General features: G+C 41.6%; 6 protein-coding genes across 6 annotated transcripts; 2 read left to right on the top strand and 4 right to left on the bottom strand.

The window, feature by feature from the left end:
• The first annotated feature begins 7,290 nt into the window (after positions 1-7,290).
• sfr1 (SWI5-dependent homologous recombination repair protein 1) lies at positions 7,291-12,892 on the top strand. Its single transcript, XM_084077275.1, has 3 exons — positions 7,291-7,545; positions 10,400-10,792; positions 11,515-12,892. Exons 1-3 carry the CDS (start codon positions 7,459-7,461, stop codon positions 11,701-11,703), a joined length of 669 nt encoding a protein of 222 aa, XP_083933401.1. The 5' UTR covers positions 7,291-7,458; the 3' UTR covers positions 11,704-12,892.
• A 114-nt stretch (positions 12,893-13,006) lies between these two features.
• Positions 13,007-55,385, bottom strand: cfap43 (cilia and flagella associated protein 43). Its single transcript, XM_084076037.1, has 37 exons — positions 55,248-55,385; positions 54,441-54,694; positions 53,922-54,018; positions 53,668-53,832; positions 51,807-51,957; positions 51,175-51,319; positions 50,291-50,373; positions 49,591-49,722; positions 49,067-49,186; positions 48,893-48,970; positions 48,103-48,251; positions 47,194-47,297; positions 46,284-46,456; positions 45,108-45,272; positions 44,162-44,292; positions 43,098-43,263; positions 42,049-42,129; positions 39,688-39,765; positions 38,845-38,970; positions 37,916-38,020; positions 36,566-36,682; positions 33,619-33,828; positions 32,489-32,695; positions 29,868-29,954; positions 29,227-29,307; positions 27,293-27,421; positions 27,076-27,195; positions 25,484-25,591; positions 23,916-24,002; positions 23,726-23,814; positions 23,029-23,245; positions 20,890-21,002; positions 19,208-19,370; positions 16,564-16,728; positions 15,450-15,530; positions 14,440-14,593; positions 13,007-13,656 (listed from the first exon to the last, which is right to left on the bottom strand). Exons 1-37 carry the CDS (start codon positions 55,274-55,276, stop codon positions 13,481-13,483), a joined length of 4,836 nt encoding a protein of 1,611 aa, XP_083932163.1. The 5' UTR covers positions 55,277-55,385; the 3' UTR covers positions 13,007-13,480.
• A 952-nt stretch (positions 55,386-56,337) lies between these two features.
• LOC311059389 (glutathione S-transferase omega-1-like) lies at positions 56,338-62,730 on the top strand. Its single transcript, XM_084077273.1, has 6 exons — positions 56,338-56,481; positions 57,668-57,776; positions 58,306-58,528; positions 58,877-58,978; positions 59,353-59,459; positions 60,040-62,730. Exons 1-6 carry the CDS (start codon positions 56,454-56,456, stop codon positions 60,188-60,190), a joined length of 720 nt encoding a protein of 239 aa, XP_083933399.1. The 5' UTR covers positions 56,338-56,453; the 3' UTR covers positions 60,191-62,730.
• Positions 62,731-67,379: 4,649 nt separating this feature from the next.
• LOC311058840 (equilibrative nucleoside transporter 1-like) lies at positions 67,380-68,660 on the bottom strand (the record flags this gene model as incomplete). Its single annotated transcript, XM_084076358.1, has 1 exon — positions 67,380-68,660. The coding sequence occupies one exon, from the start codon at positions 68,658-68,660 to the stop codon at positions 67,380-67,382; it is 1,281 nt and encodes a 426-aa protein (XP_083932484.1).
• Positions 68,661-76,401: 7,741 nt separating this feature from the next.
• On the bottom strand, positions 76,402-84,221 carry LOC311058079 (solute carrier family 52, riboflavin transporter, member 3-A-like; the record flags this gene model as incomplete). Its single annotated transcript, XM_084075386.1, has 6 exons — positions 76,402-76,614; positions 77,121-77,244; positions 77,346-77,613; positions 81,714-81,924; positions 82,911-83,226; positions 83,992-84,221. 6 exons carry the CDS (start codon positions 84,219-84,221, stop codon positions 76,402-76,404), a joined length of 1,362 nt encoding a protein of 453 aa, XP_083931512.1.
• Positions 84,222-88,646: 4,425 nt separating this feature from the next.
• LOC311058078 (solute carrier family 52, riboflavin transporter, member 3-like) lies at positions 88,647-101,934 on the bottom strand (the record flags this gene model as incomplete). Its single annotated transcript, XM_084075385.1, is given in 7 exon segments — positions 88,647-88,789; positions 88,792-88,840; positions 96,822-96,945; positions 97,038-97,311; positions 98,827-98,960; positions 100,803-101,028; positions 101,898-101,934. Coding segments are annotated over 7 exon segments (987 nt in total).
• Positions 101,935-118,657: the final 16,723 nt, after the last annotated feature.

Below are 118,657 nucleotides of genomic sequence, written 5' to 3'. Positions count from 1 at the left end.
GATAGGGTTGAAATGAGTGATGTGCTCCTTTAAGCAGTGAGCTTGCATATCTGCTATTTTTGACAAATGTTGAACGGTTTTTAAGTGGCTACTTTGCAAGACTTGTATACAGTACATACATAGGACCAAATTGAATATCAGACAGATTGTTCACTTATATGCAGTATGCTTATATAGCCCTCAGGCCTGCACGTGAAAGGCATTTAAACATAATAAGCACTTGGCACCCATTAATTTGCATCTATGCAATTTGAGCGAAATTAGCCTTTTTTCCTGCGCTGGTAGCCACATGCATCACTGTCAGAACCCTCACCCACCCCGACCACACCCTGAGCAGCCATCGCCCATCATCCTCCCCTCCCACCCTGGCCTAGCATGACTCACATAGAGCATGACTCCAATCTGTTCAAACCATGGAAAACAAATGGTGCCTGAGGAACTATTGTATGGAGGTTGGCGCCTCTGAAATCACATCAGTATGCAGACTGGAATAATGCCAATGTCATATTATTTCGGGCATGTCATAAATTTTCAAAAGATTTTAATTTATTTTTATATAGGCAGGAAATATCAGATCTACAACAAGCTCACAACACATCACATTAAGACGAGATCCGCCTGTAGATCGTCTGTTTTCGCACGACACCGTCATACGACAAGGCATACAAGCTTTACTAGAACAGAAACATTTTAATGATTTATGTTTTAAAAATGTTATTCCAGACTAGTGTTCCTCTTTAATTTGTAAGAAACATCATGATTCATACTGTTATGCGATGGTGGTTTCGAATAAATTTGAAACTTGAAGCATAAAATAGGGTTTAAACTTTAAGTGGTTAAAGTAATTTTAGGTTGTTCAGTAAAGTTGATTGTGGAAGCTTAAAAAAAACTGGGGTTGACTCACTGCTCAGTAGCCATGTGTGAGAAATAGTCTGTTAGTGTTAAAGTAACGGTTTCCCACATAAGGGCTTATTCCTGAACCGACAGTACAATAAATCACCAAATAATGCTGCCGTGTTTGACAGCAGTTTAAACACTCACACTCACAGTCTACGCTTTTTACCTTATTTCGCTCCCTCCTGTGTGGTGCAGAGCGAAAGACTTCTGCTTTGTTCAAATATATTATACCCCGGGGGCAAGAAAATGCCCTGCCAAATTCAGAGAGGGTGTATCAAGGTTCTGACTCATCACAAGTTAAGAAGGACATGTGGAGATTAAAATCTTAAATGATAGGTTCAGGCTTGACTCTGACAGTGTGGGTGCCGGACACTGCAGATGAACCCGAGGACATAATTCCTGGTACGTCGGTTTTGCGGATGGAATAGTTGTGGAAATCTGTTTCCTACAAAACAATCACAACAACAAAGCCACAGGTACACAGACAGGCACTATGTAAGGATTTCTAGGCCTATTATGGGATTATTGGGATTATGTGGTGTGTCTTTCGGTTCTCTTGTAAATCTAAACATTTAAAAACATATTTTAATGAGGATTTCATGATATAAGTCAGACATTTTTTGTTTGTTTTTTACTTAATTTTTATCCCACGATTTTGTAACCCTATTTTTTACACCCAGTGCCAATTGTCTATGTGATCCTGGGCACTACCTTCCCTCTGCCAACCTAGGGAGGCCAGGGCCGAGCTCATACCTCCTTCAATGCATGAGAGCCAACTGACCTTCTTGTCACCTGACAGGGGAGAGTTTCCCTGGTTGGACGTAGCGCGTGGAAGGAACACGTTATTCCAACCAGTTCCCTTCCCCTCCGATATAGGTCAGACATTAAGTAACATACTTAAATCACTAATACAATTACAATATTATTTGGGTGTACTCTATTTAATGCACTTTTGTGTCACCTAAGTAAGAGAGGCTACTCATATACCAATTTTTCAAGATAACATATTATTACAGATACAGAATAGGTTTCAGATGGATATCAGGCTGACATTGTGAGTACATTGCATGTTTCAGAACAAACCCATATGAACAGTTATAAGCAATGAAGCAACTTCTATTTCATAACAAGTTCTTGCTGTACTGTCTTCACCTCATTTGAATTTTCATTGCATAATTCAGACACAGACACAATCATCTGGGTCCAACTTTACGAATCTGTATTCAGATTAGGTAAACAGAAAATGAAAGACACACACTCGCTCGCTCGCCCGCCCGCTCGCCCGCCCGCCCGCCCGCACGCACGCACACAATGATAATGAAATAGTTTACAGCATTTTTTGGTACTGTATGTGCTAGCAGAAAGGTGACAAATGAAAGGAAAACCCAACATGAAATGTCTCAGTAAGGTGTTGGGCCACCACAAGCCACCTGAATAGCTTCAATGTGCTTTGGCATAGATTGTACAAGTCTCTGGAACTCTGGTGGAAAGATGGTACACCTTTCTAACAAAATATATTTCTATATTTTCATGATGGTTGAGGGGAGTGGTCTAACACATCCATCCAAAATTTCCCATGGTGCTCGATTGGGTTGAGATCTGGTCTGGTGGCTGATCTGGTGAAGGCCATTGCATGCAATTCACATCAAACCATTTAGTGACCCCTCTGTGGATGGGAGCATTGCCATGGTGATAACTCAGAATACGTTAATTTGCAGTAAGTGACCCTGCCCTCTAAAGCGGATAAGTGGACCCAAACCATGCCAGGAAAATGCCCCCCACAGTACAACAAAGCCACACTCATTGAAGTGGTCAAGCATTCAGGCCTGTACTGTTCTCTTGTGTACACCACACATGTACTCGCCCACTTGTGGAGAATATGGTGAAGGATGACTCATCTCTTTTTTCCACATCTCTGTAGAGCATTGCCTATAGGGTTTCTATCCCCACTGAACTCGCAAATGTGCATTTGTCATTGTAGTGAGGACTTTAAGCACTGCAACCCCACTATAACATCCATCTCTATGTAATGTAGTTGTCGAAGGACTGTTCTCGCTGACAGTCTGATCACATCGAGAATTGACATTCTCAGTTCACCTGAGGAAGAGTTGCTCTTCTGTTTTTTCCCTTACTATCACACTAATGCATGAGCATCACAGTCATTAAATGTCCAATGTTGTTGTTGGGGTACACTGCTTTACAGTTAAATTTGTCCTCTCCATTTATCCATCCTATAACTATTAAGAACCGTGGACACTATTAATAGTTAATACAAGAGCAGTTAGGGGGTTAAGTGTCTTGCTCGGGGACTCCGGGACACTTTGACGCATAGACTGGGCTGCCCGTGGGGCAAAACGTCAACCGTCTGACTCCCAAATGGCCTCTCCCACTCAGCTACAGCCGCCCACATGTCACTGTTCCTATTGAAACACTAGCCAGCTGAGTAGTCTTTGTAACTGAAGCTCCTCCCATCCTTGCCTCAATAACGAACCCTCTTTCACTTCTCTCACTTAGATCATTTTCTCTTGATCCAAAAATCGAGGTCAGCTGGGCCAGCGCAGCATTTTATACATGCCACAAAGCATGATGGGATGTTTATTGTTTAATTGTAAAATGCAGTGCCCCTGTAAGGAAGCATCTGAATTTTATGTTTCTCCAATTTACTCAGCTTTGGTTTCTCTTAAAGAATACATTATGTCAAGTTAGTTTGACTGTGGCTTACAAGTGCCTGTCTTGTGGCTACATGTGTAAAGGTCTGTGGGAGACATTATGGCTCTTTCTTCCCACAGTAAAATCTGGCAGTGACTTGATATATGCGTTTTTGTACGCATTCACATGTGCCCACCAGGCATGGTACATCCATACGTTCTGGAACAAATCTTTTGATCCCCTATACGTGCATGTGTCCGGTTCGCTGGTTTGGAATGATGGAATTTGATACAAGCAGATACAGAGAAACTTACGAGTGCGAGATGAGAATAATCAGAGTAAGCATGAACTCTAACAAACAAGGTTAATAGTCACACAAGTAGAGTGCAGAGAGAACAGAGTCATGCCTCAAAGAAATTAGGATGCCAAGTAAACAATGAACCTAGCACCTGTCTAAACAACATGCTATCTAAATAGTATTGTGGTAAAAAAAAAAACTAATCTAAGTAACAAAATTATGAAACCAATTGACCAAAAACAAATCTGCATAGTAAACAAAAAGGTGACAGGAGTAATAAATATTACAAAAGTCACAGATGTTAAGTGAAATTCTAAGAGAGGTTATCGATCTACTGTATCACGTTTACATGCCGTATGAAGGTGAACAGGTGTCTCGTCAGTGTGCGCTGTGCTCAGTGCATGTGTGTGTGCATGTGCGGTTTTCTGTAAGTGAGTGATGGGGCGAGGAGGGGGGAGGTAGTCCAGGGGCCAACACTGATATTTTCACAAATTGGTACCACCTAAGGTGACCGTAAAGTTTTTGTATTTTTGTCTTCCTACATGTCTCTAGTTTATATTTTGGTATGATAACCCTTCCAATCTTGTAGCTTAATGGCAGTTATCACTACCTACCGGCTAATGTATCCGGTAGGAGACACAAAGTAGAATCTTTGTGTCTCCTACCGGAAATACACCCGGGCATCAAATTATTGCGACAAAAAACAAAATATATCCATGTATTCAAGGCTTCATGGGGTGTGCAATTGATAACTTCTCAGATTTTTGGTGTTTGCAAAAAGACTGCTTTCCATAAGCTTGTAAAAGTTGACCCTCCTTCGGTCTAGGGTGGTCATAGCTGAATGGGTAGAGAGTCCCCCTGGGAAACTTAAAGGAGGAGTTCACCCAAAAAAGTATTTATTTTCTATCAATTGCACACCCCATAAAGCCTTGAATACATGGATATATTTTGTTTTTTGTCGCAATATTTTGATGCCCGGGTGTATTTCCGGTAGGAGACACAAAGATTCTACTTTGTGTCTCCTACCGGATACATTAGCCGGTAGGTAGTGATAACTGCCATTAAGCTACAAGATTGGAAGGGTTATCATACCAAAATATAAACTAGAGACATGTAGGAAGACAAAAATACAAAAACTTTACGGTCACTTAGGTGGTACCAAAATATGGCCTGGCCCCTGGACTAAGGGTGTTGATGAGACATGCAGGGTGAACAATTTGGAATCCCTGTGTGAGCCCCTTGAGGGCTTTTTGGGGATTTCCCCTTCATCTTCCAAGGCCCTTTTTAACCTGTATACATATCAAAATAAATTCAAATATATGCAATCCGTTGCCCAAAGGACAAAGTATTTCTGTGATAATATAAATGGTCTCAAAGCAAATCCTAAAGTAACAAAAAATACATAGAAAACGGCCTTAAATGCCAAGATCCCTCTGCTGTTGTCTCCATTTACAACATACGTGCAACTTTACATAAAAATCAATGTGCATAAAGATATTTGAAGCACATACACGCACAAGTGCTAGTTTGTGTCGCACATGTACACACGGACATGAATTCCAATGAGATCTACTTGCTCACTTGAACCACTTAAACCCCAGCATCCGTATTGTGGGGAAAGCTTTAGCAGAAAATAGCAGATTGACAAGCTCACACAATCGATCAGCTATTTTCTGCGAAAGCTTTCCCCACACTAACAGAAAACAGAGAATACACTAGCATAGAGCCCTGAGGGACTCCGCTTAACCACATGGGGTTTTAGTGGTTAAAATAACTTCAAAATAACAATAACCACGTTTAATTACTGAAAGCAGTAGAATGAGCGAAAACAAACAAACAAACAACAACAATGGAATAAAGCTACAAAATATAAATGGAATAAAAGCATAACTTATTCTTGAGTAGGCATATACAAAAATAGTAACAGCAGAGAAAGTAAGTGTGACACATCTAATGCTCACTGTTCTTAAATTCTTAAGAGGAAAAACGAAAGAGAGAAAAAAACCTGTCTGACTCACTCAGATGAGAGTAGTAATTATCTTCAACCATAAGCCTTGTGGGACTCCTTTCTATCGTCTCTGTCGGGTGGAAACCTCATATGTCCAAAACTGTTACTTTCCAGGATTCAAATTCAAAAGCATCAAAAGTAGTAGATCTACAAGCTCAAAACGTGTGGCTTCGCGCCGCGATTAGAGCTGGTATATCTGCTACTTTTGATACTTTTGTGTGACACTGTAGTGTGAAGTAGGGCGTTAATTTACAAAAAAAACAAAAACACAACAAGTTTGAATATGGAGATAAGAGGTTTCTGAGCGACAAGCAACGATATAAAATGCTAAAATCCCCATGCATGCCCTCGGGTTAGTAATGTCAGACAACCAACTTCTGATGTTCAAGTCTCTGCAGGATAACATTTCAACTCACACCTTTCTCCCTGAGGCTACAGAAAAAAAAGAATACACACAAATAAATCCATATAGACATCATGTGAAGTGACACGTCTCTACGATTAACCATAAATCCCTTTGATGGGGTGAATCAGCTTTTTTGAGAAGAGAGCCTGAACTAACCCGACCATAGCAACAGTAACCATGGCGTTTAGACCAAACATGACCATATGAACAGTAGTGGAAGAAGAAGCCTACTGAGATTTTTGACTGAAGTGTAAAAGTAGAAAAACCACAATGTAGAAATGCTCGGTTGGCAAAAGTCCTGTATTCAACATATTACTTTAGTAAAGTACAAAAGTATTAAGTATTGGCATCAAAATAACACTTAAAGTACCAAAAGTAAGTAGGCCTACTCATTATACAGAAATTCCCAATTCACAAGTCTTTTCAAAGGTTTTCCAAATTTGTGAAACTCTTTCAAAAATAGCATCTCTACAAGCTCACAACGCGTTGTGAGCTTGTAGATCTGCTATTTTGACTATTATGTGTAGGCTATACACCGTATATAGGCTATATATATATATATATACATATATATATACACACACCTGAATATTTGTTTTATGTCTAAATCTTTATACAGCAATGCAATAACAACTATAGAAAAAGTTATTATTTTTAAATGTGCTATACTGAATCAGTTCTTTGTGCACACTAATATCTTATGGCAAACTCTATACCCAAAAGTTTTTAAGAGCCTGCCTTATTTCAGGCATGTTGTTATAGATGAAAATATATGATTTTTTATTTGAAGGGTTTTTGCACACATTTTGAAAAATAGCTAAAATACCCGATCTACAGTACTTGAGTAATGTGCTTGGTTAATTTCCACCACTGGTGCAACCATAAAAGAGTAAATGGCAACAGGACTTTGAAGTACCATTTAGGGGCAACATGAACTACACCTCCCACACTGCACCACTGGAGGCGTTCTGTTTTGAGCCAATCATTGCGCTTGGAGGTTGAAAACACGGAAGAGAGTTGTTCTCCGCGGGAGCAGCTGTCAAACTGCGAGTTACAGAAGAGTTTTAAGAGTCATTTATAACCACTAGAAAACTCTTAGTAACCTAAACTTTCATTAATTTGTCGAGGCTGTTTTGTACTTTGTCAGTAGTCACAAACACTACAGTCTAGTTATCAAAGCAGTGCTGTAAATGTTGGTAAATGGAGACTCCTACATCCACATTAAGAGCAGGGTGTTGCTCACCTCCAGGGGAGACTCAGTCTAGTCCTACTGAATTCAAAGACAAGGTCAGTGGTGGAAAAAAGTACTTACATTTGTTTTACTGAAGTAAAAGTATCAATACTGCAATGTAGAAAATACTCTGCTGGCACGGTCACACAGCACTTTTATTTTACCCATGGGGCGGAATCTGCTAATGCTTTCTCAATGCAAGTGCGTGGATTCATGGTCTTGCGCACACCTTGCGTTTATTTGAACTGAAGCTGATCAATGCTCGAGACAGATGCTGATTTCAACTCTGTCCAATCGTGTGAGTCGAAGGTAGGGTCAGGGAGGGTCCTGAAAGTGAGTGACAGGTGAGTCACTGGTTATCGGGACAGAATGCGCTGCAAGCTACTCTGCCCTAACGAGTAAAAAGTAGTTTTAAAAAATAAATAAATAAATAAAGTAAAAGTACAAAAGTATTGGCATCAAAATGTACTTAATGTACCAAAAGTAAAAGTACTCATTATGCAGAATGTCCCCATTTCACAACTTTTCAAATGTATAAAAATCTTTTGAAATTAGCAGATCTACAAGCTTAGTTTGGCTATTTTAAAAAGGCCAAAATGTATGTAGGCCTGAAGTGGTTATGTGTCTTTTGTGATAATAATCAAAATCTACAAAGTAACTAGTAACTAAAGTTTTCATATCATTGTAGTGGAGTAAAAGTATATTATTTGCCTCAGAGATGTAGTGGAGTAGAAGTACTGAAAACTTGAAATACTCCAGTAAAATAAAAAATACCTCAAAATTGTACTTAAGTAAATGTACTTAGTTACTTACTTTACACCAGCGGTGTCAAACTCGCGGCCCGCGGGCGTTTTGCGGCCCACGGAAAGGTCCGTGGCGGCCCAGGAAATACTTTTAAAAATAGTAAATTGATACTACATCTAACAGACAGAGTCGCAGTTTGCATTGACTTGCTGTGCGGTCAAACAGCTCTCCCCCACTCGCTGCTACTTGGCTGAGTACCTCTGATGGCCGGCATTGTCTCCCCAGCTGTGGAATGTTGTGGCTGATTGGCTCGTTAAGAGTCTATTCAACTACTAGTCGAGTAGTAATGGCTGTACTCTTTGATCCTCACACAGCAGTCAGCCCAGCACGGACATGTATTCTCTCTCTCTCTCTCTCTCTCTCTCTCTGATATTTTTGAAAATATAATAATGATAATAGGTAGTTTAAATGTATCAAAGCTGCTTCTTTTATTTCTCAGGAGCTTTCCCAGTGAAATCCTCAGTATTAATTGAACTCAGAGCGTATTTAACATTCAATCTGGGAAAGCATCTGTGTCATTTTAAGATTTATTTGGCTATTCAAAAATAGCAGATCTACAAGCTCATAGTGCGGCACTGAGTGCCGCACTATGAGCTTGTAGATATGCTATTTTTGTAAATGTAAATAATTAAAGTAGCTAATCTTCATAAAACATTTTTTAAAGTGATATACTGTAGATAGCAGTGACTGAGATGTAGTGGAGTAGAAAGTTCTGGAAATTGGAAATTCTCTAGTAAAGTAAAACTACATCAAATCTTTACTTAGGTACAGTACTTGAGTAAATGTAATTAGTTACTTTACACCACTGTTCTATAAATGTAATTATTTAACCACCCACACACATTACCAGGTATTGTTTAACTTCAAATTGAATTATTCTACTTAAAATGGTTTATAATAATTATAATAATAATAATAATAATATATTATTATTATTATTATTACATATATTATTATTATTATTATTGTTACAAATTGCATTGTTTGTTTTCTGAGACAAGACAACAGATTGAAAAACAATGCTGTATAACTGAATGCGTGTGAGCACGCATGTGCGTCCGCAACTGGTTCCTGCCCACCTCAAGTCACCATTTGACCAATCTTGCCCGGACACCAAAATGAGTTTGACACCCCTGCTTTACACCACTGGGTAGGGTTTTTTTTCAGCTTGCATCTTCAATCACTTTCACTTTCCCCTCAGTTATTTTTACTGCATGCCTCTGAAGTAGTAAAACCCTCAGTGATAAGGTTAGTTAATTCAAAGTCGAAAACAAAGTTGTTTTCAAACTTTTTCATGTCAAGGACCCCTAGATTAATGTATTTGGCTGCGGACCCTCATGTGAAAATATTTTGTACCAGCTGGGCCTGGGGACCACCCATACAAGATTTGTGTTGTTACAATGTTTCAAAACATATTCCAAAATGTTCACATCTTTTTCGAGATTTTTGGAAAATAGCAAGATCTAGAAGTTCATGGAGCTTGTAGATATTTTCAAAAAGCTGATGTACATAGTTAAAGTGGTTAAGCTGGGGGTCCCCGGACCCCACCTGCAGAAGCACTGTGTTGTAGACATAGAAATGGATCATTTAACAGTACTACTTAGAAGACCATTAGTTCTCAAAGTGGGTACGGGGCCCTTGGGGGGGGTTCCAGGGGGTCCCCGGCAAAATTTGTTAACATGGCATCACAATCATCTTAACCACTTTATCCATTTATATGTTGGCTATTCAAAAATAGCAGACCTACAAGCTCACAGCTGACCTGCTATTTTTGAAAATATTTGAAGAGATATCGAAGATTTTTGAAAAAATAAATAAATATATATATATATATATATATATATATATATATATATATATATATATATATATATATATATATATATATATATATATATATATATATATATATATATATTTTTTTTTTTTTTTACATACATCTTCTCTTCTGGATGGCCATTGGCACAAAACATTTTCAGATAGGGGTCCGTGACCAAATACATCAACTTGGGGGTCCTTAGTTGACTTGAAAAAGTTTGAGAAACACTGATTTAACAGTATACACTGAGGCCCCAGACACTTATTACAGTTTGTCTTTCCTCACAGCCTAAACAACAGATGAGTGCTTCGCTGAGGCAGAGACTGAAGAGATCAAGGCGATCCTTCACCTCTCCCATCATGGCCTCTGTGGCCAAACGCCTTTGTGTCGACGAGGAGGAGGAGGATAGACAGCATGTTCCAACACAAACCAAAGAGATGGGCTGTAACTCTTCCAGAAGAGACAGGCAGGATGTTGACTTGAACAGAAACGACGTGATGAGGTCAACGACTGTGAGAGTTCCTGCTGCTGCTCTTATCATCCCTGAAACAGTACAGCCTTGTCCTCCTCTTCCTTCATCAGCAGATGTGCTACAGCTACGAGACAAACTCAAACTGGACATCAAAGACAAGACAGAGACTCTGCGCAGGCTGAAGATGGTACAGATGTACAGAGGCAAGGTATGAACAAACACGGAATGTGCCAAAAGACTATGTGTTTTCTTTGTTTGTTGTGTATACCAGTGGTGTCCCCAACCTGGGGTTCGGGCCCCCTTGGCGGGATGCCAGAGATCACGGGGGAGGGGGCGGGGGGCTCGTCTGTTTGGAGGTAATCTCTCAAGACAGATTCAGTAGCTAACAGCAGAATCAGTCAGCACCGCTGCCCTAAACATGTAGTGTTGTTGTTAGTAGGAATAAACACAGAAGCACCCGGGAGGTTGCTGTTTCAACAGAGTTCCTGTTTCAACACAAAAAAGGAGGTGGTGCCCCCAGAGGCAAAATCAAAGGGGAAAAAGCCTTTTTTTTACGGAATGGGTTCCCAGATTGGTTTGGAGGTAGTCCAAACCATTTTAAACATGTTGCACAAAATCATGATTTGCATTTTCTGGTCATTACTCATTATGTTGTCAAATAGTTAAAAATAGTTTTAAAAAAAGTATTTTTTTTGTTTAAAAAGTAGCAGATCTACAAGCGGTGTGAGCTTTTAGATCTGCTATTTTCGCTATTCGTCGTACGAGAAGTACATAAAGCTTATGTACTGCTTATGTAAGTTTATGTACTTCTATGTAGATATAAGAAGGGGGAGTCCAAAGAAAAAAAGGTTGGGAACCACTAACTACTTGTATGCTATGAATATTTTGCATCCCTTTCTAATTCCTTAATTTCTCACTCGCTCTTTCTAGAACGACCTGACACAGCTCCAAATCCTGATCGACAAGTGGCGGGCGTGTGCTCAGGCCGCGCTGTACGAGCTGCAGGCTGGCCTCCCTGTGGACGGGCGAAAGGCCAGCCTCTCTCAGCTCATCGATATGTTTGGCTTAGAGGACGCCATGCTGCACTTTGACCGCGCAGAAGAGGACTTCACTACCTGAGATATAGACCACTGGTTCTCTCAACGTTTTGGTCCGGGGGACCACCAGCCGGTCCAAATGGACCCTTGGCGGGTCTGTAAGGGGAGTGTAAGAATGGAACCAATCGGACCCGTCAAAGTTAAATGAGCACTGAGGATTTTATACGTTCCGGTATAGAGCATAGCAGTGGTGGCCATTTTGTTTACCGGCTCTGGTTCCACCGATAGAAAGCCCATTCATTCAGCCCATAGAGATATCCGAAAATATTAATGTTAATGATTTTAAGCAAGTTAAAGTTGTAACTTTGCTCTTTTTTTTGTTGCAGTTTTCAAATATTGATTGACACGGAATCAAATGTTTTATGGTCATGATTCACCAGGAGCCTGGATGGCTTAAAAAATAATTTATATAAATATTTCTGGCAATCTCTACGGTCTGAATGAATGGGCTTTCTATATGTGGAACCAGAGCCGGTGAACAAAATGGCCATCACTGTGCTCTATATAGAGTTTTAGTCCAGTGATTCTCAACCTTAAGAATTTCAAGGTTCCCCCAGTTCTCCTGGACCCTTACTTGCTCAAGTACTTCAAACAAGAGGAACGACTTAAACTTTGCTCACAGTGTTTGCAGCAGTGCACGGTGGGAGATGATGTTCTTCTCAAGGCCTGAGCCCAGGTCGAAACATCTACATGTGAAGCACGAACTGATCTGAGATATAGTTTACAAAGTAGGAAGGGTGGTTGGTTGACCCACTGACAGGAAAGAAAAGTAATAGGGACTGAATTTCTGGAGCCATGCATTGACTGATCTCACTCACTCACTCACGGTCTGGAAGAGGAGACGTCATTAACAGAAAAAAATAGGAGCTGAACGTCTCTGCCATCTCTTTTACGGGTTACAGACCCGTAACGGTCCATTTGGACCCCTGGTGGTCCCCGGACCCAATGCTGAGAACCAGTGGATCAGATTATACCGTCTCAAGGACCATCTTCATTGTCTTACACAGATAGTGGCTCAAATCTTCCACGCAAAGGGAGATGATCACATATTTGTTATGTAAACATGTTTGGTTCCAGTTGTATACAACAATTGTTTAATTTTGTTTTGCTGCTATCTTTATTTATTCTCAGTTCAAACAGTACATTTCATGTTGACGTTTGTTATTTTTGCTGTACGGAGAAGAGTTGATAAACATTTATTGTTTTCCTGAGAGATTGATTGAAATGTTTATTGATGAAATTGCATGTACAAATGAAGACAGTTGCACACAACGTTCAAAAGGATAGACACAAGAAATCTTGATAGCTCACTTGTGGTTCTTTGGTTATGATAAAAAGGGTTGGGTGGGTTGGAGGGGGGGGGGGGGTAGCAGGGGTAAACTACTATAAGAGGGAAACAATGTACAGTTACATCAGATACAAGAAATGTATCAGACACAATGTTACATGATTTCAATTACAGTTTGTTTAACACATTAAGACCTGTGGCCGATTCTACAAATGCCTTCTAAATCAGTGGTTCTCAAACTTTTTTGTGCCGCGGACCCACCCCCCATCTGAAAAAGTTTTGTGCCAGGGACCCCCAAGAGAAGATTTGTGTCGAAAAATATTCAAACACAGATTTTAAAAAAATGTTTCAAAGCTTTTTCAAAAATAGCAGATATACGCTCGCAGCACGGCACGAGAACTGCTGTTCTAAATCCTAAGAGTTTTCTGAAAAACATATGTTGCTATATATATAGCTAAAATCTAAAATGACAGATGCTCTCCCGGTTTTAATGGGTTAAATAGATTGATTATTAGTTATGCTTGAGATTATCTAGGGCGGGGAAGGACCTCATCCTCAGGCGCTCTACCTCTGCCCTGAGCAGAGCCAGCTCCTCTGCCTGGGCCGTGGTGATCTCCACCAGCCTCTTCCTCTGGACGATGTCCTGGTAGCGAGCCTCTGTGTTCACTGACTGCTTGTCCTCCATAGCTACAACACCAATGGAAGAAGTCCTCACATGTTTAGTATCAATACTGCATGTAGATATACACTGTTATAAGTAGAAGTCCCGTATTCAAAATGTACTTGAGTAAAAGTACAAAAGGATCGGCATGAAAATATTCTTAAAAAGTACCAAAAGTAAAAGTACCCATAGTGCAGAATGTCCCCATTTCAAAATGTATTCAAAATATTTTTAAAATAGCCGATCTACAAGCTCACAATGCAACGCCTTGTGAGCTTGTAGATCGGCTATTTCCAAATGGCTGAAATGTACAGTATAGGGCTGAAGTGGTTAATGTATATTTTTGAAATAATAATCAAAATCGACAAAACCAGTAGCTAAAGTTTCATATAATCGTAGTGGAGTAAAAGTACAATATTAGCCTCTGAGATGTAGTGGAATAGAAGTAGAAGTATTGAAAATTGTAAATACTGAAGAAAGTAAGAATTTATTTTACTTAAGTACACTTGAGTACATGTACTTAATTACTTTCCACCACTGCTAAACACCAATGACAAACAAAACCACAGTCATTCATGATGAGTCATGAGATGATCAAGGGGGAGGATTTCTACAATTAATTAATTTAGCTTTTGATTGTTTAATTGCAATGGTTACTTATTCTTTTCCTACCATACATTACTAAAATTAAATGTGGTTAGAGATACTTGTAAAGTAATTAATGTAAAGTTGCCAAGACCTTTTAGAACAAAACAAATACAGTTTGTGATGCATGTTTTAATATTAGAGCAATGCTACTGTGAGATTACCGATTGCTTCATAGATGTGTCGCCTCTCGGCCACAGTCACTTGCACGTCAGATAATTGCTGGTCTAAAATGTCATTCTTCTCGGCTTTCAACGCAGCCTGGCGGTTGAGCTGCTTGATGGTTTTCTTGTGATGTTCCACGTTCTTTAGGTGTGTCTGTAAAACAGGGGTCATCACCATTTTTTCTTCATTTTGGTCAAGATTCGGTTTTTGCCACGGACATACAAAATGAGTGGACTGGACAACAATATTACCAGAAACACATAAGGAGCTAGCCCTGAATGACCATATAACAGGTCTGTAACTCTGAGAGTGTACTAATGGAACTGTACACTCTCAGAGTTATGGTGGTCCTTGCTCATTTCCAGGAGTCCTACTAGAGAACCACTAGTAGGACTCCTGATGTGTCATATATAGTGTCATAGTAATCAAAGTCATGTACATGTTCTGAAGAAAACCTGGAGACTTGACATTCAGTAATTGGGTCTTATGATCAAAATAAGAACATTATAATGTAATAATAATAATGTAAATCAAAAATTTGCCACGGACAAGACCAAGTCTTTGCCACGGACACATATGTCAGTGTACGGACATATTGATGACCCCTGCTGTAAAAGCATAAGAACATTATACACACTGACCAACCTATCTAGCTTTATTAATACAAAATAAAATATATTAACATTAACATTCATTTAGAAAATATGGACATACATGTATTACTAGAAATAGTTATGTTACAATAACGTCTCAGTATTATCATGGGCCTGTGACGGCATCTACTATAGCTATTCAGGTCGAACATTGTAATGTTTAATTGGAACAGCGGAGTAATGAGAGTAGAACAGCTTGCCCCCACTTTGTAGTAGACAACGTCTGCTAACAAGACCCAACTGAGTGATTACAGTAATTATTACCGTGTTTTGGTATAAATCTCACATGGAGAACAAGTTATTAAAGACAATGATGCATTTCATTGAGGAGCGATTACATTTTGATGTGCTGTTACCTGTTCCTGTAAGGCTATCCTTTTCTCCAATGTGGAAACTTGCTTGGACATGCGATTATGATGATCTGTCTCAGTCAGATACTGGAAGAAAATGAAGAGGAATCTTTGTTCGTTTGTGAGCAACTGCACAGATTTCCTCCTGAGTTGATTTACTGTCGGTCATTAAAAACCAACTGACAATTTAGGTCCTAGGACATTTTCAGTATAGTATAGAAGGCACCAGGAAAGCAGGGCCTTTATGTAAAGTTATTATATGATTTCAGGTTACCTGAGCTAGGTCTTTCAGAGTGCATGAATCCCAGCCTGGGACAACATTTACAACAGGCTTTGTAATTCAGGCCTGGTTGTGTTTATGTGCTATGAACATATCATCTTACATTCTTCCGCATAAAGACAGATTGTTTTTTGAGAGAGAGCGAGAGAGAGCGAGAGAGAGAGAGAGAGAGAGAGACTGGTGATTATAGCGGTCGTATTTTATCTCAGTTATTGGTAGAATCCCACAGCTGGTCAGTACTTTTTGGACCGCCCAAAACCGCATTTCACTTCTTGTTCCTCAGCTAACTATAAAATGTGACCCCTTGAAACACTAAGTTAACCATGAAATCACAACAGATACGTTTTTCTCATTGTTCGGGACCTCGATACTCAGATCTGTGCAAATGTTGCACGTCTTAGTGCTGCTCTTATCTTTTCAGTTTAAAACAACTTGTGCACAGCTCAGGTCTTCAGTTTACTAGTATTTCTAGGCTCCAGCACCTCAGCCAGGCTTCAAACCGGGGGTGAGAAGTCGTTTCTTTCATGATTTGATGGGAAACGATATACCAGTGGTTCTCAAAGTGGGGTACGGGGACGCCCAGGAGTCCTTGAGGGGGTACCCAGCTAAATGATTGATAGTTAGGAACCAAAATGGACCCTTATGGGTCTTTACCTCCAACAGTGGAGTGTACAAATGGAACAAAATGGACCCTTATAATTACCACTGAGGATTTTACAGTGTAGATTGGGGTCCCAGAGAAAAAAAAACAACATACATTATCAACTGGGGGTCCGTGTTCTAATCTAATGCATATCAAACTGGGGGGCCTTGAAATGAAAAAGTTAGAGAAACTGTTACCTCCTGCAGCTCTTCGTCGAGCCGCAGCATCTGAATGTCCTTGGCCTTGGTGTTGAGGTCCTCAATGTGCATCCTCATCCTCTGATGATCCCACTCCTGTTGGATGATGCCCTTACGGAAGTCCTTGCACCGCACCATGCTGGCTATCTTCTGCTCGCCCAGCGTCTGCAGGCAGAGACATGACATGATCATATTTCACTGAAAGAGCTACGGGTGGGCCCTATTAACCCATTCAATCCGGGAACGCATCTACAAATGTCTGAAAAACTTGTGTTTCTATAATGTTCTCAAATGTTTTCATGCCAAGGACCCCCAAAATTATATGTATTTGGCCACGACCCCCATATCAAAATATTTTGTTCCAGCCAGGGACCCCCAGAAGCAAAGTTTTGAGTTACAAATGTTCGCTTTAAAATATATATATTCAAAGATTTGCAAAAATGTTCAAGATTTTAAAACAAATTGCAGATCTACAAGCTCATAGTAAGTCAAGTAAATATTATATTATCAATAAAATTAATAAAATCTTAGTGTGTAGCCAATTATTTGAGGGCCCACATGCAATATCTTCACGGCCCACAGGTTGGGAATCACTGGTCTATTCCTAGTATAGCAGGATGGCCATCGTCTACCTCTTTTTTTTATGCCACCTCTGCCCCTCCACCCACTCCTATTATTAGTACCAGTGTTAGGGGACCCAGCCCGGTGGTGGTGGCTCTCCTCGCCGAGGACCATGTTAACCTCCCTCTCATTTAGTGTGCGTGCGTGTGTGTGTGTGTGTGTGTGTGTGTGTGTGTGCGCGCACGCGTGTGTTTGTGCGTGCGTTCGTGCGTACGTTCGTACGTTCGTTCATGCGTGTGTGTGTGTGCCACGGTTCGCGGGGATTCCCTCTAGGCTCCCCACGATGGTGAGTCTCCACCCTGGTCTGGTTTGTTATTTTCCATTCTACTCATGGGGACTATGTTTTGTTCAGTACGGTTTATGTTTGGTTAGGATTATGTATTGTTAAGCACCATAGTGACTGCTGACTCATAATTATGGAGCTCATATACAAACATGTATTCTAATGGTGATTGAAAATAAAGCCTACATATTTGTACTTGATGCCACGCCTCTGGCTTATCATTAAACGTACAACAAACCTTACGGCGAGTTACATTGTTTAAACATGTGCCCTTTGTGGTTTAACTGATCTTAGAACTATTTCCTAGGTGACACAGTTGGCTTTTTACTCATACCTCCGTGTTACACTTGCATTGTACTGTATACATTTGCAGTTAATGGTGTGACTTGACACCAGATTCTTTGTGTATAGAACTATCATCAGGCTATTGTGCGTCCTTGACTTCCCAAAGCCTTGCCCATATACGCTCACGTCATGTGTTAACCCCTTGAACCCTAATACACTTTACCTTAGTATATAATACACATCAGATAGCAAAAATAGTAGATCTACAAGCTCACAATGCGTCGCAATGTTGTGACGTGTTGTGAGTAGGAATTCAACTCCTAATTTCCGATACCGATATCAACCGATACCGATGTATGCGGGCTTTTTCACCCAAAGTCAACTAATTGTCAGGTAACAACATCACATATCTAATGAAATACAATTGCTATAATATCAATATAATATCTAATAAATCTAACATAATACAGTGATGATGTTAGGTTTTCAATAAAGTGAGTCCTGGGACTCACTGGCGGTCATTTGAATGAGTCCCACTAATCTTAGATTAGATGTTGACCTATTTGACAGTGCAGAAGCATAATTGCTTTGATGCCTATAACATTAGCGAGTATAAACGAGTGTCAGCTGTTCACAGACACACCTGCCCTCTGCAGTGCTGTAATTTGAACGTGACTGGAGTCTGTCTCATTTCTCTGCAAAAGCCCTTGAATATGATGGAATATGATTATGGTATTATGGTAAACTCACATTTCATATCACACACACCATACAGTAAGAACTCCTGTAGCTTGTGAAAAAAAAAATGTTTTTTTCCTTTTCAAAAACTGTTACCGATATTTTCCGATATTACATTTTTATGCTAATATCGGACATCCCAAGTTGTGAGATTGTAAATCGTCTGTTTTCGCCAAATGTTCGCCTTTTATGACACTTCTATACTTGGTATACTAATACTTAGTTGACCGGGATCGGCTCTGTACTTGATCCGCTCTTTTTTCCTCTCCACATCAAATCTCTCCGCTGAATATAGCAGATCTAGCTCAAAATAGGTTGCGAATGTTGCGGCGCGTTGTGAGCTTGTTGATTTGCTATTTTCAGCAATTGTTCCCCCCGGAATAGGGATTCTAGGGTTCAAGTGGTTAAGAGCGCTGGTTCTCAAAGTGGGGTCAGAGGACCCTCAGGGGTCCTTTGAAGGGGTTCCAGGGGGTCCCCAGCTAAATGATTGATTGATTAGGAACCAAATGGGTCTGTAACTCTGAGAGTGTACAGATCAGAGTTACAGACCCAGATCTGTAACTCAGAGTGTACAAATGTGCACAAACATTTGTACACTCTCGTAGTTAAATGAGGTAAATTATTCAAGGTTTTTACAGTGTACATCGGGGTCCTTAAAATGAAAAAGTTTGAGAACCACTGGTTAAGAGTACCATGTAGAAAGTGCTTGATGCTGACCCTGACTTTTCCGTTGAGGTCTTCCACTACGCTCCTGTGTTGGAGCACTGTGTCAGAGTATTCTGTAATGATGTCTCCAGTGGCTGGGACCTCCACCTGGCCCTGCTTCATCAGCAGATGAACCATGATGTCCAGCAGGAAGCGGATCTTCTCCTCACGAAGCCTGAAGAGGCGAAGGAGGGGAAAACACTGCAGTGTTAGGCTTATTTTAATGCAGGGTGAGCCCTGGGTTCTCTCAGCCCAGTGGTGGAAGAATTTTCTTTTTACTTAAGTAAAAGTAACTATAACAATACCACAATATAATTATACTCTGTTGCTTGATTGATTGATTGAATAATACTTCATTAACAGTTTGCAAAAGGTGCAGAAGTACAGTTATCCAATAATGCTAAAAGGATTACAAAACACAAAAAGCCCTGAGGTCTTGTTTCCATTGTGGTCCTATGTATTCAATTCATATAAAGACATACAATACAAGGGATAATCAATACTAGGAGCAATAAAAGTATATTTACAGAAATGGGGGTAATTTATTTTGGCAAGCTAGAAGACTTGTCTAGGTCCAGTTGCAAATTGCAGACGGTTGCTCTTTAATGGTGTTTTTTAAGGAGAGTAGGGACACTTTTCGATGGCTTTTGGTACTGTAGGTATGGCCCCATTCATGCTCTGTCGAATGTCGCACACCAAAAATAGCTGATCTACAGGTGTAAGCTCCTTGCCGGTCAACTCGCCGCGGAGCTTATGCGATTGACTGTTTTTGTACAACCAAGTATAAACAGTCTATCTTACTATCTTGAATGACATTATGTTAGAGGAATTGGCTTGGTCATGATGTCTGTCACCTAGCAGTAATGCCCTGTCCTGAATCAGATACGTGCTGAACATAGCTAGGCTGCCCGACACACTGCATAGTCAGTCTGGTGTGAGTCAGAGCCAGTGGCAATTCGCTCCATATAACGTATTGTGATCCATGTTTTGATAAACACGCATCACCATGTAAGGAGGCGTCATATACTCTACTGTATAAACGTATCCTGGTGCCCAGAAATGCTGCTTAGTCTTAAAGAGGTGTTTATGTTAAGGATGCGGTCTGTTCCTTTAATGAGCTACTGTAGGATGAGTCGGTGCACTAAAGGTCGTTCACTCAAGGATTTTTTTTTTCGAGCATGTGAATATCGTTGCTGTCGGGTGGAAACCTTGTATGTCCCAATGGTTACTTTTCAGGAAATGGAAAAAAATAGCCTGTGTTCCAATGGATCCATTGTAGTTATTATTTAGTCACAAGCTCTTGTTTTTCATTGGATCAATATTCATAAAACCCACAGACAGTCAGACACACTTAATCACTTTTACTTTCATTTTCAAAATCTTTCAAAAAATAGCGAAAAGCTTTTGCTACTTTTGTTCAACAGTATAAGTTAGGCATTAATTTACAAAAAAACATAAAAAGTTGAAATATGGAGATATGAGGTTTCTGCCTGACAGCAATTAAATCCTGTATCTAATGACGTGTAGTCCAAAGGATTTTATATCAAAATATCAAATACTTAAGATGTAATTTAAATCAAGAACTTCTACAGTATGTAAATCTGTGTTTTTCCCCCAGCTGGTAAATAATTAATATAGTTAAAACCCCTTGTTATGGTTGACTTACAGTAGCATTTAACTGAACACATTCATACCCATTAAGCTCGTCAGTTAGCATCTTAATGTGCTGTTTGGCGCCATCATCGTCATCAATCCTCTTTTGTAGGAAAGCCTGCATCTCAACAAGGGTCAAAGCCTTCATTTTGACCTATTAAGGAAACACACACACACATAGAAACATGTACTTCTATCAGGGTTTGTAAAATTGAGGCATTTAAGTTGACCACTTTGAACCCAACGTCCCTGAATTAAAAATAGCTAAAATAGATGTACAGCAGGCTACACGGTGAGCTTGTAGATAGGCTATTTTCGCTATTTGTCATACGACAAACAATTTAGGTCATAAGTGGTTCAAGGAGCACTTCAGCTATTTTCAACCTTATATCTTATCTTATCTTATAACTATAATGCCGTTTATGGGGCCCAGACATCAACGCTCACAGCACAGCGTGAAAAGGCTCTGGATGGCGTCTAGCCGTCTATACAAGAATGCTACGAATGGCACTTGGTGTCACATGGGTGGACCACATCAGAAACATGGACCTCGAAGGATAAGCAGGGCGCTGCGTCAGGCACCCGAACTGGCGCCTAGCAAACTGGCACTGTGGGAGTCAACCCAGGGCACAGCCAGGAAAGGGGTATGTGTGGTGTACGTATGGCGGTATAGGGGGCTCCGATTGTTGTGGCATGTGGGGTGTGGGTATGGGGTTAAGCGTTGTTGTGGTATGGGGGTGGCGGGGGGTGGCGGGGGCGATTGTTGTGGTATGCGGGGTGTGGGTATGGGCAGCGTGATAGAATATGAGAGTGACGACACTAGCGTTGACTCCCATTGTAAGAAAGGAATGCGGAAATGCTTGTTCTGTCTCAATGAGGAAGTTCCAATGTTTGGAACTATAGCCCATAGCGGCCCGCTTTGCGGCGAGATCAAAGCGTGTCATAACTCTCTCTCTCTATGGGTCTGGGTATGGGTGTTGTTGTGGTATGGGGGTGGCCAATTATTTTGGTATGGGGGTGTGGGGTGGGGGTTTGAAGGTACTTTCAGGTCGGATGGGGCCAAACGCCCGAAGTTCATATGTTTGGTCCTCGACTCCTCACTAATACTCATTATAAGATGGGTGGGCCATGAGCGTTCAGAAACCTGCCTACCAATGATGTCACTGGTAGGCAGGTGAACTGTCCACAGCCCTCCTCTGAGACACATAGCGAGTAGACAGAAATGGTGCAGTCTTCCAATGAGCATTAGTGCGGACTAATTAATATTATGAATTTGAGGTTGAAAATGGGTGAAGTGCTCCTTTAAGGAACTTGAATCGCACTTTGGCAAGTTAGCTCTGTACACTGAACTACGTAACACGTCTTTAAGCACTTGAACCCGAACTTTTCTGGGGGAACATTAGCCAGAAATAGACGATCTACAAGCTCACCATGCGTCGCATAGTGAGCTTGTGGATTGTCTATTTCTGGCAAAAGGGATGCAGAAGGGATGTAGAAGGAAACAGCAGTAGACCAAGTACAGTTCTAAGTCAGGTCTGTTCCACTAAGACCAGAGGGTTTACGTGGTTAACAAGCACTTCGCTCATACTGTACCAGGTGGATATGCACCTGATTTGTTTTTATGGTGGCAAAGTGACAGAATCCATCTGAACCGTAAAATGAAACACATGTTCTCTGTCTTCATAATGTCAAGTCAAGGATACAGGATCCCCAACCACTGTTAATTATCATGCCTCATTATTTCCAGACCTCAGACATTCAAAACATCCGAAAACAAGCATTTACAAAATATGCAGCCATGCAGAAGCCTGTTGTATTTGTGCGGTGTTTATGGGAATGTCCTGGCTAATATACTGTACGCTGCAAAACAGCCTAGGGCAGTGTTTCCCAAATTGTTTAAATCGAGACCCAAAAGAAAAATGTGGTGTCTCCCTGGGACCCAAACATACCTAAATACATTATGAATGAAGAACCTATGCTCTATTTAATAGTAAAAATGTAGTGATACATTTTAATAGGCATATACAGAATGTTTGAATTTAGTTTGAAGATTTCTGGGAACTTCAGATTGTTTTGTTCTTGGAATTTCTTTTGAAATAAACAAGAAATAAAGGGATATTTACTCACATCGTTTGGAAAATGGGCTAGGGCATAATGGAAAGTATTTACTATGTTCTTACCTGGTGCTCACACTGTACTTTGGCTGTGCGGAGCAGACAGAACTTCTCCCAGATGGACGGGTCCAGGCCTTCAGGCATGTTCTCTGCCGCGTCCAAGTCCCTCATGCCCTTCAGCGTTTGGCTCAGTTCCTCAGCTGCAGACCAGCCCAACACAGGCCCGTCTTTATACGGGTTGTTGCTGTTGTTGTTGTCAGTCTGAGGGCTTCTCTTCTGCAATCTGAGAGAAGCACAAGACAGTGTCAAATAAAAGCTGCATATTTTTCATTTTCTGTTTGCAATTCAGATAGGCTAAACACATTTTATTTGCGGCTGTGGCTGTTCTCAGTTAAGCCATTCAATCCGGGAACGCATCTGTGTCATTTTAAGATTTCTTTGGCTATTCAAAAATAACTGATATACAAGCTTGTACGAGCCAACTCAAATCTTTGCTTCTGGGGTTCCCTGGAACGAAACATTTTGAGATGGGGGTCCGTGGCCAAATATGTCCTATTGACATGAAAAAGTTTGAGAACCACTGATATCGCAACATACGTTTTTTTCAAAAACTGTTAGTATTTAGACGACATTTGTAGAATCGTCAAAATTGCAAAAAAAAGATCTACAAGCTCATAGCGCGGCTTGTATATCTGCTGTTTTTGAATAGCCAAAGAAATCTTAAAATGACACAGATGCGTTCCCGCCCCGGAATATTACCAACCTGGGTCTGCGCTTGTATAGCTTATACAGGTGATCAACAACGTGTCCAGGTAAATCAAAGAACTCCTTTCTGAATCCTTTATCCAGAAGCTTGTGAGACATTGAGAAAAGTATTTATTGCACATTGGATTCAACCTTTTACTGTCCAATCTATGTGGTACATATGACCCACTGCACACCACCATTCTTACTTTGTCCTCGGCCACGACATTATCGTACGACTCGCGAAACATTTCCACATCGTGTTTGTGTTTCTCAAGCTCTTCGCCAGTTTCACTCTGTCAAGAAAAAAATGAGAGTTAAAAGGATCTGAGCACAGCAAGTACTGGAAAAAGTGACGGGTCGTCTTGAAGCCAAGGGTATTAAGATGCCACACAAGTTAGTTCTTGCAACGCATGTCAGTCTATTTAGCGATGGGCAATTGATTTGGAATTTTTAGAGGATGCCATTGCCCAGATAGCACTTGCATGATAACATCTGCATCCAGGAGCTGTAAATACCTCGAGCATGACTGTAGAGCTGGGTGTATACCACTGGTTCTCAACGTATGGGTCCGGGGACCATCAGGGGCCCAAATGGACCGTTACAGGTCTGTAACTCTTGAGATTGTAATGGTCCATTTGGTTCCATGTGTATGCTCTCAGAGTTACATTAACACTGAGGATTTTGGGTCAGAGAGATTAATCCATTGAGACCGGGAACTCATCGGTGTCATTTTAATATTTCTTAATTTGGCTATTAAAAAAATAGCAGATATACAAGCATGGCGCAGGCTATGAGCTTGTAGATCTGCTACTTTAAAAAAACAATTGTGAAAATGTGTGCAAATCTTTGAATATACCTTTTTTACTCAAAATCTTTGCTTCTGGGGGTCCCTGGAACAAAATATTTTGAGATGGGGGTTCCGCGGACAAATACATATCATTTTGGGTGGTCCTTGACATGAAAAAAGTTAGAGAACCACTGATATTATAGCAACATAAGTTTTTTTTTTTTAACTGTTAGGATTTAGAGGACATTTGTAGAATCCCCAGAAGCAAAGATTTGAGTTAAATATATATATATTCAAAGATTTGCACACAATTTCACGATTTTTCAAAAAAAGATCTACAAGCTCGTAGCGTGGCACAGATGAGCTTGTATATCTGCTATTTTTGAATAGCCTAAAGTATAAAATAATGGTTATAGCTAAAATAATAAAAAAATGACACAGTATGCGTTCCCAGATTGAATGGGTTAAAAACATCAAATGGGCGTCTGTGGCCTAGTGCATTGGTTCTCAAAGTGGGGTCCGGGGACCCCCAGGGGTCCTTGAGGGAGTTCCAGGGGGTCCCCAGCTAAATGATGGATAGATAACCAAATGGACCCTTATGGGACTGTAACTCTAAGAGTGTACAAATGGAACCAAATGAACCCTAACGGGTCCATTTGGTTCCATTTGTACACTCTCAGAGTTAAACTAACATTGATTTTACAATATGAATTGGGGTCCCAGAGATAGAAATGCCTTTAAATGGGGGTCTGTAGCCTAATGCATGTCAAACTGGGGGTCCTTCAAATTAAAATGGTTGAGAATCACTGCTAGAGCTGTAAAACTCTTCTCTTATGGGGGGGCATATCTTTTCAAATGGAGGTCCGCGGGCTAATAAGTGTCAATTTGGGGGTCCTTGACATGAAACATTTTGAGAACCACTGGCCTAGTGCATATCAAACTGGGGGTCCTTGAAATGAAAAAGGTTGAGAATCACTGGGTTTGTACCTTGCAGGCTGTCTTCTTCTCAAGCTTGAGGGCGAGCTCTGCCTCTCGGTTGTTGATCTCTTCCTCTGTGAGGATGGAATAAACCAGGTTGGCAATCTTCAGCTCTTCCTGTATGATATAACATCACAGATATTGATAACAGAAGCTATTATTTGCTGTCACACTGGGCCCTGTTCAGGAGATAGAACACTTAAAAAAAAAATCTAAAACAGTGAAAATAGCAGATCTACAAGCTCGCAACTCATCATGTTGCAACACGCTGAAAGCTTGTAGATTGGCTATTTTCGCATTTTATCATGAATTCGTTTTTTGGTACCTCCTCCTTCAGGAATGTTTCTGGTTATAATGGAAACAAAACAAAATACCATCACAGCACTTCTCGGGCTCTGGAAGGTTTCAGGTAATCTAAGGTTCTGGGTTAAGTGAAAAAGATCCAATTAATTAGCTTGGTTATAATATTCATGGTTAATGAACCCAATGAGGAAAGAAGAGGGATGAGAAGGCTGCTTGTCAGATGAAAATATAAAACAATAAACAAAGTACAGTAGGAACAAAAGTCTTTAAAGTACAATCACATTATTCTAAAAAAATATATCTAAAAAAATGACCAAAGCCAAATGAGTAAGGCGTCTGATTTAAAGGGGCATGACACTATTTTGTAGTTTGTTTTCCAGTTCAGGTTTAAAAAAATACAGCAGATTAAAAGCATGGCAGACCAGTAAGCAACACAGCTGCACCAAGTAGTAATGAGTGTGTTAGATTTTCATAGGTGTGTCCAGAGCCTTAGGGCATGCCCATGTGCATGATAGACAGTATTGACGCTCCTACAATCTAACACACCCGTTATTAATTTGATTAGCTGGCAGCTGTGTTGCTTACATCCACGGTTCTCAAAGTGGGTTGGTCAGCGACGAATAGCCAGGGGGTCCGCAAAATAATTCACAGATTATCATTTTTTTTAATTATTTTTTTTACATGATTTTTGTATTGGGGGGTGGGCTAGTGAAAGTTACAGGAGTTCTTCATGTATGGTGTGTGTGATTTGAAATGTGAGCCTACCATAATCACAGTAATCCTTAATCATATTCCATCATATTCAAGGTCTTTTGCAGGGAAATGAGACAGACTCAAATTAGAGCACTGCAGAAGGCAGGTGTGTTTGTCTGTGTCCAGCTGACGCTCGTTAATGTTATAGGCATCAAAGCAATTATGCTTCTGCACTGTCAATAGGCCAATATCTAATCTAAGATTAGTGGGACTTGTTCAAAAGACCACCAGTGTTGTAAGTATATGCTTATATTATCGGTGTTGCGAGGATGAGGGGGTAAATGTCTCCCCTCCAAGGGGTACCTGGGCCAAAAAAGTTTGAGAACCCCTGGCTTACATCACTGTGTACTATCAGTATGATGCAGCTTGTCATGTTTTTGCAAAATCAGCTAAGGGTGTCGTGCCCCTTTAAGCTTCGTCAACAACATGTCATGTGATGTGACTCATCATGAATACAACTTGAGTGTTGATGAATAGATTGATAGCATTGATACATGTGACAGATAAAACTTTTGGACATTTTATGTGTGAGTGTGTTGGCTCACCTGGCATATAACCATCTCAGATTTCACTTTCCTCTCAAAGAGCTTTCTTAAGGTTTCGTCGAAGCCCTGTGTAACATCTTTGATGGATCCCTGTAGCTTCTTCATTTCACTTTCAAGGATCTACAGGAGAAGGACATTCAGTCATCATGTTCAGTCATAATAAACAAAGTCACATTTGTCCTCAAGGTGAAGTAGAAATGCAGCCAAGTCATTGTACCTTCCTGTATTTCTCCTTTTCTTCGCTCAGTTCTTTGGTTTTCTTTTCATATTCTTTGGAGATCTTTTTTTCCTCTTCGCTCCACTGGATGTCTGGCTTGTCCAAAATAAACTCTGGCTCAGGTATATCCTAGGGGATAATACAATACACCTATTGTATAATTCAAAAAAACATTGCCAAGAGGTTCCTGTTGCATTATCTCACATTCATATTACATCAACTATACAGGATGTAAAATGCACGCGCACACACATACACATATTTTGTATGTTATCATTGCCACATTTATAACAGTTCTGTGCAATAGATACTGTAAATGACTTGTCATTTAGCGGGGGTCCCTAGACCCCACTTTGAGAATCACTATCTCTAGACTACTCTCTTACGCACCTGTCACCAAGACACCTAAGGTGTCCATCATCAGCCTTCAGTCAATTATTGAATTCAACAGTTAAAATGAATGTTGAGGTTTATATTTAAGAAAATCTTAAGAAATAAAAAACAATTCAGCATCTGGGTGTGGCTCACCCGTTATAAAACGGAGGCTCCAGGTGAGCAGTCTCAGGTTGACTTCGGCGAAGCTAGTAACAACACCAAGGGAGAGCTGGCAGGGCCTTCATCTAAGGTTTAGCCTGTTTAAACAAGTGTCTCAAGTTGTTGGTTTGGTGTGTTTCTTTAGTTTAGCTTTTCAAGTGTTCTTTTCTGATTTCGAACTTATTTTTGGCCAGCCTTATTGGTGTTAAATTGTCAAGTTCGCCTAGGGCCACTGTGAATAATGCTGCAATGATTCTTATTGGTGTTTGTGGAGGGAAATAGATATAACCCTGCATTCCTGGACTTTGACTGTTCTTTGGAGCCTAAACCGTCGGTCGACTGTTACAGATACTATAAAAAAAAATGTTATTTCTTCATTTATTGAACTGTAGTCAATAAGAAAGGTAAATATAATCACATAAATAGAGTGCAGAGATAACCATGTAGGGCATCAAAGAGACTAGGATACCAGGTAAAAACAATGAACCTAGCTTTTGTCTAAGTAACATGCTATCGGGAGCGCCGATGCCCTAGTGGTTAAGGTGCATACCACAAACAGTATAGGCTCTAATGTAGCCTGGTAGCGAGTCCCAGACTCGATTCCCGAGCCCGACGGCCTTTGCTGTCACTCCCTGTCACTCTTCACTACTACTATCCAATAAAGGCAGAAAAGCCCCGCAAAAAATAAAAAACAAATAACATGCTATCTAAATCACATTCTGTACATTTGTGGTCGACAGAATAATTAATAAATAAACATGAGAGCAGGTGACCAAGATATGTCTGGATAGTAGCCATATCTTGGTCAGTCACTAGACTCCCTTCGAAAGAGGAGGTGGTGGCAAGAAGGGGTACAGGGAGGGTTAGGGGGTGAGGTGGAGTCTGATGAGGTGAGTCCTCAGGTTACGGTGGAAAAGTGAGTCTGCAGTTCTGACGGCGAAAGAGGAGTTTATTTATAGGCAGATTATCTCAGTCATCTCCTCAACTCTGTAATTGAGAGTGGCGTCACTCCATAAACAACTGCCTAAACCCCTGAGGTCAGCCAGGATTTCAGCATGAAGTTCACACTCCCCCATCTGGAAAGTATCTCCACGATCCAACAGCTTTGCATCATTTGAACTGGGGGAGTTCTGTTGCTTTTAGTCTACAAAATCTGGTGCTGTAAATGTCACGCAATATTTTATTGCTAATTTATATATTAAAAATACGTTATATGTAAAATGCAAGACATCTGAAATATCAAAGTGTACGGGTAAAGTTGGTATTATCTGCCTTATGCAAGAAGTTGTTTTTCAAATACCCTATTCCTAAATTACGTTTTATTGCAAAATAATCTTCTGCACATCGGCCTTATCCCAAGAAACATTTGGATGATTTGTGTGATTTCAACTTTGCCAAACCATTTTCAAGACGTCCTCTTTTTTCATTTCAAGCACCCCACCCATCATGCCACCCAGAGCCGTCTCTCTGATGTTGTCAGCCTGGAATTAAAACAAAAACCAGATTAAAAACAGTCATTATCGAGACCACTGAAACCCCAGCTTCCATATTTGTAGAACACATTCGCAGATCATTAGTGAAACATTCGCAAATAGCAGATTTACAAGCTCGCAACGTGTCGTGTTGCGATGTGTTGTGAGCTTGTATTGTCTGCGAAGATATTTAGTGCAGTGGTTCTCAAAGTGGGGTCCCCCCCCCCCCCCCCCCCTCATCCTCGCAAAACCGATAATATAAGCATATACTTACAATGGCTATTCAAAAATAGCAGATCTACAAGCTCACAGCGAGTTGCTTCTCTGCGAGCTTGTACATCTTCTATTTTTGAAAGAAATAGCAGAAATGTTTGGAAAATGTTGAATAATATTGATAATTTATTAACATAAATCTTCTCTTCTGGGGGTCCCTTCCTGGCACAGCGGCCAAAAACACATCAATTTGGGGGTCCTTGACTTGAAAAGGTTTGAGAACCACTGATTTAGTGTAGAGCTAAATCAGATAAATCAAACCACATGTACAGTGCGATGTGCTGTAGATATCATACCATGTCAGCCAGACGTTTATGCTCTTCGGCTTTACGTAGATCTTCTTTCTCTCGCTGCTCTGGAGTCAGGTACCTTTCTACTGTGATCTGTGTTGGGTCAAATATATGCAGTGGTGGGAAAAGTACTCACATTTTCTACTTAAGTGAAAGTATCAATACTGCAATGTAGAAATACTCTGTTACAAGTAAACGGCCCGTGTTCAAAATGTTACTTAAGTAAAAGTACAAAAGTATTGGCATCAAAATATACTTAAAGAACTAACATGTTTGAAAATAGCAGATCTACAAGGTCACAATGTGACGCGTTGAGAGCTTGTAGATTGGCTATTTTTAAATAACCCATATATAAAATAGGGCTAAAGTGGTTAATGTATGTTTCATAATATAATAATTATATCTGCAAAGTAACTAGTAACTAAAGTTTTCAAATAATTGTAGGGAAGTAAAAGTAGAATATTTGCTTCTGGAGTAGAAGTACAAGTATTGAACATTGGAAATACTCCAGTAAAAGTACCTCAAAATTGTACTTACGCACAGTACTTGAGTAAACGTACTTAGTTACTTTACACCACTGAAGATATGTACATATTTGTTAGTTAGACCAACAGCCATACATCATCTCATATCACCATTGGTAGCTGCATGGTGTGTTTCACATTTTTAATGATGTAGTTCAGTATGTTTTGTTTCTTAACTTGATGGTAACATTGCCAAGAGCTTCCAGTTGCATTATCTCACATATTGCATAAACTACACAGTGATGTAATACGCACCCATTCACCCACCCCCACCCACACCTACCCACCCCCCCCCCCCCCCCCCCCCACACACACACACACACACACACACACACACACACACACACACACACACACACACACACACACACACACACACACACACACACACACACACACACACACAGTGCATGTTATTATTGCTATATTTATAACAGGGCAGCGCAATACATGATAAATGACTTGACTCATTACAAATACCGTTCACATTGTTCATACTGCTCTCACCAATACTCAATATACACACATTATCATTCATATTTTTTACTTTTACATGTATATATTTACTTTTTTACTATTCTGTTATACTTTTTTCTTTCATCTGCTCTAAATACATGTATTGTTTTTTTCTTCGATGTGGGAGCAATGCACCAAATCCTATTCCTCTTATGGGAAGTTACGTGGCCAGTAAACAGATTCTGACGATTACTTTATTACTTATTATTTAACACAGACCACCAACTTGGTTCAGAGGAGAATCAGTGTTTCTAAGCAGAAAATAAAGAGTAGAAGCGGCAACAGCTCCAAATCTTTTAAGCCACTGGTTCTTAACGTCGTCTCAATATCTTAACGTCTCAACAGGTAACACAAAGGATTTTACAGGGTTCCCAGAGATTTAAAAATGGTATAAAACGGGGGTCCGTGGCCCAATGCATATCAAACTGGGGGTCCTTGAGATGAAAAGTGTTGCGGACCCGGCCTCTCCATGGAGCACGACTGTGGACGCAGATGGCCTCCCACCCAAGAGTCTGGGTCTGCCTGACATTTATTCTAGTTAAGGGGGAGTTTTTCGTTGCCACTATCTCAAATAATTGCTTGCTCGGGGTGGGACAATGTCAGGTCTCTGCTCTACATGTAAAGCGTCATAAGACAACTTGTGATTTGACACTTTAATAAAATTGAATTGAAATTGAGAATGACTGCTTTAAAGTACGTCAGGTGTGCTGTTGTGACAAGTAACAAAACAAACAGAATACCAGCGCTGACAGGTCATCATCATCCATGTATTAAGGGCAAAATAAACCTAACATATTTCAGCTATAAGCAATCGTCAGCCCTGAGGATGTTCATGGATGGACATGTTCATTTTCTGCCCTTAATAAATAGAACATGATGATCCTGTGAGTGTTGGCGTTCTCCAACCACTTAAACCCTATAGGCTATATACTTCATTATAAAGCAAATAAATATATATATAAATATATATATATATATATATATATATATATATATATATATATATATATATATATATATATATATATATATATATACACACACACACACACACACACACACACACACACACACACACACACACACACACACACACACACACACACACACACGATGAGTGTTTAGAACCATGACCAGAATCAAGGTTTTATTTGTCACTGACTCATAGGTTAGTGAAATGTTCTTGTGCTTGAAATATCAGCTATTTTCACTATTTTTGTAAAGTAAAGTAAAAAAAAAAAGTGGTTAATCACAACAATTGATGTCTTGATTATTTAAAAAAAAATCTTTTAAATCTTTTGGTGTTGATTCGTTGGTAAAAGATTAAAAGATTCTAGTAATCAAAAAGGTAATCGGGGGCGCCGATAGCCGAGTGGTTAAGGCGCATAACACGTAGGCTGGTCAGATTCCCGAGTCTGACGCACATTTTCTGCATGTCAATCCCTGCTTCTCTCTCACTGTTTGCTTTCTCTCTTCACTGATGACTATTACAAAGCCCCAAAAATATATTTTAATAAAAAGGTAGCTCCAAAAATATCTTGTAATCAAAAATGAATGATAAATCTATTGTTACAGCCCTGAAGTTACCTCTGAGTCTGCCACAGTGAGCATCCTCTGGGGTTGTTCGCTGTCTGCCAGGCCAGGCTCCCACAGCACTCCCTGGAGGTCCAGATCCACCATGATCTCCCTGATGCGTCTGTTTTTGTCCATGACGCGGCTGATCTCCTGATGCTTGCGTTTGTACACCGTCTCAAACTCAACGTTGAAAGCCGTCTTCACCTGATAAATGACATCCTAGATGTGGAAAGATTGGGGGCAGGGTCAAATACACCAACTGAATACCTTTGTTGTGAAATATACTGCTAGGGAGGGAATGTATAGGTATAACAAAGTCAGGGTCAAAGCCAGCTAAATCATTTCTCAAAACACTCTTCATTGAATTTTCTAAATACATTTGTATCAAATGTCTTTGCTTAATTAGATTATTTTAAGTGTGTTGTTTTAATATCCTTTAATTGCTGTCTTATTACAAGAAATCTTCAAAAATAAATTCAATGCCCTGAAACTAGTTTGGGAATGCTATATAACACGGTTCATCATTACTATTGGTTGTGCCCCATGAAATGTGAGTGCAAAGCTAATGTAATGAGATTGTATTTAACCCATTCAATCCGGGAACGCATCTGTCATTTTCAGATTTCTTTGGCTATTCAAAAATAGCAGATCTACAAGCTCATAGCACGGCACCAAGTGCCGCACTATGAGCTTGTAGATCTGCAATGTTTTTTTAATCTTGAAAATGTTTGCAAATCTTTGAATATATATTTTTAAAGCGAACAATTATAACTCAAATATTTGCTTCTGGGGGTCCCTGGAACTAAATATTTTAGAAATGTTTGCTTAAAAAATATATACATTCAAAGATTTGCAAACTTGTTGTTTCAAAAATAGCAGATCTACAAGATCATAGCTTGATCATGAGCTTGTATATATCTGCTATTTTTGAAATAGCCAAAGACATCTAAAATGACACAGATCCGGTCTTAAAGGGTTAAGCATGTACGTATGTATGTACGTACACTGTATGCACATCACTCAAGTTATTGTCCACCAGAGACTGCTGAAAACACCAAAAAAAATCAACTATGCACACCTCTAGGTTGCTTTGTTACACTGATCGTGGAGTTTCATTTGCACATGACGTTCCTGTACTGTACCTGTAGCAGGGCTATCTGGTTGATCTTCTGCTCTCTGAAGTGCAGGTTGAACTGCTGGTAAAGGTAGGGATTTGAACATCCTAAGTGAGCGCTGAGACTCCCGCTTAGGGCGGCGTTCTCTCCCCCCTGGCCTTCCTCCTCCTTCTGCTCCTCATCCTCCTTTTCCCTGACCGCACTGGACTTCTTCTCCATGGTCTCCTCCTGTTGGCGCTGAATGTTCAGGGACACAATGTCTGTTATTATCTGTTATTATCACCGGTGATGGAAGAAGTACTCGCATGTTTTATTCAAGTAAAAGTATCAATACTGCAATGTAGATATGCCCTGTTACAAGTAGAAGTCCCGTATTCAAAAGGTGCTTGAGTAAAAGTACAAAAGTATCGGCGTGAAAATATACTTGAAGTACCAAAAGTATGCATGTAAGCATTGTGCAGAATGTCCCATTTCACAGGTTCAAGATGTAAAATTTGAAAATAGCAGATCTACAAGCTCACAATGCATCGCAACGCATTGTGAGCTTGTAGATCTGCTATTTTCAAATGGCTGAAATATAGGGCTGAAGTGGTTAGTGTGTTTTGTAATAATAATCAAAATCTACAAAGTAACTAGTAACTAAAGTAAAGTTTTCATATAATTGTAGTGGAGTAAAAGTACAATATTTTCCTCTGAGATGTAGTGGAGTAGAAGTAAGTATTGTAAATTGTAAGTACCAAATAAAGCAAAAGTACCTCAAAATTTTACTTAATTACAATACTTGAGTACATGTACTTAGTTACTTCGCACCACTGCGTATGACTGTGGTACAGTATGTAATAAAAAGTGGAAGGTGGACATTTCTCAGCCCTGAGTGTGGTTCTCTAACCAGTGATAGCTCCTACTTATTCTAAACCACAAAGCTTTATAGGTGGAAAGACAGTGGTGGAAGGTAACTAAGTACATTTACTCAAGAACTGTACTTAAGTACAATTTTGAGGTATTTTTTACTTTACTGGAGTATTTCAAATTGTTTATACTTTTACTTCTACTCCACTACATCTCAGAGTCAAATATTGTACTTTTTACCCCACTACAGGTATTTGAAAACTTAGTTACTATAGTTACTTACTTATTTAGTAAATTTTAATTATTATTACAATACACACATTAACCACTTCAGTCCTATTTAAACTTTGGCTATTTGAAAATAGCTCACAATGCAATGCGCAATGCGATTCATTGTGAGCTTGTAGATCTGCTTTGAATTTTTTTTTTAATGCATTTTATAAAACTTGTGAAACGGGACCCCGACCTTCTGCGTAATGAGTACTTTCTACTTTTGGTACTTTAAGTATACTTTGATGCCATACTTTTGTACTTTTACTCAAGTCAATTTTGAATTCTAGACTTTTACTTGAAACAGAGTGTTTCTACATTGCAGTATTGATACTTTTACTTAAGTAAAAAAAGCGTCAGTATTTTTTCCACCACTGTAGAAAGGTCACGACACCAAGGGGTCTGGAGCTTTTTCAAACATCTTGAAAAGTAACGACGTTGAAAAGGTCAAACTACAGACACTAGTGAAACAAACTTTTTTTGGCAAGTGTTGAATAACATTCCAGCCACAAAGTTGTTTTTCACTTGAACGGTTTTGCCGCAAGATTGAAGAGGAAGAAAAACAAATCCGACTCATAAAAATTGTATTGTTGTATCTTTTAGAATAAGTACACACACACACGCACGCACGCACGCACGCACGCACGCACGCACGCACGCACGCACGCACGCACGCACGCACACACACACACACACACACACACACACACACACACACACACATATACTGTACACACACACGTTTGTCACGGTTTCTGTTTCAAATTAAGATAAAGTTGTTGTTTTTTTGACTTTTTGGGGAATGTGGGGTGTGTTTGTCTGTTTGTAGATGTCTTGTTTTTCCCCCCCTCTGTTTTGTTGTTTGTGTGATGAAATTGAGAAATAACTAGAAAAAGTGCTCCTCGGAGGACAGGTCTCCGCCAGGTCAGGTAGGTTATTTTGGGCCAGCAATGTTCGCCAATCAGGATGGAATATGAAAAATCGCTATAGAGATAATGTGTACATTGCATGATGTTTGGACAAAATTTGTAGGAGTAATCATATTTGTGGCGCTATAATAGGGCAATGTTAAAAGTTTGGAATTTGTTCCTCAATGTAGCGCAAATGTGCGTGCAAAGTTTCACCGCAATCGTACGCTGCGTTCATGATTTGCGGCATTTTGTTCAAAACGGGTCACTCCTGCAAACTTTAGATGTCAATCTTAGCCAATCAGGATGGAATATGAAAAATTAAACAGATCCGTCTCTTATCACATTACTATAGAGATGTGTACCGATTTGCGTGAAATTTCAATAAAATCTGAAGGAGTAATATAAAAAGATTTGTTTTACATAAGTCGGCCTCCTGTTGGCGCTATAAAAGGCAGATGTGAAACATGCAGGGCAAAGGTTTTACCTTGGCCTCTAGGGAGTGCACATACAACAGTTTTACACAGATCGGTGCAGTTATAGGTAAAAACAGTGTGGCATTTCTTCCTCGGCCTAGTGAGAATGTGCGTGCAATGTGTTAATACAGCATCACAATCATTTTAACTACTTTATCCATTTATACGTTGGCTATTCAAAAATAGCAGATATACAAGCTCACAGTGCGTCACTTTTTTTGCTATCTTTTTATATATTTTTTTTAATCTTGAAAGTATTGGAACATTTTGAATAATTCAGATCTATTTTTACTAAAATGTTCTCTTCTGGGGGTCCCTAGCATAAAACGTTTTCAGATGTACGTCCGCGGCCAAATACATAATTTGGGGGTCCTTGACATGGAAAAAGCTGGGGCTGGTTAAACTGCTGGACCCCCTGGAAACCCCCCACAGGGATCCCCGGTCCCCATTTTGAGAAGCACACTGACTTACAATGCTGTCGGCCATCTCAGTCTTCCTGATGCTCTGTACTCTGAAGAGCTCGTCCAGCTCCTTCTGTGTTCGCTCCCTCATGGGGTAATTCTTTACCTCGTCTTCAGAGTGGAAGGCCTGCAAGGTGTAGGTGTGGAACAAGTCAAATATGTTTAGTGTATAGATCAGCGGGTTTCAAAAATGTTGTGCCCCTAAGGCACAGTAATGGGCAAGTCAAAATGTTCAGGAAAGCCTGTATTCACATGTGTGAAAAATGGCCTCTATAACACTTGTTATCACTCTTATGACTGTGCATTTTATCTAATGCCAAATAAAACTTTAAAATACATATTTTTGTGTCATGTAATGTAGGAAATGGTACTGATATATTGAATAAAAGCATTATTATAGTTGTACATATTGCATTTTTTTTTGTGGTTGTCACAAAATCCCAAGGCACACCTGGACTTGTCTTACAGTACAAAGATGTACCCTAACACGTGGTACAAAGATGTTGTTCACATAGCCTGTGCAACCAGCACCACAAACAGCTGCACGACGCACACACGCATCAAGTGTTTACTGTGAGACGCGACCTTCGGACGGCCGATAACTTTCTCTCTCTCTCTCCTTCCCTCTCTACGGCTTTGAGAGATGGAGAGAGAGACGGAGAGTGAGACAGCCAAACAGACAGAGAGAAAGCAAAATGGCTACATTTCAAGTTGTACAATTGGATTATTGGCCGATGATAACTGGCACAAGGAATTAATAATCATATTTTGAAGATTACAGAGAGAGAGTTTTAATGACAGAGATCTGTTCAGAATTACGTGCGCTATCAGACCGGGTATCATGCATCTTGCGCAGTGCACACGTTATAAAGCATTTTAACCATCCGACAAGCACATTCACAGTGGGTGCTCGCTGTCTCCCGTAGGTGCTCGAGCCCCCGAGCACCCACGGGATCAGTGGCTCCAAAACATAGGGGTTGTGGTCTATTTTGGGTCACAGACCTATTTTTCATAGGCTGTGACGAGTAAATATCATGTTTTTTTCCATAAGGTTTTAAGAAAAAAAGGAAATAATAATTACACTATTGCTGAAATAGGACTTAAGTAATTCACGTATTTTTGTAAGCTTGGGTCCTAATTTACTGAGGCACTGCATTGTCTCACTGCATTTGATCTATTTGTTCACCTTTCTTATTGAAAGTCGCTCTGGATAAGAGCATCTGCTACTGTAGGTGCCTACATTGTAAATTGTACCAGGGAGGGAGAGACCACATTTCTCTTTTGGGTCTTGAGCTGAAAGGGAATCACTGCTGTGGTAACATTGCGTAAAGAACTCTATTGATGATGAGAGCAACCTTACCTTCACGGCTTTACCTTTGACCTTCATAGAATCCCAGCACTCTCTCTTGAGAAGGTCATGGAGATAATGTTTAGCCAGGTTCTCCAGCTTGATTTCATTTCTCACCTGAGGTGTAAAACACTTTGGTCACTTACACATTCTACACGGATAAACCAGACGCTGCAAGTTCTACACGGATAAACCAACCATTCTCCATATTTGTCTGTATATGTGTGAGAAAATGTGAAAATGTTTGGACATTTGGGGGAAATTTGTATCTAATTTGACTACACGTCATGAAGAAAATAATTCAACACGATTCAACTCTTGACGTGGCCAGGTGTGTGCATGAGATAAGCACGAATGCGACAGTTTCATGGGAGAGCGCCCGCCTGTCGCTACACCTATCAGATTGCCCATGCCCCCCCTACCTGAGAAGGTAGTATTTCATAGAAAATGAAATACTAGGCGCGTCAGTCACTTCCCGTGTAAAAAAACCTTGAAGCTCAATTACACTCCATCACCACAGCGGTGTCGTTTGCCCCAAAAGAGCAATCCTTGTCGGCAAGTGACATTGTCGTTCGACAACATTCTAATGAAGCATTAGGACACTCTCACACACAAGACTTCAGACGTGTCAATTTCCCGTGCTGTCTTGCAGGTTGTGAGCAGCGCCGGTGTATACTGTAGTTTGTTTGACAAACGTTGAAATGTTGGCAGAAATAAATAAAACTACAAGCGAAATGGCTGCCAAGTTGTGTGAACCACGACGTTTCTTTCCTACCACCCGGTCAATATTCACCAATGTTGAACTGCTCAAGCACGTTACCGCCATCAACGCTCCGCGACGGGATGCTCCACCCCTTTGCACCCATGGAATGGAATTGAAGCGGGAAGCTAACGCTTCTGACCTGTATGAAGTGCATGTGTGAGCGTGCTCTTTACAGTACCTGTGTGACCTCCTGGTGTCCCTGGGCCTCCATCCTCCTCTGTTCCTCCACATCCAGGTTGAACTCCTGCAGCTCCAGACGCTCCACGTCTGGCAGCTCCTCGTTCTCACGCATCAGCTCCTGGACCTGAACGCCACAGGGAACATACTGTATTAACCACTTGATCCTCAGCGTCCCAACTCATGGGGTAATTCTTTACCTCGTCTTCAGAGTCAACATCAACCAAACTTACGAAATCTGCAAGCTCACATGATTGAAATATGGGAAATATAATAATAATAGTATAGTTCTGACATGAGTCAGCTCTGTTTACAAACAATACCACTTACAGAACCTTTATTCCAGCATAATGTATGCTAGACAGTTAGAATTATGTGCTGATAATTTATTTTACCTTATTTAGTGATTATGTTGTCCATTATGTGCTACAAACAGTGGGTAACAGCAAGTCAACAAACAATGAGTGAGTTTGTGTGAATAGGAAGCATTTTGAGTCAGATTCAATAAATAAACACACAGCGTTATGTAAATGTTTTGATTAACCAACATCTGTTGGTGATCCCACTGAGCTGTTAGGCTTGATTTATGCTTAGTTGTGCGCAGGTGTCGTCACACTGGAGGAAAAAAATCTGTGGCTACCCGAACAGGTAACACAATCGTTAAAAATCCTGGCAGAGGCTACAGACTGCTCTAGAAAAACTCTGGCAGTCAATGTAATAGCAAATTTAAATGTGTGTTTTATGTGTTATATGTACAAGATGTGTACGTGTACTGTATACATCTTGTCTTACTCGGATGATCTAGTTCAATAAAGGTCAAATAAAATGAATACAGCTCACTTACCGTGTCACGCAATTCTTTGATATTTTTCCTCAAATCTTCCTTTATCGGAGAATACTGCAGGCTTTCTGCCTTAGCAACCTGTGGAGCCGTGATGCAAGAACAGACAACTTTAACTAAACGAAGAAAGACTAGAGAAATGATTGAAAAAACATTATGCAAGAATGATGGAATAACACTAGAACAGCTTTTCTTTTTATTGTGTACATTTGTACACATCTGTATGATGCTATTTGTTCTAAACATGTACATACTATGCATACAGATAATATGCTATGTATATCTTTGGATTATTTGACCTGTTTCTATCCTGTGTTTTTCTCCTGCTCTTACTCTGTTTCTATCCTCTCACGAAAAAGAAAAACCCTACAAAAAAATTATTTCTCCGTCATGAATCTGTCACGATTATGACATTTTACGATTAATTGTCGCTCACATAATTGCGATTAACGATTTAAGTGTGTATTTGTCGTTGAACATTGGAACATTATGAATACATTTCTGTTGGCTTTTAGGCTTCATAAACAAAAGGTGCACAGGGCGGACAAATAACTTAGATAATTTAATAACAAAGAAAACCATGAATGGTGGAAATAGCCGATCTGCAAACTCAAAACGCACCATGCCGCGAATATCTCAAATATTTGCGATTATGTAATAATTGTGACAGGCCTATGTATGATGTGATGTGACAATAAAGCTGATTTTGTTTGTTGGACTTGTTATACGCAATTTATGTATTATATTTCGTTGTTGTTTGGACATTCTCTCTCCTTATATCTCATGATACATTTAAGTGGAAGAGTTGAGTTCAGTGTTTTTCCATGAAGTTTACCATAACTGACAACGTATGCACTCCTGCTAATTGCTCAACGCCTTGGAGCCTTTACACAAACAACAACACGTCTATGGTATGTGAACTGACTCTTAAATCAGGAATGAGTTATACAGTTGTACGTCATATATTTTACGGCTCAGTTTAAAGACTATATAAGACAAGTATGTACAGTTAATTGGCCCAGACGTGATGCTACTTGAGTAAAAGATATAAAGTGATCACGAATCACTTGAGACTGTTTGCATGGCCTACAGCAACGTTAATGATGGCTCAAAGAGTATCTAAGCCCTTTTCCCAGAACACTGACTGTGAACAAGGTGGGACACAGCACAAAGAGTGCCACGCCTTTTAGTGTACATACCGTATATATTTACACACCTTTTGTGTATACACAATCATACACGGTGTTATCAACAAGCTTCGTCAGGTGACAAGGTAGCATTATTGCTGTCGGTTGGAAAACTTCTATGTCCAAAACCGTTATAATGGAAACAATAACCTGTGTTCCAATGGATCCAAAATAGTTATTATTTAGTCACAAGCTCATACTTGCTCATACTTTTCATCAGTGGTGGAAAAAGTACTCTAATGTTTTACTTAAAGATAGGGTAAGTGATTTTCTTTGGTCAAAATAAGTGTTAAATAGCTCTATATTCTGATAGTACTCATTGCTATAGTGTTTGTTCAGTAACAGGAGTCTCCATGTCTCTCCAACTCTTTATTAAACAGAAAATGCATTTTCAGGTCAACTCAGACAGGATACAGATTAAACAAGTGAAATTGGAAGTGATAACACAAAAAAATAGCTGAACAAATTTGAACTGGAACACTGTGAGCTTGTAGATCGGCTATTTTCAACTGGCCGAAATGTATATAGGGCTCAAGAGGTTAATGTATGTTTTCTAATAATAATCAAAATCTACAAAGTAAAACGTAACTAAAGTTTTCAAATAATTGTAGTGGAGTAAAAGTAGAATATTTGCCTCTGAGATATAGTGGAGTAAAACTAAAAGTACTGAAAATGTAAAATACTCCAGTAAAAATTCCTCAAATTTGTACTTCAGTACAGTACTTGAGTACATGTACTTAGTTACTTTCCACCACTGCTTTTCAATCAATATTTATAAAACCCCACAGACACCCTGAAGCACTTTCAACCTGGCATCCCTAATTTGGGCATGTTTGTCATTATACTGAAGGCGATAATTGATATTTTGAATCGGTTTTAAAAGTAGCAATAAATTAGTGTTCAGAGACACGTTCTGCGGTCGATGATGTTCCCACACGATGTTGAGTACTGAGAAATCAAGGTGCTGCAAAGTGCAAGAATACTGTATGTGCCAACATCAACACAGCTGCTATCAGAACCAGGCACTGAGTGAACACGTTAAAAGGTCATGGTAATGTTTCCTCTAGTAGTGCTAGACACACTGCAAATATGAGTCACACACATTACAGTAGTCTACCACCAACCATAGCTACTGTATTCATTCATTCATTAAATCATTCATTCATTCGTCACTGACCGCCTGCTGCTGACGCTCCAGCCAGGTGGGATCTGAAGCCTCCTGGTCTGTCACGTCCACACACTCTGGTCTATCGTGGGCCTGTGGAGAGAAACACATTCACACGCGCGCGCACGCACGCACGCACGCACGCACGCACGCACACACACACACACACACACACACACACACACACACACACACACACACACACACACACACACACACACACACACACACACACACACACACACACACACACACACACACACACACACACACACACACACACAATACACAAATCTTGACAAAATGTTAACTACTTAAACCTAATAGTCTTAGTGAAGCGGACCTGATCACGACTGTACTGCATTAAAAAAAAAAAAAAAGCCAATCTACAAGCCGTGAGCTTGTAGACTGCTATTTTTGGCGAATGTTGCCCCCAGAATCGACATGCTGGGGTTCAAGTGGTTAACACATTTTATCTTATGGGGGTCCGGGTCCCTGGTACAAACTCTTTTCAAATGGGGGTCTGCCGCAAAAATACATTGATATGGGGGGGGTATCAATTTGTTTGAGAAACAGTGATCTACGTACGCTACTGTAATGCAAATCTAAATGTTTGATGATAAACAGAGGAATGTATGTAGAACACTGGTTCCCAAGTGACACTGGTTCCCAAGTGTCCCAAGTGACACTGGTTCCCAAGTGTCCCAAGTGACACTGGTTCCCAAGTGTCCCAAGTGACACTGGTTCCCAAGTGTCCCAAGTGACACTGGTTCCCAAGTGTCCCAAGAAAATATCAAATCTACAAGCTCACAACGTGTCGTGAGCTTGTAGATTGGCTATTTTCACTACTTCTTAAACATTTGTTTTCAAATTTATGGAATTTATTACATTCTTTAATTGTATTTATGAAATTCTTTTGAAAAACCGTTAAGTCATGAAACGTGTAAAGAGATATTTATTTGCTTGTGACCCATAAAAATGTGTGCACGACCCAAAAATGGGTCCCGACCCACTGTTTTGGAAACAGTGATGTAGATTATTTCAAGGGTAACTTTATTTACCTGCTGTTGTTGTGTGTGTGCAGAGGTGAACAGGGGCTCCAGTCTGCAGGTGGACAACTGACTGAGAACACTGTTCTCTGCCTTCACATCACTCTCCAGTAGATGGAACAAGGACTGGCTAGACGGCGTAGCTTTGTCCCCTTTGCAAACACCTGAAGCTTTTACTCTGCATCAAGCAGCAAAAACATATTATATATTATTATAGCACATTTGACTGTCAAATAGCTCAATATTCAGATAGCAATCATTGCTATAGTTCAGTAACAGCCTAACAGGGGAGGGTCTACCTGTCTCACCAGAGACAAATAAACAGAAAATGCATTTTCAGGTCAGTATACCAATTTTATCTGATCAGGAGAGATAGCCTCACAGGATGAACAAGTGAAATTGGAAGTGAAGCCAAAATGTCAATGCACCCCTGAATTCCAAGCTGTGGAAAATAGCCTATATAACATACATATGTTATCACTGCTATCATTATGTAAATGTTAATTTTGTATTAACTAATGCGAAATAAAACGTTTAAAATGCTAAAATATAAATAAAGAAAACACACACACACACACACACACACACACACACACACACACACACACACACACACACACACACACACACACACACACACACACACACACACACACACACAGGTTGTTGCTCCTCTTGGACAAAAATCACTATAGAATAATAATAATAGCTAAAATTGATATAGTGCTTTTCTAAGTACCCAAAGTCGATTTACATAAGGAAAGGAAGGAACCAACTCGATCCAGGTCAGGAAGCACATTCACTGAGTAAAATAAGACGTTCTCCTTTAGAGACACATGCAGTGTGAGCAACAGTGTCCTCTAGTGTTCAGTGCTCTGCACCATAACAATAGCATTGAGACAGTGGTTCCCAACTTTATTTTTCCCTTGGAGCCCCTGCTTCTTCTGGCAAAGCTGAGACATGGAGGTCCTTGACATGAAAAGAACCACTGATATAGCAACATTCTGTTAGGATTTAGAAGACATTCTGTAGAATCGGAACCTCAGGCCTTAATGGGTTAAGGGACATGTTTTTACCTGAGCTTGGTGCAGACCAGGGAGCCATCACCACAGCCTGCTGTGAGCACTGTCTGGCTGTCAGCAGAAAAGGAAACTCTCCGAATGCCGCCCAGACGGCGTGAATGACACTGAACCTCGACGTATCGCTCCTGCACACAGCAACAGATGAAACATGTGTGCATATCATGGGTTAAAGCTAAATAAAATATCTCACGACTGAAGAATGAATAATGTGCGAGCGCTGTTTCCTTAACAATTAATACAAGATGTAAAATAATTATGTTTTAGTAATATTGTTCCTGCTATTCTACACACTGTCAACCAGGTAAAGAAATCACAGATTGAGGCTTTTAACCTTTGCTTTTATGAAATATTCGAGACCATTAGGGTTTTATGGAAGACGCTTATGAACATATTGCTAGTTTGACCACTTTAAATGCTCTAATCCTAAAATAATAACCGAAAATAGCTACAAGCCCTCCTGTCGCATTGAGAGCCTGTAGATCGGCTATTTTCGCAGCACAACATGCTTCCATAGAAGACATGCCGACTTCCATGGAATCCAAATGACTGAAATCAGACGTGACGACTGAGAACTTTAATCCATGTGCATCTACAACAATATATTGTGTTATAGCTGTTTAACCTGTCTATCATTCACAGTTAACTTGGTGACTCATTACAACATTTCATATTGCAACAGTTGAACTGTTATTCTCTATTAATAATAATGTTTAGTACAGCACAGCATTGCCTCAGACAACTATTGCCTTACTGTACTTGAAGCAAAGCCACCACTGCAGCATGTGACAAAATCTTTGAATCTCGCATTGAACTATGATTGGATTTGACAGACAGACAGACAGACAGACAGACAGACAGACAGACAGACAGACAGACAGACAGGTACTGTAGATAGACAGGTCACACCTTTATGTTTACTGACATTCATGAAAGCTCTTACCAAAGAGGCGCTCTCCCAGACGCGCAGCAGACCGTCTCGGCCCCCAGAGGCGAGCCATGAGAGGTGGGGTGACAGGACAAGAGAGGCGGGACCCAGAGGATGGCCCTTCACTTCCTGCACTGGTCTCAGCTGCACCTCCCTGTGACTGGAGAGAGGACCTTTATCCTGGGCAGAGAGGTCAGCATGATATGAGGTCAATGTTATGTTTTTTTGATAGTAGTTAAAGAGATATTTCACTTTGAAAAAAAACTTTGGGTCATTTTTATCGTCTACTCAGGCCTTTGTGAGCCCCCCAGACCGTTTTTAAGTTGCTTGATTCAGTATTTAGATATTTGATATTCATTCAACTCATTATAACTTCAAACGATGAATCTAACATGTTAGATTCATCAAAAACACCCGTCCTTGGTTCTGGTGACTCACCCTGCCCTCCTAATACGCGAGGGGGCCGTGTTTTTTCGATTACTTTCATCTATTATATTTCATATTTTTATTGTATTTAATTTTTTTCATTTTAATTCATACATTCGTGTTTAAACTGTTCCTCATTTTGCTGGGGACCCCTGGGTGGGTCCTCGGACCCCACTTTGAGAAGCCCTGCATTAAAGATCACAAGGGATAGAGAGACCCTCACCTGAGGCAGTATGAATTTCTGAAGAGTTTTCCTCTGGTGACAGTATGCAAAGAACTCATTCATTCCCAGGACACAGGACTGTAGTGCAGGAGTTACTTTGTATGTGGACCCCTGTAGGATGTCATCAGATAGACAGCCAAACCGGTCTATACACCCTGGTCCTGAAAATCATAGATGCTACAATTTAGGTATTGAGCAGACGCTCAAATTAACCAGAGCAACTTACAAGTGTGAAATCAGAATAAGCAGAGTAAGCACGAACTCTAGTTAATAAACGAAATAACCACATAAGTAGAGTGCAGAGAGAACATTGTAGTGAAAAATAAAAGAACTAGGATATGCCTACCAAGTAAACAATGAACCTAGCACATGTATAAACAAAATGGTATCTCTAGGAAACCAGGTAAACCATGAACCTAGCACATTTTTCAAATAAATGTAGTGTAGTAAGAAGTACATTATTTGCCTAAATGTTTAATTATTTTGTATTTTGTACTTAAGTACCGTACTTTCCACCACTGGAAACAATACCAGCAGTGTACCAAAAACAACACAGGCAGCGTACCAGTAAGGTCCTTTACAGGCAGGGTGAGCACTGTGACCAGGCTGCCCTCATGCACTTTGTCCTTCAGTCCGGTGCACAGTGCCAGCACTTTAACCTGGTTGCTCTCCCTAATGTACTGGGTGGAAAGTTGCAAAATCGACCCGGCAACAACTGTGAAGAAATCGAGAACGCAGTGAGAGTGAGAGAGTGCAGTCTTGAGCTGTCCAATTTTTTTAATACGCAATTATGGTAAAGATTGTTCTACGATTGACAATTTAGGCAAACACTCTAATTCAGAGCAACTTACAAGTGTTTATTGAACTCTAGTCAATAAACAAGGTAAATAATCACATAAATAGAGTGCTGAGAGAACCGTGTAGGGACTCAAAGAGACTAGTATACCTGGGAAGAACCTAGGATCTGTCTAAACAACCTGCTATCTAAATAACATTCTGTACATTTGAAACTATAGGATACCAGGTAAACAATTAGCCTTGCATCTGTCTAAATAACATGCTATCTAAATCACATTCCTAACATTTGTGGTCGAGAAATCCAAATCTAAGAAACAAAACATGAGAAGTGACCAAGATACAGTATGTCTGCCTATAGTATCCATATCTTAGTCAGTCGCTACTAGCATCAATCAAAAGAAAATGGTAGAAAGATGGGGTATAGGCCAGGGAGAGTGAAGTGCTAGGAGGTGAGGTGGAGTGTGAAGTGTTCTGAAAGGAGTGACAATCATTTGAAACTGTCTTGAAATGTTTTCAGGCTTGGTCATAATTCTGTGCACCAAAAAATACTTGTGCTTGTGCTGTATCGAAAGGGGATCCCTTTCCATAAGTAGTATAATCATAGAGCAAAGCAATTCAGAAACCATTTTTAAACCGTTAATACGAAATATCTACCTGTGTATCCTATGACAGAAAATCTCTTTGATGGCTTTGGATCCAGTAGATAGACATGTGCATCCGAGGCACCTGTGAGAATGTAGTTCCCTCCTTGATCGAAACTGCAACACAGAAACGCACGCACGCACGCACGCACGCACGCACGCACGCACGCACGCACGCACGCACGCACGCACGCACGCACGCACGCACACACAATAAGCCTCTCTGACCTACTACTAAGGAAACCAAGGAACTTGACTTCAAACGAAAAAAAGATAGAACGCCTTCATTTCATTGGCAAGTGCTATAAATAGAACATGATTAAAACATTTACTTGAAAGACAAGAAGTAGGCAGTCATTTGAGCCAGCATCTGGAATAAGCTGTAGACATGGGGGCACATGGGACCATGGCCTCCAAGAAAGTAGGATAATGACTGTGAACCCAAAAATAGTGACTGGCTGCTGACATGTCAGGATAGTAGTTAGATTTACTCTGTGCAGGCTGCCTGGCTGCCCTCTGTGTACTGGTATTTTTCACCATTCAGTTGGCTGTAACTCACTATATTTTTATATTATATATAGAACTTGCCAATGAAATAAAGCCATTTTTATGTTTTTTTCCACTTGAACTAGAGTGCCTTGGCTTCTCTCATTCCATCAGTATGCATTTGATTTCAGAGCTGTCTGAAAGGAATTTGAATTATGTTCTTGATGATGAATTGAATTACCTGACCACACACACAACTTGCTTAATTTGTACTTCATTGTTCGACACTGTTGCATGCCAAATATAGCCAATCTACAAGTTCACAACACAACGTGTCTACTTCATCGTGTGACAGATTATAAATCTTCCGTCATTAATAATGAATGTAACAAAAATCATATTAATAATACAGGTATAAATGTAAAAGTCCACTTGCAGCAGTTGGTCCACAGGCCTGTCGTAGAGGTGAACCTTGTGAACAAGCCGAGGATGCTCCTTCCTGATCAGGTCAATAAAGAGGACATGTCCTGATGCTGTCCCCACGGCTGCGTATTGTGCAACAGGACAGCAAGCCACACTTGTCACCTAAACACATACAGTTAGACAGACACATACAGTCATTCGCCATCTTCGCCAGTCTACAAATAACCAAACTAAAGCTCACAATGCGACGTGTTGTGAGCTTGTAGATTGGCTATTTCGGGCGAATGTTCCCCCCAGAATAGAGATACTAAGGTTCAAGTGGTTAATACATTCCTTTGTCTAATTCAGTGGTTTTCAACCTTTTTCATATCAATGTCCATTATTTATTTGGCATTTGAGCCCCGGACCACCATTTGATGAGATTTAGATAGACTCTCAGACCCAACATTTTGTTGTCTTTGCATAAGAGTTTGTCCACAATTACATGCTGTGTTGATGTGGTACCATAGGAGAGATAATTATAGGCAAACGTTGATCAAAATAGCAATTCTTTAATTAAGTAATGCAGCTGTTTAACAATAATTTAACTCTTGAGAGCGTAAAATGAAACATTTGGTTTCATTTTACGCTCTCAAGAGTTAAAGATCTAATAAGGGTCCACTTGGTTACCAACTCTCCATCATTTAGCTGGGGACCACCTGGAACCGCTGGTGGTCCCCGGACCACTGGTTGAGAACCCCCGGTCTAATTCATGTTCCTGTCATTTTAGCTTCTCATTACAAACTACATGTTGTGAATCCCACCTTTGCTTGAATATCTAGGGAGCCAATGCAGGAGCCATCTGTAGACCACAGCTGCAGTTCTCCCGAATCCCTCAATGACTGAAAGCCACAGAAAGAAAACACAAGTGTGTAATGAGCTAAATCAAAGACAATCACGAGTGCTATAAAATTCCTGTATGAGACCTCTTGCCATACCACACAAACGTTGTCATTGTCCGTGTGCAATGAAGCTCCTGCCACAAAGTTGCCATTGAGAACATCAAGGACCTTGACCACTTTGTCCAACTGGGTCGGTTTGTACCTGTAGATTCTCCCCTGAAATAAAAGGAGGTGAAATCACACTTATATACATATACATATACGTATCGTTGCTGTCCGGCAGAAACCAGCTAACTCCATTTTTCCGCTTTTGCATTTTTTCCCATAAATCAGTGCTATTGAACACCCTTTATGTCGGTGTGTTGATTAAAAAAATATTGAACCAATGAAAAGTATTAAAAAGTGCTTCTGAAACGCGTAAGTGTTCGTTTGTGTGCCAATGAAAAAAGTGGAAATGTGAGTATTTTGTCCTCCACTGATTTGAAATTTTGGATGTGCTACCTTTTGGGGATTTTTGTATTCCTACTTTTTATATGTATACTGGATTTTGGGTCTAGCACTCCACTGGGAAAACCCTTTGTTGATGCTCTTTTTCTTATTTATCTAGATCAAGTGCTCACCTTATTGGAGGCTAAAAGTAATGTTTCATAGTCAGGAGAGTATTTGAGCGTTGCGGCAGGCTCCTCCAGCTCCCATGTTTGACTTATCTCCATTTCAACTCCTTGGTCGTGCAGACGGTGGATCACATTCTCCTGTAAACAGTGATGGAAGGGTTAGTACTAAGTACTCACATGTTTTACTTAGTATCAATACTTCAATGTAGATGATACTCTGTTAAAAGTAGAAGTTCCGTATTCAAAATGTACTTGAGTAAAAGTACATAAGTATCGGCACCAAAAGTAAAAGTACTCATTGTGCAGAATGTCAAATTTCACAAGTTCAAAAGGTATACTTTTTTGGGGGGGAAATAGCTTATCTACAAGCTTGTAGATCTGCTATTTTCAAATAGCTGAAATATATACGGCTGAAGTGGTTAGTGTGTTTTGTAATAATAATCAAAATCTACAAAGTAACTAGTAGCTAAAGTTTTCATATAATTGCAGGGGAGTAAAAGCACAACATTTTCCTCTGAGATGTAGTGGGGTAGAAGTAAAAATATTGAAAATTGTAAATACTGAAGAAAGCAAAAATACCTCATGTACTTAGTTACTTTACACCACTGCCTGTAAATAGTGACATACAGTATATCGGTACACAGTAATACTGCAAATATGACCTTCTGGAAGCCGAGAGTTCAAGGGAGTAGCTATAAATGCATACCTTTCCTGCAACTATCAATCCATCTCTGTGAAGGACTAAGCTTTCAAAGCAGCTATTTCTTAGTTCAGGAATGGCATCCACAGCTGAATTGGCAAAAAAACAAAAAACAGATTCATTAGATTAGTTGGGGGAAAAAATAAAAATTTCAGTTCTATTTCAAGTAGAAAGAAATCTCCATACTTTCTCAAAATAAACTCAGTCAACCAGGTAATGCTTAAGATGAATAGCGCAAAAGTAGCAAATGTAATTATACTCTGTTAGTTTGTTGTAATTTAAGTTATACTTTATTGATCTGTAGCCTACTGCATTTAACCCATCCAACTACTAGGAGCAGTGGGCAGGTACTGTACCAGCACCTTCTAAGGTCAGTGCCTTGCTCAAGGACACTGTCCCTAGCATTTACTACTGCAGTGGTTCTCAAAGTGGGGTCTGGGGACTGCCAGGGGTCCTTGGGGTTCCGGGTGGTCCCCAGCAAAATTTGCTAATCAAAGCAATTTTAAGTAATTTTAACCCCATTCGATACTTTGGCTATTTTTGAAAAATTGTGATTAATTTGGAATCATTTTGAAAATCTTATCTTATGGTTGTCCCTGACCCAAAATATTTTCAGTGGGGTTTCCACAGAAAAATACACATAAATGTGGGGGTTCTTATGTAAATGATTGAGAACCACTGTACTACTGTATTGTATTGTGACAAATTCAGGCATGCATGAGTTTTCAGATAGCAGACAGAAGCCTGTGTGTGTGTGTGTGTGTGTGTGTGTGTGTGTGTGTGTGTGTGTGTGTGTGTGTGTGTGTGTGTGTGTGTGTGTGTGTGTGTGTGTGTGTGTGTGTGTGTGTGTGTGTGTGTGTGTGTGTGTGTGTGTGTGTGTCCTACTGTACCTGTGGGGTTGAACAGGACTGAAGCACAGGGGCTGGCTGGGTCAACAAGCAACAGAAAGCCTTCCTTACAGCCAACATACAGCTGTGAGCTGGCTGTCCAGCAGAGGGCAGTAGGAGTCACTCTTGCTCTGGTGCAATACTCTGGCTGTGTAAACAGTTGGGATGATGGGTCAATTTACACCTGTGTTTTTACACAGAAGCACTGACATACTATACTATATGTGTGTGTGTGTGTGTGTGTGTGTGTGTGTGTGTGTGTGTGTGTGTGTGTGTGTGTGTGTGTGTGTGTGTGTGTGTGTGTGTGTGTGTGTGTGTGTGTGTGTGTGTGTGTGTGTGTGTGTGTGTATATATATATATGCAGCAAAAACATTGTAAATAGTTTGGGATTTGGATTTTAGCGGTGAATCTTTGTCGTATGAATTCATGAAAGAATTTGCTCTCAAAGAACGCTATGTTGCCGAAACACACAATTCTACAAGCTAGTGGTTATTTTATATTAATATTCTTTTTTATTAGAAGAAGAGTCAAGACTCTGAGGAAGACGTCATAGACATCGAAATGTCAGTCACCATCGCCAGCACCTTTGAAATAATCTTTTTTATTACTTTGTAAAGGTAAAATAAGGACAGTACCACAAAGTCATCTGCATTGTCTCCCGTCAGCCCTGAGATGGCTGACACAGGCATCTGAGGACCCATGTAGGTGAGTCTGTCACTGACAGTGTGCGAAGGGATCACTTCTTTATCAACCAGGGACCCATCATAACCTGGTAAATCTATCACACTGTACAAACACAAATAACTCAATTGCTTCAATTATGTAGCCTGGCATTGGCCAGACTGATAACGTGGATTCACTCTCACGTTCCTCCCCGGTATCAGTCTGGACTTGGGCCCATAGGGAGCGAGTATGAGAAATCAGAAAATGATTTAGATGCTTTTCACTGTTGTACGGACAGCAGTTTAAACGCACTGATTGGCCCGATCATTTTCTGATTTCTCATACTCGCTTCCTATGGGCCAAAGTCCAGACTGATGCCGGGGAGGAACGTGAGAGTGAATCCATGTTATCAGTCTGGCCAACGCCAGGCTATCAATTATGTGCTAAAAAATCACACCCTGTGTGAAGAGAGTGGTGCCTTTGATGAGCCCCATATTGATGTTGTCATCAATGTTTGTTTATTGGACATACTACATACATACATACGGACGACACACGGACAAAGTCAGATATAGGAGTGGTTGGCACCACTCAAAAATACCTTAAATACTTTTTATTACTCTCCGTAGGAGAGTTTTGTTTTCACTTTCTAAATATGACACACCGATTGGTCAAGCCTCACGTGACACGTGACAATACGGTGAAATATTGTATAAATACATGGCATCACTTTGGCAGTGTCTTTGCCACTGCCAAAGTGAGGTAAGACAGGAACCATCACGAAATGGCTGCATGGCTGATACATAATTGGCAAATAGGACAGATAGGACACTTATATAGACAGGAGGGATATGACACTTACACAGACGGATAGGACACTTACAGTACACAGACAGGACGGATAGGACACTTATACAGACAGGAGGGATAGGACACTTATACAGACAGGACGGATAGGACACTTATACAGACAGGACGGATAGGACACTTATACAGACAAGACGGATAGGACACTTATACAGACGGATAGGACACTTATACAGACAGGACGGATCGGACACTTATACAGACAGGATGGATAGGACAGTTAGAACATAAGAATTAGAACATTCCCAACATTCCCAACACAAGTCTGGTAAGAGTGAGGTAAGACAGGAACAATCACGAAATGGTTGAGAAATGGCGGATACTGTAACAATTGGATAGGACACTTACACAGACAGGACGGATAGGACACTTACACAGACAGGACGGATAGGACACTTATATAGACGGGAGGGATAGGACACTTATACAGACAGGACGGATAGGACACTTATACAGATAGAACATTCCCAACATTCCCAACAGCGGAGAGTTGTGCTCCGAGGAGCACTTTTTCTAGTTTATTTTAGAATTAGTTCTAAAATAAACTAGAAAATAAACTAGGGCATTGTCCCTACTTTCACTCAATAGGGACAATGCCCGTCGCAAGTTGATGTCATTTGTCCATGTGTGGTCTAGCCCTATGGAATTTATGGAATGTATGTGAAAATAAAAAACAACTTAATACTTCCTAAGGTTAATATGAGCATCAAATCAATATTTTAAATGTTTCCATAAATTCAACAGGGCTAGACCACACATGGACAAATGACATCATCAACTTGTGACGGGCATTGCCCCTCTTGAGTGAAAGATATATAGATAAAAATATATATTTTAGTTATAGGCATATTTGGCTTATTAGCCAGGGATCCTTTTCACACTGGATTTTACTGTGCATATCTGTAGAGAAACATTCGGAGTAGATTGAAGTGTGAAGGTATATATAGTATGCAGCGCAACATGTACCTTTTTTGCATGATATGGAAGCCGTCACTCTTTTCAATATTCCACACAGTGACGGATGCAGAACCCAGAGCACAGATCTGGAGCCAGTTCATAGGGTTGAACACCAATGAAACATCCTGCCCAGAATGGGGTTGCGAACAGATTTGCTCTGCATTTTCCCAATTCCTGCAATACATACAGTAGTTATAGTTCACATGTTAATAATATGCCTGGACGAGTAAAGAAAATACTTTAAAGTTATCTTTGGGACGTACCACACGGTTATAGTATGGTCTGGAAAAGAGGCGTAGCAGGCCAAATAAGGACCATTGTCACTTAAAGCCAGAGAGGTGTAGTCCAGCTGTGCTGTTCCTAGAACAATTATCAACAAAATCCATAAAAACTTGACTTTTTGCAGTTTTGTGAGGAAAATACGACTGCTCTAATGGGCTGACATCAGTGGTGGAAAGTAACTAAATACATTTAATCAAGTATTGTAAGTACAATTATGAGGTATTTTTTACTTTACTTGTCTACTTCCATTTTCAATACCTCAGGCTTTTAATCCACTACATCTCGGAGCCAAGTATTGTACTAGCACTCCACTACAAATTCAAAAATAGCTGCTCTACAAGCTCACACCACATGCATTGCTTGTAGATTGTATATTAAGTATTATTTTGCTGCCATTACTTTTGTACTTTTACTCAAGTACATTTTTGAATATGGGACCTTTACTTGTAATAGAGTGTCTCTAGTATATGCTATTGCGAGTACTTTCTATAATGCCTCACCTTTTAGTTCATTCTTCAGTCCAAGTTGGGGGTAGGCGTATACATATATAGATGGTTTTAACTTATGTTCAGAGAATGCCAGTATTCTACTATGACCATTAGCTGCCAGAGCTCCAACGCCTCTGCCAGGACCCTGAAGCACCCTGCTCACTTTGGTCTCTGTATTCAGGAATACTATGAAATTCCCACTCACATAACACACTGTGTCCTTGTCAATAAACTCAACATGTTGCTTTGTAAACCCCTGTGCCCACCTGCAAAGAAAATAAGTTACAGATTATTAGTGGTATCCTACTGTAACTGTAAGAGTGGGCACCTAAATGTTAGAGGACAAGAAATACAAAATAATTGCTCCTCATTGACTTACAATGTAGGGTGAAACAGCTCTCAAAGACACCCTAGATCCATTTCTAATCAATGGAGCAACCATTTTTGATTTCTTGCCCACCTTTGGAGTTACATCATGGCAAGGTAACTACTACACAACCCAAAATTCTACCAAGTGTTCTTGCCCTTTAATAAATTGGCTTTTTTGTTTCCTAAATGTAAAAAAAAAAAAAAAAAACATTTGGAAAATGGTCTTAAGTATGATGTAAAGTAAAATATAGTAATGTAAAGTAGTACATGATGATTTGAACATGCTTGAACATTTGACATTGAAGGCCTCATATTTCAGCAATTGCTAGAAAACCTGTGGCTATAGCCTGTCATGGGCATAAACAAGAAGTTGAAGGGACACTGTTGATGATTACAAGCAGCTGTATAAGATGGTATTAATTAGAAGCGTTGGCCTTCACGCATACATACCTGACTTCTAACTCCCCAACTTCTTCCATTTAAAAAAATATATTTTACTTTACTTAATAATTATACAATTTCATTGCACGAAAGAACAAAATGACACTTTCCACACACAAGCTAGCAGCAGTCGCTGTTGTGTAGTATAGTTGTGTAGTCTTGTATCCTTGACAACCGGCGTTGCCAGGTTTTGTGAAAGAAACAAGCAACCAGGTCTATGAAAACAAGCCCAAAAGAAGCACTTTAAACCTAAACACAGCGGCTATTTAAAAATAGCAGATCTACAAACTCACAACGCATCAACGCGTTGTGAGCTTGTAGATCTGCTATTTCTAAAAGAATCTTGAAAAAATATATATATTTTAAAACATTTTAATAATACAAATGTTGTATGGGGTCCTGACTCGATCCCTGGCATAAAATATTTTCAGATGGGGGTCTCTGCAGACAAATACATATTAATTTAGGGGTCTTTGACATGAAAATGTTGGAAACCACTGGTTTAAACAACCCCCAAAATAAAGCACAAAATAAACAACTACTGTACACTTTGGAAACAAGCCCAAAAAATGCAACCACCAATATTTACAAGCAACTTTACAGAAAAACAAGCCGAAAGTGGCTTATAATAAAACGGACATGGACATGGCAACCCTGCTTGACAACCACCAGAGCTGTATAAGAGAGTTATGACACTCGCGTTGACTCCCATCGAAAGAATGGAATGCAAAAGTGCTCTGTCTCTCTCAATGAGATAGTTCCAATGTTTGGAACGAGACGTTACTCTCTCTTCTACACTCTGACAACCACAACATGCTTTAAGGAACCGCCCCATTCTTCTCCGTAGCGTCGTCGTCACAACTAGATAGATGACGAACCCGCCCATAGGCCCCACCCTATGGGACCCACCACCTTTCGCCCATTGGCTGCAACTTCATCCGACACGCCCACTATGGGGCGGGTAACGTCATGCGCAAAAATAGCAGATGTAAAAGCTCACAAGGCATCAAGATGTGATGCGTTGTGAGCTTGTAGATCTTCTATTTTCGTGCAGGACGCAACTGATTGTGTAACAGGCTTTGAAAACCGTTGCACTTGCAGCCACATTGCTTTTGTTGGGTGTCCGATCCGTCCGTTTTGAACTTGCAACCGTCCTTACCAATAAAACTTAAAATAATTTGGATATATATATAATATTATAACCTACATTCCACAATGGCAACACAGAAATCGTTCGCCAAAGGTAATAAGGCTTCTTTTTTTCTTTTTTTTTTACTAAATGCAGGTGAAGTCACATTATGTGACTTTATACAATATCATTATTTGCTAGCCCTAGAATGTCTGTGATATCACTGATATGACATACATTTCATGTATTCCAGATAAATGTAATATATCTATATCACAGCCATTCTAGGGCGACATTATTTGCAAGCTATAGTCCAACCATCCACTTCTTCACCTATAAAAAAGAAGATGCAAGTTTATGCTGCGAGATTACAATTCTATTATTGCCATTATTCATCTTTATAATGCACCCGGTTATATAGACTACCTGCTGAAAAATGAGCTTTGAATGTGATCTGAAGATTCTTTGTTCTGTCAACATGATCTATTCTGTGCATATTGTTCCTATATATGAAGTCATAAGTTAACACAAGGTGGAGGTGGATTAATCGTTACAATGCATCGCAATCATTTCTGCTTTCCATTTCCTTGTTAGGATTAGTAACGCCCTGTCTGCCTTTCTAGTGTTCTGTCTGTCATCATAAAAGTCATATGACTCAGTACTTGTGACATTTTGCAAAGTCATGGTGATTTTGCACTCAATTCAGTTTTAGCTTTGGCTAGATTATGGCTGCTTATTTGACTAGAAATGAATACAAATCAAAAGCACTGAATTACTGAATGAAATGCTTTAGTTTTATGGATTAAATGCAGAATGCTCTGTGCATGTATTCCTGATGTTAATAGAGTGACCCTTCATGGATTAAAATGTCAACCACCCTGACATTCATAGTGCATAAAGCAGCGGTTTTCATTTCAAAGGGGTCCTTGTAGTTGTATGGGTTCCAGGGCCTCAGCAAGATGCATATAACATTGCAGTTTAACCACTTAACCTGTATACTTTACTCACTAGCCTATTGAAACATAGCAGATCTACAAGCTCACAACATATCATGAGATATATGACATAAGATGCGTTGTGAGCTTGAAAAGAAATTGGAATTAAAAAATAAATAACAAATCTTCTTGTATATGGGGGTCCCTCCTTGGCACAAAATATTTTCAGGTGGGGTCCGCGGCCAAATATATATAACTTTTGGGGATCCTTGACATGAAAATGATTGAGAACCACTAGCATAAAGCTCTGTATTTTCCTACTAGAAGGTGTGTAATGTGGGCATGTGTTTGTGTGTGTGTTTCAGGTAGCCCTGCCCCAGGCCCAGTGCCTAAAGATCACATCAGACTGTACAGCATGAGATTCTGTCCCTTTGCCCAGAGGGCCAGATTAGTGCTCCACGCCAAAGGAATCAAGTGAGAAACATTTACATTCAAAATATTGCACAGATTAGTTTTTTTTTAATATCGTTGCTGTCGGGCAGAAACCTCCTATCTCCATATTCTAACGTTTTGTGTTTTATTTCCGTAAATTAACGCCCTACTTAATCATACTACAGCGTCACACAAAAGTATCAAAAGTAGCAGATCTACAAGTTGTAGATTCTGCTACTGTACTTTTGATAGTTTTGTGTGACGCTGTAATACAAGCTTCAAACGCGAAACGGCCCGTTTTGAGCTTGTAGATCTGATATTTTTTTATTTTAATCCTGAAAAGTAACAGTTTCCACCCGACAGAGACGATATATAGTTGTATCATGTAAGAACCACCGCTGGACCTGGTAACAATGGACCCTTATAGGCCTGTAACTCTGAGAGTTATGGAAGTCCTTGAAATGAAAACGTTTGAGAACCACTGTATTAAAAGGATGCTGTACCACACAGTACAGTATTTTGAAATGTGTGTACCCAGTACCTAGTTCTAATTTTTGTATTTATTTGTCAGGCATGAGACCATCAACGTCAATCTGAAGGATAAACCTGAATGGTTCCTTGAAAAGAACCCACTTGGCCTGGTTCCAACTCTGGAGACAAGCAGTGGTCAGGTGATCTATGAGTCTCCAATCACCTGTGAGTACCTGGATGAAGTCTACTCTGGAACTAAACTGCTGCCCGCCGATCCTTTTGAGAAAGCTCAGCAGAAGATGATGCTGGAACATTTCTCCAAGGTACATGTTATTAGCAAAAGAAAGAAAAGACCAGATTATGTAACTTAATTCCTGCCTCTATCTCAAAACTACACAGTGACAGTAAGATCCTCAGTTGTAAACACTTGAACCCAAGTGTACCTATTCTGGGGCAAACATTCACCAAAAATAGCGGATGTACAAGCTCATAACACGTCACAACATTGTGAGCTTGTCGATTGGCCATTTTCAGCAAAGAGATTTGGTGTAGAGGGAAATGCTAGGGGAGTGTGGAAATGTAGGTAAATTTTGTTCGATTTGTACACTCTGAGTTAAATTAACACTTACAGTGTACACATAATCAATTTCCCATGTGTTTTGTGCTCACAGGTAACACCATACTTCTACAAGATCCCAATGGGCAGAAAGAATGGTGAGGATGTAACTGCACTGGAAGACGAACTGAAAGACAAGTTTGCCAAGTTAAACGAGGCAAGTTATTTTTATTTTTTTAAGAAAATTGAATCTTGGATCTCAAGATCCACATGGGAACTTTACGAATCACCAAAATTATTCAAACACATTTTTATATGTTTCTACATTATAATGAAGAACATGTATAGCTATATCTAGATTTTTTTTTCTAAATAAAAAATGTGCCATGGACATAGACATGTCTTGCCACGGACATATATTTGTCAGTGTACGGACATGTTGATGACCCTTGCATGGGAACGGTGTGGCTCCACTGAAAAAAGGAAAAGACAATTTGGGGTTTACTAGTTGACATTCCCCAGATGTTTTACTACTACATGACAGAACTGTTTATACTGTGGAAAATAAAATAACTACCGTTTGTTTTTCAGGTCTTAGTCAAAAACAAAACTAAATTCTACGCTGGTGATTCCATCTCCATGATCGATTACATGATGTGGCCGTGGTTTGAGAGGCTGGAGTTGTTCGAACTGAAGCAGTAAGTATTTGTTGTTCTTGAAACTGACATTATGTTTTACCAATTAACCCTATTGTCCGGGGTCACACATTGCAGTGTTGGAAAGTAACGAAGTACATTTACTCAAATACTGTACTTAAGTAGAATTTTAGAAAGGTACTTTTACTTTACTTGAGTATGTGCATTTTCACTTCACAAAAATGATTTGACAACTTTAGTCACGAGTTACTTTGTAGATATAGATTATTATTGCAAAATATACATTGACCAATTAAGCCCTATTTTAAACTTTGGCTATTCGAAAACAGCCGATCTACAAGCTCACTACGTGTTGTGATGCAACACGTTGTGAGCTTCCGATCTGCTGTTTTTGAAGATTCGATTTTGACCAATTTTGAAAAGTTATGGAAAGAATATAATTATGCATAATGACTACTTTTGGTACTATAAAGTATATTTTGATGCCAATGCTTATGTCATTTAATTCAAGTAAAGTATTGAATTCAGAACTTTTACTTGAACATGAACATTCTGGTATTGCTACTTTTACTTTAAAAAAAGTGATGTTGATTACAGTATATTGAATTTTCTATGTTTCCAGTTGTCTGGATGGAACTCCAGAGCTGAAGAAGTGGAGAGAATGCATGTTTGAGGATGCTACTGTCAAAGCCACCATGCACACTGCGGACACTTACAAGGCTTTCTATAAGACTTACATGGAAGGGAAACCTGACTATGATTATGGCCTGTAGAGAGCAACTTTTTACAAATTACTTGTGTCTGCTATGAATCACTTTGTTTCTGTAATGTCTTTACATTTCAATAATGCTATAAAGAGGTTCTAATTTGTCTGAGGGACACCTCAGAATTACTTTTTTTAAATTAAATGTTTGCCATGGACATACAATTGAGCAGACAATAATATTACCAGAAACCTATAAAGAGCTATAGCCTTAAATTACCTTTACAGGCGTGTAACTCTGGGAGTTACCCTATGGGTCCATTTGGTTCCATTTGTGCACTCTCAGAGTTATGGGAGTCCTTGAAAATAAAAAGTTAGAGAACCACTGTCCTAGTGAGTGGACTCCTAATGTGTCATAGTAAATCAGTGTCTTACATATTCTGAAGAAAACCTGGAGACTGACATTCAGTAATTGAGTCTTATGATCAAATTGACTACATTATAATGTTATATGGTGCAAAAAAACTAAATTTGCAACGGACAAGGCTTGCCACGGTCCGTGTACGGACACATTGATGACCTCTGGTGGTAGAACATGGGTATATGCTAATGATGTAATTTGAGGTTTATGTTAGTGTTGTATTTTCAACATCCAGATTGTTCATGTTTTTTTTTACCGTTGAATTTGAAGTGGATGTACCTTTATACAATAAAGACTACATGTGTGTCATGTGATGGCACCATAGACTTCACTAATCTGAAGTTGATACTGCTTTCTTACAGTGCTTAAACCACTTAAACCCCAGCATGCCTATTCTGGGGGAACATTCATCAAAATGAGCTTGTTGATCGGCTATCTTTGGCGAACAGATTTGGTGTAGATGGAAAAAAGTGGGACAAATCAAGTCTGTTTTACTAAGAATGGAGGTGGTTAAACCGGTGGTTTTTAAACTTTTGTCCAAGAAACACCAATGGGTAAGTAAAAATCTAAAAATATCTTCATAGCAAAGAAAAAGGCGATCTGCAAGCTCAAAAAAGCGTCACAATGCCACACATCGTGAGCTTGTAGATCTGCTATTTTTGCTCATTCTTAAAAATGTATGGGGAAGAAAACAAAAATAGGGATGCCAGGTTTTGAGTGGCTTAAACATATATTATTTTTGGGGCTATCATTTTCCTCTGTATTGGGAAATGAGTTCACACTGATATAGTACATTTAAAGATAATTCATAACTTTGTACAATATTGCAATAATAATGTGTGGTCACAAAATCCTAAAGCACAACATGAGAACCACTGGCTTAAACTATAAGATTATTTCCTGAGCTTACAGTGTTCCCATCCCATACTATGAAAGTAAATGTATTTTTAATAACATTTTGAAATAATTTTAAAAAGTTATTTTCACTCGTGACTCAAAAATGAGTCTGTCAAACAAATATGGGTCCCAACCCATTATTAGGGTAACACTGAGTTAAACAGTGCAAATTGTATTTGGAAGTGTTCCTTCATCCTTGTTTTTCGTAGTGAATGATAGGGGAAGGGGGGGGGGGGGGGGGAATCAACTGTGGCACAAAAAAATGCATTAATCTCTGCGAAGCCGCTTTGAGTAGGTTTTAGCTGCTGGCCAGTGTTTCTGAACACGGATATACAGTATCTCCAAATTCTGTGGGGTGTGACGTTTACTTTGCTTATCCTTTTGGCGCTGGTAGGGGCACTTTTTCACTGGCAGATTTCTATTTAAAAAATAAACTATTTAGCAATAGCCGTTATTGCTCACACTTTGAATATTTTCTCCACTGCTTATATGACTGATGTGTCTTTACTATTGTTTTCTATTGAGGACTATATTTTTTAATGAGAACTTTATAAAAAAAAGTGTTATATATGTTGCTGAAAAATGTTATGAGACAATCATGTTCAGTACACCATGAAAGCCTACAATATAATTGTTCTTTAACCACTTAAGCCATATATACACTTTGTCATGGGATGAATAGCGAAAATAGCCAAGCTACTTGTAGATCGGCTATTTTCGCAATTTTTGGAAAATGTTTACCAAAAAAAGGAAACATTATGGCAACGTTTGAATATTTCCGAAGATAGGACGCCAGGGCTAATGTGGTTAATTACTGTATGCACAAATGTAATTCTGTAATTCAGAATGAGTCAGAATCTGTCATTAGCCCCACAGTACAACAAAATGAGGTTCAAGTATGCAACGGGGAATCACCAGATTCTCAACTGTGCTCTTTTCACCTGTCAGGGATATTACTGTTAAGACCATATTTCTTACTTTTTATTTTAATCTTTGCACGCAAGGGTTGTTTGAGAAAAGAAAATGTACATTTTTTGTAGGTTACTGGAGGACTTAAAATTTACTTGGAAATGACTGTGATCCGAATGCGTATTTTCTTTTTATGAGATAGCACTGAAATTGACATGTTTTGTTTATACTTTTGAGTGTTGGAAAGAAATAATTTATAGAAATCATGGAATAAATTGTCCCAGTCACACAAATATTTTACATTCTAGGACATTTGTGCTTTGATCAACTGTTGACCTGATACATTTGAAAACCACTCAAATAAATATATTTTTGGACTCCAATATACAGTTAAATGTTTTATTTACAACAAAAAGTATAATATATATACTATATAAAGACAGCTTAAATACATTTTTATCTGACCTAAAAAGTGCATATGATTATTAATAGTGTAGAGTGGGTAGAATGGGCAAAATCATTCAATCCATCCATCGCATTTTTTATAACCTTTTATAAAATGTGTATAACGAATAAAAAAGAAATGGATTTGGAGAGATGATGTAGCTCATACACTACAGTATATTGTCTGTCGGGTCAAACCTCATATGTCAAACTGTTACTTTTCAGGATTCAAATAAAAAAATAGCATAAGTAGCAGATCGACAAGCTCAAAACGCATCACTTTACGCCGCGTTTCGAGCTTGCAGATCTGCTGCTTATTACTCGATGACACTTATAGGCAGGGCAACAGATCATTTTAAATACTGGCTATTCAAATAAGGGAAAAAAACAACTTATATTGTAATTTGACATTCTCTTAAATGTTGGAAAAGGTGTTTGAACAGCCCCCCAAACATTTAGTTGAGCAGTTTTGTGATATCAGGAGTGGAAGAAGTCCCAACCTGGTAAACTCACCTAAACACTCAAATACAAAGAATAAATAGATAATCATGTGTCGTGTCAGATGAGGCATAAACTGCGGTTAGCAGGCTGGTAGATGTTATAAAAGTAGAGGAGAGAAGACGTCATGACCAGGTTTCCACTCATTCATTTATTCAGCTTAGGCAGCAAACAGCATAGCAGAGAGCCGCCAAGCAGCCTCACGTCGTGTGAGACTGTACTAGCACTGAGCTACATTTTAGTTCAGCTTTTATAACACAATAGCTTCACATTAGAATGCAAACGGTTCATGTGGGGTGGGGGTCAATGAGAGCCCCACCTGTTCAAGGAGTTCTTTGATCCTTTGGCCATCCTGAGTAACTGTTGTGGGGGAGCTAGACCTGATGGCACCAGGTTAAGAATAGAATGTAAATGCCACTCACACCTAGCAGAGCCCTTGATTGTCTATGCAAGCACTAGGCTAAGTCCCAACACTCTCATGATTCTGCTTACTTTAGCTGTAGTATATATTTCACAGTTCCATCTATTTTGACTTGCACACTGTTCATAAAATATAGCACATGACACGACACATGAATACAGATTTAATCTCTCAAGAACAGATTCTGCTCTCCGTTTGAATCTGTCGGGGGGTTCGTCATATCGCGTACGCACTGGCCTACAAGTGGGAGTGCCTTCAGATCAGGAAGCAGGCCGTGCTTTACCCAATCAAATGTAGTGGGCGGGATTTACGTGTCTGCCGATCCTTCCCCACTAGAAACAACCAGCAGCTTGACAAGTTGAGGAGAACCTCAACTTGTCATAAGTAATTTACATGTAATTATATGAAAAAAGAAACTGATGTTTTAGATACGGACTACATCGTCGCCGTCAGGCAGAAACCCCTTTACTCCATATTTTGACTTTCTTTTCTCGTAAATTAATGCCCTATACTTGATCATACTGCGGCGTCACACAAAAGTATAAAAAAAAACTAGCATTTTTTTTATTTGAATCCTGAAAAGTAACAATATGTAAATATAAAAAGCTCTCCCTCCTTACCTGTTGCTCTACCGTCATTGCCATGGACTGATTACTTCCTCGTCCGTGTTCGACATGGAAGCAACTGTGAGTAGAGATGTTCATTCTATACGTGCATTTCTATTTGTAAAGATGGCTTAAGACCAGAGTGGCTTGAAACGAAGACATTTAAACGTTATTCTCCCTCAACGTCACAAATCACAGGATAGACTGTAGTATCACTACTGCTTATCTCAACTTCATGTAGCTCAAAAACAGTGCAAATGAACAGCTTGTATTTAATCAATCAAAAACTATTGAAAACTGTCACCTATAATGACAAGCAGAAAAATAGGGATGACAGCCAGTTGAAAGTGGTTAAAAATCAGGACACATAATTGCCAAAATCGATGTAAAAGCTAAAATAAAACATGACATTGATATCGGTCTGGTTCCATACCGTACCCCCACATCAAAACACAAACCAACTGAATGTTAACCCATTTAGACCGGGAACATTTTTAGATTTCTTTGGCTATTCAAAAAGCAGATATACAGTACAAGCTCATACTGCGGCACCGAGTGCCTCGATATGAGCTTGTAGATCTGCTATTTTTTATATTTTATGCAACATTTATGCAAATCTTTGAATATATATTTTTTAAAGCGATCATTTGTAAAATATTTAGTTCCAGGGACCCCCCAGAAGCAAAGATTTGAGTTACTAATGTCTGCAAAAAAAAAAGAAAAACTCATTTTCATGATTTAAGCAGAATAGCAGATCTACAAGCCCATAGCACTATGAGCTTGTATATCTGCCATTTTTTAATAGTCCAAAGAAATCTAAAAATAACACACAGATGCTGCGTTCCCGGTTCCCAGGGTTAAGTTGATTGGTTTGGTCTTTGTTCTACACACACTCTATGGACCTTTATCTGAAAATCTCAGTTGAAGAGAAGTTTGTACGTAAAAAAATTAAGCCATCATTAGCCAAATAATATTGTAAAGGGCATGGCTTCATTAAAAAAGGAAGAAAAATCATCTTTGTGTGCTCCTTTCTCACTGCTGCCTGTCTGTGGATCAAATAGCTCAGTCGGTAAAGTGCTGGTAATGTGCCAGCCTAAGAGTGCCAAAGGTCAAGGGTTTGATTCCTGTCAATGGCCATGGTTTGAAGTGTCCATGAGTGAGGCTCTCAACCCCAATTGCCCCCCTCCGTACAATCCACAATCCCTCTGTTTAGCTGTTGATAATGCTCATTTGTTAATTGCATGGGCTGCTTTGTCTCAAGTTCAATCTATTCTGTTTCTACGTCTTATTGTGCTATTGTTGCATATCGCTTTTTGCCTCTCATGCCTCAAACCCGTTTATTGCTGCTTGCAGCTATATTTATACTTATCTTTATAAAATTGGTCCTCACTAAAGGTCATTATAAGATGCCACCATTTATGTCTACTCACTTAAGGTTACATTGATATCCTGACATTCCAATTGGGGATCATTAAAGGATTATATTATTCAGCTGACTCTGCTTTTTAATTACACAGCGTTTTATCTCAAGGTCAAAGTTTAATTTGATTTAATAACCAGTTTACCCTGTAACCAATATAAAGAAGCAGGGGGGGGCTTCCGTGGCCACAGCCATTGCTCCAAAGCCACGGAACCGAAATTAGATTAAAATACATTTTATTTCCATTTTGGGAAAATAGATATAGCCTACAGAATATTATAAGAACAACCAGAGATGAGCTTATTACAAATGTTAGGTTATTATAGGAGTACCTATGTTTCATTCATAATGATTTTCGGTCATTACAGTACTTTGCCAATCTGGAAAGGAATAATAATGCTGTAACTGTTGAAGATTGCTTCCGCCTACAGTGTGTGGTATATGTTTGTATATTTGTTTAGTTTTTTACAAGAAACATCTCAGACAAAATTGACTATTGTTATGGTCTGAAGCACTGTCAGTGCCACAAGGCATGTGTGTGAGTGCGGGCGGCAGGCACGTTCGTGTTCATGTAGCCTAGTATTTGGGGTAGGTTGGCCTGGTAGGGTGTATGACTCCCGGCCTGAATTACAGGCCTGGGTTAATGTGTATTCATTTTGTTAATGTGTTCAACTAATTAATCATTCAATTGAATATAAAGTATATTCAATCTCCCTGTGTATGCAGAGGCCAAACACTTCATATTGGATGGTTTGTTATTGTTACCAGGTCCATGTAAGCTACAGATGTTTGCATTCCTCTGTTATCAGTTCACTCCCTGCAGCCTTGGAGTTCTCTCTCCCAGTTTGCTCTGCCTGTACGCTGTTATAAATTACATTCAGTATAGATTACTCAGAGTAATCTGATACTTTTAAGTACTTTTGGTCACGCCTCCCTGCTAGCTTCTCTGTCTCTCCTGTTTCCTTGTATAAATGACAATGTAAAGTGAGTTGTACTCCAGAAAATGATTCAGGTAAAGCTGGACATTGGCTCCTTGGACCAAGTAAAATATGACGGAGATCTCCGACTGTGTCTGTGTCTATCTTATTCCAATGTGTGCTGAAGCCCTGAGGTGATGTGCCAAATGATAGTTTTATGACAAAACTCTATCACAGGCCCAGTCTGGGCCTGGTCCTCTGTATTACTTTCTGTTTATTAGAGAGACTGAGATGCTCAAATTTTTATTTGCTCAAGAGACTTAGGTCCTCTGTATTACTTTCTGTTTATTAAAGAGACTGAGGTGCTCTTATTTTCATTTGCACAAGAGACATAGGTCCTCTGTATTACTTTCTGTTTATTAAAGAGACTGAGGTGCTCTTATTATTTAATGGAGGGGGGGGGGGGGGGGGGGGGGCAAGAAAAATACTGTATTGCCTAAGGCACCAAATTGCCCAGGGCCGGCACTGCTTGAAAGTAAAACATTTGCAATTATTTGAACATAATAATGACTTACTAAAATATTATGTTTAACTCCATTTATTTGTTATGTTATGATCTTCAAAATGTGGGTTATTATTCATCCATAGCATCTGCTAGTAAGCAGGGGGTCCATGCTTTGTCCCCTAAGGGGTCCTTGGCCAAAGAAAAACGTTGAAGACCCCTGTTCTAGATCATGGCTCTGAAGGCGAACGAGAACGCTGAACCCAGCGTCAGTCCCAGAGACAGGAAGAAGACCATGATGGCTCCTGTTGTCTCTGCTTCATGCTGTGCAACCATCTTTGGTCCAAAGCACATGCACAGGCTGGCCAGGTATCCATTGGAGAATGCGAAGAGGATCATGAAGAGGATGTACCAGGAGTCGTGGCCAAACCACACAGGTAGGTAGTGACGAGGCTGCACGTTACACAGCATGAACAGAGGTACGAAGAGCACCCGCACACCCACCAGGATGGGCAGCCAGATACTGTCTCCACCCGGCCACTTACAGACACTCGTCAGGCTCTTCCCAACGGTGTCCATCACATTGAAGAGCAGGAAACATGAGACAGGGATGAAGTAGGTGTCCCAGGCTCCTCCATCTGCTATCGTGGACTGGACGTCTACTGTGACTGCTGGGAACGTTCCGAGGGTGATGGTGAAGATGAAACACACAGACATGGCAATCACCCAGATCTGTTTGAAGATGGCCAAAACAGAAACAACTGGCTTGTCCTCCTCTTCACTCAGACTGACCACAACACCTGGCTTGTCCTCCTGGTCAGTGGATGTCCTGGGTCTGTTGCTCTCCATGTAGTATTGGAAAAACTCCATGCTCGGCAGTGCGAGGTAGGAAAGGATGGCCAGTAGGATGACAGCGCAGGCCGTGATGAAGTAGCCAAAGGCACTGTCCTCAGTGTCCTGCAGAGCTGAGCCAGTGGCCAAAGCACAGATCATGGAGACGGCAGCCACGATGCCGGCCAGCCCTTGCCCACTCACAATGGGGATGGTGTAAGACACAGGCAGCAACCCTGCCAGTCCAAACAGGCTGCCCTGGAAAATGGCACCAAAGGAGTTGATGCAGACGATTTTGATGATGGTGAGACAGAAGAAGGTTAATGGTGCCATCTCCACCTTCACCAGCACAGCCGTCAACAGGAAGACCACCAGGATGGCCGTGAGACTGCCTGAGATACGAAGCTTCTGAGGAATCCTCTGGTGGATGAAGGAGTTGAGGCAGCTGAAAATGAGCGTGGGCACCATGGAAGACAGCGTCATCACGTTGCTGAAGATTGATACCAGAGCATTCCGTGTGTCCCCGCCATCAGCAGTCCCATTGACATTTAACCTACTGGTGAAGTACATTGTTGCTGTCATGAAATAATTCCATGGCAACAGACCTCCTAGGCCCAAGATGAAGAAGGTTATCCACACTGCGTGATATTTATCCCTCGGTGCGTTGGTGGCCATCACAAAGTCTGATCAAAGGTCTGTGAAAGTTCTTCAATGAATTCTAGAAGATGGATGACCTATATGCGAGCTGTGGCGTCATGCTGTGACGTCACGCTGGCATTGTGCCCAAATTAGGTGGTTTCAAGCTAGGCATCGATTCCTTCATTATTTCCGCGCCGTGAGTTGGTGTGTGCATTCACCAATTCACTATTAGACCGATCACAAGAAAAATAGGCCTAGCATAAGGTTTAGTTTTTGCCAGACCCAGGGGGTCGGCCTACAGGAGGCTTTGTCGGTCGGTCGGTCTGTCCCTCTTTTCCTCTGCACACACGTCATGCGAAAGCCGGCCATTCAGATTTAAACCACTAGGGGTCTGGCAGTGCTCCGAGGAGCACTTTTTCTAGTTCTTTTTCCGTGAGGCCCTTTTGATTTCCTTCCTGATAACGGCTGCCTCTGCCGGTAATTCTGGGAGTTTGATCAGGCACTACGGGTCGTGTATAGGTACGGTCTTTGACCTGTACTACCGCTGACCTTACGCGATTGTCTCTGACGTGCGTGACCTTCCCTACGTACCAGAATGCTCTGGGGAGTTGTGGGTCGATCACGAGAACGAGAGTGCCGACGGCGATGTTCTCTTCCTCTGTGATCTATTTTTGTCGCGATTGCAGGGATGGCAGGAAGTTCCGTATGTACCGCTTCCAGAACTGGTCCCCCAGGATTTGTGAGCATTTCGGTTTCCGGGTAGAGGACTTGAGGTAACGAAGGGTCTGGCTGCCCCAATAAGAGATCATTAGGTGTCACTGGATCTAGGTCTGCTACATCCGACGACACGTAGCCAAGGGTTTTCTAATATAAAAATAATGTTTTGCAAAAATTGGCCTACTGGTGGCGCTATAATAGGGCAATGTTGAAAGGGTGGCAGTTGTTCCTCTACGTAGGCCTACAGTAGTGTGAATGTGCGTGCAGAGTTTCGTGCAGAAAGATCTGAAAGACCTGTTTAGTTTAATGACTATAGAGATACTGGCCCTCAAATTTTATCAACGCGGTGCAGACCAAATAATGGGCGTACGGCGAGATCACCGCAACTTTCGGCATTTATCAATATATCCTGACGTTGGATTCATCCTACCGTACGCTGAGATCTCAAGTCTGGTCGAGACCAGTTGTTGACGTTGGCTGAGCCCGTTTATTCCATTGTAGACCTGCGGAGCAGCATTGTCTGACTGTCTGACAGGCATCTGGACACATAATCCACTCCAAAATGTGTATATCTACACTAATAAATAATCGCTGTGAAAATATATAATTTCATAAACTAATTTAAACAAACTGCTTTAACAGTCATTCGGTTAAGCTAGCAGATCTGACTGCATTGGCTATTTGAAAATAGCAGATCTACAAGCTCACAACAGGTCGCATCGCTGGTCGCAAGCGCTGTGAGCTTGTAGATCTGCTATTTTCAAAATATACAAGCGCTTCTGCGAGAGAATTTTCGGGAATCCCGACCATCTTCTCATGGACAGTGAGGTCTACAAACTTACAGTAGCTTGTCCTATGTTATGGAGTTATGTCATAGAGAGTTATGTAGGCTACACAACCTGGCTGGGTTAAGGATATAAACCCGGCGCTCCACTATTAACGTGGCGGCACGGGATCACTGCATTCCGCCCGAGTCTCATGACTGCTTTATTTAGTGTAACTCGAACACGCACTGATCGGTATGGGTTAAATAAATGGGTATACAAACGTATTCCATTCATGGCGATGTGATTGGTATCATAATATGTCATTCATGTAGGCTAGAAGCCTATATGTGACAACAAAGATTATACCGCTACTACGCTACGGATTACATGAAAGACAAAGGTGTGTGTGTGTGTGTGTGTGTGTGTGTGTGTGTGTGTGTGTGTGTGTGTGTGTGTGTGTGTGTGTGTGCGCGTGTATGCGTGTTGTGATGTCTGAGTGTTTCCTGTTTGCTGCTACCTGTCATGTCTCACCATGTCATTTGCAAATGTTGTTCACCTGTGTCTTGTTTAGCCCTAGCCAATCGTGTGTTGATTGTCCATAGATAAGCACCTGTGTCTCCAATGTGTTTCTGTTTGCCCTTCACTGCCAGTCTGTGTGTTGTATGTAGTTGTCTGTGAGTATCTTAGTGTTTGATCTAGTCTCCTTGATTCGGTGTATGTAGGCTTTCTTCTTGTGCTTTTACAAGTGAAACTTGCAAGTGACCTCCTAGTCCTTCTCGTGCTCCTTGTGTTCCCTGGTTTTTGTCATAATAAAAACAAGAAAACTCCATGTAGGGGAGAGTGGGGTAATGTGAGACACTTTTTACATTTTCTCCCCTCTAGGTGAGCTAAAATGATATATCAGTAAAATGTACACATTTCCCATACATTTGGGATGTGTCCTAACAATGGAAATTATCAGAATGTATTCAAGACAAAAGGCAGTGAAAATATGATTGTTTTAAAAAAGTTTTCTGGTGTCTCACTTTACCCCAGGTCTGGGGTAAACCGAGACAAACCAGAAAAATCAATGGGGTAAACTGATCCACTTACTTTTTTCAGTTTAAAACTACCATAAAAACACATGTTCTAACAATTAGAATACCAACAGCTAGCTTGACAACCACACATTCCAGAACTAATGTCAGACTAGTAACAGAATCATGGCAATTGGTCATTAAGCACATTTTGCTCTACACAATTGGAAGGTGTCTCACTTTACCCCAACCGAGACAAACCAGTTTTAACCAATCAAACCAATATTAGATTATCAAACCAATTGGATTATCAAACCAATATTAGATTAAACTATGTTTAAGTACTAAACTTAACTTTGAGACAGTTTCCCACTGTACCCCAAGCCATTTGTCTCACTTTACCCCACAGCCACATTTTGGTGAAAAGGACCACTTTAAGCAATTCTGGCTAATCTTCAATTAGCATTAATCACATGGATGTATAGGTTTGTAGTTCATCAACATGCATGACATAAGTTTTTCTACCTGAATCAATTTTCTTTGACACAACAGCTGATTATGTTGACAGCCCAAAAAAATACTTTTACATGCAAAAAACATATTTTAGTGAAAAAAACATGCTTACTACAGCACAATGAGGTCCTCTCCTCCATGGTAAGTGGGAAATGGGAGGGGCTTCAAAATCTAATGGTCATATGACCACACAGGTGTTGTGGTCAGGTGATAAGGGGGGTGTCTCACTTTACCCTGTGTCTCACATTACCTCACTCTCCCCCTATCTGAACTAGTCTGCCTTGGTCTTTCTGTCCTGCACTCCCTCCTGACTCGCATAGTGACAGCAGTCTTCATTACTTTTGGAGTCTCTCATTCTCCCCTCGGCTTGTTTGTCTTTTGGTTTGCATCCATCATCCAACTCCTTACTTCTAAGACATTTTAATTTCAATGAGCCCCATATCTCTGAGAGTGTACAAATGGACCATTAGGGGTCCATTTGGTTCCATTTTGTACACTCTCGGGAGTTACAGAAATGTAAAGGGACATTTAGAATCCCCTCAAGAAACCATGAGGGTCCCCTGGACCCCACTTTGAAAACCACTGCTTTACACACACCCACTACAGATTCTGCAGACTAACTCACTCATAAACAATTAGTTAATTAGCCTATGTCTTTATATTAATCAATTCTGTGTTTAAGTGTATTGCTCTTATTTTGTTTGAACTCTGAGCCAGATTCACACTCTTCATTAAAACTGCTAGTTTTGGTCTTCTGAAATTGATAAATGACTTTAAGATATGCCAATAACGTATGTGTTTTGATAACATTAAACATCCCTCTGTTTGCTCTCCAACCATCTGTTGCATGTTTTTTTTTTCCAACAGATGGTTTTTAACAATAACCTAAAACTCAAAAAAAGTTGTGTCATAATGAACCCTGATCATCAGTGAATCTAGTAGATTCAGTCATTCTGTCAGGGGGAGAGGTGTTTGCTGTAGACTTTCAACTTTTGACCTGCCACCTCTCCCTTAAACTTCAAATATTACCTCCAGTTTCTAGTTAGTGTGAAAAGCCTGGTGGCGCAAGAGAAAAGGAGAGGCCTCGCAGATGGAAGGTTGGCGGTTTGAATCTTGGTCCTGGTAAATCTCTATCTTTGCTCTTTTTAAGGCGAGGAGCGTGGAATCAGCCCGCCTCCCTCCTCACGCCCTCTTTTAGCTCCGGTAGGAGGGGGAGGAGCATGGGTAAAGCCCACCTCCAGTGGGAGGAGCTTAATACATTTACATAATAAGCAAAGCAATTTTTCTTGTATGTCATTATTAGTATTATAACTGACTTATTTGTTATTTTTTTGACCACCGTTTTATGTTTCTTTATTGAGGCACTTTGAAGTTTTGTATTGATTGTTGTTTTGGTTGTTTGAGATATTTTGTATTAGTTGTTGGAGTGGTCTTTTGTATTAGGTGAGCTTTGAACCCTGAACCTTTGGTTTATAAACCTCCGATTCATCTATTAAGCCACGCTGGCATAGAAGATGCAATTGGGAATGTTATACTTAACTCACCTTTTACAATTTAGATGGAAAGTGAAAAATGCTCTTTGGGAGCTTTGAACCCAGAACCCTCGGATTTGAAACCCCTGAGTTATCATTTGAGCCATGCTAGCATGGAAGAGGCAATCGGGAGTGTAATAGTTAACTCACCTTTCACAATTTAGATGGAAAGTGAAAAATGCTCTTTGGGAGCTTTGAACCCAGAACCCTCGGATTTGAAACCCCTGAGTTATCATTTGAGCCATGCTAGCATGGAAGAAGCAATCGGGCATGTAATAGTTAACTCAGCTTTCACAATTTAGATGGAAAGTGAAAAATGCTCTTTGGGAGCTTTGAACCCAGAACCCTCGGATTTGGAACCCCTGAGTTATCATTTGAGCCATGCTAGCATGGAAGAAGCAATTGGGAATTTAATAGTTAACTCACCTTTCACAATTTAGATGGAAAGTGAAAAATGCTCTTCGGGAGCTTTGAACGCAGAACCCTCGGATGTGAAACACCTGAGTTATCATTTGAGCCACACTAACATAGGAGATGCAATCGGGAATGTAATAGTTAACTCACCTTTCACAATTTAGATGAAAAGTGAAAAATGCTCATTGGGAGCTTTGAACGCAGAACCCTCGGACTTGAAACCCCTGAGTTATCATTTGAGCCACACTAACATAGGAGATGCAATCGGGAATGTAATAATTAACTCACCTTTCACAATTTAGATGGAAAGTGAAAAATGCTCTTTGGGACCTTTGAACCCAGAACCCTCGGATTTGAAACCCCTGAGTTATCATTTGAGCCACGCTAGCATGGAAGAAGCAATCGGGAATGTAATAACTAACTCACCTTTCACAATTTATATTAAAACTCACGTAAGAGTTCAATACTTAACCAACCTCTTCGATTTTAGATTGAGAGTGAAACATTATATTAAGGAGTTTCAAACTCTAAACCTAACCTAACCTAACTTTAAACCTAAAATACATTTTACTGAAACGAAAATTACCAATCAACTCTAAATTGCCTGAAACGTACTCCTAACAGGTTTTTAGGGGGACGATTTTGGCCTCCACACTTAGTGATTTTTTCGGATTTAACTTTCGTTTCGATAGTGACAAACTTTCGTTTCGGTAGTGACACAATGGTGAAAAAATAAATGTACTAAGTCCAGAGCTCGATGAATGTTAGGGACCAAAAATAGTCACTACAAAGTACTACCAATGAACTCTAAATTGCCTGAAACGTACTCCTAACAGGTTTTTGGGGGCACGATTTTGGCCTCCACACTTAGTGATTTTTTCGGATTTAACTTTCGTTTCGGTAAAATAAATTTTACCGAAACGAAAATTACCAATCAACTCTAAATTGCCTGAAACGTACTCCTAACAGGTTTTTGGGGGGACGATTTTGGCCTCCAAATTTAGTGATTTTTTCGGATTTAACTTTTGTTTCGGTAAAATAAATTTTACCGAAACGAAAATTACCAATCAACTCTAAATTGCCTGAAACGTACTCCTAACAGGTTTTTGGGGGGACGATTTTGGCCTCCACACTTAGTGATTTTTTCGGATTTAACTTTCGTTTTGGTAAAATAAATTTTACCGAAACGAAAATTACCAATCAACTCTAAATTGCCTGAAACGTACTCCTAACAGGTTTTTGGGGGAACGATTTTGGCCTCCACACTTAGCGATATTTTCGGATTTCACTTTCGTTTCGGTAAAATAAATCTTACCAAAACGAAAATTACCAATCAACTCTAAATTGCCTGAAACGTACTCCTAACAGGTTTTTGGGGGGACGATTTTGGCCTCCACACTTAGTGATATTTTCGGATTTAACTTTCGTTTCGGTAAAATAAATCTTACCGAAACGAAAATTACCAATCAACTCTAAATTGCCTGAAACGTACTCCTAACAGGTTTTTGGGGGGACGATTTTGGCCTCCACACTTAGTGATTTTTTCGGATTTAACTTTCGTTTCGGTAGTGACAAACTTTCGTTTCGGTAGTGACACAATGGTGAAAAAATACATTTACTAAGTCCAGAGCTCGATGAATGTTAGGAACCAAAAAAAGTCACTACAAAGTACTACCAATCAACTCTAAATTGCCTGAAACGTACTCCTAACAGGTTTTTGGGGGGACGATTTTGGCCTCCACACTTAGTGATTTTTTCGGATTTAACTTTCGTTTCGGTAAAATAAATCTTACCGAAACGAAAATTACCAATCAACTCTAAATTGCCTGAAACGTACTCCTAACAGGTTTTTGGGGGGACGATTTTGGCCTCCACACTTAGTGATTTTTTCGGATTTAACTTTCGTTTCGGTAAAATAAATCTTACCGAAACGAAAATTACCAATCAACTCTAAATTGCCTGAAACGTACTCCTAACAGGTTTTTGGGGGGACGATTTTGGCCTCCACACTCAGTGATTTTTTCGGATTTAACTTTCGTTTCGGTAGTGACAAACTTTCGTTTCGGTAGTGACACAATGGTGAAAAAATAAATTTACTAAGTCCAGATCTCGATGAATGTTAGGGACCAAAAAAAGTCACTAGAAAGTACTACCAATCAACTCTAAATTGCCTGAAACGTACTCCTAACAGGTTTTTGGGGTAGGAAAGGTTATTAAAAATAAAAAGTTACATTGACTTAAGATCACAGGGGTCCTTGGTGGTTCCAGGAGGCCCCCAGCTAAATGAGTTAACTAAGTAGTTTAAAATGGCTTTAAACCCTTTAAACCTATATACATCAGCTATTTGAAAGTTCTCAAAACAAAACAAAAAAGGAACATTTTTGAAACATAACAGCACAAAACATTTTCAGATGGGGGTCTGTAGTCAAATTAATTTGGGGGTCCTTGATATGAAAATGTTTTACTCACTCAACAAGAAACCAACATTCGGTATAAGTGTATACAGGGTATCTGCAGATTTATAAAGTGACAAGTTAAGGACTTTTAAGAAATGTTTTATACCTCTAAAAGAAAAACATTAGTGCATCAAAAGTAATCAAAAACTATGCAATAAAAAATGGTCAAACATTGGCCAAATTGTCAAATATAAGAAAGAGGGAAACATTTTGAAAATAGCGGATCTACAAGCTTAGCTGAGCTTCTGCTATTTTCACAATATTTATCTGGAACCGAGTCAAACTCCTACAATCCCAAGTGCTTGTCAGGGTGGGGGGTCCCCAGTTCAAATAAGATTATTTCGGGGGGTAATAATGACTACTCATGGAGGACATGCAGTGTTGCAGAGGTCTCCTGACTTGAACAGATCAAACACGTTGACCAGTGGGAACATGGTGACCGAGCCAACCAGCGAGCCGATCTGTGCCGCCGCTCCACACCACACGAGGGCGCTGTGGCTCCTGTCTCTCAGGATGACTCCCACCATCACCTTCACGAAGGACAGACTTCCGGTGAAAGAGAACCACGACACCACCTGGAGATGACAGAGCGGCCCCTTATACGCACGCACACAAAACACCAAAACATAGAGTACCGAAGTCCTGACGTCATTCACTACCTCTGGGTCACAGAAGTATCTTTTCTACAGAAAATCCCATAGGGTCATCTTAGCATCGCGTCATATAAGAGCTGTGTTAATCCAATCATCTGTCAGGTATGTGACCCTGTGTCGTTTATGATATTGAGTTGAATTGGATAACGTCTATTTTCATTTCCATGAAGCGGGGCTGATTTGTACATTTTTTTGAAACACAGTCCTTATATGACGCGATCTAGAGACCGTGGCTAAACGTGGCCTAGGATTCCCCTATGGTATTTTCAATGGAAAAACATAACTCTGTGACCTAAAGGGATAGCGGCCTCTAGCGGCAGTGATGTCAGACTTGGGTTCTCTATAGTCATCTCATGGTCCAGATAGACAGACAGACGGATGGAGTGACGTATCATGGCATGGTTTTATATTCTATCATCACCACTTACAATGAGAACCTCTCCTATGGTAGAGCTGTGAAGCAGGGGACATGGACTCATGGCTGCCATGGCCATGTTGTAGCCTCCAAACCCAGAGCCCAATGCACTCAGCACACCCAAGAAGACCAGAGACCTGCAAACAACACAACACAACGCAGCAAGTTTACTCCTTGGAAAAAGTACTCAAATGTTTTACTTAAGTATACCAGTGGGTAACCACCAGTAGAGCATTACCTGTTTGGAAAGAACATGGCAACAACACAGGCCAGCGGGTTGGCAACAGAGGCCAGGGCGGCAGACAGGTGGTAGGCCAGGTTGCCGTAAGGCATGCAGGAGTAGGTCTGCACCGACGGCAGCAGCCCGTTGGTGGCGGCGTTGATCCACACCACCAGGAAGTAGATGAAAGCCATCTGGTAGACAGAGTGTTTGGGCTTGGCCAGCAGAGGCCTGCTCTGACCGCTGTCCTCGTTCGGCTGCTGCTGGGGCGCCTTCACGTCCTGGGCTGTTGCTGCTGGACAGTTTTTCAAAAACGACTTGATCACTTCTGCTCCACTTTTTTTCCAAAAAGCTAAAACTATTTACCGTCTTCCAGATCAACACTTATAAAATATGCATTTTTATTTTAAGTTTAAACATACCCCCCAACGCCACTCCCAAACCTTTTAGTAATTACTTCCAAACAAATTCTCAAATACACAAATACAACCTGGACAGGCTACAAACCCCCCTCTGCTATTTTTGAGTAGCCAAAATATAAAATAATGGTTAGAACTCAAATCTTAAATGACACAGATGCGTTCCCGAATTGAATGGGGTAAAGCAGTGGTTCTCAAAGTTTTTAATTTCAAGGAAAAGCCACAACTTTGAGAGTGTACAAGTGGAACCAAATGGACCCACAAGGGTCCATTTGTTTCCACTTGTACCCTCAGAGTTACAGACCTGTAAGTGTCCATTTGGAACCCCCACAAGGAACCCTGAGGGTCCCTGGTCCCTCCTTTGAGAACCACTGACTTAAAAGGACCACTTGGCCCATGTTCAACCATATGTTTATATAATTGGTTCTCACTAATGCTCATTATAATATTATTATACTTATCTAACTATATAAATGGCGAGCAACTTCCGTGCCCTCGGTGGTGACACCCCACAGCTCTGTTATCGACTAAACACAACACCGTCAGACCACATGTCGCCAACACTGTCGCCACGGCGGGCGGCCTGAATTTACGTTTCGCGTAGGGCACCTGCCATGCCTCACTACACCGTTCCCACCTCGCAACATAATTAATTCTACTCACCAAATGTCGGACAAAACGGAAGGGGAGGCAGCTTCGTACCGTTTACCGTGCGCACGACCTCATCACCACAACAGCAGGCAGCCGCTGCGGGGTTTTTTTCCTTTTTTTCCAAACTTTTTTTTTGGTCACCATTTTCTCCAGGCACCATTTCTGGTGTAACGTCGGGTGTTTCTTTTCACCAGCCAATCACCTTTCACGTTGCCACGTCCGTTGCCACGTCGCGCTGACGTACGCTAAACAAGCGCTGCCGTGCGCACAATGCAAACGAGCCCAAAGGCACGCAAAAATACGCCGACCATTGCTTAGACACAAAGTCAGACCTGGCAACGCAGCCTACGCCAATCATGTGTGAGAGATCTACAAGCTATGGGGCAGAGACGCCACCGTATCTTAGCAACAACTACAGCGCTCACTCTCATTGGTCCTGTCACGCTAACAGCAGTCTCCAGACAATGGCATCGCAGACAGCTTGCTGTTACTGCTGTAGCCATCACAGGCAGTTGCAGCACGACGGACAGGGCGCTGTGATAGCTGCCATGTCGCTAACGCTAACCTGGTTGTCATGCCTGCAGCGGCTGTGCAATCACTTTCTCAACAATGCACGTTCGTGTGGTGAATGTCTATATTGCTGCTCAGTTCGTCCATTGTAGATGGTGTATGTTTGTGTGTGTCTTCTGGAGAACTATGTAGCTCCACAGCAACTACAGTAACTAACGTAATGGCAGGACCGCCCCGTGCAACGCCTGTTAGGCTGCATTATGGTCATGTAGTAATTTCAGATAATTTCGCTCCGATTAGAGCAGTGTTTATCAACCCTTTCACGCCGCCCCCCCCCCCCCCCCCAAATACACGTACTTGATCTGGGACCCCCCCCCTTCTGTTTGACTCCGTTCCACAAGTAAATATTGTGAAAATAGCCGATCTACAAGCTCGAAACGCCTCACGTTGAGAGGCTTTGTAAGCTTGGAGATCGGCTATTTTCTACATGATTTCCTCTTTCTTACATTCTTTGCCAATGTGGCCCATGTTTTCATAGCATAGTTTATTGACTACTTCTGTTGCAGAAATGGCCATTTCCTTTACTTTCGCTTTTTTATTGTCTCCGCCAGGCCGAAAGGCATGGCGCAAGACTATGTTTCACCCCCTGTCCGTCCGTCTGTGATAGCTAATCTCTCACATCGTTGACTTGATCGCAGCAAAATAACTGCCCGATGTGGAGAGTCAGTGAGAGCTGGATAAACGACGTAAAATGTGTCAAAAGGAGTCTGTACGACTGTCGATAAATGAACACATGACGTCGGTGGGAGAGGAGATATTGTGTCTTTTGGACAAACAGCAGCGTGGTGCTGATGTTTGTTGTGTGAAGCAGCTTAATGTCAGAGTGTTTGTGTTGGAGCGCCTCAGTGCGGCTGCAGAGTTCATGTGCAACCTCTTCCACAGACACACAGAGACACTAGAAACTCTGCTGGGGAAAAAAAACACTGCTGGGCATTGACTTTCCTATGCACATTGATCTACACACTGCAGGTATATCTGCTACACACACAACATCAAACTACACACTGCAGGTATGATGCAGCGTTTGCATTACAGCCAGCATGCCAGCGTAGTTCCCATATGGTTTCAAGGTCGGCTAAACCATATGGACCCCATGTCAGCAATGTCAGCGGCATCCACTTCAGTCCCAACTGCGATGCCCATGCAGGCTATAAGTAGCTTCTACCTGGCCCTTAGGTGGGCCCCAACTAGCCATGTTTATGTGGGACCAAGGCGGGTCCTAACTGGCTTTGCCCATGCAGGCTTTAACTGGGTTCTACCTGGGCCCTAGGTGTACCCTAACCAACCACAGTGCAGTGCCCATCGCTCCAATTGTTGTGACGTCAGGGCTCTCAATACTGCACATTGGTGGAGGAGGAGGGGCCGCGGGGCGACCGCACACATCGCTGAACCAATGGTAGCCCACGGATGTTTCCTCTGTGGATTTACAATCTGCCCCTCTATGCCACATATCATCCGCACTACAGGGTCTTCACTGACCGAGCCACGGCCCCACTGACCCTCATGACGCTACGCCACTTAAACGTGCGGCAGCATGCGCTGGGTTGCCAGGTTTGCACAGCCTGCGCCAGAAACAAGCAACCACCTTCATGAAAAAAAAAAAAACACCGAAATGGTCCGCAATGTTCCAGGGGTGTCCCCGCGCGTCCCAACACTCCACAGGGGGTCAGTGGACCATCAGGGGGTCCGCGGACCCCCTGTGGACCCCCTGAAACATAACAAATATTTTTTCTTCAAATTTTTCCCTTTTTCAAAAAAACTTTTCCACAGTTTCACTCCGCCGATTTGGGTCCCCCAATATACACACGGCCACGCTGGGCCCCGTGCGCGGCTGGGGTTGAGGGGGGCGTAGCCCCCCGAAACTCTAGTCTTTATATAATTGGTCCTCACTAAAGATCATTATAAGATGTCTACTCACTCTAGTCTGTGTCTCAGAGGAGGGCTGTGAACAGTTCAGAAACCTGACTACCAGTGACATCATCGATGGGGAATCCAAGCTAATAGAAACTGCAGGCTTTCTATTCTTGGAAAGTTAACATGCATAAAAAAATGAAAAATATATATTTTGTTTGAAATAACCAAATCTGCCTACCGATGATGTCACTGAACTGTACACAGCCTTCAAAGTATAAAATAGGGTTTAAGTGGTTCATGTGTGCTGTAAATCTGCAAAGTAACTAGTATCTAAAGCTGACAAGTTGCATTGGGCCTAGTGGTGGCCTAATGCGGAGTGGAGCAGAAGTTTAAAGTGTCCAAAAATCATTTGTTTTCCGAGGCGACCATGTCCGTCCAGTGCAACACTTACGGAATAGTTTCATTGCCGTAAGCAAGGAAATACTTTGTTTTGTTGTTACTTTTGGGTAAATGTATTAATGTATTTATTAAGTAGCCGTGTAATAAGCGGGATAATAATGTAGCTGGTCATTATTGAAAATTAAAGCCCTTCAGGGTGATTATGTGCATTGGGCCTCGCGGTGGCCCAATGCGGAGTGGAGCAGAAGTTTAAAGTGTCCAAAAATGGAAACACTCAAGTAAAAAGTAAATGTACCTCAAAACTGTTCTTAACCAATCCATATTCTGGGGTGAACATTAGACAAAAATAGCCGATCTACAAGCTCACAATGTGCCGCGATTAGACGGAAACAATCGGTCACAGTACAGTTGTAACTCAAGTCCGGTTTCTCTAAGACTACAGGGTCTAAGTGGTTAAATACAGTACTACTCAGTAGTAAATATACTTAGTTACTTTCCCCCACTGCTGCTGGGTTGTCCAGGCCAGAGGGGACGGACGCCACGGCGCCGGACACCAGGTTGGCGGTGGACAGGTTGGCGGTGGACAGGTCGTAGGTGCGAGGGAGTCTGTCCAGCGCACAGAAAGCCGCCAGGCTCACGCACATCATGGCCGCCAATAAGAAGAAGAAGACCTCCGTGGAGAAGTGAGGAGGAAGGTACTGCATCTGAGGAATCAGAATCAATTACATTGTCTTATTACACAGCTTGGTTGAATGCTTGATTCTATTGGTCAATCGCTGAATTCAGCGGTGTGTTATTTCTGTATAATGACCGATTATACAGACGAAGACTCAGAGCACCTGCTCATATCAACCTGCGCTGCTTGATTTTATGCTTTAATCCAACATGACAGCCATGTAAACAAACACAGCATGTCATTTACAACTAAACATTGCTCTCAAGAATGTTTTTGAAAACATTTGAAGTGAGACATAGACGACCGAAAAGTGATTCTATTTGATCCACTACACTTCCTTGATTACAGAGGCCACGGCAAGAATACCAAAATGCTCGCCCCAAAACACAGTCGCCCCTGGGCAAATCCGGCGGTGTATAGAATGGGGGCGTGCATGTTTTGGGACGAGTCTTCCGGAACTTATGGAATACTTTCATTTGTTTTCCGAGGCGACCGTGTCCGCCCAGTCCAACACTTATGGAATACTTTCATTGCCGCAAGCAAGGAAATACTTTGTTTTGTTGTTACTTTTGGGTCAATTTATTAATGTATTCATTAACTGCCAGACTTATTTCTGGCTGGGTGCACCTACTGCCCTTTTTCAAGTAGTCACAGAATATTTATCTCCAGCATGATCGATCCCCTGATGGTTAATAATCACTGAGGGTTGCACTGTGTGGTTTCACAAATGTCAACAAGGTCATCGCGACCTCGTTGACATTAATTGTCTGCCTTTGAAAATAGCATGTCTGAGCCAAAAATACATAGTAAAACAAAAATTACACAGGGGCCGAGATACAGCCTTTTTAATTAATAAGTTAACCAAGAAGTGAATGGCGCAGCTTAGAGTCTAATAAAAATTCTAAGATATTTATAGGAGCATGAGGTTAGACATAAGATGCAAAAACTATTAGGTATGTACATGAGGATAGAAATAATGTGCAAAAAGTATTAGGTATGTAGTATACATGATACCTGCAACAAGCTGGAGTTTGCGGTGGCGTTGGCAGAAGTGACGTTGACACACTTGGTGATGCCGACGCCCTGCGCCAGAGCCACCAGGCCAGGAAGCAGACCGCTCAGGCCCTCACCGATGAAGTAGGTGGTGACGTAGTGGGCAGGAAGTTGCATCATGAACGGCAGGAAGGTGACGGAGGAAGTGCAGTCCACCAGAGCCAGGAAGAAGGTGATGACGAAGAAGGCGGTGCTACGTTTGGCTCCGCCCACCACCGTGGTTTCATCCCAGAAGAAGGCCAGCAGGAAGCAGGACACGACGCCGATGGACAGGATGCTGGACATAGATATGCCAAAATCCAAAAAGAAACACAATTTCAAACATTTTTCAAAAATAATTTCATGAATAAAATACAAATAATCAAAGAAATGCCTTTATTTTCTTAGAAAACAAATGTTCGTGGCCTACAGACTCATTTCCATTCATCTGTAGGCCTACTCTGAAAAATACATTTCATACACGAATAGCAGATCTAGAAGCTCACAATGCGTTGGTTAGCTTGTCGATGTACTATAGGGCATAGCATGGCGGCCAAAAAAGATTTAAAACCGCAATTTATATTTATTAAATATAGTAAATCATATGATTAAATATTTAAAAAAAAATTCTGACAGAATCAAATGTTCACCAGGATCCTGGATGGCTTGATTCTAGGCTTAAATTAATTGATATAAATATTTTTGGAAATCTCTATGGGAAAGATTAATGGTCTGGAACGATGGAACCAGAAAATTGGCCGCCACTGCTATGCCCTATTTCCACTATTTGTGAACCTTTTTGAAAGTATAAAATTATACTACCCCCCCCCCATCTAAAAAATATTTTGTGGCAGGGATTTCTTTTAAAATAGCAGATCTACAAGTTCATAGCTCTCGGTGCCGCGCTATGAGCGTGTAGATCTGCTATTTTTGAACAGCCGAAGTATAAAATAATATGGTTATAGTGGCTAAAAGGATTGTGAAGCTATATTAAGTGATTTTGCTTAAGTTGCCCCCTGGTACCCACATCAAGGACTCCTGGGGGTCCCCGGACGTACAGTACCTGTAGATGACGGCGTTCTCTCTCAGCAGGCCCGGTCGCACTCTGTGCATGACGGTGACCAGCAGGGGGCCCAGGTTGGCCAGCTGGATGAAGACCGTCAGGTAGGAGGGAAGCTCCCAGCCCTCTGGGAGGACGTTGACGATGAGCGGCAGCTCCACCCACAGGCCGTTGATCTCCACCCAGGAGCCCAGGCCGAACGCACAAGCCAGGAGATGGACCAGCAGAGCCATGATGATGCTGAGTAGGTCTGGACGCAATCAACCTGCACACAATCAACCTGATATACTGTAGTCTCTGGAGCTAGACTGTTCAACACAATGTTCAGATGCTTCTGTTACACGCCCCAGGGGTGTGGCTTAGTAAGCCCATTATATTTTTAAAACTGATCTGCAGGTTCACCTGAACAAACAAGGAAAAACGGGAGACAGAGTCAGTTTTGGTGTTCTTTCTCTCTTCCTTGCTCATCTCAATGTATTAACAATAGTGCACGTTAAATCACCATTTACTTTTCTTTCTTTGTTTTAAAGAGTTTCAGTTACTGTATATTCAATATTCTTATATTCACAAAATAACAATAAACCCATCTTTTCTTCTTTCTTACACATTCATCAAAATCACAATACACATCTTTTCCATATTCACATTCCCATGTGTTTACTCTTCACAGCATCAATACACTGTACTCTTTGACTTTTACCAGTATGTTTAGAATGAATTATTTTTAAATGTCATATCAACATGCTTCTGTTCTAACAACAGGTTAATACTGTATTCGCATACTACAATGGACACATTACAAGGCACTACTGGAGAGGATTAACTAACTAAATCAAAACAAAAATTAAAAAAATATCTCAATGCAAAAAGTAGAATTACACATTCCCTTTGACTGCTATGGACGCATTAACGCTTAGAATTCTGCCAGGGCTCACCCTGCCAACGACGAGGAAACGCGCCCTTAAAAAATATATAATCCACCATTTTGCGCTAGCCGATGGATGGTCCCTTCACAGCGAGGGAATGAGAGAAGCAGAAATGACGTCATCTTACAAAAATAAAGCTTGTTTACTTCCTGTTTATTCCCTGTGGGGAAACGCCCATATCCCTGTTCCTCTTGCTTTATGGCAAAAAAAACAGCCTGATTGAAATGGCCACAGCTGTGCAATGGATCGCCGCAAGCGGATTATCTTTTTGCCCCAATACTACGGGAACCCTGTGCGTGTAACCAGCCGTGAGGATGGAGATCACAGAGAATATTCCATAATTTTTCAAAGGCACAGTAAAAATCGCTCTTTTTCTCTGGTAGTGGGGTGACATTATTACAGTAGCCTATCACTCTGGCAGTCAAAGTTAAACACTACAACAAGAGCTTTTTACAATAAAAAACAGAAATACTGTATGTGAAACACACTACAGGACATGTTTGTGAGCAGCAGTAATGGCTGCCATGAATCTGACTGCATAGGCCCAGATTCCACTACACGCAATAAACGAATACAAAATCACAACATTTCTGGCACAAAACCAAGACAAGCTTTGTTTTACAGTACAAAGTGTTCATTGAACAACACATAATGTTCTAATGCTTCATTTACCTGAACAAACAGGGAAAAACAGGAGACAAGAGTCAGTTTGGATGTTGTTCTTTCTCTCTCTCTCTCTTCTTGTTCATCTTAAGATGTCACCTGACCACCTAAAACTACCTACATTTTTCACCTTGTGGTGAAAAGTGGGACAGGTCTGTTCCTGAAATACAAGTTCCCTGCTCATTCCAAAACACAAAAAATGCATACATTTGTGTATGTCACACTTCAGTAAAAACGAAGCGTTGAAATGTCCCGCCCCTTCCCCACTTTGTTTTGTCTTTGATGAGCTCGCGATGAGCAGGTTGGTGCCTTGCATGGTATCCTCTGCCATCGGTGTATGAATGTGTGTGTGAATGGGTGAATGTAATGCACAATCTATATGTAAAGCGCTTTGGATAAAGGCGCTAGGCCTATATAAATGCACCATTTACCATTTTGTCCTACTGTAAATTAAATGAGTCTAAGCATTATCGTTGCTGTCGGGGCAGAAACATCTTATCTCCGTATTTTAACTTTTGGTGTTTGTGGTATATTTCATAACATAAGATACATATTTAAGCCATCTGTTAGAAGTAATAGGATTACAGGTCTACTTTGTCCTGTACAGATAGCAGACAGAGAGGAGCCTGGTGGGGGTGACAATTAGCATTGACTATTGTCTTATCTTGGAGACAGTGCGTCTATCCATTTGTCATCAAGGCTAACACCTCTCCTTTCCTGGCTCTTTACAGTTGCAAATGTGGAGAGCCAGGGGAGGTGGGGGTTCACCTTACAGGGCTGACACACCCACCCATGTACTTTTGTTAGATCTCACTACTATAAATATACTGTAAAATGTAAACTTGGGGTGCGACTCAGGGCCGAAGGGCCGGCTTAGGGGAGCTGAGGCTCCCTAGGAAAACTGTTTGTACTCTGTTTGTTCCATGAAATAAATCCGAAGCAACGAACCTCACTATGGAGTGATGACTCAAATCCATTCTTCAAACATCTATTCACATCTCTGGAACATCAAACTAACTTTACAATATGGCGTTGTTGGCAATTAGTATAGTGCATTAAAACCTGTAAGTCTGTGGTTTTAAAGATACCACATGTTTTTTCGTAAATTAACGCCCTATTTGATCATACAACAGCGTCACACAAAATCATCAAAAGCAGATCCACAAGCTCGAAATGCGGCGTGCGCACACACACACGTAACATGCGGACTCACTAATAGGTTGAGAAGCCCTGAACTAAACTAATACTTAGTATTTTTTTTACCTGAAGTGTGAGCTGTACACACATGCCTACACCTGTGCTCCTTACATCAGCCGCTTATGCTCTTTTATACTTTCAACATCTTCCACAAATGTCAGAAATAGCCGATCTGCAAGCTCACAACACAGCTTTTTTATGTCATCTGCTTTGTCAAAAATATTGTCAGTGTGTTTGGACAACATTGTTTTTCATTGATTGAATATTGAATAAACCCTTTATTAATCGGTGCAGTTATACAATAATGCTAACTCAAAAAGCTCTGAGGGTTTGTTTCCATTGTGGTCTTATGTATTCAATTCATCAAGACATATACAGACATACAATACAATAAATCATCAACATTAGGAGCAGTAAAAGCATATTTACAGAAAGATTGTGGGGGGGTAATTTCTTTTGGCAAGCTAGAAGACTTGTCTAGGTCCAGTTACAAAGGTTCATGTCCTCTTTTATGGCGGTTTTGAAGGAGGATAGGGGGTCGCACTTTTCGATGGCTGGTGGTAGGGCGTTCCACATTTTAGAGGCATAATAGTAGAATTAATTTATCCCCATGTCTGTGCCGAATCTGGGGTGAATGAGATCAGTGCAGCTCCCTCTGGTGTTGTGCATGTTGGCATTTCTCACTCTTTTACTTTGTAGTAGGTTATTGTGGGCCAGCAATGTTTGGAATTCGCCAATCAGGACGGAATATGAAAAATCGGACAGAACCGTCTTGAGCACTTGACTATAGAGATAATGTGTAGCGTTTTGCATGATGTTTGGACAAAATTTATAGGAGTAATATAAAAAAGAAAACTTTAGCAAAATTTGCCCTCCTGGTGGCGCTATAATAGGCTAATGTTAAAAGGGTGACATTTGTTCCTGAACGTAGCGCAAATATGCATGCAAAGTTCCACCGCAATTGGACACTGCGTTCATGATTTGCAGCATTTTTTTCAAAACGGGCCACTCCTGCAAACCTTTTTAAATCTTAGCCAATCAGGATGGAATATTAAAAATGAAACAGATCCGTCTTGATCACATGACTATAGAGATCATGTGTACCGATTTGCGTGAAATTTGCATCAATTCTGAAAACATGTGTTTTACATAAGTCGGCCACCAGGCCAATTTTAAGGCTATACTTTTTTTCCCCTTCTTTTCTTTTCTCCCAAGTAGGCAAATAAATAATCATCATATTGTTATTTTGGGGTAGGAAAGGTTATTCAAAATAAAAAGTTACATTGACTTAAGATCACAGGGGTCCTTGGTGGTTCCAGGAGGCCCCCAGCTAAATGAGTTAAGTTTAAAATGACTTTAAACCCTTTAAACCTATATACATCAGCTATTTGAAAGTTCTCAAAACAAAACAAAAAAGGAACATTTTTGAAACATAACAGCACAAAATATTTTCAGATGGGGGTCTGTAGTCAAATATATATTAATTTGGGGGTCCTTGATATGAAAATGTTTTACTCACTCAACAAGAAACCAACATTCAGTATAAGTGTATACAGGGTATCTGCAGATTTATAAAGTGACAAGTTAAGGACTTGTAACTTGAAATGTTTTATACCTCTAAAAGAAAAACATTAGTGCATCAAAAGTAATCAACAAACTATGCAATAAAAAATGGTCAAACATTGGCCAAATTGTCAAGTATAAGAAAGAGGGAAACATTTTGAAAATAGCGGATCTACAAGCTTAGCTGAGCTTCTGCTATTTTCACAATATTTATCTGGAACCGAGTCAAACTCCTACAATCCCAAGTGCTTGTCAGGGTGGGGGGTCCCCAGTTCAAATAAGATTATTTCGGGGGGTAATAATGACTACTCATGGAGGACATGCAGTGTTGCAGAGGTCTCCTGACTTGAACAGATCAAACACGTTGACCAGTGGGAACATGGTGACCGAGCCAACCAGCGAGCCGATCTGTGCCGCCGCTCCACACCACACGAGGGCGCTGTGGCTCCCACCATTACCTTCACGAAGGACAGACTTCCGGTGGAAGAGAACCACGACACCACCTGGAGATGACAGAGCGGCCCCTTATACGCACGCACACAAAACACCAAAATGTGACGGTGGCCAGGTTGTCACATGTAACTTGCCACTTCTTTTTAGAATGCTGACACTCTTTACTTTGTCTCAATAATAAATAAATAACAATACACATTAAACTCACAACAATAAAATATCAGTTGCACGGTAAAGTGCGGGGTGCGTAATTACTGTGAGAATAATACTGTTTGTTAGGTACTGCAAGACTACGCCACCTTTTTATTTAAGAGGTAGGGTCCTCTGTAACACTCTTTCTTAGGCTATTCACAGGTTCGAGTTTACCCAGGTAAGTACAATACTTTTAAATGAGAACAACACTTCACACATATCCCTTGGAGAAAGCTGGACGGAAACAGGTTTGTATAAAAAGGTAATCTATTTTATTAAGCTAATACAGTGGCGTCTATAAGCCATAAAATATTGAAAAGCATAAACAAAATATAACACTAATTCTAAAACCTCAACCTCCTAATGCGCCCACTAACTAACTAAAATACAGGAATACAGACAATCACCAAACACTAAAAACAGACAGGGCTTGTGCAAACTATAGCAAATAAATAATGAATTTAGCGTTAAAGTGCCAACTATTACTGAAGCAGTAAAGTGCCAAGTGCCAATTCAATTGCTATATGTCATATACTCATCACGGTTCAATGCAAAAGGTGGGAATGTCCTTATATGGGGTTTAACTGGAGCGGGGGTTTAGGCCAGGAATCACTGTCTCTTCTTGTCTTCGTGCGTATTGCCTGCAATCATAGAAACTAGAACCAGTTCATCTGTTCAGGTATATTTCACATATGAGGTTTAGGACCGTGGGTTTATAAAGGTAACGTTGCATAGAAGGACACTTACTCGCCCGCCAGACTGTACGTCTGGCTTTGAGGGTGTGAAGCGCGCAACGTTATCGCCACTGGACCTCTCCTCCGTTCCTTGGTTCGTCTGTCTGTCCTCCCCGTCTCTGCTGCTACTGCGCCGTCTGCTCACCGTCCGCTGCTGGTGGCTTGGTACGTGCCGCGATCACTGTATTCCCCACCTCTGCTCCGTGGTATGTCTGCTCCTCCTGTGCACAACCGTCCCTTCTGGCTGTCACTTCCACACTGCCCTGTATGCCTGTCTCTCTGCTGTCCAAGTGGCTCGCGCTCACTTTTGAATAAGGTGGGCCACACCCTACTCCGCCCTCATTCGCTCTGCCACCAGCGTGACCTGGGGACATTGGCCGTCCGCTGTCACAAGGCCAATGTCACACAGCCTATAGGGGAGTCCAATGTCAAGTGGCTCGGGGACCGGGGGGAAATACATTGTCAACCATAAAACATGCAGTGCAGAAATATAGTTAAGAGAATGATGTTTTTAAGTGCGTAATACAGGTTTTTCATCATCAATAAAAAATGTTACAATTTGGTTTCACCCCCCTGCTTTGACCCTGTCACATCCCCCCCCACTTTTCCGTTGCCAGTCCCTGCAACTGTCCCTAATCATGTCCATACCTCTGGGGTGGCTGGCCTATATTTGCTCTTCCCGAGCGCCGTGGCTCATCTGGTGCTCTCGGGACGGAGAGAAACCCATAATACTGCGGCGTTGTTGCTTCTACCTGCTCGGGCTGCACTACAGCTGGGGGGTCCTCGTGGGGCGACCTGGGGGCTACACACACTTTCAACGCATTTCTATGTATGGTCTTTTCTCGCCCCCCCTTCTCGGGTCTGACTCGGTACACCAACCCCGTAGCTCCCACCTGTTCCATCACTGCGTAAGGCTCGGGGTCCCACCACGTACTCAATTTCCCCTGGCCATCTCTCTTCCTATTTCGAATCCACACTCTCTCTCCTGGTAATAGGGGTGTAATACCGGCCCTACGGTCATAAACCTGCTTTCTCCTCTTGGCCGTTTCTCCCATCCTCTCCCCTGCGGTCCTATAAGCTGTCGCCATTCTCTGTTGGTGGTCCTGTACCCAGCCACCCACTCCCATGCGCTCTTGCGCTGACTGCACTCCTAACTGGACATCTATAGGGCGCCTCAAATGTCGGCCAAACATTAAGTAGGCGGGGGCATAACCCGTAGCACTATGGATCGTGTTGTTATAAGCATGAACTAACTCGGGTAAGTGCTCATTCCATCTTCCTTGTTTATCAGTGTCTAGTGATCGCAACATGTTCAGTAATGTCTGATTAAATCGTTCCACTCCACCGTTCCCAGCCGGGTGGTACGGAGTGGTGCGACTTTTTGCAATACCATAAGTCTGACATAAATGGTGCATTAACTCGGACTCGAAGTTGGGGCCTCGATCTGAGTGGAACCGGGCCGGACAGCCGAACGGCTGGATAATATGCGTCCATAACGCACGGACAGTGGTGTGCGCAGTCTGGTCTCGGGTGGCAATAGCCCAACTATAACGGGTGAATAAGTCAGTAGCTACCAGAATGTTTTGCCACGCATCAGCAGGCCTACCTAATGTGAGGAAATCAATGGCTATTACTTCTAGTGGATATGAGACTTCAAAGGGTTGTAAGGGGGCCCGAGGCTCTGACCTGTTCCTCTGCAGGCTGCAGGCGACACAACCCTGTTGTAACTGACGCACCGCTCCCTCCATGCCTGGCCAATAGAACCGACGTCGCAGCTGGGCCAAGGTCCTCTCCAACCCAGCATGCGCCGCGGCCGTGTGGATTCCTCTCCATACCTCCTCTCTGCGTGAACCTGGACAAATGATCTGTGAGTATTGTTCTTTGGTATAAGGATCGGTCACCTTCCTATATAACACATGATTTCGTATAATCAGTTTGTTCCACTGGCGTAACAGTTGCCGCGCTCCCCGAGTCCAATTCTTCCTCTCCACCATATTAGGGGCTCTCCCCCGTTCCACGCACCTCTTCACCACCTGCACATCTGGATCCCGATCCTGCGTCTCTCTCCACTCATCCTCCCGGGCTGCTGGCGTCGATTGTACAGCCGCCACATCTACAGGCTGCACTGGGAACCGCGATAGGGCATCAGCGTTGGCGTTGTTTTTGCCCGGTCGATACTTGATGTCGAAAGTAAACGACGCAAGTTGAGCAGCCCACCGTTGTTCCACAGCTCCCAATCTAGCCGTTTGGAGATGCGCAACAGGGTTATTGTCCGTGAATATTGTGAATCGAGCGCCAGTGAGATAATCTTTAAACTTCTCGGTCACGGCCCATTTAAGGGCCAAAAGCTCCAATTTGAACGAGCTATAATTTGCGTCATTCTGCTCGGTCGGGTGGAGACTGCGGCTTGCATAAGCTATTACACGTTCGTGACCGTCTTGGACCTGGGCTAGAACCGCTCCCAACCCACGGCCACTCGCATCAGTGTAAACCACAAAAGGCTGTGTATAATCTGCATACGCTAACACCGGGGCTTGTGTGAGGGCACTCTTTAACGCATCAAACGCCCGCTGGCACTCCGAAGTCCACTCGACTTTACACTGGTGGGATTTTACGTCATTTGGGATTCCTATCAATAAGTTGTTTAAGGGTCGTGCTATAGCAGCAAAAGAGGACACGAAACGCCTATAGTAACCCGCTAGACCTAGAAACGCGCGGACCTCGCGGACCGTTGAGGGTGGTGTCCAGTCCCGCACTGCCACCACTTTCTCCGGATCGGGCCGCACTCCCTCTTTGTCCACGACATGGCCCAGAAATTGCACTTCCCTCCGCAGAAGTTTGCATTTGTCTAACCGCAGCTTCAGTCCATGTCTCCACAGGCGTTGGAAGACGAGCTCGAGGTGCTGTAGATGAGAGGAGAAGTCAGGTGAATATACTATAATGTCATCAAGATATACCAGCAAGGATTCTGTCACCTGACCACTCAGACACTGCTGCATCAGCCTCTGGAACGTCGCGGGCGCATTACAAAGCCCGAACGGCATGCGTTGAAACTCGAACAGGCCCAGCGGGGTCGTAAAGGCGGTCTTCTCCCGGTCCCGGGGATCCATTCCTACTTGCCAATACCCGCTGGCCAGGTCTAACGTGGAGAACCATTGCGCCTTCGTCAGGCTGGTGAGCGTCTCTTCTATCCTGGGTAGGGGGAAGGCGTCCTTGTGCGTCACGGCGTTAAGTTTCCTGTAGTCGACGCAGAACCTCCAGCTGCCATCTTTCTTCTTGACCAGTACGATAGGTGCCGCCCACGGACTACAACTCTCCTTGATGACTCCCTTCTCCAGCATCTCATTCAGGAGGGTCTTCATCTCCCGGTACATGGAGGGCGGCAACGGCCGGTGTCGCTCTCGTATGGGTGCCGCGTCTCCGGTCGGTATCTGGTGTTGCACGACGTCCGTCCGTCCGAAATCCTCGTCATGGATGGCGAACACCTTCTTCCACCGACACAACATCTCGTGTAACTCTCTCTTCTGCGCCTCCGGCAGGTCATCACGCTCCGTCAACACTTCCATCTCTTCGGGCAGGGTCTTCAGTGGTCCATCATCTTCCACACTGATTACGGCCACTTCCACCTCTCCGTCGGTCCCCAAGGACAGGCTCAGGTCCCTGCCGCCTCGGACATCCGCTTCTTCCACCGGGTACAGCCTTCCCAGCTTCTGGTGGCGGTCCAGGACCAGACTATATGCGTGTGGGTTGCACACTCGTATGGGAACACGTCCGTGGCGCACCGTGACGAGGGCACGGGCCACTCCCAAATCTTTTCCATCCGGCAAGGCTTCCATCAAGGCCTCGTAGTCCGCTCCATTTGGTCCTCTCCAAGCGCGGCCCCAGATCATCACTTCACTCTGCGCGGGGATTCGAATCTTCCGCCGGCCGACCGGCCACACATAACCGATGGACCCATCTTCGTTCGTCACTGCCTCCACCCTCCTACAGGTGGCGAATGCGTCCTTCCACAGCGTCCTTCCCTGCTGACATGGAAACACAGGCCTCCCAGGCCATTTAAAGAGGGCATGCCATACAGCGTTCACGACATTCATCCCAATAATCAGCGGTTGAGTACAATGTTCATCTTTCACGATTACAACTCCTCTCCCTGGGATCTTCATTCCCTCCAGCTCTAGGTCCAATATGGCATAGCCAGTGTACGGTAAGTCAAGACCATTAGCGGCGCGTAATTTAAAAACAAGGGGCCCATTTCCCAACGTTAGGTGTGAGAATTTTTCCTCAAATAAGCTTTGCTGCATTAATGTGACTTGTGACCCAGTATCCAGTAACCCCCTTAAGTGGACTCCTCCCATAGTGATCCCAATAGTCGGACAGTCCCCAATAAACACTTCATTAGCCCTTGATCTGGCGAGTGCGCGCTGCACCCCTGTCTCCCGGACCTCGGCGACAGGGCGTACTAGTTTAAATGATTGGGGTCAGATTTACAAAAGCGAGCAATGTGCCCAGACTGCCTACAGCTCCTACAGATCGGCCTACCTCCCTCATCCCACTCGTTGCGTTGGTACGGCTCCCGGCGTCGTTCAGATGGAGGCGAACCGCGAGGTCGTGTATCGGTGGTGTTGGGTCGAAGGAGCGGTCTGATCTCTTTCATGAGCTCCTGCGTAAACCCCTGCATTTGCGATTTGACGTCTTCCATAATCTCCTGTTTCAGTTTCTCTCTCCATTCAGATTCCTGTGAGGGTGTTGGGATAGAGACAGGTTTAACAGCATGGCACAAGATTTCAGCAGTCCCTTCTCTTCTATGTTCAGTGTCTAGTAGGAAGGCCTCATTTTTTAGGGCGGCGAAGTCTTCTGTGGGGTTTCGACGGGCATATATTCTTAAGGCTTGACCCAGAGGGCCTTCAGACAGTCCTACAAGTAACTGCTCTCGCAGAATGGCATCGGAGGGAGCGGTGTCTGGGTCGAGCCGCCGCAGCCCGCAGAACAACTCTCTAAGCCTCAAAATATAAGCCTGCACACTTTCGCCTGCGCGTTGCGCACAGCCATAGAACAAGGCACGAGCTTGGGAAGCAGAAACAGATGTTTTATACAACGTGTCTAAACATTTAAAGACTTTGGCCACTGTATTGCGATCTTCCTTGTCAATTACACTAATTTGTCGCTTAGCTTCCTCAGTAAGGGTCTGTACTACAAAAGCAACTTTTTTCTCCTCTGTTAAATCCTGAGTGCCCAATAATCCTTTAATCTGTTCTCTCCATTCCCTGTATTTCTCCTCACCTTCTATGCCCGAAAACTTAGGTAGCCACGGTGCCCCTGGATACACTGGCATCATCATCATTACTTTCTTGATTCAACCAAACAAAACAAAACAAAAAGCAGCAAAACAGCAAAATTTCAATACAGTTTCTCTTAGGGATTTTGTGTTGTTCTCTACCCAGTCCTGCCGCGCTACGCCAAATATGTGACGGTGGCCAGGTTGTCACATGTAACTTGCCACTTCTTTTTAGAATGCTGACACTCTTTACTTTGTCTCAATAATAAATAAATAACAATACACATTAAACTCACAACAATAAAATATCAGTTGCACGGTAAAGTGCGGGGTGCGTAATTACTGTGAGAATAATACTGTTTGTTAGGTACTGCAAGACTACGCCACCTTTTTATTTAAGAGGTAGGGTCCTCTGTAACACTCTTTCTTAGGCTATTCACAGGTTCGAGTTTACCCAGGTAAGTACAATACTTTTAAATGAGAACAACACTTCACACATATCCCTTGGAGAAAGCTGGACGGAAACAGGTTTGTATAAAAAGGTAATCTATTTTATTAAGCTAATACAGTGGCGTCTATAAGCCATAAAATATTGAAAAGCATAAACAAAATATAACACTAATTCTAAAACCTCAACCTCCTAATGCGCCCACTAACTAACTAAAATACAGGAATACAGACAATCACCAAACACTAAAAACAGACAGGGCTTGTGCAAACTATAGCAAATAAATAATGAATTTAGCGTTAAAGTGCCAACTATTACTGAAGCAGTAAAGTGCCAAGTGCCAATTCAATTGCTATATGTCATATACTCATCACGGTTCAATGCAAAAGGTGGGAATGTCCTTATATGGGGTTTAACTGGAGCGGGGGTTTAGGCCAGGAATCACTGTCTCTTCTTGTCTTCGTGCGTATTGCCTGCAATCATAGAAACTAGAACCAGTTCATCTGTTCAGGTATATTTCACATATGAGGTTTAGGACCGTGGGTTTATAAAGGTAACGTTGCATAGAAGGACACTTACTCGCCCGCCAGACTGTACGTCTGGCTTTGAGGGTGTGAAGCGCGCAACGTTATCGCCACTGGACCTCTCCTCCGTTCCTTGGTTCGTCTGTCTGTCCTCCCCGTCTCTGCTGCTACTGCGCCGTCTGCTCACCGTCCGCTGCTGGTGGCTTGGTACGTGCCGCGATCACTGTATTCCCCACCTCTGCTCCGTGGTATGTCTGCTCCTCCTGTGCACAACCGTCCCTTCTGGCTGTCACTTCCACACTGCCCTGTATGCCTGTCTCTCTGCTGTCCAAGTGGCTCGCGCTCACTTTTGAATAAGGTGGGCCACACCCTACTCCGCCCTCATTCGCTCTGCCACCAGCGTGACCTGGGGACATTGGCCGTCCGCTGTCACAAGGCCAATGTCACACAGCCTATAGGGGAGTCCAATGTCAAGTGGCTCGGGGACCGGGGGGAAATACATTGTCAACCATAAAACATGCAGTGCAGAAATATAGTTAAGAGAATGATGTTTTTAAGTGCGTAATACAGGTTTTTCATCATCAATAAAAAATGTTACAATTTGGTTTCACCCCCCTGCTTTGACCCTGTCACAAAAACATAGAGTACCGAAGTCCTGACGTCATTCACTACCTCTGGGTCACAGAAGTATCTTTTCTACAGAAAATCCCATAGGGTCATCTTAGCATCGCGTCATATAAGAGCTGTGTTCCAATCATCTGTCAGGTATGTGACCCTGTGTCGTTTATGATATTGAGTTGAATTACGGATGGAGTGACGTATCATGGCATGGTTTTATATTCTATCATCACCACTTACAATGAGAACCTCTACTATGGTAGAGCTGTGAAGCAGGGGACATGGACTCATGGCTGCCATGGCCATGTTGTAGCCTCCAAACCCAGAGCCCAACGCACTCAGCACACCCAAGAAGACCAGAGACCTGCAAACACAACGCAGCAAGTTTACTCTTGGAAAAAGTACTCAAATGTTTTACTTAAGTATACCAGTGGGTAACGACCAGTACAGTATTACCTGTTTGGAAAGAACATGGCAACAACACAGGCCAGCGGGTTGGCAACAGAGGCCAGGGCGGCAGACAGGTGGTAGGCCAGGTTGCCGTAAGGCATGCAGGAGTAGGTCTGCACCGACGGCAGCAGCCCGTTGGTGGCGGCGTTGATCCACACCACCAGGAAGTAGATGAAAGCCATCTGGTAGACAGAGTGTTTGGGCTTGGCCAGCAGAGGCCTGCTCTGACCGCTGTCCTCGTTCTGCTGCTGCTGGGGCGCCTTCACGTCCTGGGCTGTTGCTGCTGGACAGTTTTTCAAAAACGACTTGATCACTTCTGCTCCACTTTTTTTTCAAAAAGCTAAAACTATTTACCGTCTTCCAGATCAACACTTATAAAATATGCATTTTTATTTTAAGTTTAAACATACCCCCCAACGCCACTCCCAAACCTTTTAGTAATTACTTCCAAACAAATTCTCAAATACACAAATACAACCTGGACAGGCTACGAACCCCCCTCTGCTATTTTTGAACAGCCAAAATATAAAATAATGGTTATAGCTCAAATCTTAAATGACACAGATGTGTTCCCGAATTGAATGGGGTAAAGCAGTGGTTCTCAAAGTTTTTAAATTCAAGGAAAAGCCACAACTTTGAGAGTGTACAAGTGGAACCAAATGGACCCACAAGGGTCCATTTGGTTCCACTTGTACCCTCAGTTACAGACCTGTAAGTGTCCATTTGGAACCCCCACAAGGAACCCTGAGGGTCCCTGGTCCCTGCTTTGAGAACCACTGACTTAAAAGGACCACTTCGCCCATGTTCAACCTTATGTTTATATAATTGGTTCTCACTAATGCTCATTATAATATTATTATACTTATCTTTATATAATTGGTCCTCACTAAAGATCATTATACTGTAAGATGTCTACTCACTCTGTGTCTCAGAGGAGGGCTGTGAACAGTTCAGAAACCTGCCTACCAGTGACATCATCGATGGGGAATCCAAGCTAATAGAAACTGCAGGCTTTCTAATCTTGGAAAGTTAACATGCATAAAAAAATGAAAAATATATATTTTGTTTGAAATAACCAAATCTGCCTACCGATGATGTCACTGTTCAGAATGTGAACTTTCACTGAACTGTACACAGCCCTCAAAGTATAAAATAGGGTTTAAGTGGTTCACGTGTGCTGTAAATCTGCAAAGTAACTAGTATCTAAAGCTGACAAGTTGCATTGAGCCTAGTGGTGGCCCAATGCGGAGTGGAGCAGAAGTTTAAAGTGTCCAAAAATCATTTGTTTTCCGAGGCGACCATGTCCGTCCAGTGCAACACTTACGGAATAGTTTCATTGCCGTAAGCAAGGAAATACATAAAAAAATAGGTAACAACATCATTGGGCATTCTACATAATGACATCATCACGGAACGACTTCAGTGAATGACTACAGCTGTTATAGAGCACCGAACACATCCTACCTTGGTCGCGTTTTTCCCTCCCGTTCTGACTTCCAATAGACCTGTTTAATATCGTGTCAAATAAAAACTGTGTTCCAAAAATAAACAAATTACCCGGCGGTTTTACTCTTATGGATATGAACCATCAACTGACGGTGAGAAAACGCTAATGTTACTTCCGACGAATTAGTTAAATCTTCGACAGAAACAGACTGACTATCATAAACAATACAGAACCTCCTCCCTGACAATATCGCAGAGACAGTTTGTTTATTTTTGGACCACAATTATTTTATGAGACGATTCTAAGATGACCCAATGTTTTTCTCCATAGCAAAATTACTTTACGAACCAGGGGATGGACGAGTGACGTCAGGACTCCTGTACTCTATGCCAGGGAGCTGATCTCCATGCTCAAAGCGACGTTGACCATCATCAGTGCAGTTGTAAACAGAACAGCAACGTAAGAGAGGAGTTCTGAGATTCCTGAGAAGGAGAGATTAATTGGCGTTTGCATTATGTTATCTTTATCAAATATGGACCCCAAGCCGTTTTCCCAGAAAAAGAGTGGTGGAGCTGAAAGGACAAGTATCTGTCCTGACTGTGGATTTTCCCAGAAAAAGAGTGGTGGAGCTGAAAGGACAAGTATCTGTCCTGACTGTGGAGGAGACTCAAAATGGGGTGCAGTACGTTAGTCCGACAGCGCATTCCTCCGACAGCGCAGCGCTCCGACGTTTCCAATACTAAACCCGAACCAAACCCGCACCCTAACCCTAACCGCACGCGGATGCCACATAGTCGGAGAAAAGGTCTGTCGGATTAACGCATGCCTCCCCTCAAAATGAATGATATTAAAAGCCCCTAGACAGTCAAACATTCTGCTGCAGTCAAAGTAAGTTACTCAACACTGATTCTTCTCAACACATGGGGTTCTCTTCTCAGGAATGCTTTAGAACAGCTATGATTAACAGTTAATCATTTAGCAGCTCTGCAGGTCCGTGGTCTAATCAATACATTATGCGCTAGCCTGTGGGTTCTTAAAATTAAAGTTGAGAATCACGGACCTATGCCACAACAAACAGTCCACAGTTGGACATAACTGATATAATATTGAGTTATTTGTATGTTCCTAGGGGTTATTTTACTAAACATTGCATTCTCACCAGCCTGTAACAAGCTGGAAAGATTTAGCTCATAACATGACACAATTGGAAGGCTTTATATGGCTGAATCATGTTTAGCTGTAAACAAAATAACTTGGCATTAGGCTACTTGTTACTGTCAAAGCTTATTCCATTTAGTAGATGTGGTTTGTTGTGGTATTATGTCTCTCATCACTAACACAAAACCTACTAGTCTCTATAGTTGAGTGAGTTGACTTTGTCAACTTTTAATTAAATAACACAAATTGAGCGTTGCTTTTGACATTGGCCTAGATAGGCCTACCGTAAAAAAAAGAATAAGGAAAAAAACTTGAAATGTTTTTTTCCCTCCATATTTTTTTCCCTTAATATATTTTTTGGTCTCATATGGGCTAGCCTGCTTCATATGGCTCATAGGTGTTATGCATGGTCATTAGCCAACGACTGTCATGTATAAATATTACATAGTTCCTGGTCAAAATCTTTGCTTTGTGAATACATTTGTCGTATATTAGCCTGTATGGCTTATAGTTATGAAACAGTATTCAGGTGAAACATCTGATATAAATGTAACCTTGCTAAGTAAGCAGAATCATGAGTGACACAGACTGGTTGGCAGCAGGTAATCAAGGGCTTCAGATAGCTGTGAAGTCTAATTTACATTGCCTTTTGTTAACCTGGGAGTCACCAGGTCTAGCTTCCTCAAGACAGCTGATAGTTCAAAGATCTCATTGATCAACAGCTGGTCGGGGGCTCTCATTGACCCCCACCCCAAGAACTGTATTCAAATGGGAACTTACAGTATAAAGGTGACTGATATATGACTTGTGAAGGTAGTACGACCACGCCGTCAGGCTGTGCGGGAGATCAGGGCTCTGCCCTGGCTCTCTGCTGTTGCGATGCTGCTATGCTGTTTGAATAAATAAATGCTGTGGAAACTCTGGGTCAAGACGTCTCTCTTCTCCACTTCTTATAACATCTACCAGCCTGCTAACCGCATTTTGGGCCTCATCAGACACGTCACTTGGCGAGCCAGCTCCATTGTTGTGCATGCTTTTCGGCGTGTGCATCGATTAAAGAACCTGTGTGTTTTGAGGTGCCACGGGAGCGGGCCTGGCTGTGGAGGACGTTTGGTTCGGATCCACGGGAGTTTTCCTACGGCGAGGAGGACCACCGCGGAGCAAACCATGGAGACGTCACACGACCTGGGTTTCTACTACGATGAAGGACCTCGCAGCGGCTGCTGTGATGACTGCGACGGCCTCGGGACCGGATCTTCTCTACTCTTCTCTGCTCTTCCCAGTGGTTGCTAGCGGAGCGCGTGGCTGTGCGGACGGCGTTGCGGAGAACTTGCTGGTCGCAGTCCTCCGTGGGGGGATGAGTTGGTGAGAGTGGAGAGGCTATCTCTTTGGCTGGAAGACAAATACCATCTGGGAACAGCGCTCAGCTTTTTTGCTGAGATGCATGGACATTGAGAAAGAGACTACAGGAGCAGCATTATCGGATGGAACACTGACAATACGGGACGAGAGGTTATAATTGAATGTAAAAAGTGAGTTAAACCGCGGAGCGTATTTTCGTTGCCGTGAGTGACAGTGTAAAGAGGATTTAGTTGTGACACTTTCTGGTCACTGGTATTTAATGTGAGTTTATTTTGTGAATTATTATTTCATTGAAGGTACACTCCTTCTTGTATCTGTATGTGGGCATCTCCGTTGGAGTTATCATGTGTAATTAATTGTTGCAATGTTAGCTTAGTGAAAAGCTTGAATGTTGTCTTTTGGTTACTAACTGGTGCTTGGCGTGAGGGGACATCGGTCGGAAGGGAAGTTTTATCGTTTCACGAAATGTATAATTCAATTGTAGACTGTCAGCTTTCAAAGTGTGTTGGCGGTGTAACATTTTATTCCAGAGTTTAAGGGTAACAGAGAGACCTACACACTGATTGGAAGGGGAAATATATTTTGTTGCGAAAGTGAGCATCCTATGTATTTTCTCTGAATAAGATTTTCTGAGTGTTTTATATTTTAAGCTTGTTTTATTTTTAAATAGTCCCAGTCTTTGCCTTCTGTGTCAGTCGAAAGTCATGTGACCCATGACGCACGCGTCAGATGTTAGTCGATCCGTTACTAAATACTGATATTCTTGCTTGATTTTGTGGAACAGTTTGTCTATTTTTATTTTGAAATTGAATGTAAATCACTGTATGACTTTATTGTGTAATTTCGATGCCTGTATCTAAGTTGTTCTGTTCTGATGTGTTGTTTGTGTTGAATCTTACTGAATGTCTTTTTGTGTTCCGCTTGAGTTTCAGCCATGGTCTTGGGGGGTCGTAAGTGAGAATTTTTGATGTTTTTTCTTGCAAACCGTATTCAATATACTTGTTGCGAAAGACGTTAGAGTCTTTCGTGGGGGGATGTGTCGTATATTAGCCTGTATGGCTTATAGTTAACAGTATTCAGGTGAAACATCTGATATAAATGTAACCTTGCTAAGTAAGCAGAATCATGAGTGAGCAGGTAATCAAGGGCTTCAGATACTGTAGCTGTGAAGTCTAATTTACATTGCCTTTTGTTAACCTGGGAGTCACCAGGTCTAGCTTCCTCAAGACAGCTGATAGTTCAAAGATCTCATTGATCAACAGCTGGTCGGGGGCTCTCATTGACCCCCACCCCAAGAACTGTATTCAAATGGGAACTTACAGTATAAAGGTGACTGATATACGACTTGTGAAGGTAGTACGACCACGCCGTCAGGCTGTGCGGGAGATCAGGGTTCTGCCCTGGCTCTCTGCTGTTGCGATGCTGCTATGCTGTTTGAATAAATAAATGCTGTGGAAACTCTGGGTCAAGACGTCTCTCTTCTCCACTTCTTATAACATCTACCAGCCTGCTAACCGCATTTTGGGCCTCATCTGACACGACACATTTGTTTGGGATATTTTAATGTATCTATTATCTCTGCCTTGTGTGATGACCGCTCTAGGTTGTGGTCATCTGCATTTGTTCCGTCTTTGGTTTGTGTTCATCCTAATCTTGTTCTTTTGTGTCCCATGTAGGAGAGGGTCTGTGGGACGAGACAGCTTATTTGGTTGCACAATTGCACCAAACACTCTACTCATTGCACACAGTGCATGTTCCACACACAAGGTCATTGGGCCATTTTCACTTGAATCTCAGCACAGCTAATAAAAATAAAGATACTGAACCAGTGTATGTGTGACAAGGGTGAAATGAGGGGTTCTTAAAACTTTTGTAATTTGTTTTTATTGGTGCTTAATGTGTATAATTGCCTCATTTAACCCCACCATCTTATTATTTTTGTACCAATTATTATTACGCACTGTATTGTTTATAATTGTTTTCCCCATGATCCCCTGGTCACATGTATTGAGAGACATTGAGTGGCAGAGCGGCAGTCACGCGGTCACGCCCAAGGCCACGGTCATGGCCAATGTCCCCAGACAGACTGTCACCACGGACAAATGAAAGAAGAGGGAGGTGTGGTTTGGCAGGTACAAAAGCGGAGGCGGGACCGTTTGAAAGAGAGAACAGAGCACCCAAGTGACAGAGGCGTCAGTGAGGAGAAGGACAGCAGAGGGGAAGGTTGTGCCGAGACACGGAGTAGAGGAGTGCATAGATGAAGTAGACATACCAGCCACCTAGGAGTTTGGAAGCCGAGGTGTGCCTACATTCAAAGGAGAAACCAAGAGGAGAAAGCGATCGAACCGAAGGGGAGGAAGAGGCGAGTGAGACCAGACCATATGAGAGACGAGTGAGACCAGACCATATAAGGAGCGCTGAGACTGGAAAGTGGCGATAACGTTGCATACGCAACCAACTCAGCGCCAGGTGTAAAAACCTGGCTGGCGAGTGAGTATTCGAACAAGCAACGTTGAATCCCTGTATAACCACTGCCTGAGACAACGCAAATGTATCGTGTAAATGCACAGTGAACTGGTCTAGATCTCTATAATTGCAGGCGGAGAGAAAGAAGAGAGAAGACGAAGACGACTGGCCTCAAACCCTTTCCCATCTTACCCCCATATATGGACATGCAGCATTACCCCTGAACAAACCGTGTTGAGTATCTTGAAGCACTTTATTGGCACAGCACTTTACTTGAAAAGTATTTGTTGCACAGAAACCCCCCATGCTAAGGAACCCTTGTGATTAAGCCCCGCGTAATTTGCACAACTTTATAATTTATTTTATAGTTGTTGTGTAGATTAATTGTGTTTTGTATGTTTATATAGGTTTTATTAGTATAGTGTTTATTTGATTGTTTTTAAGGCATAGAAGCCAATGTATTAGGGACCCAATAAATATGACTTACCTTTTTTGATACACTGTATTCGTGTCCAGTTTCTTAAAGGGATATTCTCATGCCAGTGTTGTATTCTCAAAACCAAAAGTATTGAAACTTACCAGTTAACCTCGAACCTGTGAAAGCCTGAAGAAGAAGTTAAAGTGTATTCAAAGGGGACTTCCCTCTATAACAAAAGTGGCGTAGTCGACAAACAATTAGTTCAGATAGGACTCACAGTAATTACGCACCCAGCACTTTATTGTGCATTTATATTTTATTGTTGTGAGTTTTATTCTGGATTATTTATTAAAGGAGAAGAGTGCAATAGTACAAACAAATTGCAAGTCAAATGTGATACAATTTCGGCCCTGTTCACATATTTGGCGTTGGCGGCAGGACTGGTTGAGAACAAACACATGAGAATACCCTTAAGAGAAACTGTACTGTTTTGTTGTTTTTGTTGCTTTTTGTTTTTTGCTTTACGGATTCAGAATGATGATGATGGCGGTGTATCCCGGTGCCCCATGGTTACCCATCTTTGGTGGAACAGAAGGCGAGAGTAAATATAGGGAATGGAAAGACCAGATTAGAGGATTATTAAGTACCCAGGAACTACCAGAAATCAGGAAAGTTGCTATTATAATTAAAACGCTAACCAACGAAGCTAAACGGCAGATTAGTGTGGTTGAGGAGGGCGAACGCGACACAGTGGCAAAAGTTTTTAAATACTTAGATGCTTTATATAAAGAAACTGTCTCTGTCGCAGAAATGCGCTCACTATTCTATCGGTGCGCACAGCGCGCAGGAGAGAATGTACAAACTTACACCCTGAGACTTAGAGAGCTGTTTTGTGGGCTGCGGCAGCACGACCCAAGCACCGCTCCCTCCGAAGCCATTCTTCGTGATCAGTTTGTTATGGGTTTAGCTGAGGGCCCCCTGGGCCAAGCCTTAAAAATATATGCTCGACGACACCCAGATGAAGATTTTGCTGCTTTACGCGAAGAAGCCTACCTGTTAGCTGCTGAACATGGAACTACTGAAATAACGTGCCACGCTGTTAATCCTATTTCTGTCCCCTACCCTTCTCAGGACCCTGCTTGGAGAGAAAAATTAAAACAGGAAATCATGGACGACGTAAAAACTCAAATGCAAGGATTCACGCAGGAACTCATGAAGGAAATCAGACCGCTCCTCCGCACTGGCACCAATGACGCACGAGCGCGCACTCCACCGCCACCTGAGCGACGGTATACGGCCTCTCAGCGCTACGAATGGGATGAAGGAGGTAGGCCGATATGTAGCCAGTGTAGACAGGCGGGTCATATAGCGAGATTCTGTAGATCCGACCGAAGTCAGTTAAACTAGTACGCCCTGTCGCCGAGGTCCGGGGGGCAGAGGTGCAACGTTCACAAAAAAAGTTAAGGGCCAATGAAGTGTTTGTGGGGGAATGTCCGACAATTGGGATAACAATGGGGGGAGTCCAAATGAGGGGTTTATTAGATACGGGGTCTCAAGTCACATTGATGCAGCAGGGTTTGTTTAACGAAAAGTTCTCGCAAGATAAAATGGAAAATGGGCCTCTGGTGTTTAGCCTACGGGCAGCAAACGGCCTTGATCTACCCTATTCTGGCTATGCCATATTCGATTTAGAATTAGAAGGACTGAAAATACCGGGAAGAGGAATCGTAATTGTAAAAGATGAACATTGTATTGAGCCGCTGATCATTGGGATGAACGTAGTCCACGCAGTGTGGCATGCATTATTTAAACTCTCTGGGAGGTCTGTGTTTCCATGCCAACAGGAGAGGACACCATGGAAGAAAGCATTCGCCGCCTGTAGGAGAGTGGAGGCAGTGACCCACGAAGACGGAGCATTGGGCTATGTGTGGCCTGTCGGCCGACGGAGAATCCGAGTCCCCGCCCGCAGTGAGTTAGTAGTATGGGGCCGTGCCTGGAAAGGTCCAAATGGAGCCGAATACGAGGCCCTGATGGAGGCCATGCCGGAAGGAACTGATCTGGGAGTGGCCCGAGCGTTGGTCACCGTGCGTAATGGCCGAGTCCCCGTGCGCATCTGCAACCCCCACGCGTATAGCGTGACCGTGGGCAGACATCAAAAGTTAGGGAAGCTATATCCAGTGGAGGAGGCCGACGTCCGTGGACGACGAGACCTGAACCTGTCCCTAGGAACCGACGGAGCCGTGGAAGTGTCCCTGGTGAGCATCGAAGACGAGGGACCCGTGAAGACCTTACCTGAGGAGATGGAGGCGTTGACCCGGCGAGATGACCTACCTGACCAGCAGAGAGAAGAGCTGCATGCGATGATGTGTAAATGGAAGAAGGTGTTTGCAGTCCATAATGAAGATTTTGGGCAGACGGACGTGGTGCAACACCAAATACCAACTGGAGACGCGGCACCCATCCGCGAGAGGCACCGACCGCTGCCGCCCTCCATGTATAGAGAAATGAAGACCTTATTGAGTGACATGCTGGACAAGGGAGTGATAAAAGAGAGTTGCAGTCCCTGGGCAGCGCCCATTGTCCTGGTGAAGAAGAAAGATGGCAGCTGGCGTTTCTGTGTCGACTACCGTAAACTGAATGCCGTGACGCACAAAGATGCCTTCCCTTTACCTCGGATTGAAGAGACTTTGACAAGCCTGACCAAGGCTCAGTGGTTCTCCACACTCGACCTGGCCAGCGGTTATTGGCAGGTGGGTATGGACCCTCGGGATCGAGAAAAGACAGCGTTTACCACCCCTTTAGGACTGTTCGAGTTCCAACGTATGCCGTTCGGTTTATGTAACGCCCCCGCGACCTTCCAAAGATTAATGCAGCGATGCTTGAGTGGCCAGGTGACAGAGTCATTATTAGTGTACCTCGATGACATTATTGTATATTCACCTGACTTTTCCTCTCACATGCAGCACCTTGACCAGGTTTTCGAGCGGCTGTGGAGACACGGATTGAAACTGCGCCTCGATAAATGCAAGCTTCTCCAACCGGAGGTAAAGTTCTTGGGCCACGTTGTAGACAAAGAGGGAGTGCGCCCGGACCCTGAAAAGTTGGCTGCGGTAAGAGACTGGAACCCACCCTCGACTGTCCGCGAGGTCCGCGCTTTTCTAGGTCTGGCTGGTTATTATCGCCGCTTCGTGTCCTCATTTGCTGCCATAGCTAGGCCGTTAAATAGTTTGTTGATCGGAGTCCCGAATGATGTGAAGTCCCATCAGTGTAAAATAGAGTGGTCCCCTGAATGCCAAAACTCGTTTGATGCTCTTAAAACTGCCCTTACGCAGGCTCCAATACTGGCTTATGCAGATTATGACCGACCGTTTGTAGTGTATACTGATGCGAGTGGCCGCGGGCTCGGCGCCGTTCTGGCACAGGTCCAAGATGGCCAGGAGCGAGTAATCGCCTACGCCAGCCGAAGTCTACACCCTACCGAACAAAATGATGCAAATTATAGCTCCTTTAAATTAGAACTCTTGGCACTTAAATGGGCAGTGACCGAAAAATTTAAAGATTACTTAACTGGCGCTCATTTTACGATTTATACAGATAACAATCCTGTTGCGCATCTTCAAACAGCTCGACTAGGCGCGGTGGAACAGCGCTGGGCAGCCCAGCTAGCATCATTCACCTATGATATAAAGTACCGACCTGGAAAAAGCAATGCGAACGCAGATGCCCTGTCTAGGTTCCCTGTTCAACCTGTAGGAGTGGCCGTAGTGGAGTTGGCACCGGTGGAGAGAGAGGACGGGTGGGCTGGAGCTGAGTGGCGGGGAACACAGGATCGAGATCCGGACATCCAGATGGTGAAGAGTTGCGTAGAGCGGAGGAAACTGCCTACCCTTGGAGAAGAGGAGTTGGTCACGGGAAGCCAGGCAAATGTTACGACAGTGGGACCGGTTGCGCATCAGAGACAATGTGTTGTATAGGCAAGTGATTGATCAGCATACACAAGAATGTTACTTACAGCTTGTTTGTCCAGGGGCGCGACGAGAGGAGGTGTGGAAAGGACTCCATGAGGCCTCGGCACACGCCGGAGTGGACCGGACTTTGGCGCAGCTTCGGCGCCGGTTCTACTGGCCGGGCATGGAGGGGGCGGTGCGACAGTTCCAGCGAGGTTGTGTTGCCTGCAGCCTACTGAAAGACAGGATAGAGCCCAGGGCCCCCTTACAGCCATTCGAAGTATCGTATCCTATGGAGGTAGTGGCTATTGATTTTCTCACATTAGGTAGGCCGAATGACGCATGGCAGAATATTCTTGTAGCAACCGATTTATTCACCAGGTACAGTTGGGCTATTCCAACGCGTGACCAAACTGCGCCCACGACTGTCCGTGCGCTTTGGACACATATTATTCAGCCATTCGGTTGCCCGGCTCGTTTCCATTCGGACCGAGGCCCGAATTTTGAATCCGAATTAATGCAGCAATTGTGTCATACATACGGTATTACTAAGAGTCGCACCACCCCTTACCACCCAGCTGGTAATGGGGGGGTGGAGAGGTTTAATCAAACACTGTTAAACATGTTGCGCTCTCTAGATACTGATCGCCAAGGCAGATGGAATGAACACTTACCTGAGTTAGTACACGCTTATAACAATACTGAACATGGTGCGACAGGTTATGCGCCTGCGTACTTAATGTTTGGTCGCCACCTGAGGCGTCCGGTAGATGTAGCATTAGGAGTACCGTTGTCACAAAATCGAATGGGAGTGGGAGATTGGATGCAAGATCACCAGAAACGAATGGCCACAGCGTATAGGACAGCCGAGAAAAAAATGGTGCATATAGCAGGACAGCGTAAACAGGTCTATGACCGCCGAGCCGGTATGCCACCATTGTTACCTGGAGAGAGGGTGTGGGTACGAAACCGGAACCGACAGGGACAAGGTAAACTGGGCCCATGGTGGGACCCAGAACCTTTTGTGGTATTGGAGAGGGTGGGGGATGCGGGCCTAGTATACAGGATCCGACCTGAAAAAGGAGGGCGAGATAGAACGATCCATAGGAATGCATTAAAAGTGTGTATAGCCCCCAGGTCACCGATGGAGAGCCCCGAACCTGCCCCAGTAGCCGAACCGGTGGGACCAATATGGCCGCCTTATGTAGGGTTTTTCCCCGGTCCTAGGGAACCTGAAGGTCCGCGGCGCTCTGGAAGAGCGAACCAAGGACAGCCACCTGAGAGGTACGGGCATGACGTTTAGAACCAGTTGCCAGGGACTGCCAACGAAAAAGTAGGGGGGAATGTGACAAGGGTGAAATGAGGGGTTCTTAAAACTTTTGTAATTTGTTTTTATTGGTGCTTAATGTGTATAATTGCCTCATTTAACCCCACCATCTTATTATTTTTGTACCAATTATTATTACGCACTGTATTGTTTATAATTGTTTTCCCCATGATCCCCTGGTCACATGTATTGAGAGACATTGAGTGGCAGAGCGGCAGTCACGCGGTCACGCCCAAGGCCACGGTCATGGCCAATGTCCCCAGACAGACTGTCACCACGGACAAATGAAAGAAGAGGGAGGTGTGGTTTGGCAGGTACAAAAGCGGAGGCGGGACCGTTTGAAAGAGAGAACAGAGCACCCAAGTGACAGAGGCGTCAGTGAGGAGAAGGACAGCAGAGGGGAAGGTTGTGCCGAGACACGGAGTAGAGGAGTGCATAGATGAAGTAGACATACCAGCCACCTAGGAGTTTGGAAGCCGAGGTGTGCCTACATTCAAAGGAGAAACCAAGAGGAGAAAGCGATCGAACCGAAGGGGAGGAAGAGGCGAGTGAGACCAGACCATATGAGAGACGAGTGAGACCAGACCATATAAGGAGCGCTGAGACTGGAAAGTGGCGATAACGTTGCATACGCAACCAACTCAGCGCCAGGTGTAAAAACCTGGCTGGCGAGTGAGTATTCGAACAAGCAACGTTGAATCCCTGTATAACCACTGCCTGAGACAACGCAAATGTATCGTGTAAATGCACAGTGAACTGGTCTAGATCTCTATAATTGCAGGCGGAGAGAAAGAAGAGAGAAGACGAAGACGACTGGCCTCAAACCCTTTCCCATCTTACCCCCATATATGGACATGCAGCATTACCCCTGAACAAACCGTGTTGAGTATCTTGAAGCACTTTATTGGCACAGCACTTTACTTGAAAAGTATTTGTTGCACAGAAACCCCCCATGCTAAGGAACCCTTGTGATTAAGCCCCGCGTAATTTGCACAACTTTATAATTTATTTTATAGTTGTTGTGTAGATTAATTGTGTTTTGTATGTTTATATAGGTTTTATTAGTATAGTGTTTATTTGATTGTTTTTAAGGCATAGAAGCCAATGTATTAGGGACCCAATAAATATGACTTACCTTTTTTGATACACTGTATTCGTGTCCAGTTTCTTAAAGGGATATTCTCATGCCAGTGTTGTATTCTCAAAACCAAAAGTATTGAAACTTACCAGTTAACCTCGAACCTGTGAAAGCCTGAAGAAGAAGTTAAAGTGTATTCAAAGGGGACTTCCCTCTATAACAAAAGTGGCGTAGTCGACAAACAATTAGTTCAGATAGGACTCACAGTAATTACGCACCCAGCACTTTATTGTGCATTTATATTTTATTGTTGTGAGTTTTATTCTGGATTATTTATTAAAGGAGAAGAGTGCAATAGTACAAACAAATTGCAAGTCAAATGTGATACAATTTCGGCCCTGTTCACATATGTATATGTCACAGGGAAATTGGCATTCCAGGGAAATTGAAAAAGTACCGCTCGTTTTTAGGCGTGGGGCTTCAGCGCGAGGCGGGGGTTTTCGAGACAGGGTTTTTTACGCAAGGCACTCCTCCTCGCGAGGAAGAGGTGGAGGAGGCGGGAGGCGGGGCTTTGATGCGAGGCGGCGAGAGGAGGAGGAGGAAGCGCGAGGCGGCTTTTTTTTTAACAGGCATGCACTACTGTGTCACAAAAAAACACGACCGTCCATTCCTATACTGTACTTACTCACTGTGTGTTGACGTAGTGCAAGGTATCACAACATGCTGCATAACATATGTCTCTCTGTATGCTAATCCTTCCTTATGTCTCTCTGTATGCTAATCATTCCTAACACAAACCCTCTGTATTGGAGAAAAAGAACAAAACAACTAATAGTATTAATAATTATTAGTTAGTTACATTCACTTTACGCATTTTCACTTCCTTATTTTGGTCGCTTAAGTTTGACCTGCTCTTCACTTAAGATAGGGTGATGTGGCCCCTTTTTAAAAAAAATATAAATATATATTATGCTACAAGTGACTTAACGTGGTGTAACACAGGCTACCATTATGCTACAGAAATGTATACTTTACATAATGCTATGGAACACACAGGCTCAATATGGCAAACGACAGGCCACCATATATGCTATCTTATTAACAGAAAGGCAGGCTTTTGATCGACGGGAACACCAGACTGAAAGTACCAGACTGCTGTTAGGACCTCTACAGGCTTAAATACTGTGACCGGAAAACACACAGTCACCTCTGGTATACCCGACTCAACTGGTAGGACAATGCACACCATGTCACTTGTAAATGCAATATATATGGTAACTAGGGGAATAGAGGAAACACACTAATACTATGACATTTAGCCCATAGACATATAAAGATAGGTAGACGCCTCCTTCGGCTCTGAGGCATTGGTATCTCGGGGGCCATTTTAGAGTAGGCAAGCTTCCGCGTGGGTCACAGAAGGGGGCGTTCGGTAGGCCAATCAGAGGCAGGTGGGGGCGGGTCTTTTAGTAAGAGGCAGCCGCGCAGCAAAAGTCAGTTAGACGCGTTGTGATTGGCCAGTAGTCACGTTGAATGGTAGCTTGCCTACTCTAAAATGGCAATCGCGATACCAGTCGCTCTAACGAACTGCAGAGGCCAGGCATGCAATGCTCATTTGTTATGTTCTTGCACTCTATTTCAATGACGGGACGCGCACGTCGCTTAACACCGCAAGTCACACACTGCAAGTCACACAATGGACAATTGATATGCATCTAGGCCTATTCCTATGTTAATTCGCTAGATGTCAGTCGGGAGCCTTTGAAAACGTTGAGGTGCGAATTTAAAGTAGTTTTAAATCTATGCGTGTGCCTGTGTGTGCTCCTGGTCAAATAGGTTCTGGCACGGCGTGCAAGGCCGTCCAGTGAGCATTGCATCCCTGGCAGAGGCCAATGAGGTATCTAGGTTTCTATATCTATGATTTAGCCTATCTTGAAAACAATCGCTTGGGCCTATACCTTTATCAGATTTGTACAGTATCTCAGTATTTGCTGTCAAACTGTGTAATTCCCTACATATCTAAATTGCATGACTCTGCTTTGATGCAACAGGCGACACACAGGACAAACAACAAACCAGCATACAAACAGGAAAACAAACACCATAGACAAGAAAACAAACACTCAAACAAAACTCTCAGTCACCAGCCCTGGTACAGTATGTACCGTCGTACGGTTGTCTTTATCGATGCACTATAAGTGACTTTTTACATACCGGCGAATATACGCAAAGTTCGGACTCGTTCCGAATACTTAACACATTGGGTGCCAGGTTTTTTTAAAAACAGAGTACACTGAGTGCCAGGATTTTTAACCATTTTTTAGGAGCCGAGATACAGGCTTTTGAAGTCATAAGTTAACCAGAAAGTGGATTGGAGTCAAAATCTTCGGAAAATGATATCTCCTGGTGCTTAGAAGATAAAAAAATAAAAGAAAATTGGAAAAAAAAAAAATGGATTTATTTTTTTATTTTTTTTTCAAAATTTTTTTTTTTTCAAAAACCGTATATATACGGTTTTGGCACTCCATGTAAGTATTGCAAAAAACGTATATATACGGTTTTGGCACCCAATGCTTTTTTGCTTTTTTGCTCCATGTACGGAGCCATTGACTTTATAAGGTTTTTTTAAAAAAACGCATTATTCGCACGAAAAAATCGCCCCGGTGTGTAAGGACCTTTACTATAGTACCAAAGGTGCTACTATATCCTATAAGAATACACATAGCAGATTTGTAGATAACAGGGGACAAACTTGTTATACTGCAGATAACACCCTGCAGGGTTATCAATAGTCAGCGGAGCATTACTTATGCCCTGATAAGCAACACTTATCAGATTTAACTGACCACAGAAACACTGTTCTGCCATACAGGCTTGTATGGCTCGACTACCATACGCTGCTTTGTAATGAGACACAAGCAGTCTTATACCAAACTGCTAGGACAACACACTACCAAGTCACTTATAGCTGTGGAATACACCACTTAATATAACTAGAAATTGGAATTTGGAAGCGAGGAAAACAAGATTTAACTATAACATAAACCTTGTATCACAACCTAAAAACTTGTACAATACCAAACAAGAGGGAAGCACTTTTTGAAATCATCAAGTGACTTACCTCAGTTTGGTATTAGTGCTGCACAATTAATCAAAAAAAGATTGTGATCTCGATTCAGACACCTATGCAATCTCGATTTTAAATTATGGCGATTTTTTTTTCAATATAAAAAAAAAAAATGTTTATTTTTTTTTGCTTAATATTTTTATATTTACAAGAGAATCGTGTGAGAATCGTGATCTCAATTCTTATGGAGGAAAATCGTGATTCACATTTGAGCAAGAATCGTGCAGCACTATTTGGTATCCCACGTTCTGACACCAAATTGTTATGATTTCGGTTGACCATACATTATGGTCCCTAATAGTCTCCATCTATAAAGGTGGTGGTGAGTGAAGGTTTCTGTTGAGACGCACGCGTGGAAGCCAGTTGACACCAGGCAGTATCACACGACAAGCTCTAAAGTTTAATATATACAGTATTGTAGAGTGGACACATGACATGACCAGAAGATATGGAACAAGGACAAGAACAGAAAGGATAGGAAATAGAACATACATCTGTGGTGTCTGAGCATAGCGGACCGGTAGAAATAAGAATCCATATCCGGCGGCGGAGAATAAGCCAACGCTCAGAGTCCGAGTTTACATTCTCAAACAATTCACTTTATTGTCAAAGTTCTCAGCAATCCATACATCCAAGTCAATTCAACATACGGTGCATCTTTGTTCATAGAATCTGCTTATTCTGCTGAACGTGACAACTGTGTATAGCCAAAACACAGAGTCCTGCTCACTCGTAATGCAGGCCATTATATAGCAAGACAGTTAACACAAATAGCCTCTCTGCAGTCTGTGACTGTCAATCACATGCGTGGGCCCGCCCCTGCTTGGTCAATACAATGCATTTAGGATCTTCCTTGATTTGTGCACATAAAAGTATTCTCTTAAACCTTATCTATAGAACGGTACTTTTCCATACACTCACGTTATAACATTATTATTCAGCATTTTATTAGCTTTGAAATAAGTCTAAACAGTAACATGTCTGCCGTTGTATAAATTATTTAGATGATTAAAATGACTTAAAAGAAACGCATTCTTCTGCAGCTGTTGGGAACGTCGAATCACAAAGTGATCATATTGTCTCACTTAAGAGTTTTTCCCTCGGCCCTATTTTACTAAACCTTAGTCCTATATTTATCTGTGAATTTAGAGAAGATTTGTAAGCATTTAAGTTTGTTCCACCCAAGTGGAGAGCAGTTGTCAGTCTATTGGCCCTATTGCCTAGTTTAGACTGCGCTTAGCTCAGCTTGATTCCACGTTTAGACTCACATCCAAGACACAGGACAGAACAGCTGAAGGTGTCACCTTGAACAATTCACTGCAGCGGGCAGTCTCCACTAGGATCTCCCCAGATAGTGACTAGTGCCTTTTATGGTCTTCACCTGTTTATGAGACACTCTACCAGTTTTGTGCTTACAATGTACTAATATCATAATAATTTCATATTCCACTGTATTAGCCTTGAAATACACCACACATCTTATATCATTGTGCACAGACGTCAGTATCTCTGATAAAGTACTTGATGTTCATCTTGAAGCGTAGCCAGGAGCTCCAGTGTCCCCTTAGAAAAGATAAACATAATATAACTACAAATGAATCACACAGACAGTTACACATGCATTCTACAAAGCAGAAGAGAGATGGTGTATACCAGTGGTTCTCAACCAGTGGTCCACAGTGGTCCGGGAACCACCAGTGGTCCTTGAGGGGGTTCCAGGTGGTCCCCAGCTAAATGATGGAGAGTTGGTAACAAATGGACCCTTATAGGTCTTTAACTCTTGAGAGCGTAAAATGAAACCAAATGGACCCTTACGGATCCATTTGGTTTCATTTTACACTCTCAGTCTACTTTAGAGGATGTAGAAGAATTGTTATTTTGATCAACGTTTGTCTCTTGTTTGTTATCTCTCCTATGGTACCAACATCAATACAGCGTGGAATTGTGGACTAAATCTTATCCAACAACAACAAAATATTAAAAGTTTTGGGTCTGAATCGAAATCTCATCAAATGGTGAAATCCGTGGCTCAAATGCCGAATAAATAATGGGATTGTGAAGTTGTGTTATTGTGTATTATGGTATGTGTAAATGATATAATATATATATATTTTCTGTTTAATATATTTTTTCTCATATTTTGTGTTAATGTAAAACTGTTAGAGGGTAGGATATTATAAGCATTAGCTTCTTCCTGCTCATTTTCGAACACATTTATGATTTATTGTTCATTGAGATAGTTGTAATAGTTTTTAATATTTTTGTATGTGACTATTATTATGACTATTATTGTATTATTATTGTTTTTTTATTGTATGGTGTTCGAAACAAATAAAAACACCATGGAAAGCGGTGCCATCTTTTGGATGTAACGTTTGTCTACGAAACGTTTCAGTAAAATGTTCCGTTTACCTTTACGTCCCACTGGTCCTGATGGGCCCACTGGTCCTGATGGGCCTGTACAGAATGAAAAAAAAGTGTTGGTGTTTTGTTCTATTTTTCAGTTTATCTGTTATAGGACAATTGTTGTTGACACTATTAGAACATGTTTTTTGTTAGCACGATGCCTTGAAGAATCTACCGTATATAATTGTGGCTGAAATTCTCATCATTCCTTAGCGGCAAGGGTCTATACTACTTGACTAACAAAAAAAAAAGAAATAACAGCATGATCTGGCTTTGATTTAGACCAGTTTCCCAAGCTAGTATGTTTTTTTTATGGATTGGACTGGGTTAATACAGTATTGCATTTTAGTTTTGTAACCTTTCCTAGAATTTTCTCTCTCTCTTTTTCAAAAAAGTTCAAATAAAATTCGAACATTCCAGAAATTCCCCAAAATAGGGAAAATATCCGATCTACAAGCTAGCTCACAACAAGTCGTCATGTTGTGATCTTGTAGATGTTTTCAATAGGGGAGATTAATTAATAATGCATTATTGTAAGTTTGATATACCAACATTATCTAATGGGTGTTTTGAGCTTGTCGATCTGCTACTTTTGCTATTTTTGAATTTTAATCAGTTTTGGACACCGAAATTAGTATTTTTCATGGTGTAATAAATAATGTTCTGTGTTACCTCTGTCACCTGGACGTCCAGGACGTCCGGGTTCCCCGGGTGTTCCACGGAGCCCTGGGGATCCTGGAACAGAACAATGTCAGATGATGATGACAATCTCTAGTCGAAGCTTCATTTAAGTCTGGAGACAGACAAGAATCAGCCAGCACACTCTCAAGTTAATCATTTTTCAGTTTATCTGTTATAGGACAATTGTTGTTGACACTATTAGAACATGTTTTTTGTTAGCACGATGCCTTGAAAAATCTACCGTATATAATTGTGGCTGAAATTCTCATCATTCCTTAGCGGCAAGGGTCTATACTTGACTAACCAAAATAAAGAAATAACAGCATGATCTGGCTTTGATTTAGACCAGTTTCCCAAGCTTGTATGTTTTTTATGGATTGGGAGTTAATACAGTATTGCAATTTAGTTTTGTAACCTTTCCTAGAATTTTCTCTCTCTCTTTTTCAAAAAAGTTCAAATAAAATTCAAACATTCCATAAATCTCCGTCGTGGTCCCGTCCAAAACTATACTTTATCGCGAAAAAAAAGTAGTCCACGGTTGTTTGAAAAAGTATTCGGTTCTTAAGTCTGATGTCATTTTGTAGTCCGACGTCACGTCCGGGTCCAAAAGGCACCAGCACCGTCCACTCTTCATTGTAAACAAACATGTTGGAACCCGTAAATCTTTTTGCAATAACCTCATTTTTCAGAAATGAACCATTGAGGGTTAATAAGGGTCTTAATGCTAATATCATAGACAGTAAAAAGTAGGCTAATATATGTATTTATATTTAATTATTATTATTATTAACATTATAATATATATTTATTATATATATATATATATATATATATATATATATATATATATATATATATATATATATATATATATATATATATATATATATATATATATATATATATATATATATATATATATATATATATTTATATATAGATGTATATAAAAAAAGATTTCCTTTTGTTATTGTCGTTGCCAAGAAAGCGGTAGAATGACACTTTAGTCGTTATTTTTGTCTCAGGTCTGTTAAAACAGCAAGGGACACAGCACTGCGCATATTGGGAAAATACACACTTGGACCCGGAAGTTATTCTAGCGGGTCCCAACGTCACGTCTTAACAACCGAATTGTCCCAAGCAGGAGTCGAACCTAGACTGTACCAGTGGTAGTGGATTGGGGGTCTAATGATTAGCGAGGTGCACCACTGTGGCCGGTGCCAAGATTGGGTATTCTTGCTGTATTAGAATGTCATGTCCTAACTCTTCTAATGTAGAAGAAAGAAGTCCCCGCGCGGGTACCCTGACACATACTGTACAGTGACCAGCGGACCAGTAGGCAGCGGTTTCGGTAGGAGACACAAAGGAGACTCTTTGTGTCTCCTACCGGAACCGGTGCCGCTCATCACATTATTGGCTCAGGAATGCGACAAAAACTGAACAATATCCATGAATTCAAGTCCCCATGTGGTGACTAATCGATAGAAAAAATATCATTTTGGGGGTGAACTATCCCTTTAGAAGGTAGGGTAAGTGATAATATCACTTAATATCACTTACCACATACCAAATATCACTTAAAAAAAATTAAATAAAAATAAAGCACTATATTCGTTCAATAACAGGAGTCTCCCCGTCTCTCCAGATCTTTAACAAACACAAAATACATTTTCAGGTGGGAGGCCAATATTCAGCCAATCAGGAGAGAGTACCCATTTATCAGCTTCATTTTTATAGTGTTCCAGTTCCAATTTTGTTTGCTCATTTCTTTGTGTCATCACTTCCAATTTCATTTGTTTATCCTATGTCCTGTGTGAGTTCTCTCTCTTCATTGGATAAAATTGGTGTCCCGACCTGAAAATGTATTTTCTGTTTAATCAAGAGCTGGAGGGATGGGGAGAACCCTGTTACTGGCGCGTTTTGAGCTTGTCGATCTGCTACTTTTGCTATTTATGAATTTTAATCAGTTTTGGACACCAAAATTAGTATTTTTCATGGTGTAATAAATAATGTTCTGTGTTACCTGTACGTCCAGGTGGTCCACCAGGAGGTCCAGGTGGTCCGGGTGCTCCATCTGCCCCTGGCAATCCTGGAACAGAACAATATCAGATGATGATGACAATCTCTAGTCGAAGCTTCATTCAAGTCTGGAGACAGCCAAGAATTAGCCAGCACACTCTCAAGTTAATCATTTTTCAGTTTATCTGTT

This window comes from Gymnoscopelus microlampas (genome assembly GCF_963454915.1).
Source record: "Gymnoscopelus microlampas genome assembly, chromosome: 13".
Classification (NCBI taxonomy): Eukaryota; Metazoa; Chordata; class Actinopteri; order Myctophiformes; family Myctophidae; genus Gymnoscopelus; species Gymnoscopelus microlampas.
Note: the sequence above shows the minus strand (reverse complement) of the source record. Positions and strands in the feature narration are given on the sequence as shown.

Excerpts from the sequence above, each read along its gene's own strand:
- sfr1 (XM_084077275.1), top strand. The coding sequence starts at position 7,459 with ATGGAGACTCCTACATCCACATTAAGAGCAGGGTGTTGCTCACCTCCA. Across the intron at positions 7,546-10,399 it reads CTACTGAATTCAAAGACAAG|CCTAAACAACAGATGAGTGC; the intron begins GTCAGTGGTGGA and ends CTTTCCTCACAG. Across the intron at positions 10,793-11,514 it reads TACAGATGTACAGAGGCAAG|AACGACCTGACACAGCTCCA; the intron begins GTATGAACAAAC and ends CGCTCTTTCTAG.
- cfap43 (XM_084076037.1), bottom strand. The coding sequence starts at position 55,276 with ATGGAAGAAGTTGGGGAGTTAGAAGTCAG. Across the intron at positions 48,971-49,066 it reads ACAATGACAACGTTTGTGTG|TCATTGAGGGATTCGGGAGA; the intron begins GTATGGCAAGAG and ends TGTGGCTTTCAG. Across the intron at positions 38,021-38,844 it reads GACACCAGGAGGTCACACAG|GTGAGAAATGAAATCAAGCT; the intron begins GTACTGTAAAGA and ends TTTACACCTCAG.
- LOC311059389 (XM_084077273.1), top strand. The coding sequence starts at position 56,454 with ATGGCAACACAGAAATCGTTCGCCAAAG. Across the intron at positions 58,529-58,876 it reads TGCTGGAACATTTCTCCAAG|GTAACACCATACTTCTACAA; the intron begins GTACATGTTATT and ends TTGTGCTCACAG. Across the intron at positions 58,979-59,352 it reads AGTTTGCCAAGTTAAACGAG|GTCTTAGTCAAAAACAAAAC; the intron begins GCAAGTTATTTT and ends TTTGTTTTTCAG.